The sequence below is a fragment of the Solenopsis invicta genome, chromosome 13 (assembly GCF_016802725.1).
Source record: "Solenopsis invicta isolate M01_SB chromosome 13, UNIL_Sinv_3.0, whole genome shotgun sequence".
Classification (NCBI taxonomy): Eukaryota; Metazoa; Arthropoda; class Insecta; order Hymenoptera; family Formicidae; genus Solenopsis; species Solenopsis invicta.
In genome coordinates this window covers 4,199,577-4,342,633 of record NC_052676.1, presented here as the reverse complement: position 1 = coordinate 4,342,633, position 143,057 = coordinate 4,199,577, and the positions used below count along the sequence as shown (strand labels likewise).

Genomic DNA, 143,057 nt, shown 5'->3' with positions numbered 1-143,057 from the left:
ACTTTTACAAATATTCAGTAGATAATTGCACAGGGTAGCACAGTCAAAGGTATAACGGATCAAAGGAACACCATTTTCCTCGTATTTCAAGATTAACTCTTGAAGTTCTGCCAAGATAAAAATTGAACTTCCTTCCATGATTAGCTCGAGTTTAAAAAAAAATCGATTTTTTTATTGCAAATAGTAATTATACGAAAAGTATAAAAGTGCGAGGTCCCTCTTCCAAGTATCGCTATTTTACTGCTTTCCTGTTTTCAATAGTCATTCCGGGACGCGGAATGGCCACGGTCATACAGAGAATAAATCACTTTGATTTTTTGATACTATGCGAGGCACGATCATGGACATTGTCAAAGGTATTTTTTTTCGCATCACGTCACTCGCATACTGTTGTGTCTTGAATAGTATCAGTTCCGCGTTGATGAAAAAAAATTCCGAAGTGTCATACAAATCCGACGTAATAAAAAAAAAGTTTAGCCGTAAGGCTGTTCTGGTTAAAGAGAATTTGCGGAGCATCCATTTTTCATCCCTCTCAAAAGAAAGAAAATCAATTTCTGCGATAAAATTGAGAATCGTCCGTACTTTTCTTTATCGGTAACGCGTCTTCTTTTTTTTCTTATTGGATCGACGAAGCGTATTAGTGTCAAATATTACCAACCGAAAATTAATGCCACATTGTGTGCGTTAATTCGTAATTACGTTATGCATTTTAATTTTTAAAGAGATAAAAGATTTGACGATTCATATTTTTCACACAACAAATTTTTTACACTATTTGAGGAAAAAGAGTTCTTATTAGCATCAATGTCATAATAAAGGTTTGTTAGAAAGATTACTATTAAATTAGTTATCAATTTAATAATACTATTCTTATTTAACTTAGGAACTGTATTTCAAGTAGAGATGAAAATGAACTGAAAAAAAACTAGAAACTTTCAATAAAAAACAGTTTTTTGCTCGGATATATATATATATATATATTTTTTTTTTTATATTTAATGCTGCATTATTTTCCTGCACAGAAAAAAAACAATTTTACTGTAATATTTGAAAGTTGAGCTAGATCAAACAGCAATTTTATATTGAATTATCAAAATTAATATGTAATACATTCAAACATGATGATACAGTTGCAAAAAAACCAAAAAGTTTTAATATTTTAGCAACCGCTTCAAACATCCAATATATATTTTTTTAGTAAATTTTAAATTCAACATAATTATTTTCAAATCTGTATTTCAGCAAAACAGTTCTTCCAGTGCAAAATTCAGTTTTTGCATTCATCCAAAAAATTTCTGCATAAAAATAAGTATAAATAAATTAAAATGTAGTATCAGTGACTACACGTCGATGGATACCTTTCGACGATAGAGATTGTTGATAGGAAACAGGAAATGAATTCAAAGTGCATATGTTATTTGAACAAACACATCTCGTTTTTGTTTATTTAATCATTAAGGACACAAAAATATTGAATAAAATTGAAATAACGTATCAAACGTCTATGAAACGTTTTATTTTTTTAATATTTTTGCAAAAATGTAGTTTTTTTTACCGTTAAGAAATTAGTTTGTTACTCGGTTTCTTATTCAAAAATATTTTTTATTTCTAATTTCAAGATGAAAAAATTTATCGGTTCGAAGTTTGATGAACCTGAATATGTACATAAAATCACATAAGAAATATCAGCACTAAAATACAGCTGTGACCGAATTAGGCTCATCTTTAATTACAAACGTACATATGGGATTTCGTCTTTAATTAGTTGTGTTTTCACACATTTATTTCACATACCTATGTTCTCTTATTATTATTCGTATTTTTTTGTTTATCGCAAATATCTACGGCTATTGATTGCGCGCTCAATTTTTTGTCTCCTTTTTTTTCGCGCGCGATGCAAAAAATGCTCTTGTAGAGTTATTTATGAAGGAATTTACGAGAAATAATCCGGTGGAAAAATCGCGGAATATTTTGTGCCGCGACATGGCGGGGCTTATAACCTCGCCGGATGAAGTTTCCAGGTGGAACTTTCCACTTTTCCTCGGCCGGGGAGGAACTTTCGAACTCGAGGGACTCCGAGAAAATTGGGAAAGGCGAGTGGAGATGATTATCGGAGAGCGCCAAGAACGAAGTAGTTTCAGGTAATCAATGATATTGGTCGGACATGCTTCGCAAAATCGAATTTAGAAGTGTACTTAAATTAATAGTGTAATAATGAAAATAATGATGCCAGTGGGAAATGATCGTTATCGTGAAATAATAAATAACGAAGTCACAAATCATTACGAACGTGAATGTTCAAAAGTTCAATTTCAGCTCTTGAACTCTCTTTCTCTCTTAATCCGTGCGTTAATAGCTAATAAAATGCGAAAGTAGCCGAATAAGATCCATCATTAAATAAGTTTTGTTTGAAACCAATTTTTGAATTTAGCACTTAAAAACGTGCTTTACACCTGAAGTATATTGGAAGATACTTGGAAGATATGTCTTAGGAAGTAGGTAAAAAGAGGCTGAGAAATTGGAACCGCAGCAACATGCAAGAATTTGTGACGAAGCAGGCATATGAACAATTTTTTATAAATATGCTTTATTTATCGGCATATAAGTTCATCGGGTATATAAAACGAACATAATTTACTAAAGAGAAAAAAAAGGATAAAGAGGAAGAAAGATTCGTGAGATAATCAGAAGGGTAGTAGAATACTAACAATTAATGTAATAAAAGGCACTTTTAATTATAAAAAATTATAAATTTATGATTCTCGTAGATTTTACACACTAACAAGTGCCACAAAACAAGGACATTATGTAAAGTAAATTAAATATAAATTTTATGAACATTTTGTAAAATATATTTTAATTGAAAAACATATAATTTTTTAAAAATAACTTCTTTGACTTAAAGAATAATTTTTTGTAATAATTTTTTGCTGGCAGTAAGCATTATGCAACGTTGCACTATGAGGTTGCAAAATCTTATGCTCATAATATAAATGGCTATCTCATGCTATAACTTTACATGTTAAATTCATACATTACGGCACACATTAAATTCAATTGCCTATTTGAAAGTCACATTCAAGAGTTTCAAGTTAGACTAAAGTTGAAAAATCAATATCTAACGTGCTTCTCAAAATTATGTACAGAGTATGCATTTGTAAAAATCTCTGCTACCTGCAAAATTAAAATTTATCTTTTATAAAAACGCACATTAATGATCAGTAACTATCTTGTAATGTTTAGACTATAATGAAACAATTTTAACAGTTGCTCTTAGAATTCAACGCGAATTATATGAGATATCGTGGTATCTCACTACCTCATACATATTTTACGACCCTTGTCTTTTCTCTATAATAAAGCCCGATATCAAGGCTTCAAAAAAATTCTTTGTTTAATCACAAATATTTTATACGCAAAATATATTTAATTTTTATAAGTAAATGAAAAAAAATTTTATTCTCTCCTCTCTCTCTCTCTCTCTCTCTCTCTCTCTCTCTTTCTCTTTCTCTCTCTCACTTAATTTATCATCTCAATATTTCCATAAATAGAAAATAAAATAAGTTAGGTACCTTAATGCGAGTTAAATTAAGTTATCGTAGAAACGTTGTCGATCCTCCCAACGTAAAATTTATTCTTGGAAAAGTCATCTTTTTGTCTTGACGTTTCTCCTGACGGTTAATGTATCAACTTTGTAAACACCTGAGACAAAGAGGGACGAAAGTTTACTAGCGGTAAACAATCAAAATCCTTGTGTGTCAGCAGAACAACTGACTGTTGTGGTCAAGCTTCGAGATCTGGAGTTCTTGAACCATCGTACGGCGATGGTAATAAAGGATCGGAGCCTTGCGTCCTCAGGGCCAGACGTTCGAATGATAAATCGTCAAGTTCATCGCGCGTCGCTAATTACAGTCGATTACGATCGCGGAACAAGCAAAGATAACATATCTTGCGAAATTGTGTAAAGTGCAAATATCTGCATTCTGACTTGTAATACACGGCAAATGTAGTGCCTTGTGTTTATCAAGATCGTTCAGTGAGTCCTCGCATCCTCGTTCCTGCGCTAGTTAGATCGCGCAAGATTTATAAATTATTAAAAGGATAATGTTACTTTTTAAATTGGAGATATAAAGTTAGAACAGCATTTTTATTATGTTTCCAACAAGTACGTATAATTTAAAACAATTTATATTAAATTTTAACAAATTTTTGAATCATATGAACTGTATTATGAAAAATGTACGATCTATAAATTTTATTGGCTAATAAAATTCATACCAATTAATCATTTTTTAATTTATTGTTACATTTTAATATTAACACACAATTTGGGGCTCAATTTTATAATTTAAAACAAAACGGCTATTAATTATTTAAATAACAGTGTTTAATACAACTTTTAATATTGAAAGCGCAATTAAAAATTCAAAAGTACCGACGAAAGCATCAGCGCGGTATCTCGTGTGCAATTTATCACTAAATTGGTATACAACATACGTATGCAAAATCTTTCCTGATGACGAAGATTTTGCACATGTTTCCGTAAATTAAGTAACGCTACTCTTGCAACAAATTGTGCACGAAATATCGCGCGGACGCTTTCAACGATGTTTTTCATTTTTATTTATGTTTATTTATCTAATAATTATTTATCCAATTATGTATCCAATTATTTTTATTACTATTTTGCGTAACAGCATTATATGTGCGACGTGCGATTTACACATTTCTAGGTTAAATTTCTCTAATCGATTCTTGCCACGTTCCGAAATCTCCAAAGTAACGTTGAGCGTTTAATTAGAAAATCACCTTAATCGTTCATTCATTGGGAACGCCGTCATTCGAAATTCTGTCTTATTCCTCCGTCACCCTTCCCACCCCGCGCGATCCTTCCGGAAGGAGACCTCGTGACCGTAGGCGGCAGGCACTCACACGCGTACAGAGAGTTTGAAAGATGGGCGAGGAGAAGAAAAACTACTCGCAGGATCTCGTTTTCCGGGTTACGCGAGGGAGATGGCGGAAGTGAGGAGAGTACGGGAGGGATGAAGGGAGGAAGGGAGCACGTTCTCGCGGGAAAGACAAAGGCGAGAGATCGCGAAGCGTAGAGAAACACATTACCCCACCGACGGCGATCTCCGGCGAGAGAGGTCCAGAGGTAGAGGAGGGATGAGGTGGCGGAGGACCGAGGAGAACTGTGTGGAGGGGAGGGGCGTAAGGGGGTGCGAAGAATTTAGGAAGGAAGGAAGGAGCCTGGATCTCTCTCTCCTCTCTGTTGAAGGTTGCTCGTGGTAGGGGGAGGTCGTACGCCCTTGAACGAAGACGGGGCAACCTGACCCTACGGCGTACGTTCCTCCCGCCGCCACCCGCTTTCGATTCCCTCCCCGACTAGGCGAGAGACCAGACGAGCGGCCGGCGCTCTCGCCGAGAACACCTCGATGACGACGGCGGCAACGACGACGAAGACGACGAGGACGACGACGATGCCTTGATTTTCTGGGTAACGCTTGCGCCTTGGAGAAGCACACTCTCGCCCTTCTATCCGCTCACCGTTTTCCCCTGTCTTCCCTCCGCTTCTAAAGTCGGCAGTCGACTCCGTCCATTCCGTCGGAGGGTGGAAAATGCGCGCCAGGGGTGGCAGGCGCGTCGAGAGGAGCCCCGGCCGCGCTTTTCGGGGGTGGTTTTCGTGCCAGGAGGCTCGTTGCCCCCCTTTCCGCCCGTCCCGCCGACAGTGGGGGCGCGCGCTCGTCCTCCGGAGGGACGATGACGACGACGACGACGACGACGACGACGACGACGACGACGATGGTGGCTCTGGAAGGCTCGGGGAGGCAAGCGGTGGGGTGTACGTGTACACACATCGCGCGCGCAGGGGTGGAAAGCAGGACGGCCGAGTGGGGAGCAGGGTGGACGGCGACCGGGGGCGGGAGGGCGCGGAGAGAGCCCGGGGATCCCCGGGACTATCCGGGGGCAGGGGGCTGGCGGCGGCGGCGGGCACCGGGGGTTGATACCGAGGGGCAGGGCTAGGCGGGCGAAGACGGAGAGGGCGCAGTGGTCCCGCGACCATCAAACCAACAACACCGTCCTGCCGCCGCCGTTCGTTCGGCGAAAACGGCGGCCGACCGACCCCTACTTCCTCCTCTTCTTCTTCTTCTCTTCTCTTCTCTCGCCGCCGCCGACGCCCGCTCTCACAAGCGACGGACGTCGGCGACGTGGCGACGGACGTCGTCGACCTCCTCTCCGTAACGCCGCGCGCTGCGCTCCCGCCGCCGTCGTTATCCCGCGGAATAGGATCCGTCCCGATCGCGGATGGATCCCTTGCGATCCCGGGCCGCTCGCCCGAAGAGCAGTCGTCCTCTTCGTGGAGAGGAGCAACGCGCGGGAGACAAGGAAGAGGAAGCAAAAGTCGCCAGGTAACCGCCAGTCGCGCGACCGATCCCCGATCCCGAAGCTCCTTTTTCCCTATTGTCAAGGGCACAATCCTCGCCGGTCGTACAATCTCGCGCGTTCGCGCTCTTCAACCCCCTCCGCTTGTCCAGTCTAATTAATTAACTCGCCTCCGATCGCCGAGTCGAGCGCCTTAATCACACCATCGATCGCCGCCTTTGCCTCGGTTTACCGATCGCGTTATGTTTTTTTCCTATCGATCGATTCAGTCTCGATTGATTTTTTTATTTGCCTTAATTCCTCTCTCCAGCCCAATCAAAACCTTTGAAAAATTGTTTCACTTCGATTCGCTAATTATTTCTTTTTTCTTTCCTTATTTCTTATTCAGTGCCCTCTTTTTTTTATCAAGTAAACACTTCTTCATCGCTTCACGTAACTTGTTCTTTCGTGAATGGCGAATTCTTTTGCATGTGAATCTCGAGCGCATGAATGGTCGTGATGATAGTAGGATACTTTCTTCCGACCCCCCGTCGAGGCACTTATACCTTATTCAACGATGATAGCACATTAATCAGTGTCGTGATTGATGATTAATCGGAAAACGGGATTGGACTCCTCCGACATTTGGAATTTTATTTACACAATTTTCTATAACGTTCGTTATATTACAACCGGACTTTTTTTTATTTATTTAGATGCACTTTGAAAGTTTTCTTAAACTTGAAATTTTTTCGAGAAACTCGTCGACATTTTTCCGAATTTTGAAATTCGATCGACTTATGACGATTAACATTTTTAGAATCTTTTATCTCATTCGTCTTTCCGCGCAGTCGAACCATTGTTTCAACCTTATTCGCGTTACTACAACCTTATTTGTTTGTTTTACTAATCTTTCTTTCATTGTGTACATTTACACCTTGATGGATATTTCGACGACGGATTAATATAATGCGCAGCCGTACAATTTCGTAACTCGAGATTTCTATCAATCGAACAATCTTCCACTCGTTCCGACCAGACTTTCGACCGCGATATCTACCGGGTGGCTGGCCCGCTATCGTTCCTTATCGCTATGTACTACGTGCACGCACGTGGACGTCATTTTCTTCATCGTTCCCCGATTATTTCCTTGAACTCTTTTAAAATAATTACCCGCGTGGCTTCGTGCCTCTTTAGAGAACGGATTCCAGTCTGTCGCTTATCTTCGAAGAACGTCCTGATCAATTTATCCCGGTTAATTCTTAATTAAACCGGATTGAAGAAAAACCCGACATATGGCCCACGTACGTCGGTAAAGAGCGCACCGCGCGGCATCAAATCGCCATATGTCGTCGGACAAACTGAAACTGTTGCTATCCGTGAAATTAATCTATCTGAGATGAGCGGCTCTCTCACGTGACCGCACCGTTTGTCGCATGAACGACGTTAAAAAAAAATAATAATAGTAAAATTGAAAGAGAACTCTCGGGATGTAGCAACGGTATTAACTCTGGCATCAAGAAGTATATTAATTTAAATAAAATTTATCCTCGAAATAAAAACACGTATATCATAAAATTAGAATTTTCTCCGTCGCTAAGGGTAACAAGTTAACGTTGGTATTTGAGCGTCGTTCGTCTTCTTCCTCGAGTATCCCGCGGGATTCTTCTCTCGCGCGATTTTCGTGACACCCGGTAGGCAAGGTGTTCCCCTATTCCGCGTAAGTACATTATGGTGTGTACTGTTGTTTTATCAGTAGTGCAGGATCGCCATGGCTACGAAGTATGAATAAGCCGTAGCCGGCACGTCGCCGCTGCCTTGTGCCTAATTACCATTTTCGTAATTTTCTGTCACGAAACTGACTCCGCGGCGAGCCGGTGCCCTGAAATCGGTCCCCGATCACGATCGCGCCCTCCCCGGTCGATCCCTCGCGCCCACCCGCGGCCCCTCGAACTTCCGCCCCAAGCTTCTTCGGAATTCGACGAGCAGGTTTGTGCGTCTCTCTTTGTGATCTACAATCTACGGACGGTCCCAATATAAATCAATATCGAACGCATGAATATTCCCGCGTTTGTTTCAAGAGAATAATTATTGACCAACATTTGATGTGATGTCCACTAATTTGCGTAACTTATCGTCACAATTATTTTGAACGTGCTGCATGAATATTTTAAGTAGTTTGTATGTTAAATTAGATTACAAAGTTTTCATTAATTCTAAATTATTTAATCTTATTGAAATCTTTCTTCAAAATTTTATTAAAAATGCAGCAATTTTTTTTTTATATTAATAGCTATTAATTATTACACAAATTAACTGCACTATTAAAATTTTATAAATCAATCGAAGTAAAAGTAAACAAATTTAATAATTCTGCATTTTCATAATTTTATTTACACTTTGCGTTTTGATGAACGATCTGCACCCTTATATTTCTCATTGATTTCCTCACGAGCAATAGGCCAGCTGAAATAATTAATGCACGGAATGTAAGACGAGAAGACGTATTAAAATAAAATTCAATTTCTCGAAGGGACGTTTTCCGTCTCGACGAGTCGTCCGACGTCGCTCTCTTTATTTTTGCCCGACGACACTATCGACGACAGCGGCTTAATCGATCCTCCAGGATTCCGTCGTCCTCGCGGAGGCGCGACTAATTGCGCGAGAACAGTTTCGACGGTTGAGCGATGCTCGTCGCGCGGGCAACTTATCGAACTGTCAATATGTGATCAGCTGACGCGCTTGATCGTGTGCTCGCTCGCTCTGTCGCAGGCGGCTCCCTATTTATAACGTTTCGCGCGTCGCGCCGCGTAAGGTTGACGCGACGTTCCCTCCATCTCGTGTCCACCGTGTCGCTGCAACATTTCCCGAGTGCATCTGAAAGGAAACCTTTCCTTTTTTTTTTTTCTAAGCGAGAGAATCGATAGAGAACGAAAGCGTGAATCTGGGCGTGAGATTGTTAATCTCGAGGGAAAAAAATTTTCTTAAATAAAAATTAAGGAGACTCGAATGCGGGAAACACTAGAAGTTATTTTCAGGAAATGGAGGAAAATTTTAACAAATTTATGAGTCTTTGTTTATCTATATTTAAGAACGAATATATTTTTATTTCTTTATTTTCTTATCTTTCTTTATTTACATTTGCACGTATCCCATACAGCGTGACATAACAAAAAACATTGGAAAATATTGCTACAACGTTTCAGCAATATTGCAGCAACATTAATACAATATTATACATATTGCTGCAACATTACGTGTCAATGTTTTTGAAGCGGATGTTTTACCATTGCTGCAATGTTGCTGAAACATTGCAGCAATATTTTGTAATGTTGTACCATGTGGGATAAAGCTCGATTAACTAATTAAAAATAATAAATGCAAAGGGATCACGGAATACATACTGTATATAATAAAAATGTGATGAGAGGCTATGTACGAAGAGATGCTGTTGTTATTTCATTCGCTATTGTTTCTGCGTCACTGACTGAAATAGATGTGTGTATAACAAGAATTCTGCGTCCACAATCCATTACTGTGATTGAAAGACTTTTCTATAACGAGAAAGACTCAATCGTTGCGGACAACCCCCTTCTTCATTCAATTCCACGGTCGCTAACGTACTTTATCTCGCGGTTAGGAAGCTCGAATGTCGCAATTTAACGCAGCGTTGAGCGCCCAAAGCTGCAAGGTGAGAACTGGAAAATAAAGAGTTGGCAGTCGAGCAATTAGATCCGGAATTTAGAGCCGAGGGCCGAAAATCTAGATGCGAAAGAGAGAGAAAAAGAGAGGCGTATTCGTGATGACGACGTGGCGTTAAATGAGTAACTCGGCGATTACGAAGGACATCGTTGCTGACCTAGGCTCACACACGGCCGTCGTGGGCGGCCGCCACCCTCACCCTTCCGCCCCCTCGCCGCCGTGTCTATGTCTTGCCCCAACCCTCCCGCTGTGTCTCCATTAGCGCGAGCGCGCCAAGAGCGTCGGTTTGTTCCAGATACCAGGTAGAGCTATGCGGTTCGCCGGCCTGGTACCGGGGCCTCTACTCTCATGAATGGAAGAGGGTTCGCCAGGATCGATGGTGAGGGCGTGCTGCCTTCCAGGGGAGGATTGGTGTTTAACCGTGACGTTTCCAACCCCACCTGAGCGAGGCTACCGCGGCGTACACGTGCTCAGTTACGTCACGAGGACGAGTCAGGACCTTCGTGCCATTCAGGTCATCATCCGTGAAAAGCAAACTGAAGGATTCGCCGCTTTACCGGGGAACCTGCGTGATCCCGAAGTTGGAAGAACAGACGAGACGGTGTCACGGTAAGAAAAAGAAAGAAAAAAAAAGCGGAATGTGTGTGTAAAGGTGACACGAGCGTTTTTTCGCGTGTAGAATGATGATAATAATAGTCTCGTGATTTATTTATTGATGGTTAATTTATCGATTGGCTACAGTTTTAGTGTCTCGGAATAGAAAAGAAGTTCCATAAATTCCGCTTCTCTGAATTTCGATCGATGAAACCGCGCTTTTGTGATACGGCGAGTACGTCGCACGCACCTTTTTTTAGTTCGCACAGGGATCGAGAAATAAATGAAGGGTTACGAAGCTTAGCGTTCGCCTTAAAAATTACGGAAGAAACAAGAAAATTTGAAGAACTTTCAACGCGCTGATTTATGCATGTACACCGAGGGAAAAAAACTTGACTAAATCTCTCAGCCCGATTAAATTTTTCCAGTTCAACTATTTATGTTTGACTTTAATATGTAAAATACTTCTCAGCTTAAGCAGTTGTATATTTAATTTAATTACATATACTTGAATGAATAAATGCTTAAACTGAGGAATTCAAGTTGAAGAATTTAGTCGAGTTAACAACTCTTTTTTTTTTCGGTGCACGTAAAACAGGAAGTGTTAAATCGTATCTTAATTTTATATTATCTCACATATTTATAAATGGCTATTATTACGTATTTCTTTTATTAATCTTGATAAAATTATTGGAAAGTCGCGTGAAAAAGTTAAAGAGGGAGAGAAAAAACTTGCTCTCGCGGGGAAGGACAGATCGATATATCTCAATCGTGTCGGCGTCGCTCTTACCTCCCCGCGACTTTATAGCGCTTATAATTAGCTTCATACCGCCACGCCCGATTACACACCTTCCTGCCCTTTTGCGTTACTTGTCTTCGGACTCTTCGGTAACTTCGGGAAAGGCTATTACCGATCGGCTTCGTCGAGGACGATTAAATCATCTTGGCCAAATTAAATCGTTACCCACCAGCAATTAAGCACCTTGTTACGTAAATTAATCTCGCATCTCAAATTTCAATTTTTACCCAACTTTCAATTAACTTGCACAGAACGACGACATCCTTTAATTATCGATGTAATTGCGTTGTAAAGTAATTCCGACGCAAAGTCTCAATAATTTTGCATATACGTACAAAAAACACATTTATTTTTGAAAAATGAAGAATAATCCGGCGTTTTGTTCGAAAATGTCGCGCACGTCATCGGACTAGGTGACTTCATACTCGTTATTGGATCACGTAGCCGTTCGTCCCTCTCCTCCGTCCGAGAAATTATTTTTTCCGTCAATAATGGGGCATCGCCCTACACGTCGCGCAGATGTCACGTGTGACGGGGGCATTTAAATATCTTCCTATTAAATTCCTGGCTCCGCTGCACGGGTGCCCCCCTGTGCTCGCGAGGGTTTAAACCCCCTCCCGCCCCTGTCTTTCTCTCTCTTTCTCTCTCTTTCGCGTGGAGGTAACCCTGACCCACAGCTTCGGCCGACGAGGTTCCAGCCCTTTGAGGGAATGCCCCCATTGTGTCGCGGAGACCAAGCACTTTTCCCTCTCCCTCTTCTCCCCCCTGCCCGCGTCTTTCTCTCCACTCGTCCGACGATTCCTTCGCGATGGATATGAATTAGCCTTCATGGGCACAGGGGGAAAGCGGAGTAGAGCAACTGCAGTAACTGCGGACTCACCCTCCGCAAACACGCGCCTTTTAAAACGAGTGGAACCCTCGGAGAAAGTACGACACGACTTTCCGTCCCCCTCATTTTTTCGCGCGTCATCGACAACAGGAAAAAAAAACCTGACGTTCCGTTACGTTTCTGAAAGATTGGCAGCAGAGCTTTCATAAAAGGAGGTCAAAAAATATTTATAAAAAAAAAGAAACTGTTACCATGTGATGTTTTTTTTTTCCAATTTCTCTTTCCCGAAATCTGTTGATTTGCGTTTTGGCATTAGCCTGCGAGTATACACAATGTAAATCAATTTAATTAACCCAATTACTCAACACAAACAGAACAATAAATGGACTATTCGATTAATTGATAAACAAGTCTGAGAGCCCATTTATCGATACTAGACAATAATTAGAGAAGTATTTTTACCAGGAAAAATATGCTTCAGCAATCGAATAAAACTATCAATTTCTTATTCGTTTTCTACGCAGCGTAAATAATAACTGAATGGGGAAGGAACACTACATACATTTCTATTTGGATTATTTAGCGTTTGTTTATAAAGATTAGTTAGAATTAAGCAATCACAAAAAATTAGTAACAATTCAATTAATTTTACATTTTGATTTCTCTGTTTTCGATTCCTCGGCCATGAGATTTTATGTAAATAAATTTAAACACAGTGCGGATGAATGAAATTAAACGGTAATTAATCGGTAATTAATCGGATTATAATTAATCGGATTAAGCATAAAGTTGTGGGAAAACCAATGGGACGGAGATCGCCGGCACGAGGTGTCATCGCGTCGGACAATCGGGTTCGATGACCGGGATGAGAAAAAGCGTCGTTAATGGAACACAGAGTGTCGAAGTGGAAAACCTCGATCCTGTGGAAACTATCAATCAGGATCACCGTCGGACTGTAACGCTAGTTACAGCATCCCATATGCTCGCCGGCGTGAAAAGCGCGTAAGCCCACGGTGGTCGACGACGAGAGGGGGTGGCGGTAAAGGGACGGACGGGAGGGGGAGGAAGGAGGGTGGATTTCTCGATTATGCGAATATCTACGGGCACAATGGGACCCCAATGTCAGCTGCTCCCATCATCCCCTCGTCCATCGAGCGACGTGGTGTCTCGTGCACTTCCACTCTCCTCCCCTCTCCCCCAACCCCCTCCACCCCCCGCGAAATAAGCAATAAGTTACGTTAGCACTGTGACGAACCACTGCTCCCCTCCACGATCCCCCTCGCGCACGGCACCGACCCCCCCTTGACCGAGGGCACGCGCCGGGGTGAACGTCCCCCATAGTGCAGTTTCGGCGTTCATCATGCTCGCTTCGAGTCTGTGCGATGTATCCGGTGTCCCAGAATTAACGCGATCATTAGCAGCGAGATCGGAAGGGTCGCTTCTTTCCTTCTTTTCGCGTGTAGAAGCCAATTCCTTTTCTCTTAGTGATGGTTGCGTGAGCCAATTATGAGCGAGATTTCGTTTCTCTAGTGCCATAATCTTTCTCTGATACGTCGTAGTTTTTCAAAATTTAATATTTAGTGCGCAGTCATGTCGGAAAGAAATTCAAATAAAGAAAAAACGATTGGTGAAGAACGGATTGCAATTGTTTCCGGTGCCGAATATTCATCTCGGCGTTAATTTTACGCGACTGTGTGGATGACTATTTGGAAAAAATATTTCGCTACTGTCCCAGATATGCTTTTATATTTTATTAAATAAGTGCGCAATTAATTGTAAGTGCAAAAAAGAAAAGAAACGTCGATGAGAAATAATAGTTTGCTGTGCTTATCAATGAAATCTGTTTCACATTCCGAAGGTTCTTCTCATAGACAGTGATGCAAAATGCGTAATTTGTCCAACTGTTGTTACCGATCGATCATAATAAATGTAAGATTAAGAAGCCCGTCAGAGACGTGTGCGAAATATTTCCCCCAGGGAAGCTCGAAGATGAGAAAACTGGAAGTATCGTCGAAAGTGACAAAGTGTGTTCTCCGAGATCTGCGAAGGTTGTAACGAGTTTCAGCAAGGCGCACGCTGGTGCCGGACACCCAGCGATACCCCCGGAGGGCAGGATCGGGACCGCGAAAAGAAGCGTGAGTCTGTGCTCCTTGCGTTCACTGCGGGCTTCCATGTGCCAACTTTTCAAAATTCATAAGGCACGCGGTGAATGCCAAGAGCGGACCAAATTCAACGATCTACGATCGAACGTCGGTGGTAGATTCATCTCGAGAATCTCTCTCTCGCGATCGACCGGAATCTTACGTCCGACCGCCGTTGGGTAAGGTCAGTATCAACGGATGACACGGCGACGACACTCCTCCCCGTACTCTCCTCCTCGAATTTGGGGAATGTAAACACTATTGATTTTTGTGCGTCCGCTTCTTCTTTAAGTAACGGCTGCGTCAAACACACTTTTAGACGTACTCTTTACGCTCAAATGTCTTCTCTGGTTTATGGTATTTATAATTGCTGCCTTAAGTATAGCATATTCATATAAGCTTTGCTTTGATTAATAACTATTAATTATCTTTATTAATCGCACTTTGAAATAATCTCGATTATAAGACTTATATTTGATTTTTAGTAAAATGGCCGTTTCGTCACTGTCTTCACTTACTTCCTAAAATCTTATAAAAATGTAAAGTAAATTTAATTAATTAAACTTGATTCTTTAAATTTAAATGTAAATTGCGTAATTATTATTTTTATTACATGTAAAAAGATATTTTGTATGTAACATTCTGTGACACACGTTGATAAGTGATGATGTATTTGTCATAAGTTCGTAATATTTACAATATTTGTATAATGTTCGACATTTTCAATGTAATTTAGAAATTTCCCATTTTTTTTATTTTATTTGTTTACAAATTTATGCATCGAACGCTGACGTCCTGGCTCAGTGATGAGGCAAAAGATCGCTTTGTCGAATATAAAAAAATTAGTTATAGATCGGATTCCTGATCTTTTCTGTCAAGCGCATCAAGCATCCAGATAGAAAGAGAAAGGTGATAGAGTGGTTAACGGTAATGGTGGAAAACAAGCGTTCCCCGACAGACGAGGTCGGGTTTAAAGCCGAAAAGCCCCTAAATGGAAATCGGGGAATTCCCAGGGCGTAGAAGACGAGAACGACTGTCGGTTGTATCGACCGAGACGAAAGGGCGGCGAAGGGAGATGACGGGGCGATGGTGGGGATGCTGCGCGGTTTAAGGGTGGACGCACGTTGCCTGGCAACCTTCCCGCAGCATCCCTCCTGGACCACCGCCGCCGCCACCGCCACCGCCCCTATCCACACCGCCGCCATCGACGACTTCCACGATCATTGTTGTCGTCGTTGTTGCGCGTCCGCCATTATTCAGGATCGATATCTCGCCCCGAGACGTCTCCTTTTCTCGATTCGTCGTGATTTCTGTGTGTACAGGAGCACGCGCGCGCGCTTCTTTTCCAGGAGAATCCTAGAATCCGATAGTTTGCATCAAAATTGGAAACTGGAGTTTGCGTGCAATTGAGAGACTCTATGTCGGTATTTTAGAATTTTTAGATATTCAGCGAGGGAAGGTAAAGTCGAGGATTCGAGGATTCTCTAGAGAGAAGTCAGTATCCGTGAAAAATCCAAGAAATCCTAGACTTCGAGGATTCTTAGATTCCAAGGATCTCAAAAAATTTCATGACCTAAAAAGGAACAGGAAATTTGTTAATTTTTAAGTTGGGAAATTGTGGTTTTGGACATACCAGTATTTCATATCTCCTATTTTATCAGAGTATAAAAATTTAGGCTTTGCAGGTACTAAAAATCTTTCGTTAAAGAATATTTCCTGTAATTTGGAGCATTTCTATTTTAATTAGCTATATGAAAAATACCAAACAGAAAAGCTTTCGTTTCGAAGGCAAATAACGATATGAGCAGGCAGCATTTTTTTGTCTAATTTATTAGCTTATTACAAGAACATCAACATTCTTTTAAATGGCATGTAAATGCAAACTTTTTTATATTAATGCTTAAGGTTAACATATTCTAAGTAGTTGAATTTGTCTTTCATGAGCTGTATTACTAGATTGATAAAAATATGCTATTCCATTTTTTAAAAAATGTTGATGATCTCTAAACGTGTTACGGAAAAATACTGTAAAGTATTATAAATGTATAGGGAAAAAGTTCAATCCAGAATCTAAAAATTTTACGACCTAGAAAAGAATAGAAAATTGTTAATATTAAATTTTTCAAAGTTGTAACTATAAATTTTAGACATGTCAGTATTTCATTTTATTTTATCAGAGACAAAACTTTTAAAGACACTAAATCTTCGGTTATAGAACACCACGTTTATTAATAGCGAAAAGATATATACGTATATAATATTGTAAATATTAGAGCAAAAATGAGAGTGACACTATAAAGATACTTTAATCCTACAAATAATATTAGATATCAAATATTATGTAGAACATTGATGTGTGAAAAATAAAATGTGTATTTATGGAATAATCTATTTGTTGCGTCCTTACTCCTTAGCACAAATCCCTTAGATATTGTTTGTACCATTACAAATTATCAAATCAATCATTATCGAATTATCGTCCAATTTCTAATCAATCACAAATTAATTCAAAAATATATAATTATTTCTTCTTTAACACAGATATGTAGAAATGCAGTAGTCAAAATAAAAGTCAACAAAATAGAAAGCCAATAAAAGTCGATACGAAGATTGTTATGTAAATACAATATCTTATTGTTAATAAATCAAAATTTAAACGTTTTGACCTTAATTTGGATCTTCTTTAATAAAATCGCGATAAAAAAATTATCGTAATAAAAACAGAGAATAGAGTTAACGCAAAAATTGCGGAGAAATTCAAAACCGCCGTGATCAATCAAATGAAGCTTTGTTAAAAAACGACGATGTCGTTAACAGTGATAAAACTGTACAATCAGGAGTTTATAAATGTATCCTGTATGTTGAGTGACAAAGCGGATACATTTCCTGATTGATTTTGGCATGTAAGGTTTTACAGCTTTCCTTAAAGTTTATTGATTATTAATTACGATTATATTTTTGTACCGTTTTATATGACGACCATCGCTTGTTTTAACGACATCAGTTTGATGAAGCTTTACTTGATTGATCTCTTTCTTGAAAAATTTCTCTGCAATTTTTGCGTCAACACTCAATTCTCTGTTTTTATTACTCTAACTTTTTTTATTGCGTTTTTACTGAAAACTTGAATTAAGATCAAAGTATTTGAATTTTTATTTATTGATAATAAAATATTATATTTACACGACGCTCTTGTGTCAACTAAATTATTGGCTTTTTTATTTCGTTGATTTTTGTTTTGAGAGCCTTTATTTATTCTATTGGATTCAAAATAAACTTTCTTTTCTACATCTTTTAATTTGCTGCAGCATTATTTTTATCTTTACAATAATTGCAAAAGCATCAAATTTAACAAAAATTTTCAAATATAAATGTAATATTGAATTGATTAATAGTAAAGGATTTAATTTTGTTAGCTAAAAAACTTCATTTAAAATAATATAATTAATTAAACAACCAATAAGCAAATCGTACGATCCTTTGCCATTGAAAATTAAAGAAAAAAATATTCTCTAGCTCATCCTAATGTAATTATAAAATACATTGTTCAATCCATTAACGTACCCATTTGTCTTAATAAAAAGTTGCGATTTTATCCATTCATATTCCGCCGCTGTTTTTCTTAACAAAGACCTTAAGAAGTTAGCTAAATGGCAGAGAGATTGATTGTCATTTGAAAGCTAATGTAGCGATCTTTTATACTTTCTTTCGCGTTATCTCTTTATGATTCGAAAAAAAAAAAGATACAAGCGCTATCTCCGCGCTGGAAATAAATCTCTCTCTCTCTTTCTCTCTTGCTTTCTATATCTTGTGATATAAATCGCGCTTCATCACTTTTGGAGAGTTCTATTATCGTTTCGGCGGCAGAGAATACTTAACACGTGAAATATACCGGGAACCTTTCACGTACGGAGTTGTAGCTCGCAAACTTTCGGTAATGATAATTATTTTGCCACCTGTTGCCTTATAATCCGCGGCAACCCGAAGGGGTTCACCACAACACCTTGGTAACAATGAGAAACAACAAGAATAGAAAACTGAAGTATTCCTGGCCGGTACTATCGAACGCTTTTCGAGCAGAGAAAGAGATTACCTCGATGATTATTCAAATGTAACTGAAACAGCTGTTGCTCCAAAAATTGGCAACAATCGTGCTCGATCAAAATAGCCCCGCGATTTGCCAAAATTCACCGAAATGTCGGTCTCTCGAAGTAAGAGGGCCGCCATTTCTGGCAGCGTCCCTCCCTCCCGTTTGTGCCACTGGTCCCATCCGTCGCCATCCCATCGCAAATTCCCATCGCTCCATCGACCCTGCGAAGCGTAGGCGCAACAAAGAAATTCAGATGAAGGTCACTTTGCCAATAGGAAGATAGCCTGACGGCGAACGGTGGGCGAAGAGAGGGCACGAGGAGGATTTCATGCACGCGAAACGGCAGGAGGGAGGAAGGGCTCACCGCTCTCGTGAGTTTTCACCCTCCGCCGACCCACCGAGGCTCGTATCGGTTGCCTGACTTCCATTCAAGCGATGTGTTCTTAGGCTGACCGCAACCGATCTCAATCGCGGTGGTCGGCTCCGTTAACGCGATTATTAACCTTTTGCGACCTCTGCTCCCGTCCCAACGCCAGGAGGGCAGATTAGAGTTTGTAAACGTCGCTCGTTAAGATTTTACTTATATTTCTTTATTCGTTATTTGTAAATGGAAACGTGTGCACTAATAAATTATATTGTCGAGAACTTATTTAAGATTACCCTCGTAAAAATTGTTCTCGGAACTTTTTAGAATGTCCGCGTAATGTTATAATTTTCTTAGATTTTTATACGAATTGGAACACACTTTTCAGAAATATTCGGAATCTACATCTTTTCTTAGAATTTTTTGTATGTATCGGGAAGTCTACATCTTTTTTCAGAATTTTTCGTATTTTAATTTATTATATCCTAAGATTCCTAAGATTTTTTGTTTTATAATTTCTGATAAAATGTTATCAAATCTACAAAAAAATTGTTAAAAGTATTTTTTTATTGTAGCTATTATGGGGTAAAAAATATATTTCAGAATTTTCATGTATGGAAAATTCTAAGAGAAGATGTAAGCTTTCTGAGTTCTACTAAAAAGTGTTCCAATTAGTATAAAAATTATGAGAAAAATTTTCACCAGAGTGACTAACGATTCCGAACTTTCCGAATTCACTGGAAAATATCTACCTGTTTTTTTATTGCGTGAACTAAAATTTTTGCGATAATTTATAAATAAACTAGTTTTTCGTACTCGTTAACTTCAAGTAATTTTGTTAAAAAATTGATACTTGTTTATAAAAATTGCGCGGTTTTAATAATTGCAATACTCTTCATTTGTCCTAGTTCCTGCGGTAAACAGAACATGTTTTATTACATATACGCAAAAGTCGATAGCTTTAGTAGTTTCTGAGAACGTTGGTTACTGACTATTTTAAGAAGGTATTCTAGTTTAGAGCGCAAAAAGGTTTGTCTATTTTTGGGAATTTTTTTAAAGAGAATTGCGTATATTTTACTACGTTTACACTACGTTTATACATTTACACTGAAAAAAAATCTAAAAGTAAGCTACTTTTTCGCGCTTTAAACTAGAACACCTCCTTAAATGATCTAATTGTCATATGATCACATTTCAAGTCTCTACAAGGAATATTAAGACGTTTGTTAGTTTTCATTATATTTCTTATTAAATTATCATAATACGATGCATACACATTTGTTTTGCTCATCGCTTTTGTAACTTTACTTGATTTCTCTGTTTTACTCGTGATAAACCATCGTCGGCCTAGTTAAACTTCCTACCGAATTGTTATTAAATTATTTCATATCTATGTAGTAATTTTGCACACTGAAAACTTTGTGCATCTGTTTTCTGTTCTACGATTTTGTAACGAAGTTTATTATTTTTTAATTTACACTTTTTAATGGTCGTTTTTGGCCTGTTATTTACGTGTATGTTTTCGCCATTTTCCATTATATTTATTACTTTTTTATTTTGTGATGCAAACTTCAATTTCAATTATTATTAAAATAATTTATTTAATTGCGATTATTTTCACGATAATTTTTTTAAATTAAAAAATGATAAATTAATGTGTCAAGAAGATGAAAATTTGAATGAAAGTAGGCGGCGCATTAGTTTGCGCGATCCTCGAGCTATATTTTGACAATTATAGATCGCCTGAATGTAAGAATCTAAGTTAATTGAAGTCGTTATTGCGCGCTTTGAAAGAAATGGCTCGCATCCGTGCGCAGTTGACTTAATTGGACTTTGGATCCACGAGATATCGCGAAGAGCGAAAGAAATTCTATGCGGGACGGAGGGCGAGAGAGCGAGACGGATTGAGAGCGAGCGGAGTGCACTTTATGAAATTGCATCGGGTATAATCACATATTTTCTTCATGGCTCGAGTTGGCGGCTTAATTCGAACGATGGTACTTCGCACGAAGAACGCAAGCAAAGGGATGAGAAACTAAAGAAAGAGAAGAAGCACACGGCCATAGAAAATAAACAAGGTGAAAGGGGGAAGAAACGTAGAGGAAAAAAGAAGAGCAATAAATGGAAAGGAACGCGAGTTGGTTGCAGGTAAACGAGAGGTAAATGAATTTGAACAAATTGGAGAGAGAAATATAATTGCAAAATAAACATTATATTTCACTAGATAAATTGGTAGAAATAATTCATCTCTCTCTCTCTCTCTCTCTCTCTCTCTCTCTCTCAGCTATAAATTGTAAGCGGAATAAAATGAGCGTGTATTGAGGGCTCGTCTGTAAAAGTGGAGAACACCTGGCTAAGAAAACTCGCGGACGCTGACAGGAAAGACGCAAAAGTTCCAGATCGCGTTGAGAAGAGGGAGAGGGTGGCAAAGAGAGATATCCGGAGGAGAGAGAAATAATCTTGTGCTTCTTCGCGGGAGGACTTTCGGCCTGATTTGAGAAACACGCGCGACACCATCAAGGAACGCCACGCGCGAGACGTAAAATTATACAATGAGAAATACGTTTCGCGTAATAACCGCGAGAGATACGTAATCGGAGAAAGGGACAGAGAGAAAGAGAAAGAGGGAGAGAGCGATGGAGAGAAAGCGAATGAAGAGAGAAAGAGAGAGAGAGAGAGAAGAGGAAAGCGGGAAAAGGGGATGGTCGCGTGGGACAGGAGGGTAGCGACGGGAGATACGGGGCGAGAGATCAATACGGGGTCGCTAGGCAACGAGCCTCCGGCGATCTCGGTCCGGGTAGACAGGGTGCCGCCAAGCAAGCCGCTGTAGCCACCCCGCCACCCTCTCCGGTGGCGGCTCAACCCTTCTCTCTCCCCAACCGCCCTTCCACCCCACTCCCCCGCCACCGAAAAGCGCCATATTCCACATAATAAATACCGGCAACTGTGCAACACGGCGCGCGGGATAACGCGAGGAGAAGCGCCGGCGAAAATGGTGCCCGACGACGACGCGAAAGGAGATCAACGAGAGTTCGACGAGAATTCCTGGCAAATTTAATTAATGAGTCACCCTTCGAGCGCCTTTCGCGTCCCGTTCGAATTTCGGTTACGGCACTTTCGCCGATATCTTGCTCGGTGTTGCTTAGGATCGAACTGGTCACGCAGCAATATTTGCGCAACGTTATCCCTTCTTTTATGCAAAATTTAAAAATCAATTTGAAATTTAAATATTTCGACACCTAAATAATATTTATAGTTGCGAAAGACAATATTTTAAAATTTATTCCACGTGCTGGTTCCACTGTTTGCTGAGAAAATAACGCCTGTTTGTAGATCATTTGCGTAAAAATCTGCCTCTTCTCGAGCAAAGTTTTCATGGAAATATTGTTCCGTTATGAAAAAAAAAACACTATTTTATAACAAACATGTTACTTCAAGTAAATAGTAATGTGTTATTTAGTGACTTGGAATTTTTATATCTTGTTTCTTTTATCGTCTACGACTTCTATGTCGTATGAAACGCAAAGTATGTTACATAAGTCAACGAAAAATATTACCAAAACAAAAATAATTACGATACAGTATATAAAGGATTGAAACCGAGTAAAACCCAGTATTAAATAAGACTCATTTTTTAATTTACCACTTAAAGAGCCATTTTATGTCTAGAACATATGTTTAAAGGATGATTACAGTTTTTGAAGTACTTTTTTTAAATGTCTTAGAAATTTTTCACAGAAATATTTCGTAAATTATTTCTGAAATATTTTAAATAATTTTAAAATATTTCTGAAATATAAATATGTCTAGGTAATCGCTTGAAGAATTTGTTGATTTGTTTTAGAAATCTTTTAGAAATGCTTTAATTTTTTGAAAAAATGCCGTACACATTAAAGATATCTTGAAATGTTTCTAAAGGTTTCTTGAAATATTTCAAGATGTCTTTATAATGTACAAAACTGAAAACAAAATATTAAACGAAAAAATATTAAGTAATTATATAAAATTATACAGAGGAAACCATATTTTGGCATTCAAAAAAAAAAATTATTTAGATCTAAATTATTGTGTTGAATTGTGTTATAAGACGGACAGTATTTTTCAAACGCATTGTTTTAAAACAATGAGAAGTTTTAAAAAGAGCTGTAAATAAATTTATATATCCATAACAGCTCGGATCATTTGGAATCAATTTATTCGGATCATTAAGAGGGATAATTAAGTAGTCTCCGTAGAAATAATGGTAGGAATTTAATTCGCTGAAGAAAGCCAATTATGACGATGTGCATTTTTCAAGGCGGCCTCATTAAAATATCCAGTCTCTCAAGGATTTTCCATCGAGCGGGAGATCAATCCCGCATTATTCCGACAGCTGGCACAGCATGGCGGTGCCACGTAGGATCCAGTGGTCCGGCGGATGCGACGTCGGCAGCCAAATCGCGATGACGAAATTGGTCGAATGGCCGGTGGTCGACAGCACGCCCTTCCTCTCGCTGGTCTTGTACACCGGACACGTATACGTGTCCTTATCTTGCACTTGGTCCTTCGTCACCGGCATCAGCCAAATCTGTGAAAGCGTAATGCATAGAGAAATTTTCCTCGAAAAGAATTTTTCTGCTGCTTTGAGAGGCTGACATTTAGAGAGTTGAAATTTCGGGTAGCCGAGAGAGAAGCATGTGTTGCATTTTTGGTAAAGTTCCAGAATGTCTCTTACAGAGAACTGCGTCCTTAACAAATTCCTCTTTCACGAAGGAAATTATTTTCCTCTCTATCTTTACGAGAGAGAGAGAGAGAGAGAGAGCATCACTCGAAAAGTATCGAATTCAGCTTAAAGGGATCGAACTTCGCTTTGTGTTTACTTACGTAAGGCACGGTATCGTAAAGGATCTTAGGGAAGGATTCGTCGAGCTTCATCGTGTCCATATTAAAGCGAGCTCCGTCAAGAAACAACCCGTAAATGTACACCCCGTCTACCGGCGGGCTTCCGAAAACGGTATCCTTTAAAGGGAAAAAATCGTAGATCAGTAGATCAATGGGAATGGAGTACTTTCTCGCGTAATTCTGACGGGCGCCGGTCAGGAACGCTTGCGTGAAGTAGAAACCGGAAATCCAGAAAGACGTAGGAGGACCGTCCGTGTACCAATCCTGGAAAAGAAAATTGCCTACTTTTATTGCTGTTAATTGTAATTAATTAAGACACGTTCGAACGGTTAAGATTCGCGTTGTATAAATAAATTTTTGATATTTGTGATTTTGTTGAATCGCCAAAGTACTAATTTCTAATCAATATCTTGTACAAATATCTTGCATAAATACAACTAAAACAGTTAAGACAACTATTAATTATAAAATATAAAAAAAGCCATAACACAGTTTTAAATTTCTAAAGTTATGCTTCGCTTAATTAAAAGTGCCGATGCTTGAGAAATAAATAATATGAAAAGACGTTTAACTTTCTGACGATGAATAAAAAAAAACAATATAATTCATTTTCTCTAAAATTTACCTGGAGGAAATTTAATCTCTTCAGAAAATCGTATACGTAGCTGCCGAGCGGCTTTAGGGAAGGGTAGGAAGCCCTCAGCCACATCTTGGGAATCCTGCCAATGATGATCGACGAATAAACCTCTTCGAGACCCGGATCCATTATCACCAGACCTGCATGGTTATAAGTAAAATTCAGGAGGATCGTAAGGCGCTCGCAAGAATTCGTTTGATCTCTTACCCTTGATCGCCTTCTGGATGTTCACGAGGCTGCTCCGGATGGTCTGCAGGAGTTTGTTGAATCTGCCCATCTCTTGCACCAGCACGGTGTTCATGCTTTGCTCGTACAGCGTGGGGTATCTGTCTAGAGCAGCCACCAGATCATAGTCCTGCGGCAACCTCGACAGGATGTCGGCCGCGACGCCGTAGACGATCTCGTCGGGTGACTTCTCGGCGTCTACTTCCGTCTGACCGGTGTCCTGGCGAAAATCGGAAGATCTTAATGCGGCAGGCTTGAAAACTTTTGACGAAGTTGCTGCGCAACGCGCGATTTTAATTCTGTTCATGGAGCTTGACAACTAAATAGGTTTTGTTTAACTTAGATTGACGAAAGAAGACTCGAGAAAGTTTAATAGTGCTTTTGGAACGTTGTTAATTTAAATAGATACTGCGACGTCTCCGAAGACTTTCGTTATTTTTATATTTTTTTGTCTTGTTACTCGAAACTAATTATTTTTTTAAATATATTACAAATAATAATAATGTTCTTTTGTAAGAAGTAAAAATATAAAACATTTTTTCTTATAACCGAATAATTCTGCTGCTAATTATTTTTATATAAAAATCTTAATGAGAATTCTTGAGGATTCTTGGATTGCAATGATAAATAGGAATACGATCTTTCCTGATTTTCTTCTTTGCTGCTAATCGCGTAAAAATTAAAAGATACCGTTATTTAACTCATTTCAACTTCCAGAGACTTCGTTAAATAAATATTAACTTACTTTGAACTTCTCAATACTTTAGGAAAAGATGAAAAGATAATATAAATTCTCATTATTGCATCGTATTGGAGGAATCGTATCGGGAAATTAAATAAAGATGAGAAATTAATAAATTATACAAGAGCGGATATCGTTCATTTTATTAAAACATTCGAAACTTCAATTCTTATGCAACATTAGCCACACGGAATCATTACGAAAGTTTTATAAGAAGAATATTTTACAGCTGAAAACACAAATGTATTTACTTTTATATTAAATGTATACCAAATTATAAGAATATATTTAAAAACATTTTACTTCGGAATATATCATCAATGTATCACTTTTGTAGAAAAATGGGATATTTTAATTCATGTTGCGTGCAGTAAAAACATTTTATATTTGTGGTAAAACCAGCCATTCTTGTTTTTATGTTGAATTTTAACGTGCGGGAATATTAATTTATCATAATATAACCGTGCTGTTTGAATATTTTGTGTTAAATTAATATTTGATATTTCTTAAAATTAAAGTAACAGTAATTTACGGATAAATGAATAAACAACATGAAAATTATGTAGTTTTGAAATTCTGATTCTAAGATTAATAAATAAAATGCACGTATCAAAATATTGCAAATGTTAATTTTGCTAAAAAAATTTGTTTCCTCAATTTGTTTTGAAATTAATAATAATAATAATTATGCTAAAGTGTTATATTTTTCGTGTTAATTTTTTCGTAGTATTTATAATATTATATATTTCTAATATTGTTACTTGCGTTAAATTAACATAAAAATTTTTCAACTATATATTTCTAAAAGCGTTTGTGTTTTTATCACTGGTGGAAAAAATTCTTCAAAATTTAACACAAACTTAAAAATTGCTACATAAATCTTTTAAAAAATGTTAGAATTGAAACATTTTTATTAATTTGACTAATTAAATATATATTTTTACGAAAAAAGTTAATAAGGTCTAAAAATTTCTATTTTTAACAGAATTTTCTATTTGCAAAAATTTTTTAGCTACAGAAATGTGTTGTAGTTTGACATACTTTCGTGAAATTCATAGAAACCACAGAAATGACGTACTACAAAAATACAAAAATTTAGAAAAATTTAGAAAAGTGTTCTTTTTGCATTTTTATGTACATTTTTGTAACATTTCTTAAATTTGTGCAGAATTTTGTAGAATTCTTTCCGCCGGGGATGCTTCTTATGTCACACTTCACCGTCTTTGCATAATTTATCTCGGGCCGACCGGGACACGTGTAAGTGCGTGATAAATCCTCTTTGCCGAAGAACCACAGAAGCATAACAATCAATCTCGGTCTTCGGCTTTAATACCTGAGTAGTCAGTATGGACGACAGCATTAAGTAGCTCTCCTGCTGGTCCTTAATGATGTCCGCGTTCTCGTGCATGCCGAAGACACTAGGCGCGGTAGTCATCGGCAATTCTCTCACGTAGTCCAGGAATTGGCTGTATTCGCTGACTGGCGGTACGTAATAAAGGCCGCTGGGGTCGAAAAGATATTTCCGATCGGCCACGACCACATCCTCATGATAGAATCGCGACAGGATTGTAGTCAGGGTCCGTCGGTCCCACTCATCGGTCACGCGACCGCCGTAATTACACTCGCCTTGGAAAAACGAAGGATTAAAGGAAGCGATAAGAACAAGAACTTGTTGCTCACTGTGGCTTATCACTGAGCTTGGAATATTTATGTCTATTTATTTTTGCGATAATTTCTCGTTTCTAATTTGTTTCTATATTATCTTTTGTTCAAGTTAATTTTATTGTGTTTTATATCAAATTTTATATTAAAAAAACGTTAAAAATATAAATATATAAAAATATCTTTATTTTTTCATACTTTATTCACCCTTTATTTACACTTTTTATGTATATCGAAAGTACGTCATAGATGCGTTCCTTTGATTAGATTCAATTTTTTTAATGTTAAAAAAATAACAATTTAAGTTTACAAAAAATATATATTAATGTCAATATTTAAAAGAATATTTTAGAATTGTTTTTGTAATTTTAAACACCTTAATAAAATCTGTACAATAAAAAATGTCGAGATTGGTCAAAAGTACATCACAGTTACACACACTTTATATGATTTCTATTTATCTTTTTAATTTATTTATCATATATTTTTAAATATAAGATTATTGTGCACATTCGTTTTCAATCAAGTTTAATTATTGATATTAACTTTCCAGTTTAATTCAGAATCTGAATTACGAATATGTGAACAATGCAATCATCATCTATTTGTAATGTATCAATTTTTAATTATATATTATATATATATTTAATTATCTCTTCTTAATACCTTCATATTTAATTACCGACGTAAAAGTTTTAATTGCACTCGTGATTGCATGAAAAGTGTAAATAAAAGTAAAAGGGAAGTAATGAAATTTAATTCGTATACCGGTCAGGTACTTCAATGCGGTGAACTGAACATCGTCGTATTGGTCGAGCAAGATCTTCAGCTGCAGCACGCTGATACGTAGATCGGTCTCGTTGAATTCATATTGATTGTTCCAGCCGATCGGCCCGAACTTCCGTCGTTCCTGCACTATGGCGTGAAAGAAGCAGAGCGAGAAGAGCAGCTGTTTGAAGGTCAACCGCTGTTTCGACGTGTCGAAGAAGTCGGGATCGCATATCGGGTCCTGCCGCAACATTTAACCGAATCTCTTAGAGTTATTCTCTCATCCTTTCTTTATTGCGTGAGCGAAACGGGAAGTCGCGTCTACCTGGTTGAAAGACCGCAGGATATTCGCGCGCAGCCCTTTGGGAGGCTCGTTCGTCATCTTCACGCCGTTCTGCAGGACACTGACCGGAAAATGTTCGACCGGATAACTCGTCAACCACAGCCGGAAGTCGGGATGCACCGTCTCCTTCGTGAAGCTCTCGCATATCTAAACGTGACGAAATAAAAATAAAACGACAGCCGTCGAACAAAAAAGAGCACGTTAAGGTATTAAAATGTTCATTGCTTATTGCGATGGAAATACAGTTTTGTTAAAATATTACTTGAAATTTTTAAATTGGAAGTAAGAAAACTTATAATAGTCATATTTAAGATTTAAATTTAAATGTGATGGATCTTAAACTTAAAGATTTTTTACAAATATATGAATTAAATTGTGGAATTTTTGATAAATAATTTTTTTTAATAAATATATATATATAATTCTTTGTAGATAAAAATTTTTATAATTTCTATGTGTAAAATTGACTTCAAATTTTAAAATGTTTAAAAGTGCTACAAAAACTTTATTAAAAAATTAAAAGTAAAAACTATTATTATATTAATCTTTAAAAATACTTCAGAATTATAATGTATATTTAATAATTCTTAATTAGGTAATATCAAATCAGAAATACATTTATCTTCTATATTTTTAAAGTTAAAGTGAAATGATGTTAATATTCACACATAATTTTAATTAACTTTCACTCTTAAAACATTTATTAAAGATAATTTTCAATTTTCAATTTTTAATTTTATATTCAAAAGATTTATTAAAAATATTATTTATTACAAATTCCATAATTTAACAACATTTTTAAGTTTAGTTCAGGGTTTATTTAAATTTACATTAAATTTAAATGTAATTTAAATTTAATGTAAATTTGAATAGACCCTAAACTAAACTAAAATTACATCTAAATTTAAATATATAATTATTGCAAAGCTCTTCGTATTTTCAATTTTTTTAATTTTAAGAATGTATTGTCATCGTACTATAATACTTTTTTTTTTAGAAAAAAAAGGATGAAAGAAACAAATTAATCAATTTAATTAACATACATTTACATATTTAACAAAAATCACAGAAAACTTAAAAAAATGCACCATTACAAGTTATCATTCTGACTACTTTAATAGTTTTAGTTGATTTTTTCAGTTGTGTGAAATAGATTCAATTAGTGTGATTTATGTGCGAGAAGTTACTTTTTCCAGAGTGACCATGAAGGTCTTGGCGACGTGACAATTTTGCAACACCACCCAGGTGCCGTTCTTCACGCCCTCGTCGATGAGACCCTCGGCGATGACCCCTTGACCTTGGCCTAGAGACAAGGAGAACAGTCTGCTGGCACCGAAGCCCTGGTCGTCGGCGAATTTCAGCAAGATCGCCATGGGATCCGCGCCAGGTGTCAGAACGAATATCAACGGGATGCAGGAGTGCGAGTCCGCGAAGGATGCCACCAAATCGAAGGGAGGTGGTACGATGTACTGATGCCCTAATTGTTCTGTCGAGAGACGAAAATTCAGAAATATAAAATAACAATAGATAGTTCCAACAATTTCTGTCCAGGAATCTCCAGCTGCACATGGAGTTTCTTTCGCATTTTATATATAATAACGGAGGAAAATAAGAATATATAAAGAGCCAGCGTTATACATAGAGAGATCTACTTCCTATTGTCGCGAAGAATTTAATTTCGCCCTTTTGCTCGAAATGTACGACGCGCCCTAGATTCCCCGCACCGTTCCCTTTATCTGGGTCGTTCTATTCTTAGATTCGGGTGGTTCCCCTTCCTTTTTTTTCACAACTTTTTACCTTTGACGAATAATTGCGCCGCCGACACTATCATGTCGGGACGAATGCAACGGAGCACCAGCATTTTTTCGAAGCTGCTCAATTTGTTCCAAGGAGCAGGAAATAACGCAGTGTGAGGCTCCTTGTGATCGAATATCATCTTCCACTCGTCGATACTTTTCGTGTAGGACTGTCTTATTCCCTGAATAACGAAACACGACCTTGTTCTAATAAATTCCTACAATCGAATTTCTAACAAAGCAATAATACCGATTAAAGAAATTCCGTTAAATTTCACGGAGATATTCGATCGATCCTCGCGAAGAATTTTTATTATTTTTTGATCAAGAAATTTAATACATCTTTCATAGAGGCTGTTTGCTTTCACGTTGGCGTGCTGATCTGTATTATTCAGGAAAGTTTACCGTGAACCCTGGCACGCTGTCCAATCGACAAAGCTCGTCCCAGCACCTCGCCGGCAGCCATTCGACGGGATTGGCGAAGGGATTTTCGAGGCCGACGCCGCCCGTCAGCAGGAACATCCACTGGGCCATCGAGAGCTGGCCCTGCTTGTTCAGCAAGTTCACGGACAGCAGAAGCGAGAAAAGCAGCTTGTCCTTCTCGAAGAGCGAGCGGCATATATTGACGTACAGGGAATAGGTGAAGCACCTGGTGAGATCCTTCAGACGCTGCTTTATGTCCTCCACCGTCGGCGTGTTGTCAATCGTATTCTTAAAGAGATTGACGAACCAGACGAGAGAGTACTGGTACATTGGATCGATATTCGCCAGCATGACTAAGAGAAAGATTAACAAACAACATGTCGCGTCGATAAAAGTCGCACAAAATTATTCTTTAAATTATTATTACACAATTTTAAGTGAACTTAAAAAAATATTTTGTACTTTGATGATTTTAAATATTTTTTTATTTACTTTTAAATGTGCATTATATTTTTATAGATTTTAAATATATAAAAAATTATTTTTAAAGCACAAGTTTTACTTGCAATAACACGGTTAGCTCGGCTTACCCTTCCATGTATTGATTTATAAATATATGTGACAATTTATAAAAAAAATAGCTAAAGTTTTTCTGTAAATAATAGAGACAGGTGCTATTTTTTTATTATTTTTAGATTAATTCTTGCATATTTTGTTCTTATATGTTTTAATAGAATTCTAGGCAACTGGTTTAAATTAAGCGATCTTTTTACGCGCCAGAACAAATATTATTTTTGTTTGCAAGTTCTTGCTCACCAATCGTAAAGAAGAGAACGGTACTGTAGACTGCAATCGGCGTGTATTGCAATCTCGCCGCGTCGATCGACTTCTCGGTAATTTCAGCGGCAGTCTGTTTAGTTTGAATCTCGTTTGCCAGATTTTTCGACGAACTCAGCACAGCAATGGCAGTTTCATCCTCGAGAATGTTCTCCTTGGACGCGGACAGTACCTCCAAGATCTTGTTTTCTATCTCTTTTAACATCCTGCGAAGAAAATATTGCGAAATATCGTTGGAGCAACGACAATTGCTTCTGAATTGTGAATCGACAAAGCTTTATAGAATTAATATTTATTTGCATACAAAATTTATTTCATTGATAGTAAATGTATTTATTAGAGAAATTATTGGCACTTAAATTTATCAATTAAAAATAAAATGTTGATTAATAATTTATAATGCTAAATTTCGTTCGTCGTTCAGTGAAATAAATGTACTTTTCAACGCGTAGAATAATTTCATAAATAAATACAGAATTTATTTATTAATCAATTAAAGACGTGTAAAATATTTTTCAAAACATTCAGAAAATTATGAAAAAATTACAAATTGTTTTATATTGCAATTAAACATACTAGAAAAAATTTAGCGACGATTTTCTATCTGAATAAAAAAAGTTATTTCAATAAGAAGTAGACCGTATGTCTGATATATTCTTAAGTAACCTTACGATGATTTAATTATTATACTAATTAAAACTTTACTTTAAGATAAAAATAAAAAGAAGGAAATTGAGATAGAATAGAAAAAAGTGTTTCTATACTTTTTATTAGCCGCTCCTTGAACTATCAGTTGATTTTTCTCGGCCTCGAGCTCGGGTCTTTCCTTCGCAACGACTATTCCCAGAAGCTGATCGTCCAGACCGACCGGAGTGATCATGAAGTTCAACAGAGTTACTTTTACCACTACTTCTGGCAAATAGTGTGGATTTCGCAATTTCGTGGTGATATAAAATCTATAGAAATCACACACAAAAGTTTCTCTTATCAAAATATATATAATATAAACTTCGTGTACACATAAAATAATAAATAGAAATCAATCAAATAATCGATTGATAAAAACAATTTATATCAAATCTGTTCTTGGTTCGTAGAGTTTCTCAATTTTAAAACTATGACAAAAAAGAGACATTATTAACATTAAATAAAAGATAAATAATAAAACTTATAAATTACACTTATATTCAGCGTACCAAGAATAGAATAAAAAATTCAAGCGGGTCGATGGACTTACCGAAATTTATCAGAATACTCGATAATGCTGTCGCCGATCTTGATGCACAGCGCGCCGCCGGACCTGAAGGTCTGCTTCATCAGCAACGGTTCTAGGGCCGCGTCCAGTTCCTCGCCGATGTTCTCCAGCAGTACCGGCTGTCCGAACTGCACGGCGTTCTCCAGAATCCTCATGTAATCCGACTGCGTTAGTCTGACGACATTCAGATTTGACGTCTTCTCCATATTTTTCACCCATTTGTTCGCCTGGCCCTGCGGATCGATCATGAGTGGCCAGCGCCGCGAGTTCGTGATGATTATGGCGTTGTCGATGGAAAACAAGTCGCTCGGTAGGCCGAATATGTTCCAGGTGCGGATGAGCACCGGGTCGCCCAGCACCTGGGTGAGCTGAAAGTCCTGAGTGCAGACGATCTTCAAGCTGGTGCAAAATTTCACCCAGTTCTCCACCTGCTGGTGTCGATACTGCATCGTGAAGACGCCAAGATAGGCCACCACGCCGGAACCGATTAAAATGTCTCCCGTTAATCTGTGGTAGCTTTCCCCGAGCAATCTGTCAGAAATCACAAAGTTTCAATTATTTCATATATTTACGATTGCAAACTATTGATAAAAATAAAACAAAAATTGTGAAAATAAGAGACAATAAAAATTTAAATTTAAAATAAAATAATGGCCTTATAAAGTTGCTTAAAATAAAATGTTATACTTATTCAAAGTTTAAAATTTAAAGAAATAAGTTTTGGATTAATATTGTAGAATAATAATTTGACTGAACTGATGACTTTCAATTCTTGAAGTTAAAGAAAAGAGCGAGGTGCGGTATTAAAACATATAAAAGAGGTTACACATCGAATTGTTTTATAGTTTCGATTCTTCCAGAAAAATGGGACAAAAGTTCAAAAGTAATAATAAAATATAATATTACTTGGCGGTCTCGGACCATCTGGTGTACTCGCCACCGAGGCCCCCGATCAGTTCCTCGGCTCTCCTCAGCTTCTCCTCGCACTCCTTCACCTCATCGGTCATCGCCTGATACTCAACCCTTCGTTGCGCCAACAGAGTCTCCAATCTGGCCAATCTTTCTCGCACCTCCTGCAGCTGGTTTCTCTTTAGCGTCAGCTGCTCCATCGCCGCGGAGTAGTTGGCCTCGGCCTTCGCCAGGGCTTGCTTCTTCGGCGCCACCACCTTAGCGACCTTGTCGTATTCCGACAACGCGAACACCCAGCGGCACAAACCCTCGCAGGCGGTAGACACCTGCCTGATGTGTTCCGGATCGAAGTTTGGATTCGTCAGGATCGTCGTGCGGATCTTGGTCATGATGCGCTCGGGGATGTTGTCCTTGTCGTAGTTCAGCAGCGATTCCAGAAAATGTATGTCGCCCAGAATGCGAAGCGACGGCTTCCAGTAGTCGTCCATCGGACCCTCCGGACCCTGCATCTTCTCTGGTTTCACGTCCTGCACGATTTTCAAAGAGATTCTTAAGCAAACAAAAACATATATTTATGGCCAAAAAGAATACGGATAGTGATATTCAGAATTTACGAATTGTGTTCTTAAAACAGAGACTGAAAAAGTTTAATACTGTAAGATAAAATAAAGTAAAAATAAAATATAATATTTCTGTAAAAAAAAGGGGAACTTTTTGTGACATCATCGAAATAGATGTGGAATGAACGGAGCTAGTGTAAATTCCGCGAACGGAATTAGGGAATTACTGTTATTTTGGCGACCTGTGATGAAGTTTAGGAAATCCATTTCCATCGTTTTTCGAATCACATCACTTACAGACTTATCAAAATTTCTTATTTAAAAAAATAACAATGAACAAACTATATAAAAATTTTATGTGTACTTTATTATAATATTTTTTCTGCAATTCTGCTACAAAATGTCTTGAGAAATTGTTATAATATTACAATTTTTCTGACGAACTTAAATAATAAAAATTCTGTGCCTAACACCTCGAGTAATAAAGTATCATGGTAATACTACAGATATAAAAAAAAATTCTCAAATAATTCCATAGAAACACAAGTCCAGCGATTGAGTTGGTTTGTAGGCCATTTGTAGGTAATACAATTTAGAAGCCAAGGCTACTATATTTCGGCAACCTTCCATTGTATAACCTTCCGTCATAATATTTCGCATTATAAATTTACACGTTACAATATCAGCTCGTGTGCTTTATTATACATTGATGATACATTCAATTAGATGCTATGTATGTATCTCACACATATATTAATATTTATGTGTCATTACTCATGCAAGTTAACTGAATGCAAGGATAGCTAAATATCATTTGACGTCAATGAATTTTCTATTTCTATCAACAGGCGAGATATACATGCATATCATTTACACAGTATCGTTATGTTGTGTAATTATTTAGCGAACCTTCAATATGCAAATCGCTTCCATGACCAGTCGCACACCGGCCGGTGGACGTTTCATGGACTTCACTATCTGAATGTCCTGCGGAGTCAGGGTATTCAGAGCGGCATTCGCCGCATCCAGTATCGGCATCACCTCCTGAAGGTCTGCGTCGCACTCGGCGCGGATCTCTTTAGCTTCCGCGGCTACAATCTGATAATACGCGTGCGAATTATAATTGTCATAAAATCCTTTAAGTTTAATTAAGATAATTATCTTTTTCGACATAAGTTAATTACAAAAATATTTTAATATACATATTAAAAGAACTAATTTGGGAACGATTGATTAAAAGATTAAGAAAACGTGAAATGGAAATAGTTTTCAACAGACATAAAAAATTTTTATATTCACATGTAAATAATATTGAACTGTTTAAATAATACTAGATCTACTCAAAAAATTTAAGACACAAGGATTAATCATCTTTTTACGCGATAAAATCCCAAATCCAATATTATAAATTAAATAATAATGTGATAAATAAAACAAAATAAATAAAAATAAAATAATCATCGATAATATCGGTGAAAAAGGCAACGCAGATGATAAGACATATTGCAATCATGAGATCTGTTCTCACCATAGCGGCTTCCTCGTCCTTCTTGACGATCTGCTCGATCTCGCTCGCTTCCTCGCTCTGCCGCTGCACATCCAGGAACATGCCCTCCACGTCCTTCGCCGCCACCAACAACTTGGGCTGAAGAGCTACCAAGACTTGTTGCATCCTGCTGACCTCTTTACGCGTGCTGTCCAGCCTGCCGAGGCCAGCCTCATACCTCTTCTTGCCTTGTAATACCTCCTTCTGTTTCCGATCTAGTAGATTCTTGAACGTATTGATGAGTTCCAGGTAGGACGTTGGCGTGACGTAGTTATGGCGATTCAGCCGTCTCAGGAAATCCTTCGTCAGCTCCTGCGTAGACGTGTGGAAGTATTGACACATCGTGATGCAGGAGTGACGTTCGCCAATCGGTATATCGATCTCGCTCAGGAACTGCGAGGCGACCGCCAGCAGGGCGTCTTCCGGCCAGGGTTGCAGCCAGTCGATGGTGCAGCAATTAACCAGGGCGGGAAATTTGCGAATCCGAGTGCGGAAGTTGTCGCCGATCGGCGACATCGTCACCACCACGTGCAAATGCTCGCGTACCGTCTGGACGAAGAAGTTGAAGAGCGCCACTGGGCTGCCGTCCGTCTGCACGGACCTGAACGTGAATTAAAAATGTGTATCAGCCATTTTACTAATTATAATTTTAGCTAACTATTTAATCTTTTCAGGTCTAAATTTTTTTTTTTAGAAGTGGGCCACTTGCCTTCCAGTTATTTTTGTAGGTTTAGGAGAATGATATATGATGAAGTCAAAACATAAAACTTCAAAATAACGAATCTAATCAGGCGAATTCAAGAAATATTATTAAATTATAATAAAGTTGTTTATTAGAAGCGTAATTGGACGTATTTTGTCATTTATTTAACGTAAATGTTAAGAAATTATTTATTATAGGCGTTTCTTCTCGCATCTGTAAATATCAATCATGCAATAACATTCCTCTATCAATAGTTATTTTTCCAATCATTGAAACAAAAAGCTTGATAATTAAGCGCTTGTGCATAATAAAAATAATATCAGAAATTTATGCTCAGTTATCCATGAACTTTGCGAATTTATTACGTAAATATTTTTTTCGTATTTTATGAAATTAAATTTTATCATAATATTTTAGTTTAAACAATTTCTTTTAAAACGAATTGAACTAAATGGCTCAATATTTACAAAAAAATATAATTTGTTAAAAGCACCAATACGTACATATTATTAGACCTGAAGAAGTTAATTAAACCTGATCACTTTGATTTTTCTGTCGAAAGACAATTTTAGCTCTTTTTTCCACGTGGCTGATATATTCTTTTTAACTTGATAATCCTTTGATTTCTCACATAGATTTAAAACTCGATATATAAATATTGTATCTGTTTTAAGCTTTAATCTTGATATTCCGATAGTTCATTGATCAATTTTATCAAATCTTTAATTAATAGAGTTTCAAAATATAAGAATTCGTTTGCATGATATAAAAGTTTCTCTTGATAATGCGTTTGTCAATAAGTTTAAATAGAAGTAAATAAATGGACTTGTCAATAAATTTACACAAGTAAGCAAACAGGTTTACTTATTGATATAGATGTTTAAATAAATAAATCAATAAGCAAACATTTATCAATGGGTTAAATTCAGCGATATAAATATTGCACGCAGCAAATATTCGAGAAATCGACGTGAAAAATAATTGCATAAGCCGGGATTAAAAGATTACGTTCTGTATGTTTCATACATATTATTCAAAAACATTTTCTCTACTTCATCATTTCACGTGGACAGGCGGCAGCGTAATTATTAATTATTCAAACAATGCCGTTCTTATTATACAGCTTGAATAAATATGTGAATTGCTTCACGAAAAACGCATTAATATTATCGCTTCGATTAATCAAAAATTTAATTAGCCGAGATTTCAATGGAATAATATTCTATTCATATGAGATAAACCTGTCTCTCTGCCGATCGATGATTCGCATTTTCTCACAGATCTCGGACTTTTCGTCCGCCGCGAAGAGATTGGGCACCTCGCCGGAGTTGAGGAGATTGCTGATGTCCTCCAGGAAGCCCTCCTCCTTGATCTGCGTGTCCATGAAGAGGAAGACCGTGTGCAGGTCACTCGCGGCGCTCTTCCGCAGAATGTTCTTCAAATCCTCGTGCCACTCGTGCATACCGTACAGCTGGGATATCTGCACCTGGAAGAGCTCGTAGTCGGATATATGAGAGGCCAACTTCGTCAGAGATTGCCGACCTGAACCGCCCATGCCAACCAGAAGAGCGTGGCTGCGAGGCTGCATCATCACCCGGCAGATCTTTGAGAGATGTTCTATCGCGAATCTGCGTGCCAGATTAATTAATTTATTAAATTCAGGATAAGTTAACAATTTTTTTAACTGAATTAAATTAAAGTTAATGGCTTCTATAAATTAATTCAATTACGTTAAAAATGGTAAGAACATAAAATAACTCGATTAAAAGTTACATTAAGATTAAATTAATTTAAGTTAAATTAGAAGTTAATTTTGAAAATTATTATATTTATAATATTTATATTAAAATATCCTAATGTTTAAACAATTGTCTTATTTTAAATAACAAAACAATTACAAAACAATTAGATTATCGTGTAAATTTAATATTTTATTTATAAATCAAGTTTATGCGGAATAACAAAGATTTTTTTAATATGTAGGAATGTTTTTAATTACAATTTTTTTCTCTTACATAGAAATATTTTTAATTTTAGAAAAAAATTAACTTATTAAAAATTAACTGATTAAGTTAAAAATAGAAAGTTAAAAGTTAAAATTAACTTTTTAACTATTATTTAACTTTTAATTTTTTATTTAATTACTACCAGGTAATCCAGATTAAATTAATTGTCCAACTTTCCAATTAACAAAGTTTACTTTGACATTTTCAACACTCAAACCGTAATAAGAAAAAGAATGAAATAAATTTGTAATTTAAGAAATTATACTCCATGATTCACAATTCTAGAAAAAGTTAATGATACATTTTAATAACCATTTTCTTAAATGTTCTCAACCGTGATCAATGTAATCTTCAAGTACATTGATATTTTCTTTTAATTAGAAAAAAAAATTCTTCTTAGTTTTATATAAATTTTTATAACTCTAATTCAACGTGGCTTCTTTCGATATTGATTGAAAACGTACCTGAAAAGCACCAGGTCCATAGGCGTCTTCGAGATATCATTGTACTCCGCGAGATACTCGTCCACCGCTTCGGCGAGCTCGTCCCAATTTTGAACCTCCATGTACAATTTCTGTTCGGCGATCGGATCGTGGAAGTCGCAGTAGACGAGGTTTCGCAGATGCACCTCCGTTATTTCTGCGCCAGGCTTATCTTGCAGATCTTGAAAAATGTTGTCCATGTCGTCGTTCATGTGCTCTTTTATTGTCTTCCGGATTTGATCCACCAGCCACCTGCTGTCAGCCTCGTCGACCAATCGGTCCCCGTAGACTCGAAGCACCTCGTGGACCCACAAACGCTTCATGCTTATCTAAAAAATTTGTTCGAACAAAGTTTTTATTTCTCTCACAAAGTAAAAATAACGTAAGAAGGTCTGACATATATTTAACAAAAAAAAAAAAAAATTTGTTTGAAATTTTTTCAAGAAAGAAGCGAAGGTTTAAATCTTACAGCCGTTTGCTTTCTTCTCGAAATAAAAAACGAGTTATGAAATTGACTTCACACTTTACAGTCTCGATTTAATTCTCCGTCTGCAATCATATTTTTACTCCCTTCGCTTGCAGTTTGGATCCTTTTTGTCCACCCCAAGCTTCTTTTTAACTATTTTAGGCTTTCAAAAAAATCTGCAAAAGTTTAGGGTTACTTTTCAACATCTTTATTATACTACCAAATAGTTTTCCAACTCAAACATTAAATCGGAACTGGACTCCGCCCTTCCTTTATTTAGGAGAAAATTTGAGAGTGAAATTTCGCTTGTGCCGAAAAAGACAGACTGCAGACGGAGGGAGACTAATAATCGATACCGCCCCGTACCAGATCGCTGATGGCCTCGGGGGTGGAGAGCAGCACGCCCTGAATGACCCGCGAGAAATCGCGTAGGTTGAACAGATAATGCGACTTCGCGGGAGTTGGCAGCAGGTTCCGCCTGGTCTCCTTGTACACGTCCAGAGTGGCGTGGACCACTTGATCGATGCACGGCTCGAAGAACTCCGGGAAGCCGCGGGTGGCGAAGTGCCAGGCGGTGATCCTGCCAAATATGGTGACCAGAACGTCGTCGTCGAACTCGGAGATCGCCAGGGTAACGAAGTGCCGCTTGAACCTCGGCGTGACGTCACGTCCGGCCGCAGGCGGACCCATCGCGCACATTAACTGGACGTCTACAAGCTTGATCGGCACCACTTCCTTGCGGTCGTACCAGGTCCAGTGATCAAGCCACTGGCGCAGAAGTTCAATGGGGGGTTGCGCGCCGTATTCTTCTTTCTGCGGCATCGACACGTCGTCCACGAAGATCACACAGTGCTGACCGGGTGGTGCACCATACAGACCTTGTCAGAAATAATTAGCATTTTAAAAGGAAATTTAATTATTGCGAAATTCGAATATTATAAAAATTATCATCTAGTAGAAGATACTTTTTATATAGTTTGTATTTATATCTCCAAAGTTTTATTTTTGTAGCTTCCGTTTAAGAAATACCATTCGAAGATAAAGTGATGTTGGTGTTGGCAATTTTCTTCTACTAAAATTTCAAAATTGTCTCTTAAAAAGAAAATAACACTAATAATAATAACAGTAATAAGAAAACACAAATGCACTTCTCGACAAAATTAGAAATCGTAACTTGATGAAAATTGTGGAGCCATTTTCAGAACGGTATTTTGCCTAAAGCCCTCTCCCGAATCTTATCAAATTTTTTGGCAATGCCCTCAATCGCATTTCTAAGTCGATCTCAGCGTGTGAACTCGACGAAGAAAACTTTAACGTCGAGATCACGCACGAGGAGAGCTGAAAAAAATTGTTTTCAACTTTGCTCGAAAGCTTCTGAAAGCTTAAAGTCTCTTACTTGAGATACCCTTGAGCAAAGTTGAAAACAACTTTCTTTTTTGCAAAAAAAACTTAACGAGATTTTAATCTGATACTTTAAAATGCTTTTTAGAAAATGACTTTATGGCCATCTTCCGCAAAGTTATAACAATTTAAAACGGTCTGAAATTAGGTCTTTTAATTTTGCTAGAGAATGTAATCTTAGTATCTTTTGACGCTAATTTTATTTTACATATATATGCGTGTATAATGAAAAAAAATTTTGTTATCTGCCTTTGAATAATTTTATCTCTTAATAATATTAAAAATATCAAGAGCAATAAAATTCTAATTGATACAATCTTTAATAACGTTTTTTTTTATCTCTCACACGTTTTTACTCGAGCAAATTTGACAGTAAAAACAATGCAATAGTAACTTCAGTAAAATAATGAAACCTTTCTTTCTTCGATCCAGTTTACTCATGATGATATCCTGCGTTTGATTTGCAGTAGTTTGCGCCGAAAATATCACAAAGAGCGGCTTGAAGATTGCGCGGCTAATCTTTTTCAGTAAAAATTCCATAATGTAGACGGACTTTCCGGTGCCAGTCGGTCCGACCAGAAGAACCGGCTTGTGATGTCGCACGAGATACCAGAAGAGGTGGAAATATCGAACGGTCTCCACCGTGGAGACGATGATCTGGTTTACTGGCATATCCTTGGGGATCGCTGGAACATCCTTCAGATCCTCCAGCCAGGGTTTCCACATGCCCTTGCCTTCCTTTATATATTTATAATCGAAGACCGAACCGGTAGTTGGTAGAGGGACAATGTATGGCTTCTTTGGATCGCCGATTTCCGACGATATGCCAAAGCGTTGGCGCACGTCCTCCGGAAATTCACATTCTGTCAACGCCCTGAAGAGCATGCTGAACCAGTCGCGGTAGGTGACCATCAGCGTGACACCCATCGCCCAGATGCACGAAAAAAAGAAGCAGCCCTACGCATAAAAAAACATCTCTCTCTCTCTCTCTCTCTCTCTCTTAGAAGATATTTTTTCGCTAAAATGATTACACGTTTTATGAAAATGATTAAAGTGTCAATTGATCCAGTTTTCCATGGATCCATAATTAACAAATACGAAATTAATAAATGCTTATTATTAATTTAACATAACTAATTATAATTTAATTAATTCTATAATTAATTTTGTAACAAAAGTGGAGTTTATAATTGGCGTAGAATTAGAATTAATAAGCAGTAAATCAAGATTAAACAATATCCGCTTTCCTTTTCGCGTTTAAATCATTATGAATACAAATAAGTAAATGGCATTTCTTCAAAAAACCCATTTTTAATCAAAAATTGTCCTGCCAGTTTAAAAATAAAAATTGAAGTAACTGTATAAATTATGATTAATTATATTCATTATTCTCATTCTTTCTCTCTTTTCTCTCTCTCTCTCTCTCTCTCTCTCTTGAATATTATTATAAATAAAATGAATGAAAAATAGCAAGTATATCATATTTCTTGAAAAATATAGTTTGCTATTTTTTAAATATGTTATTCATAATAATGATTTTTAATCATTTTTATTCAAATTCGTTTTGCCAATTTTGAATATACATTAAATGTATAAATTAAATGTAATTATACTCGTTATTTTTGTATTTTTATTTAGAACTTTTTCTGTTAATTTTAAATTAGCAGAATTGATGTAATCGTATAAATTAAATGTAACTGTATCCGTTATTTCTTTCTTGTTTAAATTATTGATGAAATTATTGATGAAACAAATAAAAAGTATAAAATTGCATTTGTCTCGAGAAATGCGTTTAAACTGGAAATTTTCTTGTGCCAATTAAAAGTTGAACAAAATTGAAGTAACTGTACATTTGAAAAGATACTCGATAGCTTCGCAATTTATGTAATATAATTCAGACTTACTTCCACTTGCGCTGTCATGTTCAACTCGGAGAGCGCGCTCACGTACTTCTCATCGCGAAAATCATCAAGGAAGCAGTCGTACAGGTACATAACCGAGCGCGTTAGATTAGCATCCGGCATCGTTATCATTTCCTGCGGGACGTAGGAACCGTGAGAACTCCGTAATTTCCGACGGAAACGAGAAAAGTTTCTCCGAGATGCGCAATACGAAGTTTATTTCTTTATTCTTCCCCTAACAATAGATATTTCACAGTTCTACGTGTAAATCCAGAAAGAGGCGATTGCGCTTTGGCAAGAGTCTGAATGTTTTAAATTTCAAGGGGGAGGGAGAGTGCGGTTTTAATGACCTTTACGCCGCAACGGCGAATCAGATGCAGCAGAGGCGGACAAAAGCGCAGGTACATGTCCTTCAAATGGCTCTTAATATCCCCTGTGAAACTGGGCGGTAATGTATTCAGCCATGAGATCAAAAGTGGCGTCCATCCCAGACTCACCGGCTCCATGTAGATCATACCGCACCGCGAAACCGTGGCAGGCGACGCAACCTGATAAGAAAGGTGTTCTAATTAAATGTTTGAACGTGCGGTTATTATGTACAGATTTGTATCTCGTTACTGAAGAATATCACGAGATCTTGTAATTAGAAAAATTCAACGTAATATATTATAGTATTATAAATTTTCAGAAATATTAACTAATAAAAGAAATAACGTTTAAAGATTACATTGTGATTAGATTTTTTTATTTTTTAAAATGTAATTTAAATTTTAATATTAAATATTAATGTTGATATTAAAAATTTTAATACTAATTTCTTAGATTTAAATATTTATTCTTTTTAATAAAATTCTGAATATCTATTTTTAAATTTAAAGCTTCAAATTTTGAATATCAAACCTCAAATTTTTTATTTCTGTCTCAACAAATATTTTACGTAAACTTAAGGTAAAGTATTTTAAAAATAATTAAATTTTAATCGATGAAATTCAGCCTTTTGTTTTTTAAAGCATTTTTTGTGCATTAATAAAAAGTTCCATAGACAGTTACGCGAAGGGATTTTGATAAAGTATTGAATCGCGGATTACCTCCAAATCCATGGGTTCAAAAATCAGATTTGTCGTAGGTGCGAGTTGAATGATTTCCCCGGAGGTGAGGCAGAGCTTCTTATTGTCGTCCAGCACGGTGTTCATATTCTCAATCCAAATTGCATCTACCGGCCCGTCAAAGACTAGCCACTTCCTGTTCAGGTTGACGGAAGTGGCGAAGGCTCGATAGGACACCGCCAGGACTCCGTCACTCCACTCGTGCGACGCGGGATCAAACTGACCGTACAATTGGCCCATCGTTATAGCTTTGGGATTGATGACGGTGATCTCCACGCGATGCTCGTCCATCAACCCTCGGTCCTCCAGGAGGCCGAGGCAGTCCGCCAGCATCCTGTAGGCCGATGTCTTGCCGCCGAACGGTAATCCAACGATCATGAAGCCGTGGCGTACGATCATCATCTCGTAGATCTGTTGGATCTTCTCCAGGAAGTGGTCCGTGCATTGAAGATTCGCCGCGGCGCACGCGTCCCGCGTGCACGCGTTGATGTGCGTGTAATCCGGCGACGGCAACACGACGCCGGGAAACAGATCAGAAGCTATTCCTGGCAGTTAAAGAAATCCATTGGCTATTAACAAAACCAAAGTAATCAAATAATTGCAACTCTTTTTATCTAATGTATAATATGTAACAATACATTTTTTGAGATTTTCTGTCATTATTGCAATATGTAAACAATAAATTAATCAATTTATTTTCTCCCTTTATTCCTTTAAAATATGTATAGAGTATATATTTAAAGAATAAAAATAAATGTATGTTAATTATTGGTAATACGAATATTTGAAATAAATTTTGTTTTTAATTAAATTTAAATGAAAAAAGAATATTTCTTGAAAAATTTTACAAAAAAATAAATATTTTTATAATATATTAGTATATATTCGTTCAGACATTCCTGGGGATGTCCAAATGAATATTTTTACAAAAAAAATTAATAATTTCTACAAATTTTTATTTTTGAAGAATTTTATCATTATTCATAGAAATTTTTTTGCCAGAGTAAGCTTTTTTTTTAAATTTTTTTTATACAAATAAATTTTTAACTTAGATAAAAAGTTAATAAATTAAAATTCATGTGTTTCAAAAATAACTAGCTAAAGTTAAAAATTAAAATTAACAAAGTTAAATTAAAAGTTAAATAATAAAGTTAATAAATTTTAATTCAACTTACAATTAGTTAATTTTAAATAATTTAATTTTTAACTTTAACACGGTAGTAAACGCGCAGCTAAAGAAACTCCGCATTAACCGAGACGCACTGCACGCCGTCGGTTAAAGTCCCCCCGCGCAAGGTCAACGTCCTTGAAAATAGACTCCACGCCGCGCGCTGTCTCGGCCTCCCCACTCCGCCGACCGCGCGGTCATTTGCCTTACGCGAGGCCCCCGAGGCGCACGTGCTCGCTGTCTGGGCCCCTCCCCACTCTTCTCGTAAACAGATGCACGTGCGCTTCGGCCGGCAGGTTGTTGACCGAGCGACCGAGGAGAGTGGGGAGTGGGGAGGCAGGCCAGATGGCACGCGGCGTACTGCCTTATGGGACCGTGCGTAGTCAATAACCCGAGTGGGCATTAACAGATACGGCGGGTACAAACGAAACGCAACGCTAGTAATTTTTACTTCTGCATTATTTTTACTTGTAATAACCAAACTTATTTTCGAACAAACTAACTTTTTGGACTTATTTAGAATTTGTAGAATATCTTTGATTATAATAAGATTTCAATAATATGTGCATTTTGTTTTCTATATGATACATTACATGTTTCAGTAAAATATTACTCAAAGCGTTAAACAACTGGAAAAATAATTTCGTCTCCAAATAAAAAAAAAAAACAAAAGAAGAAAAAGTCTACCTTCGAAGAGTGGCAAATCGTGGACTAGAAACTTCGGCAGATTAACGTCAAGAATACTTCTCAGCATCAAGATGTCCTCGGACTCGTCGGGGTAGCGAAGCTTCAGGTTACCGGCGGCGATCAGCACAGATTTAACGGCCCTCATACCATAATCATAATGATGCTGACTGCTGAGCTGCTCCGAACAGAGTTTATAAGCGGTGACGATCTTCACGGCTAGCGGTCTTCCGTTGTAGAAGCCGTAAGAGTACAGAGTATTCTCCGCGATGAGAGCGTAATCGGGCACCATCATCGCCACCGGGCGAAAGAGGGCCTTGAGATTGTCCGGCAGCTCGGTTCTGCCGGCGTAGCCCGGGTTCATGGTGATGAATATAGCGCAGGTGGGATCGAGGTAGATCTCCGTGCCCTCAAAGACCATCTTCTCGGTGCCGGCGTTGATCGCGCATTGGATCGTCAGAATCTGCTGCGCGACGACCGACAGGACCTCCAGGTCGATCCGATTGAACTCGTCGAAGCAGGACCAGGCGCCGCACGAGGCGAGACCCTTGAAGAACTTGCCCAGCGCGATGTAGTTGAGGCCCTCGGAGCAATTGAAGACAACGCACTGTTTGGCGACCGCCTTCGCCAGGTCCTTCGTGGTCTCCGTTTTCCCGGTACCGGCCGGTCCTTCAGGCGCGCCGCCCAGATGAAGGCTCAGGGCGCCGAAAAGAGTGCGGTAGCATCGATCCGTCAAGGGGGTGATTACTAAGCGAGACGTGTTGCCAAGGTACTCGCAGCCGTAGCGAATGTACGAGTTGATCATGTACGCCCACATGTTGTCCTCCTGCTCGGACAAAACGCAATGGCAATGACAAAATACAGAAAAAAGTACAGAAGTAAAAAAGCGTAAGAATGAAAATAAAATAATCATAACAAATTAGCTTGGCAAGTTATTAACATGAGTTGTATAAATAAAATTGTACAGTTACGCACGTTAGAGGTTCAACAAATTCGATTGATTAATTTAATAAATAAAATACAACGTATTAAATTAATTTAATAAATAATGAATTTAAAAGCAAAAATTAATACTGGGATTATATTACGATTTTTCTTCAAATTTATAAGTAAAAGTAAAAACTTCTCTGCATTATAAAAAAGTAGTTGAAGGCAATAAATTAAAGTTGAAGGCAATAAATTAAAATAAAATTAAAGTTGAATATTTCTCTGAAACTGAAATCTTGCAGCGCACGTTAATAAATATATTTTAAATATGAATTAAACAGTCGCACCAGCCAGTAGTATCTAAGCTGGCAAAGCCATCTGAAGTCGGTATTTTTTACAACTTTCTCCCTACATAGCTCCGCGAGGACGTCCTTGCTGTGAACGTTTATAGTAACCAGCGCCTCTGGAAAAAGACGAACGTGAAAGAATTTTCAATTTTGGTATAAAAAATGAAATGTACTCCCGAGAATTTTGAAAGTACCGCCATCGTTAAGTTACGTACCCAAGGTGATACGATTCTGCTTTGAGAGGGTTCCTCTGATTAACAGAATGATGCCGTTCAGCTCTTCCTGGCACTGGGCCAAGTACCTCTCCAAACCGGCCACTCCCTTCAGCATGGCCTCCTCGACTTGTTGCGTCCAATATGTCTGATCCACGCAGAGGACGGTCTGACCGGGCCATTCGAGGACCCAGGCCGTCCTTGCCTTGACGTAATACGCCAGGAGCGCTTGGCTCACCATGTGCCGCACGCTCTTCCGCATCTCCGTCTCGAGCTCGATCAACCACTTCTCGACTTGTCCTCGAGCCATAGAAGTGGATATGATCTCCAGAATAGCAACCTCCTCGCCCTCCGTGGATCGCATCGCCAGCACCTCGAGGTCCTCGTTGAATTTCAGTCGAGCTATGCCCTCGAAGCATTTCTTCAGATGTGGCTGCACACTGATGTAAAGGAACAAGTTCAGTCAACAAATAAACAATCTCATCTTTGAAATTACAAATATATTTACTCATCTTAGATATTACAAATAAATTATGTTACCACGTTGCATTAAAAAAAAATATATAATTAATATTATAACATTAATTATATTATAATATTATAATATATCACTTGAGAAAATAGTCTGCGTTATCTCTCCCAGTGGTAGTAAAATTAAAATTAGTACATGCAAATTCAAACGTATTTAAAACTGGAATTAATAAATACGAATTATGAAAAAATATTTTTCATTTTATGAATGTTAGAAAAATTAGAGACTAGAGTTATTTGATGATCATTATTATTATCACTTAATCAAGAGACATAGTAGTGTCTCACGCAAAGTGAACGCGCAGGGCAAGACCACCCGTGTTCCCTTAGGATCCGAAAGCCGGTGACTTACGGGCACCCGAGATTATCGGATCTCAATAATGGCTAAGCCGACGGAGTTCTGAGTATGCTCAATCGATAACTCGGATTTGATATTTTCTCTAAAATTTAGTATGGTAGATCAGCATGAAAGATCTGTTTCATGACGAAGGGATATTTATTATTACTGTATTTTCAGCATCTGTAAAATTCAGTATAGCAGATCTGAATTTTGAATATAATAGACACACAATTTTAAATGTAGTTTAACTACATTTAAGACCAGCCGGTGTTTAATTGCAAATAATATTGATTTTTTTTTCTTAATAACAAAGCAGGGAAAAATTTATTTTTACGATCCTAATAATAAGAGTAATTTCCGCGGAATAGAGAATAAAAAAAAAAATGTCTCCAGAATAATGGAGAAAAGAGCGGAAAAAGGAATTTTAATAAAATATAAAATCTAGTCATAAAGATATAAAAAGATGTCATAAAAAAATTAAAAAATTTAATCAAAATGAAAAATTGTAATGCAAAAGATCTTGGCGCTGCTAAGCCGAGTAAGAAAACAATTTATATGTAACAATGAATTTAATTTGTATACGTGTAAGCGTAATAACGCGTAAAGTAATGATTTTATTACACATGAAGATCAAGCATCGCCAATTTTTTCATTGAAGACACTTTTATTCATACACTGAGCGCCCCGTTCTTCATTTTTAACTTTTCTAAACGACTTACCGCGTAGGATCCTTCGTCTCGGAGAGGATCTCCAGTAGCTCGTCATTGGAGAGGAAGAAGAATCTGGGGAAGAAGAGTCTCTTCTTCTCTAAATATTCATTCAGACCTTTCTGAATTAGCTCCAACAGCCCGAAGCTCTTTTTCAACCGCTCCAACATCTTCTCGATTTCGACGATGGCAAGAACGTGCGGCTCGGCGTAAACGTTCTTCATGATGTCCCGCCAAATTTTGTCGACTTGTGCGAACTTTCTCCCTTCTTCCGGCATTTGTTGTTGAATATCCGGCGAAGTGAAGATTGGCTCTAAGTACATCCATGTACCTTGCACCTTTAGCCATTGGTCCAGAATGTCCTCCAGCAGGTGCAATGTTTTTTCCCACTTGCTGAAATACGCAAAGTATTGTGTAACAAATGTTAAGTCACTTTTGTCGGGCATCACAAATTATTTACAAATGTAAAATTAATAAGGTTTAATTTATAATAATCCGGACAAAAAGATAAATAAAAAAGAGAGAGAGAGAGAGGATTACATAAATAACATTACAAATAAATTGTAGTATAATAATCGATCATAATAAATATAAAATTATAATATTCTTTAAAAGTAGAACATGAAACAGATGTGTACGATATGAAGAAAATATAAAACAATACATATCAAAATAAAATAAGATTCAAGATTCCTAAAAATGATAATTTATTGTTTCAAAGACCAGAATCTTTTCTTGATACTGAACTCACATTATTCTGGCTTCGAAGGGCTTGATGTAGGGCGAGTTTTTTATGGTCACCGCCTTCGTGATATGATCATCCAGCAGGAGCTGTATCTCGTCGACGCCGGCGATGACGTAGGTACCGGTGTCCTTGTAAGGATTCACCGTAAATGCCATGTCGGTCCAGTCCCGCTGCATCTTGTCCATGCCCTTTTCGAGAGTGTCCTCCTTCGTGGCGGCCTCGGACACTCCTTCGAATTGCGTGATGAAAGCGTCCAGACCCATGGCCAGGACCTTGCCCAACGTCAAATCGGCGTCGAATTGAATGGTAACGCCCGCGATCGCGGAAATCTGTTCCCAATGCCGCTCTTTCATCCCGGGATTGCCAAGGGTCATCACCACTGGCATCCGACTCTTAAACTCCTCGATCTTCTCGCGAATTGCAGCCGCCAACTCGCGCACGTCCGGTTCCTGGAACGCTTTCTCCAGCTTGTAGATCGTCCTGAATTCGATCGTAAAAAAAAAAATTATAGCAATACATGCAACAAAATAATAATTTAAATTATATTGTTGTTAAAAACTGTTTTTGTAATTAGATTATTTATTTAACTAATTTATATAACCGTTATGTAATTAACTTTTATAATCAAAGAATTAGTGAAAGATGATAGACATTAATCATAGTATGATTTTTTTAATAATTTTAATTATAAAACGTTATTCTATTTTTTTTTTGTTAGAACTTATTAATGTTTCATAATTTTTATGTTTAATTTATATATTTTTTTATTAAATGTTTTTGATACAACTTTATTATTTGCAATCTGCTGTAGATTGCTTCTTCGTACATTGATTAATGTAAAATAAATAGATACCTAATATTGTTGACCATTGCACTCAGTTGTTAATGTTATTGCTGTTATTATTATTATGTTTGTAGTTTATAATTTTAAAAGCTCGGTAAAAAAATAGAGCTCTTCAATTTCTCCGCAATTTTCTTGATTCTCTTCCCAAGGGAAGCAAAATTTATTGCAATAATTGACCTACAACCGAGAAAATCTGCGGAAAAAGAGGAAAGAAACGGTTTTTCCCGAGCTCTTAAAATTATATTGTATTTATTATTATTGTTATTATTACAATAACTTGTTTAATGCGCATCGACCTGTAAAACGTTCCTACGTCGTTGTCAATGTCTTCGGGATTGTAGCTGCCGATCGTGCTGTTTATCCATTTGTCGTATTTGGTCAAATACTCGCAGATGCAGTCGAACAACTTCTTGAAAGGTTGCAAACGATCGGCAATCCGTTTTCTCAGAGGATATTGCGTAATCTCCCAGCCAAAGGCGCTTTCTTCCTCATTAAACTTGTCAATCTTATCCATCGCCGTGATCAGCCGGTTCTCCAAGTTTTGCGCCCTGCGCTGGTACCGATTCACCTCTTCGATGTCTCCCCAATATTGCATCTCTTCCACTTGTTTCACGTACGAGTCCAGTTCCTCTATGAACTTTTGATATCTAACTGTAGAAGAATAACAAATTCTATGCCTTTCAAAATTTTATTTATCAACGCTAAAAATTAATTAAATTAATTATTTTAAAAAATACAAATGCAAACAACGTAAAGATGCATAAATAGAAAAGAGTTTTAGAGCTCGTAATCGATCTTTGATCGAATGTTACTCTAAAAAGTCAGATGTTTGATTTTTAGAGATACTTAATTAATTAATATTAAAAATTTTTGTGTGTAATTAATACATTGAACAAGCGTTCAACAGAATAAAATTGAAAACAGTGACTATGAGTCAAGTTGAATTTCAGTGCTTTATAATAATCAATAGTAAAGTTAATAATAATAAAAATAGTATAAGAATAATAACTACACTATTTTTAATAATAATAAAAATAGTGTAAAAACCATGTTACAAAACGATAAATGTTTTGACCTTAATTAGGTCATCTTCAGTGTCTATAAATTGTACAATATAAATCTAATGGAAATAAATTTATATGACGAAATTCCACATGTCCTCATTGAAATTACGAGGGTAATTGAATTAATTGAAGTGACAATTGAGATCGGAGAATCATTGAGTCAACCTTTTAACGCGTCTTGATACTCCCGCGTCTTGTTCTCGATGATCAACCGGTTGTCTTCAAAGATCTGGGGCATTCTGTGATACCACTGGAAGGCCACGTTGTTGTTAGTTATCTCGCTTTCCGTTAGCAGCCAGTAATCAGACAGAAACGCGACGTGCTCGATCACGTCCAGCAGCCTGAGCTCCAGGCTCTTTAGAGTAACGTCACTGGTAGTTTGGACGAACTTGATGAGTTCCATCAGAGCCGCGGTATTGGGAGGTGGGGTCAGGACGCGCTCGGATATAGTTTCATATTCCGCTATGACACTGGCGGGTACAGATTTAGTTTGAGAGAATTGAACTCCGTATAACGTTCCGTGATACAGAATCGTCAAATTAACTTTACACGGAATAACTCCAAAGTTATTTCGCAATGAATTCCATGTGCTAAGTGTACAAAGTTACACTCTGTGCGTGTTTTTGTTGCAATAATCATCATACGTGTAAATAAAAAATGAAAGTAAAAAAAATGAGTAAAAAATGAAATGTAGAAAACGCAGTAAAAAATCTCGTGTTAAATTTAACACTTTTAAATGTTCTAAACGGTTCAGCCAAAATTTTGTATTAATTTGGCACAAGATGAATCTATTATAAAGTGATGCAAATATTACGTAAAAAATTAATACAGAAAATGTAATGCTTTGACCCAAATTTGGAAACAAACTGTGAAAGCACATTTCTTTAGTGAAATTAATATTTACGTGTTAACATGCACATTTTATTCATTCATCTTAAAATTTACGTTTTAATATTATATTATTTTTATATCATTTCTTTATTTACTGGTAAATTGTTATTTTAGCAAGAAAAATGTTAAGTATCAATTATAATACAAAGTATGCAAATAATACAATATTATGTTAAATTAACATTAGGGTATGTTAAAAATTCAACAGAAAAAATTTAGCAAGAACAGATTTTAACCCAAATATAAAATACTTTGTGAGTACAAAATTCAAATTTTGCATAATTATTGCATAGTCATCTTCTTTACAAGTAACGCAGCATACGATCGTTACAAAGTAATAATTAATCAATCTTTAAATACTTTTGAAGCTCTTGCTGCACATAAATGCTATCTAATATTAATTACGTAGTTTGAAACTAATATATAATCGATTGCGAATAATAAAACTGAAGACTGGCATTAACTAAAATTATTAATATTTAATTAAAAGCCTTAAGTACGTAAAATGTATTGAATATTCACTTCTTCGTCGTATTTTGATATCGATCGACGAGGCGGTCAATTAGAAGTCCTTTGAAACGCTCAACGTTCTCCACTATGGTTCTAACGAAGGGCGCATGGGAAACTTCGAAGAATCCCGCGAAAACCGTTCTCTCGATCTCGATCGGTATACTTCCGGCGAGATCGTGATAGAGTTTAATTCTCATCTCGTACTCCTCCAGCTTCGTCCTCTCGTTCAGCAAGAAAGCCTCCGTCCGACCGAGCTCCTCGTCGTTGTGGAGGTACGCATATCTGCAAGAAAAAAGGAGAAATCACGTTATCGAGTGATTTATCGCAGCCGCCTACGACGATTGGATCGATAAGCACTTTCTCAATTCTACCATCTTCTGCTCCGGGATTATTCTTTCGCGATCGATCAGCTGATTTATCTGTCTCTTGAGCTGCTCCACGATGGGCTGCGATATCTGCGGCTGCGGAGCGCACAGAGAGTTGTTTGTAATAATAATTTAGGAGACAAACCAATTCACGAGTTATTATGTAAAAAAATAAAATTACATGTGTGTGCGTATATATTTTTACTGTCACATGATAAATCATGAATTTCTAAAATTGTAAACTTTTGAATTATTATTATGCAAATAAAAATAACAATAATTTAAATTGAATGATAACTTTTATTGTATAAACAATTATTTTTAAATTGTTATCAATATGTTCTAGACAGTTAGATAATTATGACTTGAAACGATATGGAGAAATAATTTTATATTGCCATCTCTTATTTCACGATTGAAAGTTTCGAAATAGGAAGCCGGTTCTTCACTTGATTTCTTCATATTTTATGATGCGGAACCTTGAGAAATTCTTGAGGTCCCGCCCAATCGAGATAGAGCTGCGTCTCCAGTCTTTCAAAATTCCTCACGGCATCGCATATCGCTTCAAGAATGTTGCAAAGCGATTTCTTAAAATTGTCGAAGGATGGTTGAAAAGCGAGCTCCCTGGAGACCACGATGATGCTCACTTTAAAGCGGCAGCCTCCGGGCTGTGAAGAAACATAAAGAAATAGTGCGCTCTGTTGGGACATTAATCGAAGACTTTTCACGAGAATCAAGGTAAAGGTAAAAGTCATAAAAATTAATTATTATGGTAGTACCTATTTCTAAAAAATAAAATAGACAAAACCGAAGGCTTAAAATCTAAAAAAAGAACTATTATTTTTTTGAACACTATTTGTTTCATGTATTATTTACAGAAATACAGAATAAACATTGTTATTCAAACAATTTGCATGAGAATCAACTCTGTCGGAAAAAAGTTCTACAAAATTTTATACAAATTTAAAAAATGCTACAAAAATCTACATGAAAATGGTAGGATTGAAACGCTTTTCTGAATTTTTGTATTTTTGTAGCTTATCATTTTTGTGATTTCTTTGAATTTTTTGTGGAACTACGTCAATCTATAACGAACTAAAACAACATTCTACACATTTCTAACAATAAGTAGCTTTAGCAAAAAAAATTTTAGAAATAAGTACAAAATTCTACTAACAATAGAAACTTGTAGAAAAATTATTAGTTTTTTTTAAGAAGAAATACCTATTTATTTTTTCTTAATAAAATATGTATTTAATTACTAAAATTAATGAAAGTATTCCAATTCTACCATTTTTCTAACGTTTCTTAAAATTATATAGAATTTTTTCTGCCAGAGAAGCTAAAGATAAATATAAAAAGTCTCAGGAGAAATTATTATAATAATTTCTAAAGTAAAAATAAGGTAAAGGTGAGAAAATTGAAGACTTAAAATCTAAGAAATAAAAAAACTATCATTTTCTTAAATATCAGTCGCTCATCATCTGCAAGAGATGTAGAATGAACATTATTCAAAGACTTTGCATCAAGATAGAGAAAATGAAGAGAATCAAGATAAAGAAAATAAAAATCTTGAAAAGAATTAATTAAGAGATTGTTGCCGAAATCATGTGTCACTTAAAATTCAACCTCTGAATACTTCTATAATATTCCACGGATATTAAAGTAATATCTCAAGAATATTATGTAGATTGGATATAACATTAACAGAATATTTTCATGAGGCATTAAGCATTAAATAATATTCTCGGAATATTGATAGTAATATTATTTTAATTTTTATTAATATTCTTATAACATTCTAAGAATCTGTCTGTGAGCTTATAGAGACAAAGCTGAAGACTTAAAATTCAAGGACTAAGGAAAACTGTTATTCTCCTGAATAATATTATTCGCCCACTATCGGCAAAAAGATGGTGAATAGGCGACTTGTAACTTTTGCCAGTTGTTATCTAATGCTCATTTTTAAACCTTCAATTGATTGATTGTAACATCTGGGTTATGCGCGTGATAGGGGCTCAAGGCGAACGTGCGGACGAGCCTTGAAAAGCCTTGATAAGCAGAAATTGATGGAAATTGTGTCTCTCGGAGCTCTTCCAATAACGCGCGCGACAGCGGATAAGCGGAGGAAGGAAACGCCGAACGCGTGCATGTTTCCTCGTCTGGAAATGATTTCACGTCGATCGATCGCGGTAGGTAGATACGTATGTATATTCACCTTGTCGTCCGCAATGTAATTAACGAAATCCCGCAGTGAGCGCTTGCAGGCCCTTAAAAGCTGCGATTCCATCAGCTTGGCCACGCAATCGAAGAACCGTTTGAACTGCCTGCGCTGCATCGGACTGGGCACCATCTTCTTCCTGTTGTTCTGCAAAGGAGCGAGATGAGGAATCGATCGAAACTATGGGGGACTATCGCGCTCTTAAACGAACTTATCGTACAGATAAATAAGTGAAATTAACTGGTAAATAAATAATGGAAATAAAAAGTTAGAGCTGGAAAGATTAACTGTTAATTTATTTTAATTTATGTCAAGCGCGAAACTAGTATTAGTATATAAATAAATAAACTTAAATAAGAAAAGTAAGTGCTTCATAAGAATCAAGGAAAATAAATCAGTAATTCGCTATAAGCGTTACAATATTATTTAATATTAAATAAAAAGTGGTTGTACGTCCACACTTTTGATAATATCATATGAGTATTATATGATAAATAAATAATATTACTTACTTCAATACTTTTAATTATCGGAAATATTATAACTTTTTTAAATAATAATTGTAAGATTTTGAACATTTTATACATAATAATTTACATTAATTTTTGACCAAAATAATAATTGTAGAACATTTTCATAATATTCCACGGTTATTAAAATAATATACCATGAATATCATACATGAAAAGACATATAACATTAATACAATATTCCCATATTAAAATAATATTAAACATGTTCTTGGAATATTATTTTAATATTATCTTAATTTTTAATAATATTTGTATAATATTTTAGGAAAATTGTGATGTTTATAAGATTAATTCATTAATTTTTCTTTTAGCACAATGTTCCTTCATTGACGTCATTAATATTTCGATATTTTTACCACGAGGAATATTTCTTGAATCCCGATGTACCAGGCTTTCCTCAAAATCCGCCGATTGGCGACGATCTGACGAGAGATTAGAGTATGAAAATTTGTCAGATCCCAGCTTTCCTTGTGCGTGACGATATGCTCCAAATTGATCAGTCGAAATTGACTGAAATATTAACATTTCTGAAACGACCGCAGCACGCGTCAGCGAAAGCGCGAATCAGCGAGCAATTTGGATTGAGAATACCTGTAATCGCAAACCCACTGCTCCAGAGTCATTCGCATGCACGGGTTTATTAAATTCAGATCGGCATGCAGAATTTCGCGACACTGTGCCACGTGCTTCCGCAAGTCCGGATGCTGAATGCGTCGCTCGTCCTCCCGGATCCCGTTGAACTGTGGAACGCAATCGGCAGGAATTAAATCACTGATGACGAGAGCTCCGATAATGAAGTAAAATAAATAAAGCAAATTATTAACATTAATTAACATAACTTTATTGCTACGGTAATTATCAATATTATACGTTTGAATAAAAAGTCTCTCTATTAAATATCTAGAATTCAAAGTTTCCATTCCGATTTAAATTTGTATTTTAAAAAACAATTAAGCTTTAATTTTTATATTGAAATATTATTCAGTTATTATTTTTCTTATCAAAGAGAATTATTGAATCTGCTGCAAACCTGTCGCTTAATTCATACCTCATCAATATTTCATATTTTTACTTAATATAACTAACATTTAGTGACAAAAGTGTGAAATAAATGAGAAATTATATAGACAAAAATTTAACAGATTACATCTCATTTTATGCATACTAACAACACTTTAAAAAATCAATAATCACAATTGATGTTAATTTTGTATCATTTCATGGAGCTGATAATAATATAATCAATTTTATAGTAATATAATTAATCAGACATTAAATTTTTATAAAAGGCTTATTACGAAATTTTTTACATTTATTGTATATACATATTTGCAATTATAAAGATTAAATTGATATTTTCATTAAATCCGTCTAGTTTACTAAATCGTTTCATCACACATTTTATCACAGTTAATAACACAAAATTGATAAGTGATAATAATAAAATTAAAATAATTGATATGAAAATATGTCAATTACAAAAATAAATTTAAGTCAATTTTATTTCAATACATCATTATTTTTTAATTATTGTTATTGATTAATATTGATCCTTTTTTACAATAAATTATTAATAAAATAAGTTATTGATTTCTTATATTTTCAATTATTTTTATTCGTAAATTTAATTTAAAAGATTTAAAACAGTACGATTTAAAAGAGTCACACTTACAATTGTCTAAATCTTATTTTTGGCAGCAATAAGATCTATAATAAATTAATTTGTTATTAGTAAAGGTTTGTTATTGTAATAATACCTGAAATATCAAGTTGCAATTTACAACGTTTATTTGCGCAAAAATTAATGCCAAATGAAAATATAACAAAACATAAATTAAATGGTACGCATTCAATAACTCTCTTTTACTAAGAATTTTATCAATAAAATGTCTACTTCAGTGATCTTCGATCTGATTTAATTTGCAAATTGCTAGGAAAATCTTATTTTCAATTCAATCTTCTATCCGAAGGCCAACCTCAGAAGGACGTTCCTCAGACGGATCCGTGAGCGCAAACTCAACGATGGCCTTCTTCATGTTCATCGTGAAGTCCTTCTTGATCTCAAGGATCAGATCACTCGCAAAATTGGAAAATTTGTCACGCAAGCTACCGGGAACCAGATCGAGTATCGCCTCGACGAAGACGTCCTCGATGCTCACCGTGTGAATCGTATCAACTCCATTGCAAACGTAATAATAGTATCTATTGATGTCTTTGTCATCGCTTAGATCCACGTCCATCTCCGGCAACTCTGGTTTCACTATCAAACCCACCATAAATCTAGTCGCAAGGAGATTCATTTAAAGCTTCGAGCTTCTCCCAAGAGAGAGTCATTAATTATTAAGTATTATTATAATCTTAATTTTCATTATTAATTCTCATCTTAATTCCCATTATTAATAAATCAACCGTTGCACCTTACATCGAATTGATCTAACATTGATACGCGTTGGTATCTTTTGATACATACGTACATTAAAAATTTTATAATTCAATGATAATTCTATTCAATTAATTTTATAATTTTGTTAAATTAATATAATTAATTTAAATAACTTTAATTAACATATAAATTTATGATAATTGCAATATGTTCAAATCCGAGAAAGGTTTAATTGCTTGAGAATTTAGTTTTATTGCTGACTTTGATCGCTCTGAGTAAATCCTGAGCTATTAAATAAAAATACAAGTTTATCAAGCTTTTTACCTGCGAAACTTTTCCTCGCGAAGACGTTTCGCTGTGTGAGAAGCACCGCGAAATTTTTGGACTTTTTCCTTTTCCTTGATTAGTGCCTCTCCTTTCCTCTTACACCTTTTAGGACTCATTAGGTCCGATGGCAGGGAAAATAGCGGTTCCACCTTTGCGTCGAGGATCCTGGGTATTTGCATCGCATGCTCGGATTTGCACTTTCGTGCTTCCGTTACATTTGTGCGAGAACTTTCCATGTTTATTCGCAATTATAACAATTAATTGTCACGAAGCGGCATTTAACAAATTTTTATATGTTTCTGAAAAATACACAATAATATTATTGTCCGCAAAACTACGAAACGATTTAACTCTCTCTCAACCTTTCTAGAATAAAATGTTTTAATTGTTACGAGCTTAATTAATTAAGATTTGAATAATAAAGCATCGAATTTATATTAAATTAAACAAGCAGCAATTTAATTTGAAATAGAATGTATATAAAGTGCAGCTAAATAATCACTTCACACAATTTTAGGTAATTATTTACGTTAACAGACACCTTTTTACGATTTTGATTTCAATTAATCATTACAAGTTTATTTAAATAAATAAAATATTTTATTTTAAAACAAATTACAAAATAGCTTTAGTAATGTTAATAATAATAGAAATAATCATGTATAATATATATAATGTATTAATTTAGAAATTCGAAAGTTTTTAAAATTTGATACTTAAAACAATTATAATATAAAACATCAAAGAAGTTTAATATTTTACTGGTAAATTAAATTTATATAAAATAACAAATGTTTTTTTATGTAAGAACGTATTTTTTCTTTTATATATATTTTTTTAACTTAGTTTAGTAACTCATTAAGATTTTTAACTTAACGTTAAAAAAGTTAATAAATTAAAATTTATGTATTTCAAAAATAACTAATTAAAATAAAAAATTAACTCAAAATTAACTATGTTAAGTTAAAAATGATTAATTTTTTAACTTTATTATTTAACTTTCATTTTTTTAACTAGTTACTATTTAACCCCTGCAAAATTAATATATATAGCACATAAATATCTCAATTATTATAACTGTAGTAATACTAAAATAAAATTACGATAAAAATGATAAATAACGTGTAATATAATTACAATAATATTTATTATATATAATATGTGTAATAAAAATATGATAATAAAAATATAATATAAATAAAATTTTGTTATTTTAAAATATGTTATAACAGTACTAATATATTATAATGAAATAAAATATAATAGAATCATAATAATATTATGATAAACATGCACACTAATAATTCTTATTATGTCACTAAAATATTTATAAATATTATTTTAAATATTTATTTAAATTTATTATCACAATAATTATTTAAAAATACACCGATATTCCCGCTTCAGACAGGAAAGGGATATTTAGGGGAGGGCCCGAGAACGCCCTCTTGTTGGAGGAATGATTACGGGTCTGTGTTGTGCTCTAACCTTCAAACACGGTGAGCGTTTTGCGTTGATCACCCGCGATATAGCTGTAGATTCGCGAATATCAGGCTGATCTACTATGAATATTTGTGCGGCAGCGTCTCGCTGTAATCAACGGCCAAACTGTTTCGCGTTCGCGTGAGTCACGCGGATCCCCGTGTCATTTACAGCCGTGTTCGGACATTCGCAAACTAGCACCCTCGATCGCAGTCTCTAGGCAACGTGGCAACGATCGATTTGGCATTTGGCAGGCGGAATTAACGAAACCCGCGAACCTCTGCGGAATCGGCAAGACAATTCTCGCGTGCCTCTGCTCTTTTCCCCCTTCGACGAGACGAGCAGTTCCCGGCTCTCGCGTGCGAGTCTCTCTTTTAGGTTATGTTCCGGAAGACCACCTGCGTCTCGAGAACCTGGAGACCAGGGCGACGTGGCGCGTCACCGCATAATTTCCTCGCGATCTCTGCTTGGATTGATGCTCTGATTTCTCCTACATGACACAGTTTCTTCCCTGCAACCAGCATTTGTATCAAACGGAGTCCGTACATCGAGCTGTAGCCTCTTAAATTGGCACACTTCCCTATCATTCATTTGTTATTTCAAAAATTGACATTGTGATGTATTCTCTAGATGATTCCGGCCCAGATGTTCCGCCTGATTCACACGAACAACCTGCTCTGGCAGACCACGAATAAATCTCTGCTGGCCAAGCTGCGCAAGAAGACTGGATACACTTTTGCGAACTGCAAGAAAGCTCTAGAGCTACACGAGAATGACATGGACAAGGTAAGCATTACTATAGAAATACCAGTGTTAAAGTGGTTTGTAATTATTTCCAGGTGAAGTTTGCTAACATCAGAAATATGACTCGATGTTGGTCCACTGTTGGCAATCAAACATTAACGAATGATACTGACAGTTTTATGAGTCGAATATCAATTATGTATTGTTTAACATTTGTTTTTCTATGTATTCCTGGTGACAAGTTTTTTTTCAGAATTTTTCAGAATATCTGTCTAATTTTATAATTTTCTTAAATTTTGTATATGAGTTGTTCAAAAATACTCAGAAAAAATTAGAAAGTTTACATCTTTTCTCAAAATTTTTCATATATATTAATTATGAAATATTCTAAGATTTTTAAGATTTTTTTATACACAATTGTGTAAACTTCCAAACTTGTTTGCGTCACATTTTATAGTGACTGAATAAATTCATTCTACGAATGCTGACAGAAACAATCCTGAAATGTTCAAAGTTATTACAAGCTATAAAAAAGATTTAAAGATGTAGAAGGTGTAAAACAAAATGCGACAAGGAAGTTGTTGGCTATTCTGAAAGCTAACTTTAAAAAGTGCTTCTGGAAGTAGCAGAAAGTCACTAAAAGAGAATTGTGCTTTCCAATGGCTAGTACTTTGTAGGAGGCATTATTGATATTGACCAAGATTAACTCTTTCTCTTGCTACAGTACAAAGTCTTATACTTTCCGGACATACCTTGTACATGCATACACGAAAAAAATTTAATTTGTTAGGTAGTAAAAAAAATATAATTAAGACATTTGTAATTGTACAGCCAAAAATATTAATCTATATTTTTTTCACATACATTTACCTGGAATTCTTTTATCTGTATTGTTTCCTTTTGATTACCGACATTATATATAAATTTAGAGAATTCTTGAAATAAAGAATAATAATTACTAGCTAATTTGATACTGCCAGTATTGCATTTCTGTAAGGATGGCACCCTATGATTGCTCGAAGCATGCAGTCCTGCGACTCTAATCGACTTATGATAGAATCTCTTAGTTCTTCCTTGCTCCAGGCTGAAAAGTGGCTGAGGGAACAGGCGCAACAGTATGGTTGGACCCAGGCGGCCAAGCTGAAGGGTCGTAACACCAGTCAAGGACTGATCTCGGTGACGGTCGACGGGCGTCACGCCGCCCTGGCCGAAATCAACTGCGAGACCGATTTTGTAGCACGGAACAAAAAGTTCCATAGCCTCGCAGAGACGGTGATCTCCGCTGTACTGAGTCACGCGAGGTTGCAGGAAATTCAGAACGAAGTGCAACGGACCATTTTTCACGCTGACGTTCTCAAAAATCTGCCAGCCGCAGACGGCAAACCTCTGAGCGATCATTCCGCCCTGGCTATCGGCAATGTGGGCGAAAATATTAGTTTGAGACGCGCCCTGGCCATCAGCGTGCAATCGCCAGACGTGACGCTATTTGGTTGTACGCATCCAGCGCCGATGAATCCGATACCTATATCTTTTGGCAAATACGGTGCTTTAGTGGCTATCAGGCGTAAGGAAAGCGAAAATCTGTTGGGTACGCAGCTCTGCCAGCATATTATCGGTAAGTCTCGTCTAGTGTTCTTTATTTTTAGGCATTAAATGTAAAATATAAATAGTCTAAATTATGTGTATTCAATCAGTTATGTAAATTGTATTTTACATAGGATAGAAGATAATATTTTTTAAATTTAAAGTAGCTTAATAGCTTATACAAAGTTGGGACTTTTAAATCGATTTTTTTCTCAAAATTTCTGAGAATTTTTCCGAGTTAAGAACACTAGTCATAAAGATAGTTGAATTAGGAGAAGAAAATTAAAGCGACTTTCATAATTATTTGTTCTTTGCAGGCATGGACCCGCAAAAGATTGGAAACCCGCGAGTAGACGAGCCGCACAACAACGCGGACGAAGAGCAATGCATGATTTACCAGGAGTTCCTGCTCGATCCTAGTCTTTCTGTGCAGCAATTACTGGCGGAGTCGCACGCCGAGATCGTTGATTTTGCGCGTTTCGAAATCGGCGAGGAGCTCGACGAGGAGCCAACGCTTAAGAGCGTACAGACCTGCGGCTGATATTGACTGCGTTCTTCATGATTACTCGATTGTTTCGCATTATCTATCGTTAACATTAATTTTCATGATAATGGTTGTTATTTTTGTTATGAAATCGAAAAGGAGCGAAAAGATCGTGTAAGACAAATAGTTAATTGTTTATCTTTAAGAACGAGCGTTTGGACACATTAATGATCATTCAATCTTAATGTTCTGTGCAGTATCGCATTACTGTAATAAAATCGACTATAGCCTAGCGTAAACTATTATTATTTTATTTATCCTTTTAATTCGTGCCAAATTTTAAGGATGTATTACATCTATTTTTAAAATAATAGAAAAGTTATGAAAAACTTACAAATTCTATATTGCATTTTGAAAATAGTACAAAAATTTTGCAGCAATATATGCTCTACAGGGAATAAAAATAATTATTTAAATAAAAAGTAGAAATGTGCCAATGAAAATATAATTAAGAAATAATGGCAAAAATCTGAATTTTTTATGGAAATATTTTAAGTATTCGAAACGATTTATATTTTATTGCGATGTAGAGATTAGTTGTCTCGTAAATAAACAAGCTTTGTTTATTTACAGAACAATTAAGCTCAGAAATAAAACTTTACATAAATCATCTTGATTACTTAAGTGCAAAAAATTGAGATTTTTTTATTTTTGTCTGAACTTTTTTGTATTATTTTATTAATTTTTTGATAAATATAAAAAAATATCTCGCATCATCAATATTGTTTAAACGTTAAAATATATAAGAAATATAAAACAAAATAAAATTACGATTCAAAAATTCGTATCTATATAGTCGAATAAAATGCTATGAAAGATTCTCGCGATATAAAGCGCCCGCAGGAGCAGTTTTTGCTTTGATCCTCCTCAGCTTTCTCGCGAGCCTGACCGACTTCCACAACCACATTCGAGAGTCCTTTTTCCAGTAAGGCGCGATGTCTGCCGGGGAATACCTGGTGCCCTGTAAAATCAATTGTTAATTATTAATCCTTCTAATTTTTAATATTTAATATTTTTTGATGCGATAAGATTTTTAAATTCTACATATGCATATAAACAAATTAAATTTTCAGAAAAACGTAAATTCTTGGCCTGTACACTCGGAGAAAAAATGATAGCAATGAAATAATGATACAGAAAAAGGAACGTTCTTGTGTTTTGGGAATATCTTTATATTTGAAATGTTAAATATATTAAGCTCTCTCTCTCTCTCTCTCTCTCTCTCTCTCTCTCTTATATATATATATATATATATATATATATATATATATATATATACACACATTAATTTTATGTATAAAACTTGTCACTTATATACAATTGTAATTTTTTTCTGAATGTATACTATATTATCTTTTTAATATCTCAACTCATTTAGAATTTCTTTATAAATATCACAAATCTTTTATATTTTTTTAAATAAGTCAAATCGATTTAAAAAGTAGGTGAAAGAAACCTCATTTTTCTCTGTAATTTTTTTCTCAAATAAATCATGGCTAAAACTAGGACATATATTTTCGTACCTGAAAAATTAAAATTTCCGGTCCCTGAATCACTAATTGAAAGGTAGATTTTTCTCTTGTCTTAAAAACTGGAACAGTATCCTCCTGTTCGGAATCATTAAAGTAATCCGTTTGTAAATCGCCTGTTGTAAATTCCGGGTGATCCTTCGTCGCAAGATTCAGGTTCTCCAAAGCAGACGTGAAACTTCCAATATCCTTATAAATTCCACTTCCAACCTAAATAAAATAAATTCATCGTGAGAAAACACAATAGACTTTATTTTAAAACGTTTAACCTGCATGAACAGAAAATTGAATGATTAAAATTACCAGCTTGTAAATCTTAAAACAATTAATTAAAAATTTGATTATTTATTTATATATTCTTTATTTTACAATTTATAACACAATCTTTATTGTTCTTTTATTCTTAGATTGTAATTATTCAAATATTATTATATTTATTTGTCAATCATTTAAAAATGTATCTGCACGATCGTTTTATATAATTAAAAATCAATATAAAGTCAAATATAAGTTTCCTCAAATTAGAAATTGAAATTAAATAATAATAATTAAATGAAACTGTTACAAAATTGTTAAACTTTAGAAATTTGACTTGTCCGATTATGTTTAATTTTAATTGTTTCAATAAACCTGAACTCCTTGGGAGCAGACGCTGCGGTCCAAAGAGACAGTGTCGGCGGCAGTACTTCTCGTCCCGGTCGCAGGATGATCATTCTCATCCCACTTCAGGTTCTCGACTGTCCGAAAAGAGAAAACGCACGTTGTCCGTTACAAGGAGGCTCGTAATGAGCGTCTCTCTACTTCGATATACCGCTCGACTGATCCGATTCTTCGTTCCGCCAATCCATCCTCGCGTCCTCGAAGGGTGGTAAGACGCGGACAGATCCCTGATATTTGTCAATGAGACCCGCATCCCTCGGCCGCTGCCGTCTGTCAAGGAAAAATGTGCAGCGAGCGCACTTTGTTTCGAGGACCGGATCGAATCTAATTTATATCGTTTCCGGAAATCCGATGTCTGATTAAAAGAGACGTTCCGTCGTGCTGGAATAAGATAAGGAATAATACAAAATAACAGTAGATGTACAAGAAACACAATATAATAATACAATAACATAATAATATATACATAAAAACCAAAACTAATACGAATTAAAATTGTATAAAATTATTTTCTGTTTAAAGGGACACAATGGGGATTTTTAGTCATGGGGAATCTAATAGTATTAACGATGGAAAAATATTTTTTCGCACACAGAACTCTTCGAAAAAAACTAGCATTTCACCCATGCATACGGAGAATCGGCTTTTTCGAAAGTTATTAATTTTTTGTTGAATAACCAATATTGGAATCAACTGCAACTCTTCGGAAGGCTCTTTAATATGTTGAAAACTGTAGAAAAAATATTTTTTTAATATAAATATTATTTTAATAGTATGAATCAAGGTACTCCATGTTATTAATATAGATACTCAATACTATTTTTTAATAATAGACTTCAATGATATTGTAACACACTTTAATTTATCGATTTTCAATTCTTTACGTTTTTGTTATAATATGGGTAAAATTTCAAAAATTTATCTGTTATTTATATTACATATGTTTACATGATTTGATTATTTACTTTATGTTATTTCATAACACAGGGGAGAATACAATGATTAAAAGGTTGAAACTTACATCGAAATATGATATATCATTAAAAGGAAACATTCTCAATAAGTATCATTGTATCATTTAAAGTTATAAATATAATATTAACAACCAGTCAAATTAACTCTTTGAGCTCAATTTAGATTACTTATTGTCCATTAAATTGCTCGTTAATTCAATTTATGGTAATACATATTAGGTAATACATCATGCAATGACTTATGTTTCAAATCCGATGAATATGCGGCGTGCAGTTTGCATAGATTGGAAATTACAATAAATATTATTCAGCATTAATTGTTAGGTCCGCCGAGATCAACATATGCCTTTTCACATTTATTTTTAAACATAGAAAATTATACGTTATATTAAAATACATAATAAAGTAAAAGTATATATTAAAACTTAATAAATGTAATATTATATAAACATTAATTATTAACTATTATTTTGTTTATAACAGTATGTAATAAATTATTAAGTTATGCTAGCAAAATTCAAACATTTGAATAAATTTACTTTAAATGTTTCGTATTCCATCAATTCTATTTCGTGAGAAATTGTCGACAATGTTTGACAACACTTTCCAACGAGCTGTGTTTTCATCTCTTGTAGGATATCTAAAATAAAGGTTGTTTGACAAAAGTGACATTTTGTACCAACGTGAGATTTGTTTTCAAAATAACTGTTAGTTTGCGGTGATCTCTGAGAAGGATAAGATCGCAATTACGAGAGCTGCATGTTTAAAATTCAAGATAAACTAAATTACACTAAAATAGCAAGTAAGCAATTCTTTGAAATTTAAAATTACTGTTATTAATTACTACAATTAAAATAGTAAAACTTATTAACGTTAACCACTTACATATAATTTGCTCTATGTATTATATGATTATCTACGGTTTCAACGGTTGAGAAAATATTACTCGCGTATTATTTTATCTTTGTTTAGTATTCGGTGAACAACAAGGATACATGAGACCACGGGTGATGTTTTCAAACGCGTGCAGACATGGAAGCATGAACTGATCGCGGTACTTTTACTAATAACGATCTATCTATCTTTTATAAAGTAGAAACGTTCCCACAAATTCCTGTAACAAGAATTGATGCAACATGATTCTGGACAACGTATGCAGCATCTTAATATTCATCAACATCGCAATTACATTTACCAGTGGCAAGTCGCAGAATGAATCCAGCATTCCAATCGACTATGGCTTACCAATGGTCCTACCGATACATTATCAATTAAACTTTAGTATAACAACGAATTTTAGTAAGGAAAATGTGTTAACAAATGAATATAACTACATTTCCTGTTACGGAGAAACTAGTGTAACAATCCATGTCCGTCATTTGGCACAATATATAAGAATACATTCAGAGATACCTATAGATTATCAAAAGGTAAAATTGATTACAAGTAACGGTGTAGTTTATCGAGCGATCGATGTGGCAAACCGTGCCTCTGAAAGAGAATTTCAATTTCTCAATGTATTTCCTGGTATTTACACCTTGAAGCTTAAATCCGACAATATAATGACAGATGACTTCATCATAAGATCCCATGTCGATAATGGAAATAAGCTGTAAGTAAATGTTAAAAAGCTGATAAAACACATTTCTTAATTAATCACAAATAATTAATCCATTCAATACTAAAATGTTGATACGTTTCATATTATGAAAAACGTAATTAGAATTATTATTTAACAATATGCCAGTGTTATTTGTTTGCTTTTATACTTCTAATTCTCGAGAACAACGACACTACTATGGAAAACTTATTATACTTGCGATATTATTTAAATAAAATCATTAAAATTTGATAGATGGTTGATTGCAACACACGTCGGAGTAACTGGACCCCCACGGATCTTTCCCTGTTGGGATGACCCGCAGTTGAAGGCCACCTTTACCATTTCCATAAAGAATCACGTTAATTTTACGGCTATATCCAACATGCCAGCGGAAAGGAGATACATAGATCATGTAGAAAATTCCATGTTGACACGGTTCAATGTTATTCCTCCAATATCCATTTATCAAGTTGCTATTGTTGTGACCAATTTTGAAGAAGTTAACGTACCTCTCACTGTGCTGCACAGATTATATCTCACAGAATATATCTCTCTATGGTGCACAAATCGTTCAATAGAGTCTTTGAAATTTGCAAGTTATTTAATTGGAAGTGTTACCTCGCATTTGCAAACTGAATTTAATAGAATAACTATTCCAAAAATGGATCACATTGTAATTCCAAACTTTCCACACGACGGTATATCGAAATGGGGACTCATTTTTCATAGGTAATTCTAAATATACAATAATGCATTAAAAAACAGAATTATTTGTAAATTATTAATTTTAACGTTTAGGCGTATGCTCACTTTAGTTTACATTTTCCAATTTTATTAAGAAAATTAGATGAAATACTTATTTTGTGTTATCACATGTAAAATATTAAGCTATGACTATGAAGTCTTCCAGTATAATAAAGTCAGATATTACAGTTAGCTATTATCAATGTGTGCAAATTGCAAATAATTAGCCATTATCATGCGTGTCAATTGAAAGTAATGCATATAAAGCATTAAGTTTTATACGATTATAAAGTATCGAATTAGAACATTAAAAAAGAAATACGCACGAATTTACGGCTAATTTTAACATGTATGTAATAACATGAATTGATTAATTTATCTGTTTTTCTTAATTAGAAAGTATACATTCAAGGGTAATGTGTAAAAAAGTTATATTATTCGAAATTAAATAAATAATGATTTCGTATATAATACACCATTCGTAATAATTTTTAGGGAATCAGATGTAATTTATAATGAGGAATTAGATCCTGTTATGCATAAAATAAAAGTGGCACGTTTAATAGCACCAAAAATAGCATATCAATGGTTTGGTAACGTAATCAGTGCATCTTGGTTGTATGATTTTTGGTTATATGACGGTCTTGCTACTTTATTTGGAGAAGAAGCTATCGTCAAGGTATCTACTTTTATTACTAATATAACAAAATCTAAAATTTATCTTGCCACACACGTTCAAAAATTTATATAATCTCTATTAAGAGAAATTCTAAAAATATTTTATATATATTTAAACTAAAGTATAGTGCTATACTAAAATAATTTGTAAAAACGTTGTATAAACAAAGAAACTTTTAATTTTCTCACAATTTTGTTACAACACATTTTAATATTTTCTTATAATTTTTAAACTTAAAAAAAATACAGTAGAATTTTTCTTTCTTTTTTCTTCCACTCTCTCTATCTTAGAAATAATGAGCCAAGAGACAAGTGTTCAATGTGCAGCATCACATACTAGTTAATAATTCTAAAATATTATTTAATTATTAAACTTTGTTTTCAGTCCTTCAATAATTCCGAAACAATGGATTTTTTTATAGTTCAGAATCAATATGAAGCTCTCCATTTTGATTTTTATACTAACATGACTCATTTCTTTATGAATCCTTCAGAAGTTAACAGTCTCTCGGAAATTGAGTCACCTTTCAGTTGTCCACGTTTCATTAAGGGTAACATCTTGTTAATAATTCAATAATTATGTACAATATTGTAAATATTATTAAAGAAAAGGATAAGATGTAAGAAAAAAATGTAGTTCAAACCAAAGCTCATATCCGATTACATTTTATAATGAATTACATTTGACATAGTAATATAATTACATTTGATATATTTTAATGCCGTAGTACCTATTGTTTTACGGATGCTTCGAGATCTAATAAGTGATCGTGTGTTTCGAGAAGGTGTTCACGCATATCTATACAAGCAGTGAGTAACGTCTAACTACAATACAAGAATGATCTAATATAGCAACAACATAAAATCTAGCTGATAACGTTATAAAATAATAAATTTAACACAATACTCGCTCATTTCTAAAGCTTTATTTATTAATTTCTCAATAATTATTGTATTATGAGATCGTAATAGAGGAGGACTCTTCTATTTAATTTACTTCGTTCTACTTACTCACTAGCAGTTTTACACAATTATCAGCTACATATGCATTATAAACTTATTTATAACATCATATTTATTTACAATAAATAATATCCTTTACAATCTTTAACAATAAATTCTTTTATTTAGCAAGTTCAGTTTAGTGCTTCCTAATGCGTTCTGGTCTATGCAAAAAAGCATGGCTAAAGTGTATGAGTATCATGTACCAGATGAGTTCCCAAATTGGCTATTGTACAAGCACTATCCTATCTTGAGATGGACACAAGACAATTATTCTTTTGGAAAATTAACGCAAAGATTCGTAGACAGTTATGCTAAATGGTCTTATGGTAAATGGTGGATTCGTATAATTTTAATTTCAGGATATCATCTAGATGGTATTGATTCTGATAATCATACAGAATGGCTTTCACCAGAATCACCGAATTTATTTTTGACACACACATATGCTGACGAGGGTTGGATAATGGTTGACATTAAACAAGCTGGTAAATGTTTGCTGTTCTATTTATCTCGCTTGAAACTTTCAACTATGTTGCCTTTCTGTCGTACTCTTTTTATTTTTACTATTTTTCAATTTTGTATCTATTTACGTGAGATGGTTAATTAAAGTAGTGCGCACGTGTGCAACGTAAACTTGTGTACAGACGCTATAATTTCTAATACATGTGTTCTATGCTTAACATAAAAAAAGAAAAAATAGAAAGATGTTTCTCTTAATCCCATAAAATGCATTTACTATAATTAAATATATTTTTTCTGTGAAACAGGATACTTCCGAGTCAATTATGAGCCAAAGAACTTGCACGAACTTGCACTTTTCTTGAATTCGTCAAAATATAAAGATATAAGCGTCATTAATCGTGCTAAAGTCATAGACGACGTATTTCACCTAGTGATTGAAAGCAAGCTGAAAGCATCTGTGTTCTGGGAACTCACTGAATACTTATCACGAGAGACAGATTATGCAGCATGGTATCCCATGTTCAAAGCACTTGAATATATGTCAAATATGTTTCCCTTTTCAAAATACGAAAGCTTCATTGCTGATATCCAGGTAATAGACGACAATGGGGTAATCATAAAGTAAGAGTGAGGAGACCTAATTGCATAGGTCGAAGATGTTCATGCACTTACAACGAATGTAGAACTTATATCATTTTAGGAAAAATTGAGATTATTGTTGGATGAGCCTCTGAAGAAATTAGGATACGAAGAACGAGCATGGAGGTTACCGGAAGACGATCCTACTAAATGTTTAAGACCGAGGTTACCGGATGACGATTTTACTAAATGTTTAAGACAGGAGATCGTAAAATGGGCGTGCATATTAGAACACTCTGACTGCATAACAATGGCCAATCATATATTGCATCTTGTCGCGGATAATAAATACAAGTAATATACTTCTATAAACAATAATTTCTTTATAATCACATTTTTTTTATGTACCAAGACAAATTATTCGCCAGATAACTAAGTTACAGCGTGTGATTTAATTTTCTCTAAAAATTGCAGTTTTCTAGCAATTTGGAAAGCATGGATATACTGCAAAGGTTTAATAAAAACTGATAATGATTTGTTTACCAATTTAAAGAATACATGGTTAGCAAAACCTGACTGCAACCTTTTGCCATACTTACCTTGTTCTCATCTTCATGATTCTTTGGAACACGTGTTAGACGAATTATCGGAGCGACTCAGAAATGACACACGAGATACTGCAATTAATCGATGTTACGCAAACACATTTCTTTCTATCCTTGCGAAGAATGCTAACAGCTACTGTATGGATACTAGTATATTATCATTTGTGGAGTCATTAAAATTACCTAAGTAAGAAAATTGTTTTTTTTTTTAATGAGTACTGTGGCGAGTAATTCTGATAAAATTTTATGTAAAATTATATTTGTCTTTTTTTTTGCTTTTATAGAAGTATCAGCACAAATGTAGCCTTAACTGTTATCATTAATCATATATATTCTCAAAGTACCATTGAAAAGGTAAGTATTTTTAAGTTTTATAATAAAAATTATCTGACTTATATTATTGCATATGCAGAATCTCCCATTCTTTGCTTTGTCAATGTGTTTGTGTGTATGCGCCCACGCATGCAGATTTGCAACTATCAATTATACAATTTAAACCATGTCGAAAATGAGAGATTGTTGCAGCATAATGTTATATTAAATTTTTCTTTTATGAAACCGCGATAACAGACTACTTATTAAATATAAACTTGAAACAATATTTTTTTCAGATTATCCATGATCTGGATCAAAGACTGGGAAATAAAGATTATATTAATATTATTATTAGCAAGGCAAAAGCGCGTTCTTTCCAAATTAAAAATCAAATAAGCTACTTCGAATTATTTTTAACTTAATGAATTTAATTATTAACGGTCATCTTTATTCATATAGTTTCTACTTTGAGCTCAGTATGCTCAGTTTAAAATACTTATTATCTATTTAATTACTCGTCAATTTAATTTATGATATTAAGTATTCCAGCTTTATATGTACAATAACTATGTTTCAAAACTGATGAATATACGGCGCGCAATTTGCATAGATCGGAAGTTTAAAAAATTATTATTTAGCACTATGACCCGCTGAGGCAAAATTAAGTCTTTTCATATTTATGTTTAAATATTTAAAATTATGGAATATATTAAAGTACATTGTGAGCGATAAGCTATATTAAAACTTGTTTAAAATTTTTTATTATCTCGAGTCATTGTCATTAAAAATAAATAATTTTGTATTATATTATTAATGTCACACATTAAATTTTTAAAACTTATAATATGTATTTCTTACCTTATAATAAATCATTCATAAGGTTACCTCATTTTTTTCATTATTCTCAAACATTCTCCTTGTTAGAACAATATTAATTTTAATATTTACAAAATATAACGTTTTTGAATAAAATTGTGTGTGTATTGAAATATTGTGAGAAGATTACATTAGTAGATTTTTTTATTTTTATAAATTTATTGATATTTCTTATCCTCACATCTTTTAACATAGATAATACAAATGAGAAAAGTATGAGAAATTGTATAAGGTCCTCTACTAATGTTTCAATGAAATATAAAATTAATTCTGACAATTATAAACTTATACGTAAAAAATGTTATTTTAAATAAAAAAATTAATGTGAAATAAATATTAAATTAATGTTAAACAAACGTTTAGATAATGTTTTTGAAATTATTGTTTCAAATAAAAAATTAATATAAAGTAAATATTAAATTAATGTTAAATAAATGTTAAATTAATAATTTAAAAAAATCATAGCCAATTAATAAAATTGGCTAAACTTAATAAGAAGTATGGAAATAATTATAGAAAAGTGTTTGCACCGGTTTGTCGGAAAGGAGTGGTTTGAATCATTGTCGGGATTGAAAAGTATAATTCTTTCTTCTAACGTGGTTTCAAAGGCGATTCATTATTTGGTTGGCGACCCGCGATTTCCGGTTATTGTTTACCGACAATCGATTTTCAAATTAATGAGTTGAAAAAACGCAGAACAAAAATGAAAATAGAACTTACTTTTTAGAGATTCAAATTGGAAGTTTCCTTAACGGTGCTGGCTCTTAAGTAGGCGCTGGTCTTTGAAAATAATTTAATTGTGATGATGTGAGTATGTGGATCGAGGCTTAAGAAAAGGCGTAAACAATCATCTTGTCGGATTATCTTTCATTGGTTAATTCTCCGTCTTTGCCCGAGTTTTTCTTAATTTCAAGAGAGGCAAATCGTTAGATCGCTTAATCGTTTGCTCTTGATATCGCTACCGTAGGTTCTTCTTTGTTCACATGCACGTAAACAAGCAAAGCCAAGGCCATAAATCTTAATTTGTAATTTTGATATTTCTCGTCCGACGTCTAGGATTAATTTTATCTATTACTGGAGTCGGACTTAAATAAAATTAGGTTTTTTTTCTTTTTAGATCCTGGCTTTACTCGTTCTCACGAATCGTTGCATCAAAATAACCAAATATTTCTCTCGATTCTGTCAGTACAATGTTTCTTTCTGTATTTTCACCTTATTGTTCCAGTTGTGATATCTGAGAATTATATTTCTCAAGAACAATTTTCTTACGCTGCCGCATTTTATTTATGATAAAACAAGGAATATTTGTTATTAGCAAAAAAAGAAATCGTGGAGTCCGCCGGACGTAACACGTGCATAGAAAATGAAATCCGCGTTTTCATTGAGTATTTTGAATTACAAAGTAATAGAATCTTAAAGAATCGATATAATGATAATGATAATTATAACAACCTTGTAGTCTTCATTGTAATAGTCATTTGAATAATGTTTTAAAACAGTGTTAATAAAATTAACGTTTGACGTTAAAGATCAGTCATTTCACTTGTATAACCTGAACGATATTACAGTGATATTGAGAATATCAAAACCAGATACAGTCAACATAAAAAAAATAAGATTCTAAAATACATAGTATATTTTTAGATTATCTAAGAAAATAATTAAAACCATGGATAGTAAAGAAGCACATAGATCGTGGAACGGTTGTCAGCCCGGTGAAGAGATTGTTATTTCTGGCATTGCTGGCAGATTTCCGAAATCAGACAATATGCATCAATTACGGAAAAATTTATTTGATAAAGTTGATCTTGTTACGGGAAATCATGATCGATGGAAAATGGGTAAATAATTTTCATGTATAATTATAATTTAACATTTATAGCTGATTGTTACACAGAATGTATCATTTCTTTTACAATAATTTAAGCATTATATATTTAAGCATTAATACATTTATGTTAAATACATATCTTTCGTCGATTAGTGTACGGCGTTTTTAATGTGCACCCTAGTGCGCACTAGTGCGTCGAACTGAATTTGCTATTAAAATCACTACTGTAGACAAACTATAGGCATAGGAAAAATTGCACTTCAAACAGAATGGTAAGACGTCGAAGCTATAGATTTCGAGTTGCATCAGATATATCATCAGAACTAGTAATATTTTTTCCTATTTAACTGACGTAGACAGATTTACAATTCCTTTTATTTATAAGATAAGTAAGAGAACTTTATATAGTCAATCAAAGCATTGTCGGTGATATTGCAATATCGCCGTTAGATAGCTATATCACGCAAGCGTTACAGTATTGATGAAGGTTTGATAGCCTGAGGGTATATGCAAACGTTTAGATTTTAGATGAAAGAAAGTTTCATTCATTTACTTAAAACTTTTCTCGATAGTATATCTGTGATATCGACATATTTTCTCTACGCAGTAGGTCAATGTAACTTGAAAACCTCATTACCACACGTGAACATGCAGAACTGTTCATTTTCCAACTTTATATACACTTACGTGCTAAAAAAAGTTATGCTATGTAATTATTAGCTTAAACAACGATTTTTTTTTTAAGTAAATAAAAGAAAAACGCAATAACAAGTAAAGTTATTGTTTATAATTGTTTATAAATTAACCGTTAACAGTGTAACAATAAAAGATATTAATGGTGCATTGATTTTTTTATAATAATACAATAATTTTACATACTTATTAGTGTTTATAAAACATACATACGGTCCATTATCTCACTTTGTCACCGACAAATTGCAACAAGAAGAATAGACTATTGTAGTATTCACGAGCTACAATATAAGCAAAACAATTAAAAGTTAATATTTGCAAATTATATGACTGTAAATATTATCAGACAATTTAGAGAATTTTTCAAGTTGTGCAGAAAATAAATAATCAGTAAAACTTGAAAAAAAATCAATCTTACTGCACTAAACATCTTATTGACATATTTGTAAAAGTAATTAATATTTTTTCATAATTTTAGATAAATTTTATAATATCTAAATTCTATTTAAAACAATCTAAATTTTTTTTTTTTTTGTTAAAAAATGGCAAGGTGAAAGTAACTCATTGTCAGTCGACAATCATAAGCTTACACATAAATTTACTCAGCACGTTATAATTTAAATACTTACATTGGTGAACATAACTGTGTTAACAAACGTCTAGATGGAAAATAATCCGACAATTATTTATATATTTTAATAGAAATAGTTTAAACATTTTAAATATCAATAGTGTAATAATAAAAAGTTAATAAAGCTTTGATTGTACTTTCTAAATTATATTCTGACAATAACGCAACATCGTGTTTGCCAGTATCTACGAGTCATATACATGATCCATTTTTATCCGCCTTTAGAGCGCAACAGAAAGAAATAGGACATTGTAGTGTTTATGACCTATCAACAAAAATAAAACAGAATTAGATTAATATACAAAAAATATAAAATTATGAATATTATGCCGATATGGAGATATTCTTTTATTTTGCAAAATAATAAAATTGATAAGAGTTCCAAGAAGAAGTCAATCATACAAATAAAATAAATGTTTATATTGATGTATTTGAAGCAATAATTAAAATTTCGTAATTCCATATTTTATTATTTATTTTAAGTTCCACAATAATAAATTCTGTAATACGTAGATTCCATTTAAAACAATTTTTATTTTTTACTAAAAAGTGCTCATATTTTTTTTATTAGCAGAAATAAAATATATAACTTTTATATTTTAGACCATTGACACGATAAAACTGACTATGATTCGATGGTTCTAAGAGCTTTTATTCATACTTATACAGACAGTTATAATTTAAACAATTACATTAGTGAACATGATCATCTCGACGGGGGAGAAAATTGCGTATATGGTCATCGGTTTTTGCATCAACATCAGAATAACATTTGTTTTGACGTGACAATCGAGATCAGAGTTAGGCCACTCACTAAAGTATATTCCTTTACGAAAATCATCGCTCTAAATAGACAGAAAAATAATTTTTTATTACAATGATTGTTTTACCAAATCATTAAAACTTACCGCTTTTGTAAGAACAGTGCCGTACTGTGCATATATAAACATTTGGAGTAGCTTTATTGAAGAGTATGTCACAATTCTGGCTATGTTGGAAAAACTAAATTCCATCTATTAAAAATATTTAATAATTAATTATTGTAATAATAATTATCATTATTATATACGTAATGCAGTACAGTCGTGTTCATTATAATTGCGACACTTTTTGTTCGACGGTTTTTGGTACGTATATAGACTTGTTCATTGAGCGGCAAAGGTAATTGATTGGATTCACAGGTAAGAGTTAAATATAATATGTTCACTGCTCAATGAGCAAGTCTACATTCTAAAAATCATCGAAGAAAAAGTGTCGCAACTATAATGAACACAACTGTACATCTTTGCAAATAGAATAAAAAACTAGCAAGCGCAACACATGTAATCTTTTCGTTTTCATACTTTTTGAGTAAAAATGAAAAAGTAATTTATTTTACTTTAATTATATTACTTCTGCGAGAAAAGTATGACAGTGCCTTCTTTTTATATTGCACAAGTGTTCTCGTAGAATCAGAACAAAGTCAAAGTACATTAATATCATCGTAATTGTATCATCGTAATATTTATTATCTCAGTTTTGCATCAATGGATCAAGCAATAAAGAATCGAGTGTCAATTTTTGTATTAATATATCTACATACATTTATACTCTCGTACATCAGCGAGCAAAGAAGGATAGAATTGGAGATAACATGCCAAAGGACGATTGGCCCAAAAACGCTCTCCAGCGTGTCGCGGCATCGTAGCAATTTTTGATGTTTCTTAATGCAGATTTTCAACACATTTGAAAACTTGTATGTAGGCAAAGGATTCGTGAGTCTGAAAATCATGACGCGCACCGTCGAGGCGAATAGATAGGTGTAGAAGCCAAAAACGCTCTCGACAGCGCACGTCAGCATGCTGGCCAACGACATTTGCATCAGTTCGTAGAAAAAATGAAGATGATACAACAAATTATCGGGAACGGTCCAGAAGTATAAGTATCCTTTGGCGATCGGCAAGTTGTAATTTGTAGTTAAACGCAAGTGACAGATATCGCGGATGATGGATATAATCGGAGGCGCAACATATCCCGAAATCAATGATATATAAATGATGAAATACGCATACGCCAGGGTGTACGTTGCACGCAGGGACGAGAACATTATCGTCCGGATTTGTTCGTTTTGCATAAGCTCCTCCTCAAAAAAATCACTCAGTATCCGGTGACAATTTTTGAGAGATTTGCGATGTACCATAAAAGTTGTCACCTTAAAGAAAATCAGTGATGCATATTTCTACTTTATGAGAAACAGAAAGTTACGAGTGCTCATTTATTATCACATTTATATTTTGATGCATTTATATCTTAATTTCAAATAAATTTTTTTTTGCAAAAAAATAACGTTGCAAAGAAAGGCTTATTAAAAGCTTAGTGTTTTATTGTCTAGTGTATAGATAAGATACAAAATATTTCTCTGATCTCGTTCTGTAACAAATGAAATGTAATTCTATGTAATTCATACCTTGATAATGGCGCTAATTATAGATATAGCTACGCCTATCATTTTCATCATATTTACCAAGTTATGTCTAAAGATATAAGCTGTATGCAAGATGAGTAATATGTACACGTTCATTAGCAAAAATACACAAATTGGCCAGTAGTACGTAGACCTGCCTGATTTTGTGGGCATGTACCAACAGCCACTCATAGTGAGAATAGCCTTAATGAAGCGTTGGTACTTGCGATACGCTTGTAATTGTTTATCACTCATCGTGATATTTGCACAATGAACAATTCAAAAGAGTTATGGACAAAAATCTTTTCAACTGGAAAAAACTCAATATTTTTTTTAAATGTCTAAGAAATTAAAATGTTTGTAAAAAAATGCAGGCCAACGTGTGAAAATACAATTAATTAAAAATGAATTTTAGGCAATCATTACTGGATCTTCGTGTAATATTTCTTATATAATTTTTATATTTTTTTCGAGGTTAAAACTGCGCGCCGAATAAATTTTTTTTTATTTTTAAACATTTATAAGATAAATAAGAACAGTAGTATCACGATATTGAATTAATAATTAATTTAATATTAGCACGAAAATTCAGATATGACTAAACAAGTCTCGTTTTAGTTAAAATTTTTATATTTGAGAGCAGAAATTAAAATTTTCTTAAGAATATATTAAATATCTTTAATTTTTTACTTTCTATACAAAAATTGAATTTTCTTGTACTTTTAATGGTAACACTGATATCACGATTAAACATTTTTAATATCATTAAGGTATCAGATACGTTTGATACGACGGGTTTACTAATATTAGCATCAATTCCAGGGAGAGGAAGAGACTTTATTTTTTATCTTGAAAATTCAAATTGCATTTAAATTGAAGTTAATTTAAACTATCTTTTTATTGACTCATCATTTGAATTATACGTGTCGTCTGTTGAGACTTTAAAGATTTAATGGCCAATCTTGTGGCTAGTTTAACGTATTATCCTTTAGAATTTTGGCGGTTACAATTTAAGTTCACTAGGATAGATAAGCTATAAATATATGAGAAAAATTGCACTTTAAAAAGAATGGCAAGACGTATCATGAGACTGCGTGTGTTGTACACATCTCAACATGATTACTGGCATTTTTTTTTTCAAATTTTGTTGAATCTTCAATTTTCGCAAAAATTAAATACTTATAAATTTTATTTTGTTCTTACAAAGAAACTGTCACGTGTGTCCGGCGCCGATTTAAATCTCCTTGAAATATGTTGTTAAATACGAAAATTCAAAAGACACTTATTTTTTTATATTGGAGAAATCTCATGTTTAAGGGATGAAACACCCTTAAAAAAAAAGGTATTTCTCTTTCGGGGCGAATATCGTCAAAAGTAGAAAAGACAGAAAAAAATTTTTTTAACAAAAGTTGTACGGTTTAAAAAATACTTTAAAGTTATAGAGAAAAAAAATTTTTTTGTTTTGTTTAAAAACCCCCACCACCCAAAGTTTTTTTTTCAATTTTACAAATTTTATTATATATGGACTTGGAAAAAAAAATAACCTTTAATTTGGCTGAAAAAAATGTGAAAAAGAGTATATGCCAATTTTAGTCCATTTCTTGGACCTTGAATTTCAACCTTTTTTTATACCTAATAGTATTATATAATGAAACACTAATCCAAGAAAAATTTTAAAATGAGCATAAGCGCGGTTCCGGAGATATAAAAGGTTAAAAGTGATTGTCTCTCAAAATCTATTTCTGTCTATCTAAAAATCCATCACTCACCTTAAAAAAGCACCACAGTCTGTGAGAGGCAAGGGGACTCTCAGTAAAAAAGCATCTTGATCTGTAAAAAGCGGTGTCACGTGTCACTTCAACTCCACCTATCTTAGGGAGTTTTTATATTAGATGAAAACTAAGGTCATATTTCAATTCGGGATAAAAATCCACATGAAACAATGTTTCACTTCGTTATATATATTTTAGATAGATTTTTAGATAGATAGAAATAGATTTTTTTTAACGCCATGGTGAGGTAAAAATGATCATTTTTGACCCTTTTCTACGAAATCTGACGTGATAAAGCAATTTGCTTACCAGAGTCGTGTTCAGCGTGCAACAATACATAGGAAATGGTAACTTTTATAGAAACAACAGAGAAAAGAACGCCTAAAAACAGCGCCCTGTGTTATGAGAAACCATCACTTTCAATCCCTTATATTTCCGGAACCGCGTTTATGCTCATCTTAAAATTTCTCTGGAATTAATTTTACATTATATAATACTATTTAGCATAAAAAAAGTTTGAAATTCAAGATTCAAGAAACGACCTTTGGCATTACCTTCTTATAATATCTAATCTATTCTAATCTATTTAATAATATATAATCTACTCATATATAATATCTTATCTTTTATAATATTTTTCTATTCTATTTAAAACAATATCAATTTACTTTTTTTGTTAAAATGGCAAAACAGAAGGTAACTCAGTAGGACATGGTAACCTTACACATAAATTTACTCAGCTCATTACAATTTGTATAATTACATTGGTGAACATAACTGTTCACAGACGTCTGGATAGAAAATAATCCCACAATCATTTTTATATTTTAATGTAAATAGATTAAACGTTTTAAATATTAATAGTGTAATAATAAAAAATTAATAAAGCTTTAATTGTACTTTCTTAATTGTATTTTGACAATAATCGTGTTTGCCAGTGTCTACGAGTTATATACATGATCCATTTTTATCCGCCTGTTGAGCGCAACAGGAAGAAATAGGACATTGTAGTGTTTATGACCTATCAAGAAAAACAAAACAGAATTAGATCAATATACAAATATATAAAATTGTGAATATTATGCCAATATAGAGATGTTGTTTTATTTTTCAAAATAGTAAAATTGATAAGAAGAAGAAGTCAATCTTAAGAATAAAATAAATTTTTTAATTGATGTATTTGAAGCAATAATTAAAATTTTGTAATTCCATATTTTATTATTTATTTTAAGTTTTACAATAATAAATTCTGTAATACGTAGATTCCATTTAAAACGATTTTTATTTTCTCACTAAAAAGCGCTCATATTTTTTTTATTAGTAGAAATAAAATATATTACAATTACTCTTGTAGTTTAGACCATTGAGGCGACAAAACTAACTATGATTCGATGGTCGTAAGAACTTTTATTCATACTTACACGGGCGATTGTAATTTAAACACTTACATTGGTAAACATGATCATCTCGATGGGAGAGAAAATTGCGTATATGGTCATCGGTTTTTGCATCAACATCAGAATAACATTTGTTCTGACGTGACGATCGAGATCAGAATTAAGCCACTCGCTAAAGTATATTCCTTTACGAAAATCATCGCTCCAAATTTTATAGAAAATTAATTTTCAATTACACCAATCTGGTAAGTCTTACCAAATCATTAAAACTTACCGCATTTGTAAGAACATTGCGTACCGTGCATATATAAACATTTGAACTAGCTTTAATGAAGAGTATATCACAAATGTGGTTATGTTGGCAAGACGAATTTCCATCTGTTACAAATATCTTATAATTAATTATTATTACAATTATTATTATTATTATATACGTAATACAGTATACCTTTGCAAATAGAATAAAAAAAACCTAGCAAGCGCAGCATGTGCCGTCTTTTCGTTTTCATACTTTTGGAGTAAAAATTAGAAAGTATTTTATTTTACTTTAATTATATTAGTTCTGCGAGAAAAGTATAACAGTGCCTTTTTCTATATTGGCAAGTGTTCTCGTAGAATCAGAGTAGAGTCAAAGTACATTCATATTTAATCTAGCTTTGCAAAATAGTTTGTATCATCATAATATTTATTATCTCAGTTTTGCATCAGTGAATCAAGCAATAAAATATCAAGTGTCGATTTTTGTATTAATATATCTACATACATTTACAGTCTCGTATATCAACGAGCAAAGAAGGATGGAATTGGAGACAACATGCCAAAGGACGATTGGTCCAAAAACGTTCTCCAACGTATCGCGGCATCGTAGCAACTTTTGATGTTTCTTAATGCACATTTTCAACACATCCGAAAACTTGTCTGTAGGCAAAGGATTCGTGAGTCTAAAAATCATGACGCGCACCGTCGAGGCGAATAGATAGGTGTGGAAGCCAAAAACGCTTTCGACAGCGCCTGACGTCATGGCAGTCAACCAGGCTTGCATCATTTCGTAGAAAAAATAAAGATGATACGACCAGTTATCGGGAACAATCCAGAAGTATGAGTATCCTCTGGCGAACGGCAAGTTGTAATTTGTAGTTAAACGCAAGTGACAGAGATCGCGGATCATGGATATAATCGGAGGCGCAGCATATCCCAAAAGCAATGATATAATAATGATGATATACGCATACGCCATAGTGTACGTTGCACGCAGGGATGAAAACGTTATCTTCCGAATTTTTTCGTTTTGCATAAGCTCCTCCTCAAAAAAATCACTCAGGGTCTGGTGATTATTTTTCAGAGATCTGCGATGTATCATGAAGTTTGTCACCTTAAAGAAAATCAGTGATGATCAGTAGATATTTCTACTTCATGAAAAACGAAAAGTTACGAGTGCTCATTTATTATCACATTTATATTTTAATGCATTTCTATCTTAATTTCAAATAAAAATTTTTTTTTACAAAAAAATAACGTTGCAAAGAAAGGCTTATTAAAAGCTTAGTGTTTTATTGTCTAGTGTATAGATAAGATACAAAATATTTCTCTGATCTCGTTCTGTTACAAATGAAATGTAATTCTATGTAATTCATACCTTGATAATGGCGCTAATTAAAGATATAGCTGCGTCTATCATTTTCATCATGTTTACCAAGTTATGTCTAAAGACATAAGCTGTATGAAAGGCGAGTATCATGTACACGTTCATTATCAAAAGCACACAAACTGGCCAGTAGTACGTGGACTTGCCTGATTTTGCGGGCATGTACCAACAGCCAGTCATAGTGAGAATAGCCTTAATGAAGCGTTGATACTTGCGATACGCTTGTAATCGTTTATCAAACATGATGATATTCATACACTGAAGAACTCAAACAACCATGGACAAAAAATCTTTTCAACTGGAAAAACTTAACATTTTTTTTTCAAAATATCAAAGAAATTAAAATTTTGTAAGAGAATATAGATTGATGTGCGAAAAAACTTATAATTAAAGACAAGTTTTATTCAGTTGTAGCTAGATCTTTCTCTAGTACATATTAGGGTGAATCAAATGAAAACAAGACAGACTGTATAACGTAACTTATATAATCTGTCTCGTTTTCATTTGACTCACCCTAATACAATATTTGATTTAATATTCGCAGAAAAGGAATTAGAATTTGCTTAAAAATAGCAAATCCTTGATTTTCTATTTTTTTAATACTTTACTTTCTTTATAAAAATTGAATTTTTTTCTTGCATTTCTAATGACGATAATTATTTAACCTATCTAACTTAAATTGTAGCTCGTTTCGTACAAAATCTATAAAATGACATGTTAAATGTTTGCCCTAAGATTGTGTATTAATTTTTTTAAGCTCAGCAGACGACACCGTATAACTCAAATGATAGTTAAAAGTAACGTCAATGTAAGTTACACGATTGAACATTTTTAATTATATTAAAAATGTAATTGGTGATTAGATCAATAATGTTAATTAACATTTACAGCTGTATTTATAAAAACTGGAACAATGAAAATTTTGTAATCTCATAATTAGGAGTCATATGTCATTATTATAATCTTTATTCGTATAGTAATTTAGAATGTGTTTCAAATTTATTTAAAAGACATTTTCAAAAATTGTCACACTTCATAAAGGCCTGAGAAACATCTATGTCATATTAAAATTACCTGTCGCACAGTATGCAGGTTTCTAGAAGAACTTTCTCGTTAGAAAACTTTCAACTAAGAAATATCAGGTAACGTATCCGATACGTTCGCTATGACAGATTTACTGATACTAGCACCAAACCAAGGGAGAGGAAGAGATTTTTACCTTCTACCTTGGAAATTCAAATTATTGAGGGATTGCATCTTACATTGAAGTTACTTTGAACTCTCTCTTTATTGTCTGTAGTTTTAGGCATACGTATTGTCTGTCGAGACTTTGAAAAATTAATGATCAATTTTGTAACTAATTTTACGTGTCGTTCTATAAAGTTCAGATGAAGCGGGCCACAATAATTTATGTTATTTATTCTATAGCTATAGATATAAGAAGCTGTAGATATAAGAAAAATTGCACTTCAAAGAGAATGGCAAAACGCATCGCAAGACGCATCGAGACCGCGTGTATTGTACTACAAATTTCGTCTGAATTACATGAAGACATTTTTCTCATTTAACTGATGAAAGGTAGACCAGATTTACGATTCCTTTTCCTTATATGATATAAAGAAGCTCCGTTATCGATCGTTGTCAGTATGCCGTTGTCAGTCGAGTGCGTAGCACGCGAGCGGGAGAACATTGATACTTGGAGTTTCGTAGCGTAAAGATATAAGCAGACGTCTCGATGAAAGGGGGTTTCGTTCAAACCCTTGTGCTTGTGATTTTTCAATTTTATACGTTCACAATATAAATATACTTTTCTTTTAAATTTTTCTAAATCAATGTTCGAGGATATTATTATTAAACACACGTGCAGATTTGATCGTTGGGATCTCACAATTTTCTGTAAGTTATATCTATTCCTATTACACTCGTAATTATTATCACGCACACCGATTGCCATTTGAGAAAACTAAAGATGAAGTGCAAACATCATAAAATGATATTTAAATGTATATAAATAATGTAATAGAAGGCATTAATAATGCACTGTTTTTACTTTCATTATTATATTCACTTGATAATGTAATGATTTTCGTGTTTGCTGCTGCATTTATAAAATGTAGCGTGCATTTCTATTGATCTTTATCACTAGATTTTACTAGAAAAAAATAAGCGTTGTAGCATTCATCAACTGTCAATGAAAACAAAGAATAAGAATTAAATCAATACGAGCAATACATGACAGTTGTAAATACAATATTATTCTTCCATTGATATATCATAATTCATTGAATATTTAAAGATATTATTTTAAGCTTGTTGTTTAATGTTAGACAAGAATAAAAATAATATCTCTAACGATATTTCTTTCTGAACAAAGAAAAATTCTAAACGATTGAGATTATAATATGTAATTTTATAAGAAAGTATACTTACAGCTTTTGTTAAAATACCATGTGTGTGTATAAACTAAACCAATTTTATAAATTTATTTATGGGCTAATCATATTACACTGCACTTTTCCTCTTCCACTGATTATGCAGTGCGTTGTTTTTATAAATCACTTTTTAAGTAAAAAATATTTCATTGTTCTAAGTTTAGCATTTGTTACACAACACTTTGAACAAATATAATCGTTCAAGTTTTAATATAAAATATTTATTATTAATAAGATTATTCAATTAAATGAAAGTGGGTGTCATATTATCCCTTTCTTTACTACGTATTTAAGAAAAGTAAATAAAATTTGAAAAAAAGAAATTTCCAATAACAATTTTTATAAGATTTTTGTCAAGTTGATAATTTGATACTTTTGATAGACAAAACAAATAACTTTTTAATTTTTTGCGTATGACCTCATTCAATATTACTTGAATATGCATATTTATTTTGACATATACCTCTTATCTTACAGGTGTCTTGTCACCTAAAGGTTACTGTAGACTATTTGACATCGCTGCAAATGGTTTTTCTCGTAGTGACACAGTGGGAGTGATATATCTTCAAAAAGCAAAGAATGCGAAAAGGATTTATGCCATATGTCCATATGTTAAATTAAACTGCGACGGTTATAAAGAGGAAGGAATAACATACCCATCCTCGTTAATGCATAGTACCTTATTGACGGGTTTTTATAATGAGTGCAAAGTACTGACATCATGTTTCGATTACATTGAAGCACATGGTACCGGTACCAGAGCCGGCGATCCTCAAGAACTACTTGCTATTTGTAATGTTTTGTGTAAGAATAGAGAAACTCCATTAATGATAGGCTCCGTAAAATCCAATCTAGGTCATGCTGAACCTGCAAGCGGCATGACTCAAATTGCTAAGGTAAAATAAATAGTTTTCGTTTTCATTAAGTATTATAAAATTAATGTTTATTTTACGTATCTATTCTCGCGCAATAAACACAACAGAAGCATATCTACTTTACGTATGAGTTGCTCTGTCGTACTCAAACACAAAGTTTTATTAAAAAAAAGCAAAAACTTACACTAAATTGAAATTATAAAAACATTATTGATAATTGAAGGTAATAATAGCATTTGAAACCGGTATTGTTCCACCAAATATCAATTATACTTCACCAAGAACTGATATAAGCGGATTAGTAAATGGACCTCTTAGTGTCGTTCAAAAACCAATGCCGCTTAAGAAGGGTTACATACCAATCAATTCTTTTGGCGTTGGGGGCTCCAACGTTCACATATTGTTAAAATGGAACGACAAACAGAAGATTAAGAATCGAGCAACGAACGATAACTTGCCTAGACTTGTAATAATATCTGGACGCACTGAAGAAGCAGTAAAATCCTTTTTTAATGACGTTAGTAGTATTTTTCGAAAGCAACTCTAATTACGTCATTTTGAACAATTAAACGTTGTATCTTCTGTATATATCGCATTATTGTCTCAAGAAATTTTTAGGTTACCAATCATCCGATAGATGTGGAATATATACGTTTGCTGCACGATGTCTTTTCAGACAACATAGACGGTCACCCATGGAGAGGATTCGTTATACTGAATAATTTGCAACGAGAACTAACAAACGAAATTCAAAGTTGCATAAATGTAAAAAGACCAGTTTGTTTTATATTTTCTGCTTTAGGCTCGCAATGGCTAGGAATGGGTATATATTCAATATTCCACATTTTATTTACAGTTTTATTTCTATTTAAATAAAAAATGTATATACTTTTTAATAAAAATCAGGACAAAATTTATTAAAATTTCACAGGAGATCGTAAAATAGGCGTGCATATTAGAACACTCTGACTGCATAACAATGGCCAATCATATATTGCATCTTGTCGCGGATAATAAATACAAGTAATATACTTCTATAAACAATAATTTCTTTATAATCACATTTTTTTTATGTACCAAGACAAATTATTCGCCAGATAACTAAGTTACAGCGTGTGATTTAATTTTCTCTAAAAATTGCAGTTTTCTAGCAATTTGGAAAGCATGGATATACTGCAAAGGTTTAATAAAAACTGATAATGATTTGTTTACCAATTTAAAGAATACATGGTTAGCAAAACCTGACTGCAACCTTTTGCCATACTTACCTTGTTCTCATCTTCATGATTCTTTGGAACACGTGTTAGACGAATTATCGGAGCGACTCAGAGATGACACACGAGATACTGCAATTAATCGATGTTACGCAAACACATTTCTTTCAATCCTTGCGAAGAATGCTAACAGCTACTATATGGATACTAGTATATTATCATTTGTGGAGTCATTAAAATTACCTAAGTAAGAAAATTGTTTTTTTTTTTTAATGAGTACTGTGGCGAGTAATTCTGATAAAATTTTATGTAAAATTATATTTGTCTTTTTTTTTGCTTTTATAGAAGTATCAGCACAAATGTAGCCTTAACTGTTATCATTAATCATATATATTCTCAAAGTACCATTGAAAAGGTAAGTATTTTTAAGTTTTATAATAAAAATTATCTGACTTATATTATTGCATATGCAGAATCTCCCATTCTTTGCTTTGTCAATGTGTTTGTGTGTATGCGCCCACACATGCAGATTTGCAACTATCAATTTTACAATTTAAACCATGTCGAAAATGAGAGATTGTTGCAGCATAATGTTATATTAAATTTTTCTTTTATGAAACCGCAATAACAGACTACTTATTAAATATAAACTTGAAACAATATTTTTTCAGATTATCCATGATCTGGATCAAAGACTGGGAAATAAAGATTATATTAATATTATTATTAGCAAGGCAAAAGCGCGTTCTTTCCAAATTAAAAATCAAATAAGCTACTTCGAATTATTTTTAACTTAATGAATTTAATTATTAACGGTCATCTTTATATAGTTTCTACTTTGAGCTCAGTATGCTCAGTTTAAAGTACTTATTATCTATTTAATTACTCGTCAATTTAATTTATGATATTAAGTATTCCAGCTTTATATGTACAATAACTATGTTTCAAAACTGATGAATATACGGCGCGCAATTTGCATAGATCGGAAGTTTAAAAAATTATTATTCAGCACTATGACCCGCTGAGGCAAAATTAAGTCTTTTCATATTTATGTTTAAATATTTAAAATTATGGAATATATTAAAGTACATTGTGAGCGATAAGCTATATTAAAACTTGTTTAAAATTTTTTATTATCTCGAGTCATTGTCATTAAAAATAAATAATTTTGTATTATATTATTAATGTCACACATTAAATTTTTAAAACTTATAATATGTATTTCTTACCTTATAATAAATCATTCATAAGGTTACCTCATTTTTTTCATTATTCTCAAACATTCTCCTTGTTAGAACAAAATTAATTTTAATATTTACAAAATATAACGTTTTTGAATAAAATTGTGTGTGTATTGAAATATTTGTGAGAAGGTTACATTAGTAGATTTTTTTATTTTTATAAATTTATTGATATTTCTTATCCTCACATCTTTTAACATAGATAATACAAATGAGAAAAGTATGAGAAATTGTATAAGGTCCTCTACTAATGTTTCAATGAAATATAAAATTAATTCTGACAATTATAAACTTATACGTAAAAAATGTTATTTTAAATAAAAAAATTAATGTGAAATAAATATTAAATTAATGTTAAACAAACGTTTAGATAATGTTTTTGAAATTATTGTTTCAAATAAAAAATTAATATAAAGTAAATATTAAATTAATGTTAAATAAATGTTAAATTAATAATTTAAAAAAATCATAGCCAATTAATAAAATTGGCTAAACTTAATAAGAAGTATGGAAATAATTATAGAAAAGTGTTTGCACCGGTTTGTCGGAAAGGAGTGGTTTGAATCATTGTCGGGATTGAAAAGTATAATTCTTTCTTCTAACGTGGTTTCAAAGGCGATTCATTATTTGGTTGGCGACCCGCGATTTCCGGTTATTGTTTACCGACAATCGATTTTCAAATTAATGAGTTGCAAAAACGCATAGTATATTTTTAGATTATCTAAGAAAATAATTAAAACCATGGATAGTAAAGAAGCACATAGATCGTGGAACGGTTGTCAGCCCGGTGAAGAGATTGTTATTTCTGGCATTGCTGGCAGATTTCCGAAATCAGACAATATGCATCAATTACGGAAAAATTTATTTGATAAAGTTGATCTTGTTACGGGAAATCATGATCGATGGAAAATGGGTAAATAATTTTCATGTATAATTATAATTTAACATTTATATCTGATTGTTACACAGAATGTATCATTTCTTTTACAATAATTTAAGCATGCATCATTATATATAATATTTACATGTCAAAGATGCAAGATTGGATAAATTTTTTTAATAATTAAATTAATTTAATTTCATATGAAATATGAACAATTTATAAGGCACATAACATATGAATATACATAAATAACATGTGTTTATCTTTCATTAGAACATCCCGAATTACCAAGACGTATGGGAATAATTAACAATATAGAAAAATTTGACGCGGATTTCTTCGGAACATCTTTCAAGCAAGCACACGCACTCGGGCCTGAGGCAAGAATGCTAATAGAACATTCTTATGAAGCAATTATCGATGCGGGAATTAACCCAAAGCAATTGCGAGGAAAAAATACTGCCGTAATCATAGGGACATCTTACGTTGAATCACAATTTGAATTTATGTATAAGACAAATCAGGTAAAAAAATTATTTATTAATATATAAATAGAGGAATCTACAAACACTCAATTCTTTCTATTGATTTCATTGAATATCTCGCTGCTCAAGTTAAAAAATATTGTAATAATACTTCTTAAAGTAATTAATATTTTAGTAAAATAATTGAAATATACCAATCTTCTATTAATTTACGATTGAGAAAAAATTGATTCAGAAAGACCATATCACCCACATGTTTTAATATGTAAAATTAAAGACATTAAGTAATTAAATAATTGTAATATAATATGATAAATTGATTGCTTTTATAAAACAAATTGCAAATCATAATTTTATATATTAAACGTAAATAAGTTATTAATCTTTTTGATAATGCCTATCAGAGTTATAATCATTATAGAATAATTAAAAATTAATAGCAGGTTGCTTTGCCGATAAATTGGTAAACGAGTCGAACAAATGACTATGGGTTGGCAATTAAAATCTGACGAATTTGTTACCAATCTATCAGCAAAGCATTTTGCTATCTGGAGTTATTATGAGTTAGAAATTGTAACGCATTAAGATTTTATAATTATACAGCTAGATGGTCTGAATATAGTTGGATACCACAAAGCTGCAGTAGCTAATATGATTTCATACTACCTGGATCTGAAAGGACCATCATGTATAATCGATTCATCCTGCAGTTCGTGTGCCCATGTCATGGCCCAAGCTTATGAATATATCATGTCGGGCAAATGCGAAGATGCAATAATTGGAGCTGCACATACATGTCTACATCCTTTGGTAAACCTGCAGTTCAAGCGTCTAGGTATTTTTTAAATTAATTAGTTCTTGGGACTCTAAATCTGTTGTTTACGCCGGTTGGGTGCTCCAGTGCTCCATTCTTTCCGCGTTTTTCAAGTGCAAGTTGCGCTTCCAATTAGATACGGTGGCGAATACATTGCAGTAGCGGCCGGGCAATTGTCTTAAAATTGTTTTCTCATATTATAGCAATTTTACATATTTACTAAACATCGTCCATTAGTCTTTATTAGCCACAGATTATAAGAATAAGATAAGATTGCAATATTCACTACGAACAATAATAAAAAGAGTTGGAATTACATCAATATGCAATAAGTGTAATAATGTGTGAATATTATTAGTTGATATAAAAAATTTCTTAAACTTTACTAGAAATAAAATTCACACAAATTTGGAAAAATAAATTTCACGAAGATTAACATTAATTATCCCGGAAATTAGTTTTAAAAAATTCACATAAATTCTACAATGTTTAATTTACTTGAATAGTACTAATAACATATTTACTTGAATCACAAAAATGTTTTTAGTGTAGAAAAATTTACATTTCTTTAAATTTACATTTTTTTTCAATTTTAAATTTTCCATTTTTACAAAAATAAATTGTTAATATTATTTTAAAACAAATGCATGTAATAAAAGCTGAAAATGATTTGAAAGTCACAATCTTTTACTCAGATTTATTCGGTACCTTTTGTCTTGAAAATCCTGTTATTGAGCTATTGGAACTTATAGCCGTTACTTTGAAGTAGCATTTTATTAAATATCATTTACATTATCAAAGCTTTGAGAAAATAATAGTTTATCTTATAGCAAATTTAACGTACCATTCAAAAGTTTAACCAAGACGGGCCATAATAGCGAATTTGGTTAGACTGCACTAGTTAGTGCGCACTGGTGCATATTAAAGCCGTTGTACACTGATCTAATCTCATTTAAAAATAAAATATAAGTACCTTGAATGATAAAATATATATTTTAGCAAATAGCATAATAAAATATCAATTAAAAATTTACCAATTTAATCTGTTTATACATTAATATTAAATACATATCTTTTGTCGATTAATGTACGGCGTTTTTAATGTGCATCAGTGTACACTAGTGCGGACAACCGAATTCGCTATTAAAATCACTACTGTAGACAAACTATAGGCATAGGAAAAATTGCACTTCAAACAGAATGGTAAGACGTCGAAGCTATAGATTTCGAGTTGCATCAGATATATCATCAGAACTAGTAATATTTTTTCCTACTTAACTGACGTAGACAGATTTACAATTCCTTTTATTTATAAGATAAGTAAGAGAACTTTATATAGTCAATCAAAGCATTGTCGGCGATATTGCAATATCGCCGTTAGATAGCTATATCACGCAAGCGTTACAGTATTGATGAAGGTTTGATAGCCTGAGGGTATATGCAAACGTTTAGATTTTAGATGAAAGAAAGTTTCATTCATTTACTTAAAACTTTTCTCGATAGTATATCTGTGATATCGACATATTTTCTCTACGCAGTAGGTCAATGTAACTTGAAAACCTCATTACCACACGTGAACATGCAGAACTGTTCATTTTTCAACTTTATATACACTTACGTGCTAAAAAAGTTATGCTATGTAATTATTAGCTTAAACACCGATTTTTTTTTAAATAAATAAAAGAAAAACGCAATAACAAGTAAAGTTATTGTTTATAATTGTTTATAAATTAACCGTTAACAGTGTAACAATAAAAGATATTAATGGTGCATTGATTTTTTTATAATAACACAATAATTTTACATACTTATTAGTGTTTATAAAACATACATACGGTCCATTATCTCACTTTGTCACCGACAAATTGCAACAAGAAGAATAGACTATTGTAGTATTCACGAGCTACAATATAAGCAAAACAATTAAAAGTTAATATTTGCAAATTATATGACTGTAAATATTATCAGACAATTTAGAGAATTTTTCAAGTTGTGCAGAAAATAATTAATCAGTAAAACTTGAAAAAAAATCAATCTTACTGCACTAAACATCTTATTGACATATTTGTAAAAGTAATTAATATTTTTCCATAATTTCAGATAAATTTTATAATATCTAAATTCTATTTAAAACAATCTAAATTTTTTTTTTTTTTTTGTTAAAAAATGGCAAAGATGAAAGTAACTCATTGTCAGTCGACAATCATTAGCTTACACATAAATTTACTCAGCACGTTACAATTTAAATACTTACATTGGTGAACATAACTGTGTTAACAAACGTCTAGATGGAAAATAATCCCACAATTATTTATATATTTTAATAGAAATAGTTTAAACATTTTAAATATCAATAGTGTAATAATAAAAAGTTAATAAAGCTTTGATTGTACTTTCTAAATTATATTCTGACAATAACGCAACATCGTGTTTGCCAGTATCTACGAGTCATATACATGATCCATTTTTATCCGTCTTTAGAGCGCAACAGGAAGAAATAGGACATTGTAGTGTTTATGACCTATCAACAAAAATAAAACAGAATTAGATTAATATACAAAAAATATAAAATTATGAATATTATGCCGATATGGAGATGTTCTTTTATTTTGCAAAATAATAAAATAATAAAATAATAATATTGATAAGAATTCCAAGAAGAAGTCAATCTTACAAATAAAATAAATTTTTAATTGATGTATTTGAAGCAATAATTAAAATTTCGTAATTCCATATTTTATTATTTATTTTAAGTTCCACAATAATAAATTTTGTAATACGTAGATTCCATTTAAAACAATTTTTATTTTTTTACTAAAAAGTGCTCATATTTTTTTTATTAGCAGAAATAAAATATATTACTTTTATATTTTAGACCATTGACACGATAAAACTGACTATGATTCGATGGTTGTAAGAGCTTTTATTCATACTTATACAGACAATTATAATTTAAACAATTACATTAGTGAACATGATCATCTCGACGGGGGAGAAAATTGCGTATATGGTCATCGGTTTTTGCATCAACATCAGAATAACATTTGTTTTGACGTGACAATCGAGATCAGAGTTAGGCCACTCACTAAAGTATATTCCTTTACGAAAATCATCGCTCTAAATAGACAGAAAATTAATTTTTTATTACAATGATTGTTTTACCAAATCATTAAAACTTACCGCATTTGTAAGAACAGTGCCGTACTGTGCATATATAAACATTTGGAGTAGCTTTATTGAAGAGTATGGCACAATTACGGTTATGTTGGCAAAACTAAATTCCATCTATTATAAATATTTAATAATTAATTATTATAATAATAATTATCATTATTATATATGTAATGCAGTATAGTCGTGTTCATTATAATTGCGACACTTTTTCTTCGATGGTTTTTGGTACATATATAGACTTGCTCATTGAGCGGCAAACGTAATTGATTGGATTCATAGGTAAGAATCAAATATAATATGTTCACCGCTCATTGAGCAAGTCTACATTCTAAAAATCATCGAAGAAAAAGTGTCGCAACTATAATGAACACGACTGTACACCTTTGCAAATAGAATAAAAAACTAGCAAGCGCAACACATGCAATCTTTTCGTTTTCATACTTTTGGAGTAAAAATGAAAAAGTATTTTATTTTACTTTAATTATATTAGTTCTGCGAGAAAAGTATGACAGTGCCTTCTTCTATATTGATAAGTGTTCTCGTAGAATCAGAACAAAGTCAAAGTACATTAATATTTAACCTGGCTTTGCAAAATAGTTTGTATCATCATAATATTTATTATCTCAGTTTTGCATCAGTGAATCAAGCAATAAAAAATCAAGTGTCGATTTTTGTATTAATATATCTACATACATTTACAGTCTCGTATATCAACGAGCAAAGAAGGATGGAATTGGAGACAACATGCCAAAGGACGATTGGTCCAAAAACTCTCTCCAGCGTATCGCGGCATTTTAGCAATTTTTGATGTTTCTTAATGCACATTTTCAACACATCCGAAAACTTGTCTGTAGGCAAAGGATTCGTGAGTCTGAAAATCATGACGCGCACCGTCGAGGCGAATAAATAGGTGTAGAAGCCAAAAACGCTCTCAATAGCGCACGCCAGCATGCTGGACAACGACGTTTGCGTCAGTTCGTAGAAAAAATGAAGATGATACAACAAATTATCGGGAACGGTCCAGAAGTATAAGTGTCCTCTGCCGACCGGCAAGTTGTAGTTTGTAGTTAAACGCAAGTGACAGAGATCGCGGATCATGGATATAATCGGAGGCGCAGCATATCCCGAAATTAATGATATCAAAATGATGAAATATGCATACGCCATCGTGTACGTTGCACGCAGGGACGAGAACATTATCCTCCGGATTTGTTTGTTTTGCGTAAGCTCCTCCTCAAAAAAATCACTCAGTATCCGGTGACAATTTTTGAGAGATTTGCGATGTACCATGAAAGTTGTCACCTTAAAGAAAATCAGTGATGTATATTTCTACTTTATGAGAAACAAAAAGTTACGAGTGCTCATTTATTATCACATTTATATTTTAATGCATTTATATCTTAATTTCAAATAAAATTTTTTTTTCTTGCAAAAAAATAACGTTGCAAAGAAAGGCTTATTAAAAGCCTAGTGTCTTATTGTCTAGTGTATAAATAAAATACAAAATATTTCTCTGATCTCGTTTTGTTACGAATGAAATGCAATTCTATGTAATTCATACCTTGATAATGGCGCTAATTGAAGATATAGCTACGCCTGTCATTTTCATCATATTTACCAAGTTATGTCTAAAGACATAAGTTGTATGCAAGATGAGTATCAAGTACACGTTCATTAGCAAAAGTACACAAATTGGCCAGTAGTACGTAGACTTGCCTGATTTTGTGGGCATGTACCAACAGCCAGTCACAGTGAGAATAGTCTTAATGAAGCGTTGGTACTTGCGATACGCTTGTAATTGTTTATCAATCATCGTGATATTTGCACAATGAACAATTCAAAAGAGTTATGTACAAAAATCTTTTCAACTGGAAAAAACTCAATATTTTTTTTTAAATGTCTAAGAAATTAAAATGTTTGTAAAGAAATGCAGGCCAACGTGTGAAAATACAATTAATTAAAGAGTCTTAGGCAATCATTACTGGATCTTCATGTAATATTTCTTATATATTTTTTTATTTTTTTTTTTAGGTTAAAACTGCACGCCGAATAAATTTTTGTTTATTTTAAAACATTTATAAGTTAAACAAGAACAGTAGTATCACGATATTGAATTGATAATTAATTTAATATTAGCACGAAAATTCAGATATGACTAAACAAGTCTCGTTTTAGTTAAAATTTTTATATTTGAGAGCAGAAATTAAAATTTTCTTAAGAATATATTAAATATCTTTAATTTTTTACTTTCTATACAAAAATTGAATTTTCTTGTACTTTCAATGGTAACACTGATATCACGATTAAACATTTTTAATATCATTAACGTATAGATACGTTCAATACGACGGGTTTACTAATATTAGCATCAATTCCAGGGAGAGGAAGAGACTTTATTTTTTATCTTGAAAATTCAAATTGCATTTAAATTGAAGTTAATTCAAACTATCTTTTTATTAACTCATCATTTGAATTATACGTGTCGTCTGTTGAGACTTTAAAGATTTAATGGCCAATCTTGTGGCTAGTTTAATGTATTATCTTTTAGGGTTTTGGCGAAAGCGGTTACAATTTAAGTTCACTAGGATAGATAAGCTATAAATATATGAGAAAAATTGCACTTTAAAAAGAATGACAAGACGTATCATGAGACTGCGTATGTTGTACACATCTCAACATGATTACTGGCATTTTTTTTCAAATTTTGTTGAATCTTTGATTTTCGCAAAAATTAAATACTTATAAATTTTATTTTGTTCTTACAAAGAAACTGTCACGTGTGTCCGGCGCCGATTTAAATCTCCTTGAAATATGTTGTTAAATACAAAAATTCAAAAGACACTTATTTTTTTATATCGGAGAAATCTCATGTTTAGGGGGTAAAACACCCTTAAAAAAAAAAGGTATTTCTCTTTCGGGGCGAATATCGTCAAAAGTAGAAAAGACAGAAAAAAATTTTTTTAACAAAAGTTGTACGGTTTAAAAAATACTTTAAAGTTATAGAGAAAAAAAATTTTTTTGTTTTGTTTAACAAAATATCCCCACCATCCAAAGCTCTTTTTTCAAATTTTACAAATTTTATTATATATGGACTTGGAAAAAAATAACCTTTAATTTGGCTAAAAAACATTTGAAAAAGAGTATATGCCAATTTTAGCCCATTTCTTGGATCTTGAATTTCAACCTTTTTTTATACTTAACAGTATTATATAATGAAACATTAATCCAAGAAAAATTTTAAAATGAGCATAAGCGCGGTTTCGGAGATATAAAAGGTTAAAAGTGATGGTCTCTCAAAATCTATTTCTGTCTATCCAAAAATCCATCACTCACATTAAAAAAGGACCCTAGTCTGTGAGAGGCAAGGGAACTCTCAGTAAAAAAGCATCTTGATCTGTAAAAAGCGGTGTCACTTCAACTCCACCTATATTAGGGAGTTTTTATATAAGATGAAAACTAAGGTTATATTTCAATTCGGGATAAAAATCCACAAGAAACAATGTTTCATTTCGTTATATATATTTTAGATAGATTTTTAGATAGATAGAAATAGATTTTTTTTAACGCCAAGGTGAGATAAAAATGATCATTTTTGACACTTTTCTACGAAATCTGACGTGATAAAGCAATTTGCTTACCAGAGTCGTGTTCAGCGTGCAACAATACATAGGAAATGGTAACTTTTATAGAAACAACAGAAAAAAGGTTTAAAAACGGCGCCCTGTGTTATGAGAAACCATCACTTTCCATCCCTTATATTTCTAGAACCGCGTTTATGCTCATCTTGAAATTTCTCTGGAATTAATTTTACATTATATAATACTATTTAGCATAAAAAACGTTTGAAATTCAAGATTCAAGAAATGGACCTTTGGCATTACTTTTATATAATATCTAATCTATTCTAATCTATTTAATAATATATAATCTACTCTTATATAATATCTTATCTTTTATAATATTTCTCTATTCTGTTTAAAACGTAAATATCAATTTTCTTTTTTTGTTAAAAAATGGCAAAAGAGAAAGTAACTCAGTAGGACATCGTAACCTTACACATAAATTTACTCAGCTCATTATAATTTATATAATTACATTGATGAACATAACTGTTTACAGACGTCTGGATAGAAAATAATCCCACAATCATTTTTATATTTTAATGTAAATAGATTAAACGTTTTAAATATTAATAGTGTAATAATAAAAAATTAATAAAGCTTTAATTGTACTTTCTTAATTATATTTTGACAATAATCGTGTTTGCCAGTGTCTACGAGTTATATACATGATCCATTTTTATACGCCTGTTGAGCGCAACAGGAAGAAATAGGACATTGTAGTGTTTATGACCTATCAACAAAAACAAAACAAAATTAGATCAATATACAAATATATAAAATTGTGAATATTATGTCAATATAGAGATGTTGTTTTATTTTTCAAAATAGTAAAATTGATAAGAATTCTAAGAAGAAGTCAATCTTACGAATAAAATAAATTTTTAATTGATGTATTTGAAGCAATAATTAAAATTTTGTAATTCCATATTTTATTATTTATTTTAAGTTTCACAATAATAAATTCTGTAATACGTAGATTCCATTTAAAACGATTTTTATTTTCTCACTAAAAAGCGTTCATATTTTTTTTTATTAGTAGAAATAAAATATATTACAAATACTCTTGTAGTTTAGACCATTGAGACGATAAAACTGACTATGATTCGATGGTCGTAAGAACTTTTATTCATACTTACACGGGCGATTGTAATTTAAACACTTACATTGGTGAACATGATTATCTCGATGGGGGAGAAAATTGCGTATATGGTCATCGGTTTTTGCATTAACATCAGAATAACATTTGTTCTGACGTGACGATCGAGATCAGAATTAAGTCACTCGCTAAAGTATATTCCTTTACGAAAATCATCGCTCTAAATTTTATAGAAAATTAATTTTCAATTACACCAATCTGGTAAGTCTTACCAAATCATTAAAACTTACCGCATTTGTAAGAACATTGCGTACCGTGCATATATAAACATTTGAACTAGCTTTAATGAAGAGTATATCATAAATGTGGTTATGTTGGCAAGACGAATTTCCATCTGTTACAAATATCTTATAATTAATTATTATTACAATTATTATTATTATTTTATACGTAATACAGTATACCTTTGCAAATAGAATAAAAAAAACCTAGCAAGCGCAGCATGTGCCGTCTTTTCGTTTTCATACTTTTGGAGTAAAAATTAGAAAGTATTTTATTTTACTTTAATTATATTAGTTCTGCGAGAAAAGTATAACAGTGCCTTTTTCTATATTGGCAAGTGTTCTCGTAGAATCAGAGTAGAGTCAAAGTACATTCATATTTAATCTAGCTTTGCAAAATAGTTTGTATCATCATAATATTTATTATCTCAGTTTTGCATCAGTGAATCAAGCAATAAAATATCAAGTGTCGATTTTTGTATTAATATATCTACATACATTTACAGTCTCGTATATCAACGAGCAAAGAAGGATGGAATTGGAGATAACATGCCAAAGGACGATTGGTCCAAAAACGTTCTCCAGCGTATCGCGGCATCGTAGCAACTTTTGATGTTTCTTAATGCACATTTTCAACACATCCGAAAACTTGTCTGTAGGCAAAGGATTCGTGAGTCTAAAAATCATGACGCGCACCGTCGAGGCGAATAGATAGGTGTGGAAGCCAAAAACGCTTTCGACAGCGCCTGACGTCATGGCAGTCAACCAGGCTTGCATCATTTCGTAGAAAAAATAAAGATGATACGACCAGTTATCGGGAACAGTCCAGAAGTATGAGTATCCTCTGGCGAACGGCAAGTTGTAATTTGTAGTTAAACGCAAGTGACAGAGATCGCGGATCATGGATATAATCGGAGGCGCAGCATATCCCAAAAGCAATGATATAATAATGATGATATACGCATACGCCATAGTGTACGTTGCACGCAGGGATGAAAACGTTATCTTCCGAATTTTTTCGTTTTGCATAAGCTCCTCCTCAAAAAAATCACTCAGGGTCTGGTGATTATTTTTCAGAGATCTGCGATGTATCATGAAGTTTGTCACCTTAAAGAAAATCAGTGATGATCAGTAGATATTTCTACTTCATGAAAAACGAAAAGTTACGAGTGCTCATTTATTATCACATTTATATTTTAATGCATTTATATCTTAATTTCAAATAAAAATTTTTTTTTACAAAAAAATAACGTTGCAAAGAAAGGCTTATTAAAAGCTTAGTGTTTTATTGTCTAGTGTATAGATAAGATACAAAATATTTCTCTGATCTCGTTCTGTTACAAATAAAATGTAATTCTATGTAATTCATACCTTGATAATGGCGCTAATTAAAGATATAGCTGCGCCTATCATTTTCATCATGTTTACCAAGTTATGTCTAAAGACATAAGCTGTATGAAAGGCGAGTATCATGTACACGTTCATTACCAAAAGCACACAAACTGGCCAGTAGTACGTGGACTTGCCTGATTTTGCGGGCATGTACCAACAGCCAGTCATAGTGAGAATAGCCTTAATGAAGCGTTGATACTTGCGATACGCTTGTAATCGTTTATCAAACATGATGATATTCATACACTGAAGAACTCAAACAACCATGGACAAAAAATCTTTTCAACTGGAAAAACTTAACATTTTTTTTTCAAAATATCAAAGAAATTAAAATTTTGTAAGAGAATATAGATTGATGTGCGAAAAAACTTATAATTAAAGACAAGTTTTATTCAGTTGTAGCTAGATCTTTCTCTAGTACATATTAGGGTGAATCAAATGAAAACAAGACAGACTGTATAACGTAACTTATATAATCTGTCTCGTTTTCATTTGACTCACCCTAATACAATATTTGATTTAATATTCGCAGAAAAGGAATTAGAATTTGCTTAAGAATAGCAAATCCTTGATTTTCTATTTTTTTAATACTTTACTTTCTTTATAAAAATTGAATTTTTTTCTTGCATTTCTAATGACGATAATTATTTAATCTATCTAACTTAAATTGTAGCTCGTTTCGTACAAAATCTATAAAATGACATGTTAAATGTTTGCCCTAAGATTGGGTATTAATTTTTTTAAGCTCAGCAGACGACACCGTATAACTCAAATGATAGTTAAAAGTAACGTCAATGTAAGTTACACGATTGAACATTTTTAATTATATTAAAAATGTAATTGGTGATTAGATCAATAATGTTAATTAACATTTACAGCTGTATTTATAAAAACTGGAACAAAGAAAATTTTGTAATCTCATAATTAGGAGTCATATGTCATTATTATAATCTTTATTCGTATAGTAATTTAGAATGTGTTTCAAACTTATTTAAAAGACATTTTCAAAAATTGTCACACTTCATAAAGGCCTGAGAAACATCTATGTCATATTAAAATTACCTGTCGCACAGTATGCAGGTTTCTAGAAGAACTTTCTCGTTAGAAAACTTTCAACTAAGAAATATCAGGTAACGTATCCGATACGTTCGGTACGACAGATTTACTGATACTAGCACCAAACCAAGGGAGAGGAAGAGATTTTTACCTTCTACCTTGGAAATTCAAATTATTGAGGGATTGCATCTTACATTGAAGTTACTTTGAACTCTCTCTTTATTGTCTGTAGTTTTAGGCATACGTGTCTGTCGAGACTTTGAAAAATTAATGATCAATTTTGTAACTAATTTTACGTGTCGTTCTATAAAGTTCAGATGAAGCGGGCCACAATAATTTATGTTATTTATTCTATAGCTATAGATATAAGAAGCTGTAGATATAAGAAAAATTGCACTTCAAAGAGAATGGCAAAACGCATCGCAAGACGCATCGAGACCGCGTGTATTGTACTACAAATTTCGTCTGAATTACATGAAGACATTTTTCTCATTTAACTGATGAAAGGTAGACCAGATTTACGATTCCTTTTCCTTATATGATATAAAGAAGCTCCGTTATCGATCGTTGTCAGTATGCCGTTGTCAGTCGAGTGCGTAGCACGCGAGCGGGAGAACATTGATACTTGGAGTTTCGTAGCGTAAAGATATAAGCAGACGTCTCGATGAAAGGGGGTTTCGTTCAAACACTTGTGCTCGTGATTTTTCAATTTTATACGTTCACAATGTAAATATACTTTTCTTTTAAATTTTTCTAAATCAATGTTCGAGGATATTATTATTAAACACACGTGCAGATTTGATCGTTGGGATCTCACAATTTTCTGTAAGTTATATCTATTCCTATTACACTCGTAATTATTATCACGCACACCGATTGCCATTTGAGAAAACTAAAGATGAAGTGCAAACATCATAAAATGATATTTAAATGTATATAAATAATGTAATAGAAGGCATTAATAATGCACTGTTTTTACTTTCATTATTATATTCACTTGATAATGTAATGATTTTCGTGTTTGCTGCTGCATTTATAAAATGTAGCGTGCATTTCTATTGATCTTTATCACTAGATTTTACTAGAAAAAAATAAGCGTTGTAGCATTCATCAACTGTCAATGAAAACAAAGAATAAGAATTAAATCAATACGAGCAATACATGACAGTTGTAAATACAATATTATTCTTCCATTGATATATCATAATTCATTGAATATTTAAAGATATTATTTTAAGCTTGTTGTTTAATGTTAGACAAGAATAAAAATAATATCTCTAACGATATTTCTTTCTGAACAAAGAAAAATTCTAAACGATTGAGATTATAATATGTAATTTTATAAGAAAGTATACTTACAGCTTTTGTTAAAATACCATGTGTGTGTATAAACTAAACCAATTTTATAAATTTATTTATGGGCTAATCATATTACACTGCACTTTTCCTCTTCCACTGATTATGCAGTGCGTTGTTTTTATAAATCACTTTTTAAGTAAAAAATATTTCATTGTTCTAAGTCTAGCATTTGTTACACAACACTTTGAACAAATATAATCGTTCAAGTTTTAATATAAAATATTTATTATTAATAAGATTATTCAATTAAATTAAAGTGGGTGTCATATTATCCCTTTCTTTACTACGTATTTAAGAAAAGTAAATAAAATTTGAAAAAAAGAAATTTCCAATAACAATTTTTATAAGATTTTTGTCAAGTTGATAATTTGATACTTTTGATAGACAAAACAAATAACTTTTTAATTTTTTGCGTATAAGCTCATTCAATATTACTTGAATATGCATATTTATTTTGACATATACCTCTTATCTTACAGGTGTCTTGTCACCTAAAGGTTACTGTAGACCATTTGACATCGCTGCAAATGGTTTTTCTCGTAGTGACACAGTGGGAGTGATATATCTTCAAAAAGCAAAGAATGCGAAAAGGATTTATGCCATATGTCCATATGTTAAATTAAACTGCGACGGTTATAAAGAGGAAGGAATAACATACCCATCCTCGTTAATGCATAGTACCTTATTGACGGATTTTTATAATGAGTGCAAAGTACTGACATCATGTTTCGATTACATTGAAGCACATGGTACCGGTACCAGAGCCGGCGATCCTCAAGAACTACTTGCTATTTGTAATGTTTTGTGTAAGAATAGAGAAACTCCATTAATGATAGGCTCCGTAAAATCCAATCTAGGTCATGCTGAACCTGCAAGCGGCATGACTCAAATTGCTAAGGTAAAATAAATAGTTTTCGTTTTCATTAAGTATTATAAAATTAATGTTTATTTTATGTATCTATTCTCGCGCAATAAACACAACAGAAGCATATTTATTTTACTTATGAGTTGCTCTGTCGTACTCAAACACAAAGTTTTATTAAAAAAAAGCAAAAACTTACACTAAATTGAAATTATAAAAACATTACTGATATTTGAAGGTAATAATAGCATTTGAAACCGGTATTGTTCCACCAAATATCAATTATACTTCACCAAGAACTGATATAAGCGGATTAGTAAATGGAACTCTTAGTGTCGTTCAAAAACCAATGCCGCTTAAGAAGGGTTACATACCAATCAATTCTTTTGGCGTTGGGGGCTCCAACGCTCACATATTGTTAAAATGGAACGACAAACAGAAGATTAAGAATCGAGCAACGAACGATAACTTGCCTAGACTTGTAATAATATCTGGACGCACTGAAGAAGCAGTAAAATCCTTTTTTAATGACGTTAGTAGTATTTTTCAAAAGCAATTCTAATTACGTCGTTTTGAACAATTAAACGTTGTATCTTCTGTATATATCGCATTATTGTCTCAAGAAATTTTTAGGTTACCAATCATCCGATAGATGTAGAATATATACGTTTGCTGCACGATGTCTTTTCAGACAACATAGACGGTCACCCATGGAGAGGATTCGTTATACTGAATAATTTGCAACGAGAACTAACAAATGAAACTCAAAGTTGCATAAATGTAAAAAGACCAGTTTGTTTTATATTTTCTGCTTTAGGCTCGCAATGGCTAGGAATGGGTATATATTCAATATTCCACATTTTATTTACAGTTTTATTTATATTTAAATAAAAAATGTATATACTTTTTAATAAAATTTAGGACAAAATTTATTAAAATTTCACATCTTTGCAAATACGATAAGAACGTGTGATGTGTTTTTAAAACCATGTGGTATAAGTGTCACGGACATTTTGACAAGAACCGAAATTGGGCGTGAAAATGCATTAGCCGCGTTTGTTGGCACCGTCACTGTTCAGGTAAAATCTTATATAACAAAATGAAAAATAAATATTATTTATATTATATTTATTGATAAAACAACAAATCACAAATGTCTAAAAAAAAATCAATTTCTTACACTGTCCAATTCCACTTTATTAGAATTATTATTATACAATATTCGAATATAACTTATTGTTTTATCAATAAGATGATAATTTTTTAAAACGTAATGCTTATAAAATGATTTATGCATTTTTGTAGATCGGCTTAGTAGACCTCCTAACATTTTTAGGAATTACTCCCGATTACATGATTAGTCATTCTGCTGGTGAACTCGGTTGCGCGTACGCAGATGGATGTCTTACCATTGAACAAACTATTTTATCAGCATATTTTATTGGTTTGACATGTGTTCAAGGAACAGTAATTCGTAGCTCTATGGCACTTGTCAATTTTAATTACGAAAGTCTAAAAATTATGTGTCCAACGGGTGTTGAAATAGTATGCCGTAATAGCCAAAACAGTTGCGTTTTGTGTGGGCCCACGCAATCTGTACAAAAATTTACGAAGAAATTGCAGGTAGAACGCTAAATAGCTTTGGTACTTCGTAAACAAATAAAAAATTTAATTTAATAATTTTCAAAATATTATGTATCCCCAAATTCAAGCTACAATGTATTCGCATTCCACCTGCTAGTCATAAATTTGAATATTTTTATTATCAGCTTAATAACATTTACGTGAAAGAGATCTACTGCAACGTACCGTATCATAGTTCCTATCTCGCATCCGTGGAAACTCAGCTCTTGTTTCATTTAAACAATATAATACCACGGCCGAAAAAACGGAGTTCAAAGTGGATCAGCTCTTCCATACCCAACACCGAATGGTTGACTTCAGCATCGAGATTATCATCGGCGAACTATCATACGCACAGTATTTTGAATACCGTTCTCTTTGAACAAACGACGCATCTAATTCCAAGTAACGCTGTCACCATCGAAATCGCACCAGACGTTCTACAGTACGTTTTGAAAGAATCCTTGCATCCGAAAGTGACGAACATTATATTGAATCGACGCAATGGGAAAAATGTCGATGAAATTTTACAAGGAATTGGAAAGCTCTATAACTGTGGTTTACAACCGCAGGTAGCCAACTTATATCCGCCAGTAGAATTTCCAGTTAGCCGAGGAACTCCTATGATCTCTCCATCTATCAGGTACGAGTTATTATCATCATCATCATCAAGACGTTACATCACTTTAAATGATACCATAAGTATTAGTAGAATTTGTCATGTAATAATGAAGATAGTACAAGTGGTCATAATACCTACACAGCCCATAATACTACCTCTATTTATTATAATCTTTATTTATTATAAATATAATCATATTGTCCATAAAAAAAGTAATTTTATGTAACATTAGGTGGGATCATTCCAAAGATTGGTTTACATATAACTATGAATCAAACGTTGCATCAACAAAGAAATTTAAATTACGAGAAAGGCATGTCGAAGTCTCTCTCAAGAATGAGGACTACGATTATATGAGGGGACATGTAATAGACGGAAGAAATTTATTACCAGCGACCGGTTATCTTGCACTCGTTTGGGAAACTGTCGGCATAAGGAAAGGGTATATACTGTACACCACAATACCGATAATATTCCAAGATGTAAAGTTTATTCGTGCTACTTATCTATCGGAAAATGATGTTGTAAAATTAACGATTTCGATACAGAAAGGTATATATCAAGTATCGAGTACTTTCCCAGTAAAAAATTTTTTGTACACAATTATATACAGTTATATATAATTACATATAAAATACGTCCATATATATTAAAATATATAAATATAATAATATATAATTGTAAATAATTATATATATTGTAATATATATGAACATATGTGATATTTAATTATGTATAACTACATATAACTACGTATAAAAAATTTTTTATCGGGTTTAATGTAGCATAATCTTAACCCTTTACGAGATCTGTGTGACCCCAAGAAACGAAAGTTTCATCTAAATTTTCCCTACGTTATTATTTTAAATTACAATATTATTAGATTTCTCTCTATGTCGCCACATATCGACCGTTCTAAGTTTTAAGTAAAGATAAATAGAATTAAAATTTTTGAATTTTAGTCCCGACACAGTAGAATACCCCATTAACAGAAAGAGAAAAAAAAAATACGTATAATAATATGTAAAATATGCAAAAATGTCACAGATGGAAAGTTTGAAATAATCGAAGGAAACAGCGTTGTAGTGACAGGTAGAGTGTATGAGACACCAAATCCGGAACAAGAAATGACTTCGACACATATATTATCGGAATGTAACGAAGAAGAACGTATGACTGCCAGAGATATCTACAAAGAATTAAAATTGCGCGGTTATCAGTACAACGGCTTGTTTCGTGGATTGCACAGCGCATCTATTTCAGGCAACAAAGGACATGTTATTTGGAAAAACAATTGGGTAGCATTTATGGACGCCATGCTACAAATGCAAGTTATCGGACACGACACGAGAGATATGTTCGTCCCTACGAGTATTCAGAAAGTGGTAATTAACCCTATGCTTCATGTCAGAAAGCTATGTGACAGTGGGGACGGTGTCGATGCTGCAATAAACACAGAAAATCGTAAGTGTTTTTCAGTTACTAAATGTTGCTTTGACGCATGAATATTGTAAGAAAATGTTTGTGATAAAAAACAAATTGTTTTAGGTACCTTATTACCGATACGAATGCATAGAGAAATAGATACGATTGTAGCTGGTGGAATAGAAATTCGAGGACTTCAAGCTACTCAAATCATTCGCCGGAAATTAAATCAATATGCTGTTATCGAGGAACACGTATTTATAGCTCATCACGATCGCGCAAAGATTTCTATAAACGAAGCAATTCGAATATTGGCACAACTCGCGCTGGAAGATCACCAAATCATCAAAGTGAGAGCCATCGAGTTAGTGGAAGATGTCGACAATGTTGCGTTAGAACATCTCTCATCTTCGCTGTTGGTTGAGGCTTTTGAAGATCTCCCATTAATACAAACGAATATCACTCTATTAACATCACCGAATCGTTTTAATCCAGCAGAATTATCGCAAAACATTTTTATCAAAGATTTAAACAAACCATTTGTAGATGACAAAGTCTTAATAGTTGCCGGATTCGATCTTCTGACTAAACAGCAAACCTCTTTAGAACGACTTTTGCCATTTCTGAGAGAAGGTGGTTATCTGTTGACGCGTGAAAAATGCGACGTACTTGACTATAACAAATACCTACAACGTTACAAATTAATTGTTGTTCTCGAAAAGAGAACTGATAAAGAAACGATTATTCTTATGAAGAAGAAAGTTCATATAAAAAAAAGAATTGTTGTTTACATAAATAATAATAACTTTAACTGGCTGGATGATTTAAAACCACTCGTGAGTGATGAGAACAAACTTGAGAAGGATAGTAGAATTATAATTGTTGGAGAGGGAGACCCTGAGTGTGGCCTGTTGGGTTTTGTTAACTGCTTGGCAAGAGAAATGAGTGGAGAATTTGTTAGGGGTGTGCTAATTCAAGATACGAAGGCTCCTAAATTTTCTCTTCAAGAACCCTTCTATTTACAACAACTGCAAAAAGATATGACGATTAATGTATTGCGACCTAATAAGGCCTGGGGATCGTACAGACATTTACGATTGCTACCACCGAAAGCCAGTCACGTACCCTCGGCTCACGTCTGCCAAATGGTTCGTACAAATATTCTCAAAGTATATTGAGCACAGTCTGTTGAACGTGCAACAATGTTAAACATATTTGTATTCTAAATACTGTGTGTTACGATATTTTTATTTGAAACATTGATTTTTTGTTATATGGTAAAAATAATAAAATTGATATTTTTTATAGATACATGGTGACATGAACTCATTTTGTTGGATAGAAAACAATGTTTCTATCGAATGTCGAACTGAAGATTTGGTACGTGTTGTTTATTCTTCCCTCAACTTCAGAGACGTAATGTTTGCCACTGGTAGATTAGTATTATCAAATCAGATAATTTCGCAAGGACGATTATTTCAATATGTTCCTCTTGGATTGGAATACGCTGGATACGATTCTAATGGACAACGTGTAATGGGAATATGTCCTTCTAAGTAAATAATATTCTAAAAAATAATTGTGTGTACGTCTCATGTAACATCATAGAATTGAAACTAAATTAACTATTTTCTGTAGTTGTATAGCAAACATTGTTGCAAAAAGCCAGTTATGCTGGAAAGTACCGGATACATGGACATTTGAAGAAGCTGCGACAGTCCCATGCGTTTACAGCACAGTTTACTTAGCACTACATATCCATGGGAAAATGAAAAAAGGTGAAAAGGTACTTATACATTCTGGTACTAGTGGTGTTGGTCAAGCAGCTATTCACGTCGCTCTCAAAGAAGGATGCGAAATATTCACTACCGTAGGCACGAATGAAAAACGAAAATTTATTAAAGAAATATTTCCAACTATTTTGGACGAACACATTGGAAATTCTCGAGATACCAGTTTCGAACAAATGATAATGAAGCAAACGAACGGCCGCGGCGTCGACATAGTATTGAATTCGTTGGCGGAAGAAAAGTTAATCGCGTCCGTTCGTTGTTTAGCACAAAATGGTCGTTTCTTGGAGATTGGCAAATTTGATCTTCAATCTAATAATCCTTTAGATATGTCCGTGTTTCAGAAAGGTATTAGCTTTTATGCGATTCTACTCGATAATATATTCAACAGTGACCATCACAAGCATAAATCCCTAATAATAAAAATGGTAAAAGATGGTCTAAAAAATGGAACCGTCAAACCAATTCCAGTAAAAATTTTTTCAAAGACAGACATTGAACAAGCTTTTAAATACATGGCAAGTGGAAAACATATGGGAAAGGTACGTGAATGAAGTTTGTGAATATTGTATTGCAACAATAATTCAGTAAACTTCTGTGCTGTATAGAATAGTACCATCAACAATTATTTTATATAAATAATATTTTATTAAACAGTGTTGCAAACCTATTTCATACATAATATCCATTCTTAATATACAAATATGTTCGTAGATTATTATAAATATCGAGGAGAAGAATAAATCTTTAGACTCTGTTGTCGCATATCGTCGCTATTGTTGTCTCAGAAACAAAAGTTACATTATATTAGGAGGCCTAGGTGGATTTGGCTTGGAGTTGACCGATTGGCTGATACTCCGAGGCGCCAGAAACGTTGTATTGATTTCGCGAGCTGGAATAAAGAACGGTTACCAGCGCATGAAGATACGTCTGTGGAAGAAGTATGGAGTAAACGTATTGATCATCAAGAATATCGATGTCGCCGATCCCAAGGATTGCGAATATCTCTTGCGAACTGCGGAAACGGAAGCTCCGGTGGATGCGATATTCAATCTCGGTGTAGTGCTGAGGGATGGCGTTCTGAGAAACCAAACCGCGGAGACGTTTGCGGAGTCCTTCCGATCAAAGGCACGAGCGACGCAAATTTTGGACAAACTTTCGAGAAAGATCTGCCCTAAACTGCGGCACTTCGTAGTGTTTTCTTCCGTTTCCTGCGGCCGGGGGAACGCTGGAATGACTAATTATGGCATGGCTAACTCCATTATGGAGAGAGTGTGCGAAAGAAGAGCGGCGGAAGGATTACCCGGATTGGCAATTCAATGGGGAGCTGTGGGTGACGTTGGTCTCCTCGCTGACATGAAAGAGGATGATAAGGTACGGATTATCGGTGGTACTTTGAAACAAAAAATATCCTGCTGTCTCGATGAGCTCGATAAGTTTCTACTTCAAAGTCGGCCGATTGTGAGCAGCATGGTGGTAGCTGAAAAGGAAGTGCGATCTTCTGGACTTGGAAGTCTGATAGAAACTGTCAACAGTATTTTAGGTAGGTCCAAATTAATTTTTTTTGCCTGTACTTACTAAATTTTATGCAATACATCGAATCAGTTTATTTCTTAATCAATCACTAATACTTAATACGTTATAGTTTTATCATTCAAAATAATTTTCTATTTATACTACAGGCATAAAAAACATGAAACTTATAAACCAAAATGCAACTCTGGCCGAATTTGGAATGGACTCTATGATAACCCAGGAGATCAAGCAAACTCTACAGCGAGATTTTAACGTTTCCTTCACTGCGAGTGAGATACGAAATTTCACATTCGCGAAACTCATTGAGCTATCCAGTACGAACATCAGTGACGATAATATGCAAGATGAAACGGAAACAAAGAGGAATCAAACATTGTAAAATATTTTGTTGATGATCTAAAAGACAAAGATTTTATTTCAGGGATTTGTTTCGAACTCCCGACTAAAAGACAAACAATTAGGACTCAAGTATTTTTTATCCCAGGTATCGACGGGAATGTAACTGCATTTAATTATATAGCACAAAATGTAAATTTTCCAGCAACGTTTCTGCAATATGACACAAATAACATACATTTACCAAACGTTTTCTTGGAGGCGACTAATCATCTCATAAACATACGCAATTGTATTAGTAATTTCACATTGTATTTATTTAAGGTCATTTTAATTTAAAATAATTAAAATTTAAAGTTCTAATTTTTCAACAACATATTACCAAAATTGAGAGGTAGAAAAGATTTTGTAATAATAGGTTACTCATTTGGATCTATTATCGCAATCGAATTAACAAAAAGGTTAGAAACTATGAACTTTAAAAGCAGTCTAATTTTCATCAATGGCTCTCCTGATCTAGTACAACAGATATACAAATATTTTACATCAGATCCTGAAGATGCAGAACTCCAGATTCTTATTTTAATGAATTTGATAGACATGTATTCACCAGGAATTAGTAAAAAAGTATAATTTTTCTTCAGATTATATCGAAAATTATTTATAATATATTTATATTTATAACATGTTTTTTATTTTATTTTTTGTTTTTCATTTCATTAATTGTAATTTCATTAATTTTATTTTTCTATGTTGTTATAATTTTATATTTCGTTTTTATTTTGACCTAAATCTTATATTTAAAGAATGTACAATCCGACAGATTGCTTTGAAACTGAAAAAATGTAGTACCTGGGAAAAAAGATACAATATTTTCGCAAAGCAATTCTTACAATTAGCTATGAATACGGTACTTTCACCGGCAAATTTAAAGAAGCTATGTACCAGAATCTACAAACATTTATTCATTATTCGGCACTATAATGTTTCTACGTTGCCGCCCATTAAATCTCCTATAATTTTGTTAAAATCTCAAAATCCGTGGTCTGTACTCGAGATCAAAGACGATTATAGTTTGCAAAAATATTTTAAAAAATTTATGCTAATTTGTTTTGTTGTAATAAATCAAATTCAACAAAATTTTTCCTTAATAAGATATATATAATTATTTAAGGTAACTCTAAACGTGGTAAAGGTATATGACGTTGGGGGTAATTATACGTCGATATTGAGAAACGACAAAGTGTCAGTTGCAATTAACGGAGAGCCGCCATTTATAATTTGATATAATATTTTATTAACAATTTTAATCGTCCTATTGTAAAGTAAATGAAATATTGCAGAACGCTTTAAATTTAATATTGGCAATTGTGATTTCGTAAATTCACAATCTTTTTGCATTCGAGTTTCGTATGCAAAAAGATTGCAAACTTTATAACATGTAATCACAACGAGTTTCTCTTGTACTCTTGGATGCCTTTATATTTGCTCAAAATTTATCTATTAAATTTAAAGCGTTTTGCAATATTTGTGACTGTACCAGCACAGAAGCTTGCACATTTATTGTTGTAATATTGCTGCAAGCTTGTGCTGGATAATAATATGTTTTAACAAATATATTGTCGTAATATTACTTTAGTCTTACATTGTAATGATTTCGCAGAGCGGACATTTCAACGTTGCTGCTAGCTTACAGTAACACTGCAGAAGCATTTCCTAACAATACAACGTTACAATGTTTCAATGTAAAGTTTATGCAATGTTTTTGCATTTGGATGCAGGTACTTGGATATTTTAAAAGTATCTCATGTATATCCCTAACAGCACATGATATCTAATAAACATTATTGTGATATTGCATAAATATACGTACGATATTATGATATTATGATATTGTACGAATATTCGTACGATATCTAGAATATTCTAGAATATTCATACGATATCTTGTGCTGTTAGGTATCAAAAACTTTTAAATTATAATTTTTGTAATAATGGTAATATGGTAATACAAATGACAATGGTAATACAAAATATACTTAAGTAAATCTTTTATTTTCCTTTTACTTCTACTTCATTCGTTACATCCGATTCCCATCGATCTTTCTCAGTTTTTTTGCATTCTCGGGAGCGCATTTAACGCACGTAGAAGCGGAACGGGCCGCGCGCGAGGGGCCCATTACGTGTTCTAGGACGTGTAATAAACCGCTGTGCTCTATCTATCCGTGGCGAGGTAACGTTGGAAAGGCAGCGGACCACGGAACAGGTGTGCGCGTGTGTGCGCTGTACTTTGTGCCACAGGCGAGATCACAACGGGCTTCTCTACGCGCGCGTACGCTCACGTATTCATGAGGCCCCGGCTCGTCCCGGGCCGCCTGCTCGTTGCCGGTCACGGCTGGCCGGCCGGAGTTCCGGGGCCCACTTCCGGACACTCGCGCACGGCACCGGTGCGATCTCGTTTTCAGCCGGGAATATCAACTCGCTCGCAGTGTACAGTTAGCCGCCGCGCGATCATACGCGAGGAGTATACGGAGCTCGCGCGTCCTGCTCCTTCGCGCGTGTCCCTCCGCGTGGTGTAGAGGCGGTTTAAATGGGCCCCGGCCTCTCCGAGCCGCGAGATACCGGAGAACAATGGACTTCCCCAGGCGGGTGAGTGAGATCAATGCCGTTCGCGAATCGCTCCGATCTCGCGATGGGGCGAGAGACGCGGAGGTGCGATGTACTTGAAAGACCTTCCAACGAATGTCTTTCCTCTAATTTTTTTCTCATTAAATTTGTGATAAACAGAGAGAGAAAGAAACAGCATTAAGATTGTGCATAATTTATGATATGATAATTATGTTAATTGATGCGACACAATCTTTTTCCGTTTTTATTGTATTTATTTTTGAGAAGATACTTCTAATTTCTTTTTTTCTATTCTTTTGTAAAAGTTTTGATTAACAGATGCAGCTTCCTAGCGTTTCTAAAAAAAAATCTCTGAAAAATCTCGAACTTTTTTTTTATATAAGTTTTAATTAATAAGTTATTAAATTACCTCCTCTTTGTATTATTTCCGCTCTGTTTAATACTCGCATAGTCGTTTAATTAAATAAAAACCACATTTATGATTAAATACACAGCAGAGGAGAGGAACAAAATTGAAATTAATAAAAAAAAATTATTTGAGTGTTTCATTATAATTTTAATCTGCTTAAAGAAATGATGATAAATCTGCTTAGAAAAAAGATGTTGGAAATATTTAAAAACTCATGAAAACGCATTTTTCTTAATAACGTTTCTATAAAAAATCTATTAATTTTTCTTATCTCAAATTTCGAAAGAAATTAATTGACAAAAATAGTGTGTCTATCATATTTAATAAAAAAAGACGTATATAAAAGGAAAGGTAAAGTAAATCAAATATAATTTTAATATAATTTTTGCTTGAAAAAATAAATGGATCGAACTTAAAATTTTATATTAAAAAAATATTTTATATTGGAAATATAAGAAGAAGCGTTAAGTATCTTTCTCTTAATAGTATTTCTATGTAAAATAGATTAATATTTTTTATCTCAAATTTTTGAAAAAAATTAATTAACAAAATTAGTCCTTCTATAAAAAAACCATACATACAAGGTATCGAAAAAAACTATTCAACATTTATATTATATAGTACACACCATGAACAAAAATACTTTGGTGAACATAGATCAAAAGCTCAACCGGTTTCTGAGATATGAATATTTTTATATATTAATATAATAAATTATTTACTAGCTTCTATGTGTCCCATGCAATGTTTATTTCAGTATATGGTATCTGCCATTTCTTGATTAGAGTACTACATTTTTAGCACGATATCTCCTGGTAAAAAAATTTTCATATATAATTATGTATAATTATGTATAATTATGCATGATTTTAATTTATACAATTATGTATAACTGTATATAATTAATTGTATATAATTATACATAAAACATTCTTTACCGGATTTATAACTGTATAATCACCAAATGATATGTAGATCTGCAATCACCGATTGATGACAACTGACTGATTGCCGGTGAAATCTTCTGTAATGATGTGTGTACGTATAGAAATTGAATGCGATGATATACAGAACGCAATTTACAAGAACTGAAATAAACATCGCATGCGACACGTAGAAGCATCGTGTTGAATACCTTACAGTCACGTTTGAATACTTCTAAAAAAAAAAAAAAAAAAAAAAGAAATTTGTACGTGCCCCACTAAAATATATTCTATTTCAGCATTGCTACCTTTGCATTACCACCGCGTCGTTGAATGAACGAGTCGTTGCTCGAGCGAAGAAACATGTCTCTCTCCCGCGAGGGAGACTCGCGACCGGATGACCGCGAATTCTCACCTTTGCTTGCCGCGATTCCCGTGCAGAGATGTGGGCGACAGTTGCGACTTCCTGCCCTGTCGCGCAATGGCGATGATCGTCGCGGATGATGCTCGTGAGGCGCGTGTGCGTGCGTGCGTGCGTGAGGCGAAGTGCGAGACGCAGGCCTCCCGTGTATGAATGAATTGCGGTACGCGCTAGCTCACGCACACACGCCGAAGAACGAAACCAGCACAATACGACGGCGGTCGGCCCCGCGGCATAATGGGCCCCGTCTTACCGGGATCCCGATGTGGTTACAGGTCAATCAACTCCAGCCGAAAGCAAGCGGCACAAAAGCCTCTCATTTCCCTGGGAACAATGACAATTGCGAGTCACGATGAAAAAAAATTCATTGCCCCTTATAATTTGTCCGAAACGATTGTTTTGACGACGCAAACTTCCAAGAGCATCGTGGAAATGTCCGGGAGAACCGTTCCAAATGTCCATCAAATGTTCTCCCGGCGTTTCTAGACGACAATCTTTTATAATCGTGCGTTCAGCAATCCATGAATACTTTCCCTCACCACTTCGTAACAAAAAAACTTAAAAAACATTTTTTTTGATCACACTGTTATAAAGCACTATTCAAGTCATTCAACTTCCAATTAAAACATTTTTTCTTTCATCTATAAATTTCTTTCAACGATATTCGAAAGAAGAAAACCGATTTTCTTCAAAGGAGTGTTTTATCCCCCAAAAGTGAGATTGGGCACAAATAACAAAAAAATAAGTGCCCCTTATTTTAATCTGTACTGCAACGTATCCAAGGCTCATCAAAATCAGAGAGGGACACTTCCGTGCCTTTTTTTTGTCAGTAAAAAAGTTGATGAATTGATATTTATGTTTCAAAAATAACTAGTTAAAATTAAAAATTAAATCAGTTAAAATTAACTAAATTAAGTTAAAAATCATTAACTTTTGAACTTTATTATTTAACTAATTACTACCCAGCCCTGATGGAAAAGATGTCCGCTATATCATGCTTAACAGCCCGCATATTTTGACATCTCGTCTATAAAAGATCGAGTCTTTCATTTAGAGCTCGATAATATCCCGTTTCTTTTTGTACAACGATCATCATCACCTGTACTGAGATTGGTTCGAAAAAAAAGCCGAAATATTTGCAATTACAACACAATCTAAATTTGATTAATAATCGTTATTAATATTAATTAAATTTTACTTTACTGCGCTTAACTCGTAAACGCCGCTTTGTCTTTTGTCACGAATCGAACAATACATATTTCGATATACATATATTTACTATTTATTTATACAGCTATGTATACCTAAAAAACGTCGAGGTCTCATAATAATTATTTTGCGAAAAAAATATAAATATAATACATGTAAAAGACATGTTCAAGCATTTTTAGAAAATATCCAAAGTGTTCAAAAGGATTTTGTTGAAATTATCTTTGTAGAATTTCTAAACAATATCTATAGATATCTCAAAAAATACTTATCATTAAGATATTTATCACAAAATGTCTTTTAGATTTCTACAGAATATTCTCAAGGCATTTCTAGATATCGAAAAGGCATCTAAAAAAAAAGTATTAAAGATAATACTTGAACTACTCTTCTAAACTTTCCAAAAAAAAGTTCAAGGCATTTCAAGAGACGTGCGGCATAGATATCTTTTAGAAATCTAAAGGATATCTCTCCAGGTAGTTATGTTGGAAAGCATACGTGTGCTAAATTAAAGTAAACTTATTTAATGTGCTAAGCGCTCTTCCGGCCGAGGCTGCGTGCGGTGCGTCAAGTGAGTTCGAGCACGCACTCGAATGCACCTGCGAGGCGGAGATCCTCTCGCGAGCTCTGGTATCCCAGTTTTCAGTACGCTCGCGAAGCGCGTTCGTTGCGAAACCTTGGCTCGCACGCCTGCGAATGTAACACTGACAATGTTATCGCCGGAATTAATTAGCGTTAATTACCGCACGCGTGCGCCCATCGGCCGGCCTTAGAACCCGCGTTTTCAAAAATTTTCCCGACGACTTCCCGCGGCAATCTCGGGAACTCGTTTGAGTGCTTTGACTCCTTATTCTTGACACGCGATTGTCAGATACACGCCGCGATCTCGAGTCAGCGTCAAGATCTGTTCGTCACTTTGCTGTGCTGTGCATCATTTTTGACGTAACGTTTGAGGAAAATAAAGTGCAATTTAGAAAAGCTTTGAATCGTAGAGAGGAGAGGAGTTCTCAAAGAACACCAAAACCTGTTATTTATCGCGAACGAACATGACGAGCGTGCTGTATTCTGAAGTTTTAAATACCATCTCGCAGGATGACAGGAGCTGTCGCAGCGATGACTCCGGCGGCGAGGTCTTCAGGAACATCCCGAAGAACAGTAGCATCTTTCGAGTCTGGAAAATCGAGGTAGCTGTATTAATAAAAATAATTACAAAGTTGAATTACTGTAAAATCGAATATTTCGCAACAATAAAAAGTAATAGCATTGCAGTACGAAAAATATTATAAAGATTAATGTACAAAGTTAAAAGTATATTAAATTTATAACAGAGTCATCATAGATAAAAAATGGTAGTCGTTAATAATTTTATTAAGTTTAGTAAAACAAATGGTCATTTTTTTGTAATAGCTTATTATTAGAAATTATATCACTTTTTTAAATTATTCTAATTATTTTTATGTTTTATAATTATTGACTTCTGTTATACTATCAATTATTATTTATAATTATTTCTTATTTATTTCTTATTTATTTACTATAATTAGTCTTATATTTAATCAGAAGAAGGAAGGAGGTTGTGGAATGTAACGACTAATGATAAGAAAGACAATTTATTTTTAAAAAGACATAAATTAATGATCTCTTGATCTCTAGATTTTACACACAAATAAGTGCCACAAAACAAGATTTTACGAACATTTCGTAAAATATATTTTACTAGAGAAAACATTTTTTAATAATCTTTTACTTAAAAATTTTTTTTAAATAAAACAACAATTTTTAAAATAATGTCTTTGCTTCTAATAAACATTATACAACGTCTACAGATTATAAAGTCGCAAGAGAGATGCACACGGCAAACAACCATATTCCACAACCACATAACATGTCTTTATTTGCACATGTCATACACATATTTTACGACACACATTAAATTTAATAATATTGCTTGAAATTCACATTCGAGACCTTCAAGTTATACGAAAGTTAAAAAATTAATATGTAACATACTTTGAAAAATATTACGTAGAGGGTATGCACCTGTTAAAAATTCCTGCTACTTGCAAAAACTGAAATTCAGCTTTTATAAAAACATAGGGAGCACTAATGATCAGTAACCATCTTACAATGTCTAAATAGACTGTAACGAAGTACTTTTAACGGTTGCTTTTAGAATTCAACGCAAAAATTATATGAGCCATTATGATATTCCATTACATCAAATAATATTCCACAACCACCGTCCTTCCTCTACTCATTTGTATTATTTCATATTACATTTACGATTCGTTTCGTTTCATTTGGTACGTATGCTTCTGTCGGACAGGGTCTACGTGCTACGGTCGTAAGCGGCAGCAATATGGGCCTCTTCCTCTCCGAGTCGGCATACATCGTCTACGCCGTGTCCGCAAAGGACGGTGCACTTCCTTACCCGGGCATGCCGGTACTTTTACTTCCATTATACACGTTACGTCGTCGTGAGAGAAACCGCACGAAAGCGCGAGCACCGCCTCGTCTAACGAAATCCACGCCCACCCAGAGCATGATTTTTCTTCTCCAAACTTTTGACTCTTCTTGATATAATTATATATAAAAAATTTTTTCCCGGAATATATTTAAGTTAAATATTATATAAATATTTAAACTGAAGAAATTCAATCAAGTTGAAAAAATTTGGTGAAATTAACAACTTTTGTTCCTCAGTCTCTCATATTCCGCATTCTTTTTTAATATATGCTCTCGGTGATTTATGTTATCCTTTTCTAGATCAAGGATCTAAAAGACACCCCGGTGGTGCGGGCCATTCACTTCTGGATCGGCGCTAACTGCGACTCGACAGTGTCCGGCGCCGCGGCGCTTCGCGCCGCCGAACTCGACTCCCAGACGTCGGCGATGATCCTGACGCGCGAGGCGCAGGGTCGCGAGAGCCCGCGGTTCCTCGCCTACTTCCGGCAGCAGCTGATCGTGGAGAACCTGCACCACGAGTCGCCCGCCTGCGCCCTGCACCGCGTCTCCGGAGTGGCCGTACCGATCCTGACCGAGCTGGAGAGGGTCCACTGGGAGCATTTCAGCTGTCGAGACGTCATCCTGGTGGACGTTCGTGCAAAGTGCGTGACAGTTGAGGGCAATCGAGTATTACGCGACGCGAATCATTTTACGTAACCACCGGATGGATGTCGAAATTCGCTAGTGAAAGTTTCCGCGTGTAAAAAATACTTGCGTCTTCCGAGGACTAATGAATGCAATTCCTTTAGCGCCTAGATGAAGTTTCATACTCGCATTCGAAGAAAATTTAATTGAAGCTGTTGGATATTTTATAGAATTCCAATTTTCTGTAGTTCATTATTTGAAAACTGAATTTCTTTTACAAAATTGAAAAAAATCCAATTTTTGTAAAATTGTTCCAAAGTAAAAGAATATTTTTTTTCCGTTTCTAGAGGTGTCATCTTTCTGTGGCTCGGATCTTTGTCAGATCCCCTGCACAAACGCCACGCTGCCAGTCTCCTGGAGTCTAGAAAAGAGAACAACAACGGTCGCGTGGTGGTGGTCGAGGACGGCTACGAGCAGACCCTGCCCATGGACGACCGGGAGCTTTTCAGTAGCGTGCTCGACTCCTCGACAAGGGTAGTTGCGCCCGACCGCCAGCATCGCGTCAACCCTCCCAACCCCATCAAGCTGTACAAGTGCAGCGAACAGTCGGGCAAATACAAAGTCGCCGAACTCAAGGCCGGCCCGGTTCTACGCGGCGATCTGACTTCCGCTTCCGTCTACCTGGTGGATCGGGGCGAAGCCGGCGTCTGGGCCTGGGTGGGTCGCGATGTCAACGCGCGGGAGAGATTGGAAGCCGTGAGGAACGCGCGAGGTTTCGTCAAGAAAAAGAATTACAGCGATGGCGTGCCGGTGGCTAGAACGACGGAAGGTAAAGCGGCATTTGTTTTATCACGCGATATTTTATAAATAATTAGCTCTTTTTTTCAGAGGCACAGTACGTAAATTGCAGAAGAGCCAGCAGCGTTTTCTAGACAGTACACAATATTTATAAAAGATTTACATAATATAATAATTTATAAATATCTCCCAAAATATTTCATAAATATTTTAATGTCAGATTGACTAGATCATAAAGATTTATAATAAATAAAAATATATTTATAAAATTTTTAGTATCTATAATTCAATAACATGTTGATTAAGATTGGATAACGTTTCTCTTTGTGTATATAAAACAACGAAATTAATTAAGCAAACGTAAGTAAAATAAAAATCACTAAAATAAATTTATAAAATTGAACTAATAGATCGCAGAATTTTTGTTTGAATATCTTAGAAAGGAGCGCAACCAAGTACCTTTAAAATTTTAATAAGCTTTGAATATGTTAAAATATAATTAATATAGACAAAAATAAGAGACACATATTTTTTTATAAGTGTTAAATCACACGTTAAGAAAAAATAAAACAACCTTTTGATTTTCTTTCAAAACAAATTTTGTCGAAATTATAAGAGATAGAAGAAAATGTTCTGAAAAAAAATTGAATGGTTTCAAAAGTACTTTATAATCACTTTTAAAGATAACTTAAAAAAAAATTTTTAAAACAAATTTATTATTATTATAAAGTACTCTTAAAACTCTATTCAACTTTTATTTTAAAATATTTTTCTATTTCTTATAGATTAGCAATATTCGTTTTGAAAGAAAATAATTGATTTCGAAAAGATGTTTACCCCCTTAATATGCAACACCCTTAGCACTTATAAAAAATATGTGTTTTTTATTTTTGTATTTATATTTCAAAATACAACATCTAAAGCTTATTAAAATCAAAGGAAAGCACTTGGTTGTGTTCCCTTAATAATAATGCGCGGAACATGTAATGGCCAAACGGAAATAAAATGAATAAAACTGAAACAAAGGTCACGAACCGGCGGAGATGAAAGCGTTGCTGAGGGGCTGGGAGCCTTCTAAGACGAGGCCGTTGACTTTGCCAACGAGCTTCGAGCCTGATTATATGAACGAAAGGCCCAGGATGGCGGCTGAGTGCCAGCTGGTGGACGACGGATCCGGCGAGCGGACTTTGTGGAGGGTCGAACTGAAGGAGGGCATGATTCAGGTGGAGGACGACAGGGGAATCTATTACGCGGAGACCTGCTACGTGATGCTATACAAGTACGGACAGGGGCGACGGTGTCGAAGTATTGTACGTGGAACTCTTTTAATTCATTAATCTGTTTTCTTGTTTTTCGAAGGAATATGCCAAATGTATAATCTTTCCTGTTGTATCTTGAATAAATTTTTAATTAAATTATTGAACCTAATTATTTAATTTGCATGGGAGTATAAGACGTATTGTTTAAATTAAATTAATGTTAATTTGTCAATAAAGCCTATTTAATCTTCTTTTGCATTAATAATTATTAAAGTAATTTAATATCAAAGATTTATATTTTTGATTTTGTAAGGTTGAAAATGGAGCCTTTAATTATTTATAGAATTTTTTAATTTTATATTGTGCGTAACTTGTATGTAATACTCTGCATATGTACAAATACAAATTTCTGCAAAAATTAAATAAGCCAAGAATTAGGATGAAAAGAGAGAGAGAGAGAGAGATTTTTGTTTTAAAGTACGAAATTTTGCGAAATGTTTCAATATTAAAGTGGCATTTTTTCATTTCGTAGCTATAATTATAGTGAAAAATTCTACAAGTTATTTTAATATATATCTCTCCTTTCAGGTTTACTGTTGGGAAGGTGTTCACTCTGTCAAGGTGGATCGAGATGCAGCTTTGACAGTGGCTTGCCGCCTGTCTGAAGAAACGAATGCACAATTAGTGAAGGCATCCCAAGGCAGAGAACCACCTCATTTATTGCAGATCTACGACGGGAAGCTTAAAATACTCGCCGGACGCCATCGCAACTCACGTAAAGTGTCTCTCTTTTAATTTCGTTAAATAAAAATTAAAGTTAAATAAAAATTAACCAAAATTTTGTTGAACAAACGTTTAATAAAATAAAAATGAAATATAGAATATCAATAAATAAAACTCTTATAAAAATTTAATACTAGAAGATAGTGATTACTTGCTTTGAATAAAAGCACTAACAAATAGTAATTAATCAGTACTAAATTTATGTAAGGAAAAATAGCGAGATATTAATTGTGAGCTTAAAATATATTTGGCAAGAACTTTTAAGTTTTAAAAATTTTTTTATCTTCTTATTTTTGATTGAAGATCTTAATTTAGATCGAAATATGTGTTGTTCGACTTGATGAATTAATTGATTCAGATTTAAATCTTCTGTTTACGCCTGATTATTCCCAACTAAAAAAATAAAAATAAAAAGAAGTTGCAATGTATATTGCGTGCGATGAAAAAAAAAATAACATAACTTAAATAAATTTATACGTGAATATCGTAAGGAGAACGTAGAATTCGAAGGATCTTTTACAATAAAAATTCTCGATTTGCAGCGCCGAAGAAGTATCTGGTCAGAGTGTTCGGCTCGACTCCGTACACTTCGAAAGCTGTAGAACGTCCATTACGGGCGAGCAGCCTGGACTCTAGCGCAGTGTTCATCCTCTTTTCCGGCGTACCGACTGTCTGGTGCGGTGGCAAGAGCACCGGCGACGCGAGACAAACGTCGCGACGCCTCGCGCCCAGAAATGCGCCCCTCGTTACTGAGGGTAAGGAGGGTGACGACTTCTGGGTCGAGCTCGGAGGTAATTAATAAATCGAACGAACGTTTCTAAGACATTCGACATAATGATCATCGCATAAATTTGTCCTGTTCAGGAAGAGGTACCTACAGTACAGAGATCGAAGAGGTCGGCGAGGAGCTGGACAAGCATCTGTTTCAATGTCGCACGGAGAACGGCCTCTTCGTGGGCGAGCAGATCCTTGGATTTCGACAGAACTCTCTCCTACCAGAGGCTGTCTGGCTGCTGGACGCTGGCAATGTGATCTGGATATGGATAGGCAACTTCTCCAGCCCGAGGACGCTGCAGGAGTGCGTCGAGGATGCCACCATATATCTTTACACCCATCCCGCAGGTCGAAATCGCAACACGACCATTTCCGTAATCAAACAAGGTGAATTCCTCGCAAAGTTCGAAAAACTCTCTTAAAGATCAATAACGTGTCTTTTTCGGGCTAATTTTAATTTGTCGTTCTCTACACGATTCTATTTTTATTTTTATTAGGTCTAGAGCCAGCTACATTTATCGGACTGTTCGACAATTGGAATCATAATCTGTTGAGGGACTACAAGCCGTTCGAGATGTTCTGTGCTCTACTGGAGGACAGGGATCAATCGACGAAAACGCAGACGACCTCGAAGACCACCACGGACTTCGATAATTACATCAAGTACCCGCCAGCGGTGCTAAAAAGCGAGCCGGAGAACCTGCCGGCCGGCGTGGACGTTAGACGCAAAGAGATGCACCTGACCTATGACAATTTTATCGCAATCTTCAAAATGGAACCCACAGAATTCGAGAAACTACCGACTTGGAAAAGACAGCGTCTCAAGCAAGCCGCTGGACTCTTCTAATGTATTTTCTTTAATCCTAAATATTTTTTTCTTATTCTCTTTCTAAAATCAGAACCTAGAAACTATACACTTATCCTTGCGCAATCCCAGAAATATCTTTATTACAAACGAGTTGATTTACAATCATCAAGTCTCTTGCTTGAAAAAATTTTTATTTTTTTATAGTTTATATAAGAAGCTAAATTAATTACTTTATGCGGTCGTGTCCATCGCTTCGGATTCGATCGTGCGCACCGTCTCCTCCTCCACGATAATCGGCTGTACTGTTTTCGTAAGCACCGACGTGGTGCCGGGCTTATAACGATAGCTAATCTGCCGCTGGCCCTTCACGCTGGCGGTTTCATACGGTCGCAAGTACTCGACGCTGTTCTTGCGAATGATGCAGAGATCCACATTGGATCCCGACGCGAGATCGTTAAACACGCCCGCGCGAATGGCATCTGCCACTAACCGCTTCGCATCCTCTTCCTAAAAACATTGGTTTAAAAAAATGTTTTTACTATAAGAAATACATTATTTAATACACTGTTTAACATAAAAGGTAAATATATAATTAGAAATTAATATATAAATATACTAACATCGATAGATTTTACAATAAATAATAATGTGATAAATTTGTCGTATTATTTACAGTTACATCTAAAATAAAATTTATTTTAAACTTCAAATTTGCCAAATTTTTCTTTAGATGAAAAAAGGGGAAGGGAATAAGATTATAAAGTTTTGTCAATTTTTAAAATTTAATAAGTTGAGCATCAAATTAAAATTTAATAAGTTGAGCATCAAATTAAAAGTTCCTTACCTCCAAGTCCGGTCTCCATCTGCTTTCGAAGACTGCCATAGCAGCCAGTGAGCCAGATCCCATAGTGGTATACTTCTGCTTCTCAGATGAACCATGGGGATAAATGCAATATAACTGGGGCCCGTCGAGATCGAAACCCCCCAAAATAAGTGCAGCACCAATATGACCCTGATAACGGAACAGCATCTGTTTTATCAAAGTATTGGCAGTGCACACGGGTACGATGCGACCAGTATTCAGACGATGCAACTCCAACTGGCTAGATATCATCTCGGTGGTCATTTCAGTGTCGGCCGCTGTACCGGCTCCGCAACAGCTAAAAATAATTCATGTTCTTCTTAACGTACTACTCACAAAAAACTAATTTGCAGAAATGAGAAGTAACACATTACAAGTAACGAGTCACTCTTACTTTTATTTTTTTGTAATAATATTGTAGTATTGACATTACACTTTTTCACAATGGTAATGATAAGACCACATTTAGAATAGTCACTTTTGACAAATAACATTTCACTATTGCACTTTTCTAATTGAGAAAAGTAATTTATTAGTGGATTCATTACACAAAGAATAAAAATAAAATGTTACTAATATTTTATTTTGACTCATTATGCAACAAGTTACTTTTTTCAATGAGTAATGTATAATGCTAACAGGTTACTTGTCAAAAGTCATTATTCTAATTCTGGTTTTAAGATTACCATTATAAAAAATTGTCTCAAAACTATCATTGAAAACATTAGTATAAAATAGACTGTAACAGCATTTATTATATCCCATTCCTATTAATTTGTTATAACAAGACGACATTGCAACACTTACTACATATTGGGAGCAAGAAAATGAATCTTCAAGCTGTACTTGTCGGCTACAATAGTATCTTCAGTAGCTCGTGTATCACCGCCAAGAATAACGCCATCCTTGTATATTACACCAGCAATGGTGGTACCTGTCTTGACTACTTTCGGAGCAGCAAAGCCTTTCTTAACCAGAGCATTATTCCTATGGGAAATAAATAAAGATGAGCAAGACCAACAGCAACTCCAAATTAATTAAAAAACTTATAAATTTAAATATAAATTTTGTGACTACACAAAATAATTATTTCTGAGATACATATTAATGTAATGGAAATAAATCTTGATACTTCCTTAAGGAATCTTTTTAAACGATAAACTTATTTATATTTTATCAAAATTCTATTTTAGAAACTTTTTTCACAAAAGTAATGATTACAAATATAAAATATACATGACACTTATATCACAAATATATAATTTTCTTCGATGTAACTGGTGTGACACAGCAGTATGCGTGAAGTAGCCCCAGCTATCAAAGAGTTGTAAATTTTCAGAACAAGACAAAATTTTCACCTTTGACAGAGATCGAAAGAGAAACCTGACTGTGGGATTTCTGGTGCGAGAAGCGAAGTCATGATTCGTTTCGTGTATTAAATATCAGCAGTCAAAAGTAACGCAGCTACAACATCAACCGCCAAGCTAGCCGTCAAAACTGGTCAAAACCTTCCTAACCTCTAGATCAACTTTGACTTATCATAGGTCTGTTCCTTTTAGCTGATATGCGTTCCGATATACCGAATCCATTTGGTGCTGTTTCTGAACGCAGCCAGAGAGGAACCTGAGAGCGGCCACGGCGGCCTTTTTCCTATAACGCTTCGAAACTCCCGTACACTAGTGACGCACATCTATTCTGGTCAGAATGGGAACTACGTGTCACATCCATTTTGCAACCCGCTGTTAAAAACAGTGTGGATGTTAGCACGGACAACAACCCACATGCAACTCTCGAGAAATGGATGTAGGTTGTTGTCCGTGCTAACATCCATTTTGCTGCAAATAAAATCTGACGCGTATCGCGTATGTTGCATCCAGAACAGGGGTCGAGAATGTGCACAAATGATTAATTACGTCTACTTTCGCGTAATTTTTTATTTATTATAGTCTGAATTATCAGGGATGGGAAGTAACTCGTTACTTGTAACGAAGTTACAGTTAGAGTTACCTGTTTTTGGTAACTGTAACTTAACTTCGTTACTTTTTTTCAACTGTAACTATAAACTTAACTTAGTTACATTATTTGTGTAACTAGTAACTAAATTAATAGTTATTTTTATAGTTACTTTATATATTTCAAACTCATTTGCCAATTTAGATAGCATTTGCAAACATCACCCGAGTGGCGTCGTGTATCATTTTATCTTTATTTAACAATCGGTAAACAACAAGGATAAAATGATATATATGAGGGTACTCAACTGATGTTTTCAAACGCAGCTTTAATGTAATTGGTGATTGGTTAGACCTAAAAGATTACACTAATAGCAGTAAGCGCTCACTCAACCACTGAGTTTGCTGAACGCAGCCACTGTTGCTCGATGCAGTGACAATTCTATGTTCTATGCTTCTTATGTGATCCGAGAGAGATGATATGATGAGAGATGATGTGATCCGAGAAAAAGTTCTGTCTAGAAAGATACACGTGACAATAAACGGTTATATGTTATACATTTGGCAGCCCCGTACCAGTAGTCATAGGTTACAAGTTATTTACATGTAGATACACGATTGTATGTGACACATTTTCTTCGATGGTTTTTAAAATATAGACTTGCTCATCGAACGGCGAACGTAATTGGTTCTTACTTGTGGATTCAACCAATTATGTTCGCCGATCGAGGAGCAAGTCTACATTCTAAAAACCATCCAAGAAAACGTGTTGCAACCTTTTAGCTCACGACTGTACTTGTAGGGCACGGATATTCAAGTACGATTCCGGGATGCTCGCGAAGAATCACTGCGTGTTGTGTGATCGTCTGGCTGGTCTATCGTGTACATACGTGTGATAATCAGCCAGCAGAGAATTGGTTACTAAGAATGCCTTTGAGTCTAAATTCTATACTTAGTCTTAAAGTTAGTTTATAATAGCCGTTACCATAAGAAATTGATCAATCATAGTCAATTATTCTTTTATAAATCAACTATGATTGACCAATTTCTTACGATTACGGCTATTATAAACCAACCTTTATCCTCAAAAAATTTAGAACATAATTCACATAGTTTTCATCTGTACATATAGGTAATTAATATTTAATATATGTAAACATGTCACATGCAAATTATGCGTCGTCAATAAAGACTATAATAAAGACTTAAGCCTTTAGCCTTAAGAAATTGGCCAAACACAATCGATTATTCTTCTATAAATCAATTATTATTGGTTAATTTCTTAAGGTTAAAGGCTTAAGTCTCTATTGTAGATAACGCTTTACACAATTAAAGATAGAAAAGACTTTACGTGGATGCTCTTCAGTAAAAGTCTCGTATTTAAATTATTAATGTTTTATAATATTACAAAAAAAAAACAGTAAAGTAACTGAAAAGTAACTTTAAGTTACTTTTTCAATAACTGTAACTGTAACGAGTTATTTTTTAAAGTCAGTAACTTGTAACGGTAACTAGTTATTTTTTGGAAGACAGAAACTGTAACTGTAACTAGTTATTTTTACAAAGTAACTTTCCCAAGCCTGTGAATTATTTACATTAACATTGATATTAATACATATAAATACGTTTATGCCCATATTTTGCACATTCATATTTTTACTTAAAAAAGATGTTTAATAGTAACAGAGAGAATTTGGTTCTTTAATAAAGAAACATTCATTTTACGCAGTACTTAAAAAATAATTGTAATTAACATCGCATAATATGATGAAGAAGAAATAAATGTCTTTCCACGAATAAATATACCATCTTTTTATTTTTACATAATTCTTTATTATTTAAATGTCTTCAAATTATGCTTTTGAAAAAATTAGCTTTTTTAATTTTTTTAAATCTTGACGCAACTCTCTCTCTCTCACTCTTTCTCTCTTTCTGTTTTAACGTGATTGTCCTTTAATTGTTTAGGCCTTCAGTTAGAGAGAGAAAGCATCGCGGTGATAGACATGGAGCAAGCGGCGATGTTATCTCTATGGATACCCTCCTCTTCACTCCCCTCTCGACCCATCACGTTTTCCGTGCTACGTTTAGGCCGTAAAATTCAGAAAGAGGATTTCGGACGATTTCTGCGCAGGGACGTAGAGAGACTAGAAAGCGCCCACTCTTTTTTTATTATGTTACAATGGCATATACATGCATACGCATGATTTACAAATGACAATACGCGCGATTAATATGGCACAATAAATAATAATAATAATAATAATAATAATAATGTAATAAAAATCAATGAAATATATGGATACTTGAGTATTATTTTTATTCTCTAACTTACAAACGTGAAGATTATTGATCTGATTTTAATACAACCTTTCAACAGTTTTTACGAAATATCACGTAAAGATTAATCAAAACTTTAGAAAAAAAAATTAATAAAGAATTATATAATAATATACGATATAAGGTATTAAAGTGTTAATCAGTAAAGTAACGGATTTTAATCAAATTCTTCTCGATATTAATCGATGGCAATTGTGGAAATGATGGAAATGGGATGGCAATGGGATGGAAATATTGGAATGAATACAATGATGTTAATGGAATGGCAATAATGGAAATAATGACAATGACAATATATATAGCCTGACGGCAATGACGGCAATGGTGGAAATGATGGCAATTATGATAATGTTCTCGATGTTAATGATGGCAATGGAATAGCAATATGGAAATAGAATCGCATAATGAAATGCATGCAATGATGGAAATGTTATCAAAAAAATGGCAATGATGGCAATAATAAAAATGGTGGCAATGTCGGCAGTGGCGGCAATGGCGTAATAATAATGGCAATGATGAAAATGGGATGACAATGATGGCAACGATGGCAATAATGACAATGATGGAAAAGATGAAAAATAGACCATCCCATTGGATGGCATTGATGGAAAGAATGCAATTATGGAAAGAAGGTAGTTACATTAAATCTTTTGTTTCGGCTGGCCCAAAATTTTACGCATTTCTTGTACGTAAACCCGATGGTAGTACCGTAGAAATTTGTAAAGCTAAAGGTATAACTCTTAATTTTGCAAACAATAAATTAATCAACTATTTTTCAGATCACTCGTTACAGATAAAGGAGATACGTCGATAACACTTCATTTTGACTCTATCAGACGTACGGAGCTTCATAACGTAATAACGAGTACAGAGAGTAAAACATGTAAGCAGAGATTTGATAAACGAAGACGGTATGGGCCTTATGGATCGTTACCATATGGTCATTGTAATTTATAATTATTTGTTATATAATTGTATTTTTGAGCTTTTGAATAAAATATCTATGTATTATCAGAAGTTTATCAATTTTTCTAATATTTACTTGTATTACAATATAAAAGTTTTTAAGTAAAAACATCAGCCACCAAGCGTTATTCGTAAAAATGAATACACGGTGGAAACACCCTTGGACCTCTATGATCTGCGGTCCCACAGGCTGTGGTAAAACCTTTTTTGTGAAAAGATTTTTTCGGAATATGAATTTTATGAGTGATACCAAGTTTGACCGCGTATTATTTTACTATTCAGAATGGCAATCAGGTTACACCTGAATATGGTGATAATGTCGAATTTCGTGAAAGTCTACCGCGAAATGATGACTACGCTGATGATCCACGGCCAAAGCTTATTGTTATTGATGATCTCATGCGCGAAGCATCCGATAACAGTGTTATAGATTTATTCACGAAAGGGAGTCATCATAAAAACCTTAGTGTCATTTTTATTACACAAAATTTATTTCACCAAGGACGTGGTATGCGCGATATTTCATTAAATGCTAATTATATAGTTGCGTTTAAAAACCCAAGAGATCGGGCCCAAATACAGCATTTAGCGCGCCAAGTTTACCCTGAAAATACACGGTTCTTATGGGAGGTATATAACGATACAACTACACCAGCACACGGTTATTTATTACTTGATTTAAAGCAATCCACACCGGAGAGTTGTCGTTTTTGCACCCATATATTTCCTGATGTTAAGTACCAACATGTTTATATACCACGTAAAAAACTAAAAGATAGGAGTACCGCACAGGAAATATCAATAATACGTATCTAATACTTTTACAAAATTTATCTGATATATAGATGTGTTTTTTAATGTGCTTAAATACGATCATGAATTCAAATTTTGTCAGTAGTCAAAATGTTTTTCATCTTGGTAGACAATGACGATACCATCGATGAGTTAACAGTTGAACAATTACAATTTATACCAAAAATTATTTTACTACGGGAATTCGGTAATCACATAGATTATCTGTGGGATAAGCTTCCTGAGTATATAAAGAAAGATTCAGAAGTGTGTAGTTATCGCCGTTGTTTAAAACATTATAATCAAGTGACTCAACAACTGCATATTGATGGCCCAACGCCGCTAATTAAAGATTGTTGTAAAAGTAACAATAAAAGATCGGCTATTTAGTAAAATTTATAATGGCACCGCCCGCGCATATCTTATTTGGTCAAAAACACACCGCAATACTACGGGCTTTATGTCACCTCAGTAATAAACAGCGTGTTGCTATCTTGAAAAAGGCCGACCCAAAACTTATTAGGTGTATATGTGAGTGTGCTTTAAACATATTACGCGGTAATGTGGCTCTTAAACACTCATATAAGCGTCGTTTGAAGCGTCATGCGAACATATTCCGACAATTAGTTGATAAAAACGCTTCTTGGAAGAATAAGAAACGGCTAATCGTACAGCGAGGTGATTTCTTACCTTTATTATTAGCACCTATATTAGGCACCGTGTTATCTCGCCTTATAGGTGGAAACTAAAAAATAATGGAACACGCAAAAAAATGGTCTTGAAATCCGAAGAAAAAATTGCGCAATTAACACGGACATCGAACGATAGAACAATTCAAACTCCTGGTACGACGATAAGCAGACTAGATGAAGAAATGCTTGAAATTCTCAATTCAAGCAAATTTGCGAACGAAAGAGAAAAATGCAAGGCTTACTTGCAAACGTTACAACGTTACCTGTATTTTGTAGAAGAAGCAAAACGCAATATACCTACTAAATCTATTAATACTTTGATTGACACTGTTTACAAAACAAAGCAATCAAGATATTCGGAGGATGAAGAGGTAAAAACACCGGAACAAAAAGATTGTTTAGACGATTTAATTATTCTGGATAGCGTACCATCAAAATATCGACCAAAAGTTAGACAATTATTAAACCATGGAGTAAACCTGCGGCTATTATTGCTAATACCGATGATCATACAAAACCCGGGACACACTGGGTCGCTATGTACGTCGGAAGGGACGGCATCGGACACTCTTTCGACAGCTATGGGTTGCCACCCATCATCCCCCAACATCTCAAACGACTTAGAAGAAACTGCAAAATCATACTCTACAACCCTCAACAATTTTAAAGCAACATTTCTGACGTGTGTGGACAATTTTGTGTCATGTTTGCGCATCTTATGTGTACTGGGTTTGGCATACATAAGTTTCGTGATATTTTTTCGAACGATTTATCACGAAATGATAAAATAGTTCGCGACTATTATAATTCGTATGTAAAACGTCATCAGCATTACATTTCTAAAAAAAATCAATTTACGGGTGGCGGTATTTCAAATTTGTACGGGTCGCTGCGACCTCAAAGTTGTTATTCACGAAAATAATATATCTTACATTCCGCACAAATATGTAACCACCTAGCAATTACAAGAATTGATGTATATTTTGAACGATATGTAATATATCTATCTGATATGTAATATATCAATAAACGTTCATAATTAATAATGTTACTTTTGTTATTACTGTATTTTTAAGAATGTATAACAAATAAATATATATATATATATATATATATATATATATATATATATATACACATATATTAAACGGTGTGCTTAATTTAAAACCAACCTCCCGTAAATTAGGTTAAGACTGAATCTTCTTTGCAGTAAATAAAAAAAATTTTTATTAAAATAACTATGAGACATAGAAAATGAAAATTGAAGTAAATAATGTTGGACAGATGTTGCAACCAAAAAAATATGAAAAAAGTCACTTAAAAATTTCACAAAAAGTTTTACTCAAAAATTTCGAACTTTGATATAACACTTTCGTTTTTCACTTTAGCGATTCGATCCATCATGATAAAAGTTAGAACTCTTCTGGGGGCTATCAGAACACAGAGATATTGGAGAAATTCGCAAAAAAAGTTTTACTCAAAAATTTCGAACTTTGATGGATATAAGTCTATCGTTTTTCACTTTAGCGATTCGATTCATCATGATAAAAGATAGAACTCTTCTGGGGGCTATCAGAACACAGAGATATTGGAGAAATTCGCAAAAAAGTTTTACTCAAAAATTTCGAACTTTGACTGATATAAGTCTTTCGTTTTTCACTTTAGCGATTCGATCCATCATGATAAAAGTTAGAACTCTTCTGGGGGCTAACAGAACACAGAAATATTACAGAAATTCGCGAAAAAAATTCTTCTCAAAAATTTTGGTCTGATATAAGCCTTTCGTTTTTCACTTTAGCGATTTGATCCATCATGATAAAAGTTAGAACTCTTCTGGGGGCTATCAGAACACAGAGATATTGGAGAAATTCGCAAAAATAATTTTACAGAAAATTTCGAACTTTGATGGATATAAGTCTTTCGTTTTTCACTTTAGCGATTCGATCCATCATAATAAAAGTTAGAACTCTTCTGGTGGTTATCAGAACACAGAAATATTGGAGAAATTCGCAAAAATAATTTTACTCAAAAATTTCGAACTTTGATGAATATAAGTTTTTCGTTTTTCACTTTAGCGATTCGATCCATCATGATAAAAGTTAGAACTCTTCTGGGGGCTATCAGAACACAGAGATATTGGAGAAATTCGCAAAAAAAGTTTTACTCAAAAATTTCGAACTTTGATGGATATAAGTCTATCGTTTTTCACTTTAGCGATTCGATTCATCATGATAAAAGATAGAACTCTTCTGGGGGCTATCAGAACACAGAGATATTGGAGAAATTCGCAAAAAAGTTTTACTCAAAAATTTCGAACTTTGACTGATATAAGTCTTTCGTTTTTCACTTTAGCGATTCGATCCATCATGATAAAAGTTAGAACTCTTCTGGGGGCTAACAGAACACAGAAATATTACAGAAATTCGCGAAAAAAATTCTTCTCAAAAATTTTGGTCTGATATAAGCCTTTCGTTTTTCACTTTAGCGATTCGATCCATCATGATAAAAGTTAGAACTCTTCTGGGGGCTATCAGAACACAGAGATATTGGAGAAATTCGCAAAAATAATTTTACAGAAAATTTCGAACTTTGATGGATATAAGTCTTTCGTTTTTCACTTTAGCGATTCGATCCATCATGATAAAAGTTAGAACTCTTCTGGTGGTTATCAGAACACAGAAATATTGGAGAAATTCGCAAAAATAATTTTACTCAAAAATTTCGAACTTTGATGAATATAAGTTTTTCGTTTTTCACTTTAGCGATTCGATCCATCATGATAAAAGTTAGAACTCTTCTGGGGGCTATCAGAACACAGAGATATTGGAGAAATTCGCAAAAAAGTTTTACTCAAATATTTCGAACTTTGACTGATATAAGTCTTTCGTTTTTCACTTTAGCGATTCGATCCATCATGATAAAAGTTAGAACTCTTCTGGGGGCTAAGAGAACACAGAAATATTACAGAAATTCGCAAAAAAAATTTTTCTCAAAAATTTTGGTCTGATATAAGTCTTTCGTTTTTCACTTTAGCGATTCGATCCATCATGATAAAAGTTAGAACTCTTCTTGGGGCTATCAGAACACAGAGATATTGGAGAAATTCGCGAAAAAAATTTTTCTCAAAAATTTTTGTCTGATATAAGTCTTTCGTTTTTCACTTTAGCGATTCGATCCATCATGATAAAAGATAGAACTCTTCTGGGGGCTATCAGAACACAGAGATATTGGAGAAATTCGCAAAAATAATTTTACTCAAAAATTTCGAACTTTGATGGATATAAGTCTTTCGTTTTTCACTTTAGCGATTCGATCCATCATGATAAAAGATAGAACTCTTCTGGGGGCTATCAGAACACAGAGATATTGGAGAAATTCGCAAAAATAATTTTACTCAAAAATTTCGAACTTTGATATAACACTTTCGTTTTTCACTTTAGCGATTCGATCCATCATGATAAAAGTTAGAACTCTTCTTGGGGCTATCAGAACACAGATATATTGGAGAAATTCGCAAAGATAATTTTACTCAAAAATTTCGAACTTTGATGGATATAAGTCTATCGTTTTTCACTTTAGCGATTCGATCCATCATTGTAAAAGTTAGAACTCTTCTGGGGGCTATCAGAACACAGAGATATTGGAGAAATTCGCAAAAAAGTTTTACTCAAAAATTTCGAACTTTGACTGATATAAGTCTTTCGTTTTTCACTTTAGCGATTCGATCCATCATGATAAAAGTTAGAACTCTTCTGGGGGCTAACAGAACACAGAAATATTACAGAAATTCGCGAAAAAAATTTTTCTCAAAAATTTTGGTCTGATATAAGCCTTTCGTTTTTCACTTTAGCGATTCGATCCATCATGATAAAAGTTAGAACTCTTCTGGGGGCTAACAGAACTGTAGCACGTGTTGTTCTGTTCGTGTTACCGTCTTGTCTGCCTGTTCCCTATGTTATCACGTGACACGTCTCCATGCGTGACGTTTTACAAGATCGAAACTCGACTAATCGCTAATGGCGGGATATTCGTCTCGGCGTGCCACATTCTAACAAAAGGTTTGGTCCTCCAAACCAAATCGGTATACATTAGCGGTTCCGGTATAAAGTAATACTTAAAAATAATATTTAAGGCGCACATCAAATTAGAAAAACTTGAAATTACAGAAGTACGTGTTATAGTATTGCATATTTTCCTTAGTATATATATATATATATAAAAACAAAGACAAAGTTGTATAAGGTTACGGTTAATTATAAAATAGTTTTAATCTTATGTAAAGTGACTAAGTAAAAGCAATATTTTTTTTCGCATGGAGATTCCCGCAATATAATGGAACAATTGCCGAACAATGTAATAATTGATAAATGAAATATAATATAGTAATAATTGTATGAGCAGTGATAGGACTGCGTATGAATTTGTAATTTAATCAGGGGCAGCATTCGCTGGAGTTATCCATGGTCGCAAATTATTTGTGTCCCAAGTTCCAACATAGAGCTTTTGGGAGTTTTGAAATCCAGCAGGGTCTGATACTATGTACCGATCATTACGAAGTACCTTAGATATCTCGTACGGACCGCGGAATTGTGGGATTAGCTTTTTGCTGATACCTGGCGTGCTTTCAAAATTTCTGATCATTACTAGATCACCGCATTTATATCGTCTAGGCATTTTACGTTTGGCATCGTATATTGATTTCTGCTGTTGTTGAGATTTCTGGATTCGTTGTTTGACCTTTTCCCGGATAGTTTCTAAGTCTCGAGAACTATCGAGGGCGTCGCTGAGGAAATCTCGAATTTGATCGTTATGGCGACCACGTTGATCAATTCCGAAAACCACCTGGCTGGGACTTTTCCCGGTCGATCGGTTTACGGTGTTGTTAATGGCATGCTCGACTTCGGGAAGAACTTTGTACCAATGTTGGCCGGACTCTTTATCCGTTAGTTTTGCTAGGCAGGGGGCGAGAACTCTATTTATCCGTTCGGCCTGGCCGTTTGCCTGTGGTGATCCGACAGCGATTTTGATATGACAAACGTTGTACTTCTTCAAGAATGTCTCAAAGTCCTGTGACGTGAACGCTGTGCCTCTGTCGGAGATGATGGTTGCCGGTTTGTCATAATTCTGAAAATATTGCATTAAATAAACTATAGCCTCTTTTGAATTAGTGGTTTTTGTAGCAAATAATCGGACAAACTTAGAGAACGCGTCGACCACGAGGAAAATGTATTTCTTTAAGGAGGTATGCTTATCAACCGGCCCGAAATGGTCAATGTGTAAGGTATCAAAAGGGCGGTTTCCTTTAGGGATTGGGTGTAAATATCCTTCTTTCTTGCCCGACGTTGGTGAAAAAGAAATGCATTTTAGGCAATTTTGCACGTGCTCTTCACACTTCTCCCGGATCTTAGGGAACCAATACGAGCGTCGAATACACTCAATCATCTTTCCACTCCCTATGTGACCCATCTCATTATGATATCGGAACAATACATGTTTCTCCATTGAATCTGGTACTACAAATAAAGCTTTTCCGCCGTGCTTCTTATAGATTAGTCCGTTTCTTAATTCGTAATGCGGATCTTCTGCTAACTCAAGTTTCGAAATCAGATCTTTAAGCCTAGGGTCCCGTGATTGCAGTATTGACAGATTCCATTCAAACGGGTTATCCTCTATAACGAGTACACCAAAGGATCTGCTTAGAGCATCCACGTGAGTCATTCGGCGGCCGGGTCGATGCACCACCTTGAAGTCATAGCCTTGGAGCTCGAGACTCCATCTGGCAATTCGAGCATTTATATCGCGTTTTTCCAATGTTTGGGTGACTGCACTGCAGTCAGAGACTATTGTAAAGTGGATTCCTTGTAGATAGATGCGAAATCTACGTAATGCGTATACTATAGCCAGAGTCTCGAGTTCAAAGCTGTGATATTTAGATTCGGTCGCCGTAGTGCGTCGGCTAAAATAAAAGACTGGATGCATTTCTTTGTTCGATTGGCGCTGCAACAAAACTGCTCCAAATCCTTGTGCACTCGCGTCACAGTGCAGTTCAGTGTAGGCTTTGGGATCATATATTGCGAGAATTGGAGCCTTTGTTAATTTGGTTTTAAGAGTCGTAAACGCGTTTCGTTCGGCATTTCCAAAGTTAAAGTGGGCATCCTTTTTTAGCAAATTATTTAGTGGTTGAGCAATTACGGAAAATCCCTTTATGAATTTTCGAAAGTAAGAAGTTAATCCTACAAATGAATGAACCTCTTTAGTTGTCTTAGGCTCCGGAAAATTCAGTACTGCTTCAATGCCTCTGTCATTCGGTCTGATTCCATCCTTTGTAATCCGATATCCTAAGTATTCTACCTCGGTATCTAAAAATGAGCATTTTTCAAGACGGAGCTCCAATTTGTTTTGTACCAGTGCTGTGAAAACCTGTTTTAGAATTTGTAAGTGCTCGTCGTCTGTCTCGGTGGCTATTAATATGTCGTCCATATAAACAATGACCGTACCGGCCCTGATTAAGTCCTTCAGAACTTCGTTAATAAATCGTTGAAATAATTGAGGCCCGATCTTGAGACCAAATGGTAGCCGCAGGAATTCAAATTGCCCCATTGGGGTCACAAAAGACGTATATTTAATTGATTCAGAGGACATCGCTATGTGGTAGAATCCATTTTTTAGGTCACATTTGCTAAAGAATCGCTTACCTCTCAAGTTGCTTATTTGGTCCTCAATCAGTGGGAGCGGATAGTTATCTCGGGCCAGTATTTTGTTAAGGGCACGGTAGTCGATACACATTCTGATCTCGCCGTTTTTTTTCTTCGTTAAGACGACCGGTGATGCATATTCAGAGGTACTTTCTCGGATTATTCCTTTTTTTATTAGATCATCCAGTATCACTATAACCTTATCCCTTTCAGCGAATCCCAACCTCCTTGGTCCGAACTGAACAATCTTATTTTCCTTTAGTGACAAAGTAGCTTCCATTTTAACTTTCGGTGACTCCGGCCTGCTGGGTTCCAAATAATGTTTACTGAAAATGTGCTCCATCGTCTGCCTATATTCGATAGGGACATTGAGATTAGTATTAATATAATCAGAAGTATTGTACTCGTTGTCTATATTTAGAATTTCGCTAACTACCCGATCGTAACTAGGATTGCGAGTCAACTTATATCCTAATAACTTGAGTATATCTCGGCCTAACAACAACGGAACAGACATCGTGGAATCCGGAACAGTACCCATAGTAACTGTTGCAGTGACCCCATCTAAGGTAACTTGTACATCTATTAACCCCTTAATAATAAGCTTAGAATTATTGATTCCTCGAAATCTGCTCCACTCTTTGCCCGGAACGCGCAAATTTCTATTTTTTACTAATTGCTCTTTAATGAGAGTGATTGGACACCCGGTATCTATTCGAGCCAGACAAGAGTTATTAACGTTATTTTCTATCTTAATATTTACGGTTTGCTGGAACTCATCGCTAGGATCAGAACGCATGTCGATAAATTGAATTTCGTCGTCTTCATCATGCTGTTCATCATCCTCAGAAGTTTTCTCTAATGTGTGCTTCTTGTCGTTATGAATCAATCCCACTTGACGATCAGCTCTACGTTCCTTTGGTGCGGAGGCCCCCTTGCCGCTCGATTTCTCTCCTTCTTTCTTCTTCTTATCCGGACAGTCTTTGGCGTAATGGCCCGTCACGTCGCAGTTGTAACATCTTACAACACCTCTATTGATGGGTCTGGATTTGGAATCGTCGGATCCTTTTTGAATTGTTTTTGATTCTTGGTTTTTGAATCTGTTTGGTTTGGTACCACCGTACTCACGGCGTGCAGTTACGTCCGTCGTGCTCAATTTAATTTTACGGAATGCTGTCAGCAATGCCTGCACGGACGGGAAAGACTGTATTTTGGCTTGGTTCCGTAAGCTCTCCGACGGTATTCCCTCTACCAGGTAGTCTATCATCTCATCATCAGCAATTGGGACTCGATTTCCCAAAATGAGTTTGCTATGGCAATAGTCGCTGAACGTTTCGTCTCTTTTCCACTGTCTATCTTCAAACTGTCGTCTCCTTTCTAATCGTCCAATGGGCTGGTTGAACATGGCGTCCATTTTGTCTAGCAGCATATCCACCGATAATGTTAAATGGTCTGCCAACGAGTGATACCATTCTTGAGCCTTTCCCCGCAATTTTGAACTGATTAGAATTTTAGTTGCATTTTCGTCGAGCTCATATGTATTTCGTATTAAGTTTACCTGAGCCTTCCATTGTATAAAATTTTCGTTGGATCCGACATACTCATTAAGCAGCTCACCGATGCTTTTGATACTCATCGTGGCTTTTGATATTGTTGATGACGTTGTTGTTCCTGGGGATGCTCGCAACAATTCGTTTTCTCTATTTAGCAGGTTAATTTCCCGCTGCATTAGCTCTCGTTCCCGCATTAGCAGATCGATTTCCCGGCGACTATGGGCGTTGTCTGAGTCTCGTTGATCCGCCTCGTCTCTTTGTGATGACGCGCCGATCTCTGGATCTACGTAATTGCCGGCGTTATCATTGTTAGCTTCCGTCTGTTGCGAAGCTTCTAGTATCCATCCTCCTGTAGGATCGGCCTCCTGCATACGAGCTATCAACTCGGTCTTTCTTCCGCTGGTGGACAGCTGATACTGGGCCAATATGCCCTTCAACTGGGCCATCTTCAGTGTATGCGGATCCATTGTCTACCTTTCTCGTACGCTAACCTCAAAATGGCTCGATGTCGACGATCGCGCGCCTGACTCGCGAGGTTAACCTTGATTACCTTGATTCCCGTCTCTGTCAACCGTTACGATAACCAGGACTCCTTGACTATTCGCTTGCACTCAGCTGCTTTAGTCTATCGGCACGGTACCATTGCTCGCCGCACTGAGCCGAACGAGACTTTCTTTGTTGTGCGCACACAGCAGCACTGCGCCGTCGCCCGCACTTACCAGAGCGAACCTTGGGATTTCCTTTCCCGTCCGAACCAACGGGCCCTTTCTTCTAAACGCACTTAGCTGTACAGAAGAATATCCCACTTCTGATAATTGTAGCACGTGTTGTTCTGTTCGTGTTACCGTCTTGTCTGCCTGTTCCCTATGTTATCACGTGACACGTCTCCATGCGTGACGTTTTACAAGATCGAAACTCGACTAATCGCTAATGGCGGGATATTCGTCTCGGCGTGCCACAGAAAACAGAAATATTACAGAAATTCGCGAAAAAAATTTTTCTCAAAAATTTTGGTCTGATATAAGCCTTTCGTTTTTCTCAAAAATTTTGGTCTGATATAAGTCTTTCGTTTTTCACTTTAGCGATTCGATCCATCATGATAAAAGTTAGAACTCTTCTGGGGGCTATCAGAACACAGAGATATTGGAGAAATTCGCAAAAATAATTTTACTTAAAAATTTCGAACTTTGATGGATATAAGTCTTTCGTTTTTCACTTTAGCGATTCGATCCATCATGATAAAAGTTAGAACTCTTCTGGTGGTTATCAGAACACAGAAATATTGGAGAAATTCGAAAATATAATTTTACTCAAAAATTTCGAACTTTGATGAATATAAGTTTTTCGTTTTTCACTTTAGCGATTCGATTCATCATGATAAAAGTTAGAACTCTTCTGGTGTTTATCAGAACACAGAAATATTGGAGAAATTCGCAAAAAAAATTTTTCTCAAAAATTTTGGTCTGATATAAGTCTTTCGTTTTTCTCAAAAATTTTGGTCTGATATAAGTCTTTCGTTTTTCACTTTAGCGATTCGATCCATCATGATAAAAAACAGAACTCTTCTGGGGGCTATCAGAACACAGAGATATTGGAGAAATTCGCAAAAATAATTTTACTCAAAAATTTCGAACTTTGACTGATATAAGTCTTTCGTTTTTCACTTTAGCGATTCGATCCATCATGATAAAAGTTAGAAATCTTCTGGGGGCTATCAGAACACAGAGATATTGGAGAAATTCGCAAAAATAATTTTACTCAAAAATTTCGAACTTTGATGGATATAAGTCTTTCGTTTTTCACTTTAGCGATTCGATCCATCATGATAAAAGTTAGAACTCTTCTGGTGGTTATCAGAACACAGAAATATTGGAGAAATTCGCAAAAATAATTTTACTCAAAAATTTCGAACTTTGATATAACACTTTCGTTTTTCACTTTAGCGATTCGATCCATCATGATAAAAGACAGAACTCTTCTGGGGGCTATCAGAACACAGAGATATTGGAGAAATTCGCAAAAATAATTTTACTCAAAAATTTCGAACTTTGATATAACACTTTCGTTTTTCACTTTAGCGATTCGATCCATCATGATAAAAGTTAGAACTCTTCTTGGGGCTATCAGAACACAGATATATTGGAGAAATTCGCAAAGATAATTTTACTCAAAAATTTCGAACTTTGATGGATATAAGTCTATCGTTTTTCACTTTAGCGATTCGATCCATCATTGTAAAAGTTAGAACTCTTCTGGGGGCTATCAGAACACAGAGATATTGGAGAAATTCGCAAAAAAGTTTTACTCAAAAATTTCGAACTTTGACTGATATAAGTCTTTCGTTTTTCACTTTAGCGATTCGATCCATCATGATAAAAGTTAGAACTCTTCTGGGGGCTAACAGAACACAGAAATATTACAGAAATTCGCGAAAAAAATTTTTCTCAAAAATTTTGGTCTGATATAAGCCTTTCGTTTTTCACTTTAGCGATTCGATCCATCATGATAAAAGTTAGAACTCTTCTGGGGGCTAACAGAACACAGAAATATTACAGAAATTCGCGAAAAAAATTTTTCTCAAAAATTTTGGTCTGATATAAGCCTTTCGTTTTTCTCAAAAATTTTGGTCTGATATAAGTCTTTCGTTTTTCACTTTAGCGATTCGATCCATCATGATAAAAGTTAGAACTTCTCTGGTGTTTATCAGAACACAGAAATATTGGAGAAATTCACAAAAAAAATTTTTCTCAAAAATTTTGGTCTGATATAAGTCTTTCGTTTTTCTCAAAAATTTTGGTCTGATATAAGTCTTTCGTTTTTCACTTTAGCGATTCGATCCATCATGATAAAAGTTAGAACTC

At 34.2% G+C, this 143,057-nt stretch overlaps 10 protein-coding genes and 4 long non-coding RNA genes across 28 annotated transcripts; 7 read left to right on the top strand and 7 right to left on the bottom strand.

Annotated features, from left to right (window-relative positions):
• The first annotated feature begins 5,840 nt into the window (after positions 1 to 5,840).
• On the top strand, positions 5,841 to 16,815 carry LOC113004243. Its single transcript, XR_003268928.2, has 2 exons — positions 5,841 to 6,410; positions 10,361 to 16,815. It is a non-coding gene; the product is annotated as an uncharacterized LOC113004243 (long non-coding RNA).
• Positions 16,816 to 23,060: 6,245 nt separating this feature from the next.
• On the bottom strand, positions 23,061 to 51,881 carry LOC105201741 (dynein heavy chain 7, axonemal). The gene is made up of 30 exons (XM_026137024.2): positions 51,266 to 51,881; positions 50,333 to 50,687; positions 49,199 to 49,672; positions 48,460 to 48,840; positions 46,873 to 47,309; positions 46,658 to 46,773; positions 45,387 to 46,209; positions 43,514 to 44,076; positions 42,776 to 42,973; positions 42,429 to 42,560; positions 40,938 to 41,481; positions 39,490 to 40,001; positions 38,640 to 38,986; positions 37,411 to 37,797; positions 35,449 to 36,067; positions 34,830 to 35,018; positions 33,358 to 33,887; positions 32,434 to 32,982; positions 31,961 to 32,152; positions 31,176 to 31,402; positions 30,342 to 30,712; positions 29,938 to 30,118; positions 29,328 to 29,626; positions 28,123 to 28,287; positions 27,798 to 28,038; positions 26,701 to 26,993; positions 24,608 to 24,845; positions 24,389 to 24,540; positions 23,746 to 24,027; positions 23,061 to 23,449 (listed from the first exon to the last, which is right to left on the bottom strand). Exons 1-30 carry the CDS (start codon positions 51,501 to 51,503, stop codon positions 23,243 to 23,245), a joined length of 10,242 nt encoding a protein of 3,413 aa, XP_025992809.2. The 5' UTR covers positions 51,504 to 51,881; the 3' UTR covers positions 23,061 to 23,242.
• A 483-nt stretch (positions 51,882 to 52,364) lies between these two features.
• On the bottom strand, positions 52,365 to 58,941 carry LOC113004242 (dynein heavy chain 7, axonemal-like). Its single transcript, XM_026137025.2, has 8 exons — positions 58,328 to 58,941; positions 57,597 to 57,900; positions 56,212 to 56,360; positions 55,977 to 56,130; positions 55,085 to 55,234; positions 53,346 to 53,534; positions 52,859 to 52,962; positions 52,365 to 52,783 (listed from the first exon to the last, which is right to left on the bottom strand). Exons 1-8 carry the CDS (start codon positions 58,564 to 58,566, stop codon positions 52,510 to 52,512), a joined length of 1,563 nt encoding a protein of 520 aa, XP_025992810.1. The 5' UTR covers positions 58,567 to 58,941; the 3' UTR covers positions 52,365 to 52,509.
• LOC120359386 lies at positions 53,487 to 55,228 on the top strand. Its single transcript, XR_005576159.1, has 3 exons — positions 53,487 to 53,604; positions 54,881 to 55,058; positions 55,121 to 55,228. It is a non-coding gene; the product is annotated as an uncharacterized LOC120359386 (long non-coding RNA).
• An 820-nt stretch (positions 58,942 to 59,761) lies between the features above and the next one.
• On the top strand, positions 59,762 to 62,923 carry LOC105201733 (elongation factor Ts, mitochondrial). Of its 3 annotated transcripts, none has more exons than XM_011169897.2 (4): positions 59,762 to 59,829; positions 60,443 to 60,598; positions 61,640 to 62,171; positions 62,458 to 62,923. In XM_011169897.2, exons 2-4 carry the CDS (start codon positions 60,443 to 60,445, stop codon positions 62,679 to 62,681), a joined length of 912 nt encoding a protein of 303 aa, XP_011168199.1. In that variant the 5' UTR covers positions 59,762 to 59,829; the 3' UTR covers positions 62,682 to 62,923. The 3 variants fall into 3 exon arrangements, with proteins under 3 accessions (XP_011168199.1, XP_011168200.1, XP_011168202.1); XM_011169898.3 differs by lacking the exon at positions 59,762 to 59,829 and adding an exon at positions 59,836 to 60,350; XM_011169900.3 differs by lacking the exon at positions 59,762 to 59,829 and having other exon boundaries at positions 59,836 to 60,598; positions 61,624 to 62,171.
• A 474-nt stretch (positions 62,924 to 63,397) lies between these two features.
• Positions 63,398 to 64,343, bottom strand: LOC105201734. The gene is made up of 2 exons (XR_005576142.1): positions 64,208 to 64,343; positions 63,398 to 63,645 (listed from the first exon to the last, which is right to left on the bottom strand). It is a non-coding gene; the product is annotated as an uncharacterized LOC105201734 (long non-coding RNA).
• Positions 64,344 to 64,617: 274 nt separating this feature from the next.
• Positions 64,618 to 72,679, top strand: LOC105201742 (aminopeptidase N). Of its 2 annotated transcripts, XM_039456564.1 has the most exons (12): positions 64,618 to 66,649; positions 66,820 to 67,459; positions 67,703 to 68,179; positions 68,690 to 68,873; positions 69,258 to 69,423; positions 69,601 to 69,682; positions 70,004 to 70,362; positions 70,645 to 70,931; positions 71,040 to 71,272; positions 71,393 to 71,710; positions 71,808 to 71,877; positions 72,135 to 72,679. In XM_039456564.1, exons 2-12 carry the CDS (start codon positions 66,984 to 66,986, stop codon positions 72,258 to 72,260), a joined length of 2,778 nt encoding a protein of 925 aa, XP_039312498.1. In that variant the 5' UTR covers positions 64,618 to 66,649; positions 66,820 to 66,983; the 3' UTR covers positions 72,261 to 72,679. The 2 variants fall into 2 exon arrangements, with proteins under 2 accessions (XP_039312498.1, XP_039312499.1); XM_039456565.1 differs by lacking the exon at positions 64,618 to 66,649 and having other exon boundaries at positions 66,667 to 67,459.
• Positions 72,680 to 74,573: 1,894 nt separating this feature from the next.
• On the bottom strand, positions 74,574 to 84,346 carry LOC105201743 (odorant receptor 13a). 7 transcript variants are annotated; one of them, XR_005576133.1, is made up of 9 exons: positions 84,201 to 84,326; positions 78,316 to 78,622; positions 77,452 to 78,060; positions 76,778 to 76,882; positions 76,562 to 76,714; positions 76,007 to 76,134; positions 75,868 to 75,897; positions 75,425 to 75,519; positions 74,574 to 75,235 (listed from the first exon to the last, which is right to left on the bottom strand). XR_005576133.1 is itself a non-coding variant. In XM_039456533.1 (6 exons), exons 2-6 carry the CDS (start codon positions 83,379 to 83,381, stop codon positions 81,052 to 81,054), a joined length of 1,182 nt encoding a protein of 393 aa, XP_039312467.1. In that variant the 5' UTR covers positions 83,382 to 83,433; positions 84,201 to 84,346; the 3' UTR covers positions 80,800 to 81,051. The 7 variants fall into 7 exon arrangements, 2 of the variants coding, with proteins under 2 accessions (XP_039312467.1, XP_039312466.1); XR_005576132.1 differs by having other exon boundaries at positions 75,452 to 75,519; XR_005576134.1 differs by having other exon boundaries at positions 74,574 to 75,519; positions 78,373 to 78,622; positions 84,201 to 84,328.
• Positions 84,347 to 84,382: 36 nt separating this feature from the next.
• Positions 84,383 to 88,859, top strand: LOC105206493 (fatty acid synthase-like). The gene is made up of 8 exons (XM_039456534.1): positions 84,383 to 85,022; positions 86,036 to 86,454; positions 86,657 to 86,950; positions 87,052 to 87,256; positions 87,365 to 87,456; positions 87,577 to 87,894; positions 87,993 to 88,062; positions 88,319 to 88,859. Exons 1-5 carry the CDS (start codon positions 84,959 to 84,961, stop codon positions 87,400 to 87,402), a joined length of 1,020 nt encoding a protein of 339 aa, XP_039312468.1. The 5' UTR covers positions 84,383 to 84,958; the 3' UTR covers positions 87,403 to 87,456; positions 87,577 to 87,894; positions 87,993 to 88,062; positions 88,319 to 88,859.
• A 478-nt stretch (positions 88,860 to 89,337) lies between these two features.
• LOC105201744 (fatty acid synthase-like) lies at positions 89,338 to 111,558 on the top strand. Of its 2 annotated transcripts, none has more exons than XR_005576129.1 (17): positions 89,338 to 89,801; positions 90,045 to 90,295; positions 90,860 to 91,091; positions 103,531 to 103,949; positions 104,152 to 104,445; positions 104,547 to 104,751; positions 104,835 to 104,992; positions 105,219 to 105,536; positions 105,683 to 106,179; positions 106,391 to 106,710; positions 107,206 to 107,622; positions 107,707 to 108,731; positions 108,892 to 109,139; positions 109,222 to 109,915; positions 110,088 to 110,747; positions 110,825 to 110,916; positions 111,056 to 111,196. XR_005576129.1 is itself a non-coding variant. In XM_039456525.1 (17 exons), exons 1-17 carry the CDS (start codon positions 89,630 to 89,632, stop codon positions 111,419 to 111,421), a joined length of 6,336 nt encoding a protein of 2,111 aa, XP_039312459.1. In that variant the 5' UTR covers positions 89,338 to 89,629; the 3' UTR covers positions 111,422 to 111,558. The 2 variants fall into 2 exon arrangements, 1 of the variants encoding a protein (XP_039312459.1); XM_039456525.1 differs by adding an exon at positions 111,394 to 111,558 and having other exon boundaries at positions 110,088 to 110,916; positions 111,056 to 111,284.
• LOC105204339 (odorant receptor 49a-like) lies at positions 92,489 to 103,120 on the bottom strand. 4 transcript variants are annotated; one of them, XM_039456529.1, is made up of 8 exons: positions 101,699 to 103,109; positions 95,806 to 96,112; positions 94,938 to 95,546; positions 94,251 to 94,355; positions 94,035 to 94,187; positions 93,464 to 93,591; positions 93,325 to 93,354; positions 92,489 to 92,973 (listed from the first exon to the last, which is right to left on the bottom strand). In XM_039456529.1, the coding sequence occupies exons 2-6, from the start codon at positions 96,055 to 96,057 to the stop codon at positions 93,538 to 93,540; spliced, it is 1,173 nt and encodes a 390-aa protein (XP_039312463.1). In that variant the 5' UTR covers positions 96,058 to 96,112; positions 101,699 to 103,109; the 3' UTR covers positions 92,489 to 92,973; positions 93,325 to 93,354; positions 93,464 to 93,537. The 4 variants fall into 4 exon arrangements, with proteins under 4 accessions (XP_039312463.1, XP_039312462.1, XP_039312464.1 ...); XM_039456528.1 differs by having other exon boundaries at positions 93,325 to 93,591; XM_039456530.1 differs by lacking the exons at positions 92,489 to 92,973; positions 93,325 to 93,354; positions 93,464 to 93,591; ... (2 more) ...; positions 94,938 to 95,546; positions 95,806 to 96,112 and adding exons at positions 98,289 to 98,597; positions 99,031 to 99,183; positions 99,254 to 99,357; positions 99,743 to 100,351; positions 100,616 to 100,931 and having other exon boundaries at positions 101,699 to 103,120.
• Positions 111,559 to 113,635: 2,077 nt separating the features above from the next.
• LOC105201735 (villin-1) lies at positions 113,636 to 124,488 on the top strand. 2 transcript variants are annotated; one of them, XM_039456527.1, is made up of 10 exons: positions 113,636 to 113,894; positions 117,927 to 118,019; positions 119,162 to 119,278; positions 119,602 to 119,942; positions 120,273 to 120,754; positions 121,750 to 122,033; positions 122,571 to 122,757; positions 123,308 to 123,556; positions 123,630 to 123,926; positions 124,037 to 124,386. In XM_039456527.1, the coding sequence occupies exons 1-10, from the start codon at positions 113,877 to 113,879 to the stop codon at positions 124,384 to 124,386; spliced, it is 2,418 nt and encodes an 805-aa protein (XP_039312461.1). In that variant the 5' UTR covers positions 113,636 to 113,876. The 2 variants fall into 2 exon arrangements, with proteins under 2 accessions (XP_039312461.1, XP_011168205.2); XM_011169903.3 differs by lacking the exon at positions 113,636 to 113,894 and having other exon boundaries at positions 117,882 to 118,019; positions 124,037 to 124,488.
• Positions 116,782 to 118,185, bottom strand: LOC120359365. Its single transcript, XR_005576130.1, has 2 exons — positions 117,917 to 118,185; positions 116,782 to 117,525 (listed from the first exon to the last, which is right to left on the bottom strand). It is a non-coding gene; the product is annotated as an uncharacterized LOC120359365 (long non-coding RNA).
• On the bottom strand, positions 124,457 to 126,761 carry LOC105201736 (proteasome subunit beta type-7). Its single transcript, XM_011169904.3, has 4 exons — positions 126,568 to 126,761; positions 126,017 to 126,196; positions 125,192 to 125,507; positions 124,457 to 124,854 (listed from the first exon to the last, which is right to left on the bottom strand). The coding sequence occupies exons 1-4, from the start codon at positions 126,627 to 126,629 to the stop codon at positions 124,579 to 124,581; spliced, it is 834 nt and encodes a 277-aa protein (XP_011168206.1). The 5' UTR covers positions 126,630 to 126,761; the 3' UTR covers positions 124,457 to 124,578.
• Positions 126,762 to 143,057: the final 16,296 nt, after the last annotated feature.

Bases quoted from the DNA above. Each gene is read 5' to 3' on its own strand.
- LOC105201741 (XM_026137024.2), bottom strand. From the start codon at position 51,503: ATGGAACTCATCAAGTTCGTCCAAACTACCAGTGACGTTACTCTAAAG. The intron at 46,210-46,657 runs GTGCGACTGTTT...TTGTCCGAGCAG, and splicing joins AGCTTAGATACTACTGGCTG to GAGGACAACATGTGGGCGTA. The intron at 38,987-39,489 runs GTACGGGGCGGT...CAAATTTTTTAG, and splicing joins CCGAGGCCATCAGCGATCTG to ATAAGCATGAAGCGTTTGTG.
- LOC113004242 (XM_026137025.2), bottom strand. From the start codon at position 58,566: ATGGAAAGTTCTCGCACAAATGTAACGGAAGCACGAAAGTGCAAATCC. The intron at 57,901-58,327 runs GTAAAAAGCTTG...CCTTGCGACTAG, and splicing joins CGCGAGGAAAAGTTTCGCAG to ATTTATGGTGGGTTTGATAG. The intron at 56,361-57,596 runs GTTGGCCTTCGG...TGCGTTCCACAG, and splicing joins CTGAGGAACGTCCTTCTGAG to TTCAACGGGATCCGGGAGGA.
- LOC105201733 (XM_011169897.2), top strand. From the start codon at position 60,443: ATGATTCCGGCCCAGATGTTCCGCCTGATTCACACGAACAACCTGCTC. The intron at 60,599-61,639 runs GTAAGCATTACT...TCCTTGCTCCAG, and splicing joins ACGAGAATGACATGGACAAG to GCTGAAAAGTGGCTGAGGGA. The intron at 62,172-62,457 runs GTAAGTCTCGTC...TGTTCTTTGCAG, and splicing joins GCTCTGCCAGCATATTATCG to GCATGGACCCGCAAAAGATT.
- LOC105201742 (XM_039456564.1), top strand. From the start codon at position 66,984: ATGATTCTGGACAACGTATGCAGCATCTTAATATTCATCAACATCGCA. The intron at 68,874-69,257 runs GTATCTACTTTT...CTTTGTTTTCAG, and splicing joins GAGAAGAAGCTATCGTCAAG to TCCTTCAATAATTCCGAAAC. The intron at 69,424-69,600 runs GTAACATCTTGT...TTAATGCCGTAG, and splicing joins TTGTCCACGTTTCATTAAGG to TACCTATTGTTTTACGGATG.
- LOC105201743 (XM_039456533.1), bottom strand. From the start codon at position 83,381: ATGAATATCATCATGTTTGATAAACGATTACAAGCGTATCGCAAGTAT. The intron at 81,860-82,244 runs GTATGTAGATAT...TATTTGTAACAG, and splicing joins TGATATACGAGACTGTAAAT to ATGGAAATTCGTCTTGCCAA. The intron at 81,106-81,532 runs GTAAGTGTTTAA...TTTTCTTGATAG, and splicing joins AGATGATCATGTTTACCAAT to GTCATAAACACTACAATGTC.
- LOC105206493 (XM_039456534.1), top strand. From the start codon at position 84,959: ATGTTCGAGGATATTATTATTAAACACACGTGCAGATTTGATCGTTGG. The intron at 86,951-87,051 runs GTTAGTAGTATT...AGAAATTTTTAG, and splicing joins TAAAATCCTTTTTTAATGAC to GTTACCAATCATCCGATAGA. The intron at 87,257-87,364 runs GTATATATTCAA...AAAATTTCACAG, and splicing joins CTCGCAATGGCTAGGAATGG to GAGATCGTAAAATAGGCGTG.
- LOC105201744 (XM_039456525.1), top strand. From the start codon at position 89,630: ATGGATAGTAAAGAAGCACATAGATCGTGGAACGGTTGTCAGCCCGGT. The intron at 89,802-90,044 runs GTAAATAATTTT...ATCTTTCATTAG, and splicing joins TCATGATCGATGGAAAATGG to AACATCCCGAATTACCAAGA. The intron at 109,916-110,087 runs GTACGTGAATGA...ATATGTTCGTAG, and splicing joins GTGGAAAACATATGGGAAAG to ATTATTATAAATATCGAGGA.
- LOC105204339 (XM_039456528.1), bottom strand. From the start codon at position 96,057: ATGATTGATAAACAATTACAAGCGTATCGCAAGTACCAACGCTTCATT. The intron at 94,356-94,937 runs GTATGTAGATAT...TATTTATAATAG, and splicing joins TGATATACGAGACTGTAAAT to ATGGAATTTAGTTTTGCCAA. The intron at 94,188-94,250 runs GTAAGTTTTAAT...CTGTCTATTTAG, and splicing joins GCACTGTTCTTACAAATGCG to AGCGATGATTTTCGTAAAGG.
- LOC105201735 (XM_011169903.3), top strand. From the start codon at position 117,882: ATGACGAGCGTGCTGTATTCTGAAGTTTTAAATACCATCTCGCAGGAT. The intron at 119,279-119,601 runs GTACTTTTACTT...ATCCTTTTCTAG, and splicing joins TTCCTTACCCGGGCATGCCG to ATCAAGGATCTAAAAGACAC. The intron at 123,927-124,036 runs GTGAATTCCTCG...TATTTTTATTAG, and splicing joins CATTTCCGTAATCAAACAAG to GTCTAGAGCCAGCTACATTT.
- LOC105201736 (XM_011169904.3), bottom strand. From the start codon at position 126,629: ATGACTTCGCTTCTCGCACCAGAAATCCCACAGTCAGGTTTCTCTTTC. The intron at 126,197-126,567 runs GTGAAAATTTTG...TATTTCCCATAG, and splicing joins TCTTTCGATCTCTGTCAAAG to GAATAATGCTCTGGTTAAGA. The intron at 124,855-125,191 runs GTAAGGAACTTT...CAATGTTTTTAG, and splicing joins GATGGAGACCGGACTTGGAG to GAAGAGGATGCGAAGCGGTT.